This window comes from Argentina silus (assembly GCF_951799395.1).
Source record: "Argentina silus genome assembly, chromosome: 14".
Taxonomy (NCBI): domain Eukaryota; kingdom Metazoa; phylum Chordata; class Actinopteri; order Argentiniformes; family Argentinidae; genus Argentina; species Argentina silus.
In genome coordinates this window covers 10,746,830-10,885,057 of record NC_139668.1, presented here as the reverse complement: position 1 = coordinate 10,885,057, position 138,228 = coordinate 10,746,830, and the positions used below count along the sequence as shown (strand labels likewise).

Sequence of the window (138,228 nt, the reverse complement as noted above, 5' to 3'; positions counted from 1 at the left end):
AGTTCCGTGTAGGAGGACCAAAATGTGAAATTATTCAGAGCATATCAAATTAGATTAGATTAGATTAGATTAGATTCAACTTTATTGTCATTGTGCAGAGTACAAGTACAGAGACAACGAAATGCAGTTAGCGTCTAACCAGAAGTGCAAAATAGCAGAAAGTGCAATGAACAGTATTTACAGGTAGTGCAATATATGATCAGTAGTAGTGCAGTATAATATAGCAGTGCAGTATAGCAGTATATGAGTAACAGTAGCATTATAGCAGAATAAATAGTTACAGTATGAACAGTGTAGCAGCATATGAGCTGTATGGGTAATGCAGTCTAGCAGTATATATGTATTAACAGTAGCATGAGGTAGAAATTGGGTGTCAAGTGAAAGCTAAGAGTCTATATTTTTGGGTAATGAAGTCAGAAATACATTTCTCAACCATCTTCCATCATAACAATATGGATAAGCAAAGGCTTTGACTTCTAGTCAAACATGGAAAAGTGTCTAACCCATCTACCAGAAACATCTACCAGAAAAAGTACCATCAAACCGCTTCAATGTTGTATAAACGTATAGTCATCTAATATTTTGTTTTGAGAAAATGGTTCGGCTTTTGTAAGTTTAAAAATAACTAAGTTTCTCTCCTGTAAAGTAAAAAAAAAATTTCTAGCGTTGTGACTGCCTATGATCCCTGGTCCGAGCATTGATTACTTTATCTTGTGATGACTGATGGATAGATGATTCACTTACTTAAACAAATGTATTTGTTGTAAGTCGCTTTGGATAAAGGCGTCTGCTAAATGCCATTAATGTAACAATATCAGTGTAAGATATCAAATGTCTCTGCCTCATGAGGAGCGAAGATAATGAAAGTTAACAAAAGTATGAGCAGAACTACCAAATATGTCGAGTGTTTTAGTTATATCGATTTAGTTTGTGAATTAATAAGTGATCAAAACTGGTCATTCTGCTACCAAAAGGGTTCTTTGGCTGTTCCTTTGGGAGAACCTTTTAGGGTTCCATGTAGAACCCTTTTCACAGAGGGTTCTACATGGAACCCAAACGGGTTCTACATTGAATTTAAAAGGGTTCCAAAGAGGTTCTTCCACAGGGACAACCGAAAAACAGTGGAAAATCATACACTAGTAGTAAAAAACCGCTGGACCAACATCCTCACCAGCCACCGCATCCAGTGCCGTGTAGAGGGTTTGTGATGGGCAGGGGCTCAATTCAGAGAAAGGGCACTTTAATTGCGTGCTCGATTTTCCTTTGGGGAAATGTTTTGGGGAAATGTAGTTACATAAATAACCCAGGGCGGTTTTAAGGTAATTCCATTACCGTACTTTGAATCTGCACAGTTCTTAAAGTAAATATGTTGGTTTTTTCGGTATAGGAGTAGTCCTAGTTGTCTAGAGTTGTATGGTTTGTTAAACTTTGCTATCAAGGGTTTTTGTTTGGCACATGTTTTAAAGTAAAACATTGAATCCCAGCAACATTCTGTTACCATGGAATGCTACCAATTACTACGTGGGAAGTAGTTGAGCTACAGCTACTGTACACTAAAATTACTAAAAGTAGTTAACTACATTGAAACTACTTAATAAAAAAAAATCAAAAGCTGAAATGTCAAGAAAAAATAAGTAGTGAGTACTGACAGTAGTTTGAGCGCACACGTGCACGTGTGTGTGTCCCAACACACATGCGTATGTGTGTGTGTTTTCACACATATTCGCTTGGAACTGACCTCCTCTGCCACAGATCGAATGCCCCCGTCTGCTTGCATTCAGCATGCTGCCCGGGGGGCGTTGCCATGTTGTGGTCTTTGGTTTCTCGGAAAGCGGCAGCTACGGATTCTTGCTAGTGCATCCCATCCCAGTGATAAGGTTTATCAGAATTGGATTGTTGTATTGTTGGCAGTTAGGAGGACTGAAGCAGGCATATCTAGTGTGTATGTATGTCTGGAGACATGGTTATGGCAAAAAATGGTTGAGAAATATATTATGTCTTCTTTGACACCCAATGTGATATGCTCTGATGAATTTCCCATTTTGGTCCACATGGGTCCTTTTACATGGAACTGCACTCCTCAGCCATGTGGTTGAACCATCATTTCTTGCAAAATTCATGGATTTAACAGAGTAGGGAAACTGCTGGTTTATCTTGCTTTTCTTGTTTTCCATCTGACATCTACTGAACAAGAGTGGAGGTGTGCACTCTATCTCTGGATGTCTTGACCTAAATTAATCCCCTTGCAATTAAAGGTCAAATACCTTCCTCCAAGACTTTGATTGCTGCTTTTATGATATGGTTATATATATATTTGTTTTGCTTTTGTTATTTAATGTTTTTTAATGTTCTATTTGATCTTTTATTTCCTTCACTTTGAGATTACTCTTGTAAAATGAAAACAACAATTATTACAAATAAATGCTCCAGGGATAGTTTGTCATTTACATATTAGTCTCTCAGGCCAGATATGTTGCTTCCAACGAATAGCATCTGCTCCCGGCTACTGTTTCTGCCCTTATTGTCTTCCGTGTTCTATAGATGGAACGGGAAGGACATGCATGTCAGAATCAGAATCAGAATCAGAATTCTTTCATTTGGCCAAGTATATTTGCACATACAGGAAATTGACTTGGTGAGGTTGGTGCAAAAACACAACAATATAAGCAAAATATTAACTGTGTATGTCCAGGAAATCCGGCTATCATTATTCCTCTGAGCATCCTCCTCTGATTCCTTCATTCCATTCTGAACCCTTCTAACCCAAACTTGTGATTTGTCAGGAGAGTGTCTATCTGTAGAAGACCTTTTATGGAAGATTTTTTTCTCCCTTCTTGAACTTCTCAAAAGCTTGATTTGTTGTTTCCAGACGTACCACAAGATGAATCAAGATGAATTACTTATCAGCTCATTGAAGAACTCTTATCAGCCTCTGAAGTGAGTGTGTGTGTGTGTGTGTGTGTGTGTGTGTGTGTGTGTGTGTGTGTGTATGTGTGTGTGTGTGTGTGTGTGTGTGTGTGTGTGTGTGTGCAACCTGTGGTGAGCACAAACAAGTGTGTCTGTTTGATGGTTCAATGCAGCTCTCTGACCCAAATGGATATGTGTACTGGCCGCTGGCACATCCATACGCCTCAGTGAGCTGTGAAATGTGCTTGCATCGTATTGATTTTGTTAGTTCCTCTATCGGCAGAGTCTGAATCATTGTAATATTTTTTTGGCTATCCTGTAGAAGGTGTTGCTAAGGTAACAACCAATGTCATGCTTGATTGGTATGCAGTCTGGAGTGATACCAGTAGAATGTAGAATGCCAGTAGAGATGAAGGTATAGTAGACAAAGATGTTAGACAGAAAGAAATTCCAGAAAGAACATCTGCCCAGAAGTGCCAAAGTGGATAGATATGAATGAAAATAGTGGAAACTCCTTAGAGGCAGTTGTAAATCATCATCATCCCATGTATTTATCAGAATTATCATATTCTGAGTTTGACTCAGCCAATATGCTATGAAAGAATGTAATAAAAACACGAGTCTTTTTTTAAGACAGGCGCCAGCGTTATGATTGCTAGTAAATGTAATCTGAGTGGTAACTAATTAACTGTAAATTTAATTAACCTTATTGACCTAATTTACCTTAGTAAAAGCTTAGTAAACATTGGGGCAAATCAGAACATAAAAAAACACACAAAAAACACCTGCCTCCAATAATGAGTGTCTCCAGTTATGTAAACATTCTGCAGTTTGTGACATACGGATGTATTCAGAGCGTATAGAAATTAATATAAATGTCTTTGACAAACAGTCCTACTGTGTACAGCATAGGTCCTAAAAAGCGTACATTTACAGCAATAACTGACAAAACAATTGCTGCAGAGTCTGTAACTGTCTTGTCAGGGGCACATTTCAGAAATGTATTTAATTGCACAGGTTCTTTTAAGAAGATTGCGTATGAACTTGGTGCGAGGTGGGGCCTAGCAATATTGTCACCCTGCAAGTGAAAAATGCACCCTGCATTTACTTTTTTCAGACTGTTTTCCCACTTCATCTTTGTACATAGTAGACCATAAGTAGCTGATCTAAGCCCAGGTACAACCATCACATTTTGACAAAAAGCATCATGAGCCCACCCTTTTTCAAATAATCCACCCTGGACTTGGTCCGGAATTCAAAATGGCAGATCGCCTCATCTGTGATGACTACATGGAGCATCCACTCTGTGCAGCACAGTGTGTAACCATGACGTCATCTGTGACGTGAAATGCCAGAGCTTGTTACTGTCAAATATTTATTTATCTCTGTTCCCATTCCGCCAGCCGCAAGGGTGTATCTAGGCTAGACCTGTGATGATATTATGGATACCATCTCTTCCCCACCCTCTATCTCTATGATACACAACAGACCTGGTCTGTAAGGCTGGCAATATCTTTTAACATCAGTATATAATATAGTTACTATAGTCCCGAGCACATTTATATTGAGCACAGTTGGCAAGGGTGTCTTTTTCAAAAACAATTACAGGCCACTTCATAAAAATGGCCTCTACAATTAACAATAAATAAGAACACGCCATGGTGGGTCAGACTGTATGTTGCCAGAAAAGACAACAAAGGAAAAAAGCACAGCCAATATGAAATTATATGGAAAAATAAATGTCATGGTTTATATAAATATTTGATCTTTTCATCAGAGCAAATTACCATGTACAGAACAGACTTGGCAAATTCCTGCTGGAAGCGCAAATACACACAAACAAAAAACTATCCTCCGGCACAGTGTCTCAGGGAAGACGTCATGTTAAAACATGTGGCATGTTTGTTCTTTTAGCAGTAATTAGAAGTATGTTTTGTACATTGTGGTGACATGCTCATATCAGAATGGGCCACAAATTTTGACTATCAAGTTACAATTGTTTCTCTCGCAGAGAAATAATGTATGCACTAGGTGGAGGGCAAATCCTTGCTATGGAGAAGTGTAACTCAACTCAACTAATTCCCAATGGTAAAACCCTTGATTACAGTATGTTCCCTGAGACAGTTCCTGTATTTTATTTTAGATATCTGCATGTGGTGATCATTTATATGATATATATTTATACATGTATTATATCACGCACAATAGACAAGAGTTCAGGGGTCACCAAGATAACGTAGCATGCAATAGAGAGGCAGTGAGGGACGGTGAAGGCGCACTACTGACTGATAAACCCTGTGTCTCACAACTACACAGGAAGACAGATAGATAAACCCTGTGTCTCACAACTACACAGGAAGACAGATAGATAAACCCTGTGTCTCACAACTACACAGCAAGACAGATAGATAAACCCTGTGTCTCACAACTACACGGGAAGACAGATATTTCATTGTTAATCGTATTACACCATATACTGTCAGTGTATGTAATGCAATATCTGCGGGTATTTGTTTGTTTGTGTGTGTGTGTGTGTGTGTGTGTGTGTGTGTGTGTGTGTGTGTGTGTGTGTGTGTGTGTGTGTGTGTGTGTGTGTGTGTGTGCGCAATACTGTGTGTGTGTTACAATGAGCCCATCCTCCGATTTCTACCTCCACAAGTCTCCCCTGGTCTACACATGTTTTAATAAAGCTCTATATCTTCCTCTTGGTGCTTGGGCATGTCACTACAGTACCAGAGAAAAAACAATTCAAGGGCCTTCCCTGGGCCTTATCTTTGCTAACACATAGGCTACTAATATATTATTTGCTAACTTTATGCTAACACAGGCTGTTCAAGTGCATCAACATCATCATCAAAAAAATAATTTATCCTTCTTCTAGCATTGTGACTGCCGATGGCCCCTGGTCCGAGCATTCACAAGATGATTCACTTACTTAAACAAATGTATTTGTTGTAAGTCGCTTTGGATAAAGGCGTCTGCTAAATGCCATAAATGTACATGTAAATGTAAATGTCAATCTCATGCACAGAGGAAGAAACTGTAGCCTTTGGTATTTTTCTGGAACACCACTGTGAGGCTTTCTCAATTGCATGTTCTTCAGCACAGTGCTGTTCAAACTACTGTTATTGGATTGAGGATGACGACTGATTCAATTGAATTATTTTGAATTGAATACCCTCAGTCCTCACGGAGGAGCTCCAGGGTTGGCAACACAAAAAAAAACACACACTATTTCTGTCTATTTGGGGGATGCATCTAACGTAAGAGCTCCCATAGAGGTCTAAAGTTCCATAGTATTTTTAGGTTTCTCAAAGAAAACTTGGTAACACTTTTAATGGCTAACTTTTAAAGTTATCATTACTTGTTATACAATTATTATATGTTTTATCATCAACTCTAATTATATGGCATGTTCTTTGTTCAAACCAACCATCAAACGGGGAGGTTGTCTCAGAGGGAAACAGACCTGCAAGCTGTGCGTGGTCCTGTGCGTGGTCCTGTGCGCGGTCCTGTGCGCGGTCCATTGCATGGAACGCGATTGCTGCAGCAATCATGTTGCATACACTGTGCCCAGCATGTTTAATCTGTCTCACAATTTGTGTTGTTATGACTCTCAGATGAGAAGATCCATGCATCCCGTCCCCATTGTATATAGTAGCTTGTCATGTTGACAACCATGGATAGGGAGGAGTAGATAACCCTAACCCTAATCCTAACCATAAATGCGATTAATTTGTGATCACAGCAAACCATGCGATTAACTCGATTACTTTTTAAAATTGTTTGACAGCCCTAGTTTATCTGTGGAAATTGTTCAACTGACTAAAAGTATCTGCTAATAACTCATTAGATTAGATTAGATTAGATTCAACTGTATTGTCATTGCATAATGAGATGATAGTAAGATACATGCGTATATATAGTTACATCAAATCTGTTGGTTATAATCCTAACCCTAACCCTAACCCAGATCAGAGATGCAAGGACGGTATAAACATACAGTATGTACTTTACATTTAAAAAAAACATTTTTTACATTTTTATGTACATTTTGAAGGGCCCAGAAACCTTAGGGAAATGACAGCTTGTGGAATGACAATGCAATAGTATTCCTCAACAGTTAGGAGTTAGCAACAGCTCTTGAGTTGCCCATCATTTTCTATAGCCAAAATGTTTGGTAAACAATCCACTTGACTAAAGCAGATGTGGTTGGGATTTAAAAGGAGATGAAGTGGTTGAAGGTTCCTATTTCAGTGTTAGATCTTTGGAGGAAGCACTGGGTGACCATGCAGCGAAAGAAGTAGGTCACATATCAGCAGGGATTCGACCCATTAGCTTTAATGGAATGTCAGGGTTGGTTAAAATATTGTAGGTAAATTAGCCAATCCCTACTCTTCAGTGCAGTGACTTTCAGATCTGACGGGCCATACCAGGTCATGCTTTTTCATGACTCTTTCTCAAGCAAACCGGAGTATGTTGCTGCATCGCCTGTCCATTGGACAGATATACTGTACAAAAAATGACCTTAAAAGATAATTATTAACAGTAGTTATAGTTATACAAGGGCTACGTTGTTCACTGGTTTCAGCCCTTGCATTTTAAATCAGTGGCTAATTTCATTAGAAGAATCTCCCTCTTTACCAATTGAAGGGAAATGCCAGTAATTCCTCATGGTGGGAATGTCCAGTCGTTATGGAAGGAGACCAGCAAACTCTGTAGGCCCCTAGAGGCTGGGGTTGAAAACCCTGACTAAAAGCTGTGTCTCTTTCTGCACCCACCCTCACATACCAATCAAAATCAAATCATACTTAATTTTAAAGGGAGACTAAGCCAAATGACATCATCATCAACACTGGGATGACTTCCAGATTACAGACATCATTTGCCCAGTGTAAGCCCCAGCTTGTGGCATGCTCACATTAATGGCAGACTCTAAGTGAAATCAATGCAGTGGAACACGTGTTTTTGACCTATTCAGTCATGTTAGATCGGCGATTAATTCAAGGAAGAGAGGACAGAAGGATGCATTCTTAAACTATTCAAACAGGACCAAGGTCTCAACACAGTACATTAAAAGTTTCCAGGTCACCAGATGGGCAGAGCTAATTTAATCCCTGTGATAGTTGTTGACTGCCCTTGGCTAATCCCCACTGTTAATTGATTGATCCTGTGGACATTGACCATGATAATGTCTGTGAACAAGGCTCACTATGGCAGGCATGAGCCACCCTGGCTAGTAAGCCGACTGAGCCCCACTCTTAGTGATGTCTGGGTACTTTCCTTTGAAGTAGTCTACTTCATGTGTGGGACTGCACATATCACTGGTTGGATTACTCCTTTTCAAATTGAACCTACAGTGTCATGGTTTTGCACACCAAAGTAAGAGAGGCCTCATTTGAGGCAAAAAAGCAGTTATGTTCCAATCAGTGCAAAAAATGCTCCTCCCCAGAGCTTCCTCGGTACCATATGTCCTGTGCACTAAACTGCTAGTAAGCATAAAAAGCTTCCCAAAATTGGACCCATCATCTCCTCACAACCACAAGCAAAACCTTTGCAATATTGGTCATTTACATTTGAAAGTTTGACGCCCAAAAACTTCTTATGGTTTAATGAGGTTAAACATGGATTTGTATGATAGGTTACGCATCTAAGTTAATGCCAAAGTTATAGTGGGTCTGGTTATGCAACAACAGCCAATTAATCAAAGCTTTGTTAAGATGATTAAGCTAGTTAATAAACCCAGCCACCCAAACACTTACACACAACCAATATGTCACACCCACACACAACAGTTGGTCCATTTCTGATGGTATGATACAAATGCTTGTGCTATACTTTGGTAGTAAGTGCCACAGCTTGGGCTTGAGAGAGAGAGAGAGAGAGAGAGAGAGAGAATGTAATGGAAGATCCCCTTCTAATCCATAGGCAGGACAGGCTAGTCTTTGGCTGGGAGGGGTAAAAGGGCTGGGGGTTACTTGAGGCACAATTTCTCTTATTTTATAACATGGAGCAAGCTACAGTACTGCCAGCAGCAGGCTGTGGAATGTTAAATAAGCTAAATAATCTAAACTTGCACTCAACAGCCTAGATAAGAACAAAAATACTTATACCTTTGAATAGTGAACCATCCCTTTAAGGGTCCAAAAGACCAAAGGCCACTGCCATTGAGCGGATCAGAGTTTTGAGCAACTCTAGAGCACTGGGAGGGAGAGGGAGGCAGGTGACTTGGTTTGCCCCCAGCCTCCCGGTCGAGCTGCGTGTGGAGGCTCTGGTGTATTTACGCCTAATAGGCTCTCATCTAAATCTCTCTTTGCCAATGGATCAAGGAGAGGATTATCCACAGTGTCAGTGTGTAGTCTGATGGCAGAGAGGCAGTGCATGTCAAGCTTGTTGAAAATCTCTTGTCTTTCTTTCTATTATTTTAAAGCTGTTAGGCTTTCAGGCGCGTTAAAACCTTGCAATCTTGTAGGCTCAAGAGTGGAACATACAGTGTGTCGTATTCTGAGACAACAGTGATCAACTTGATCACCCACTGACAAATCTTCAGACATATTGTATATAACAGCCCAAAAATAATGCATTGTATATATGTTGTAAGTTATGTGGGAACGGCCGCCAACAAGTATACACTCACCAAACACTTTATTAGGAACACCTGTACACCTTCTCATGGTGGTGTAATGATGTGGGGAGTTTTCTTGGCACACTTCAGGCTTGTTAATACCAATCAATCATCACTTGAATGCCACAGCCAATTTGAGTATTGTTGCTGACCATGTGCATCCCTTCATGGCCACAATTTACCCATCTTCTAATGGCTACTTCCAACATGATAATGCACCATGTCACAAAGCAAAAGTCGTCTCAAACTGGTTTCATGAACATGACAATGACTTCAGTGTTCTTCAGTGGCCTTCCCAGTCACCGGATCTGAATCCAATAGACCACCTTTGGGATTGTGATACAATACTGTATTTTTTTTTAAACAATGTTTGAGGGGATGGCTATCACAGAATTTAGGGGTCAAGTGTAATAGTACATTTGACAATGACCTGTCTGTAAACACACATTGTAGGGCCTCACTGTGGATGGAAACAGAGCTCAATCAAAACTAATTTACTCTTAATCACCGTATCAGTTCAGGTGCAGCTAGCCAGATGGCCATATGGTATCGCTGGTTGGCCAGTGCTAATGCGGCCCACCCCCTCTCACCAATGCAACATGACTGTGTGGTCATTAGCTTAGGGCTCCTGTCCTTAAGCCTGAGTAACTGAGTAAATACACATTAGTCAAGATTAGTGCTGTACTGTAAGTAAGCTGGTCTTTAGAAACTCTCACCCCTTCTCCCAGTCTGTCATTATGGTCACCATTGAGATGAGTGCGCCATGACAAGCCAGAGTCTGATGCAGGGTATCACTCACACACACACACACACACACACACACACACAATTGCACACACAATAACTCACACTCTCACACATACACTTCCCATGCACAGACTCATATACACAGATACATGGAGCTAAGGTGTTTTTCGAGGGAACACAGTGTTAGGGGAACCTACTGTGAGGCTGGCTGTAATCGTAAGGTTTCTGATTTGATTCCCAGTAGCGATGGGAGGGTGTGAGGGGGCACCTGGAGGGTTGCTGGCATCACAACCAAAGTGCTTACAACTGTTGATGTGCTCAACGCTTTTGTTAAAAGACTCTTAACCCTGAAAATGAGGTTCTGATAGAGGGTGTTGAATGATTCAAACAAATATCTGTTTAGGGGCTAAAGTTGAACTATTTAGTTTCAAACACAAACGATAGTATATAAACATAAATGGGTCACACGCACATTAGTCTTGATCAAGGCAAACGGTCATGGAATTTGGGGTAACGGTCGGTTGTCCAGGGACGGCCCTGGACTTTCAGACAAGAGGGATACGTCGCTTATTTTGGGTTGCTCCACATTTTCAAAATCAGTGTATTTCAATTGTTATGATGGGTTGTTTTTTTTCCCACGGCCATCCTTGTGTAACCATGTAACCGCGTAACCGTCACAGCCGTAATGGTGACGAAGGAAAACATCTGCATGTTTTTGATTTATTGTACTGTAGGTTATGGTGGGTTATCCATCTGGTACGTTTTTGAGATGAGATTCTGGGTTCTGAGATAACAAGCACATTTGGTCACTGGCTGAGACTACAGTGCATTCGGATGGATGCATCAATGGAAACAGGATGCACCTGAGCTCAATTTCGAGTGTCATAGCAAAGAGTCTGAATACTGTGGTATTTTATTTTTTTATTTTTAATAAATTAGCAAACATTTCTAAAAACCTGTTTTCGCTTTGTCATTATGGGGTATAGTGTGTAGATTGATGAGGAAATAAGGCTAGAATAAGGCTGTAACATAACAAAATGTGGAAAAAGTGAAGGGGTCTGAATACTTTCCGAATGCACTGTATAGTTAATCATAGTTAATCATAGTTAATTGATCCCACTATGTTGTGTCATGGTGACGTCGGAAAACATCCCATGTTTTTGTTTGACTGTACTGCAGGTCATGACTTGGTTAAGCTGCATATGTACGTACTGTACTGTACGTGATGGACGTAGATTTTGAATTGGAGCTTTCACTACCTCCCTCTGCATCTTGTTTGCTACTGAACTTAACAATAAGCAGCTTGTACCTCAGGTACATACACACACATGCACACACACACAAAACTATCAAATGTGAGATGTGCACAGTTTGTATGTGTCATGTGTATGTGTGTGTGATTATTGGCAGGTCCAGGGAGAGCAGTGGGATGCTGTGGCTGCTGGTTCTTCTTCTGCCCAGGGTGGGCTTCAGTGCCATGACCCAGGAATCTTCACATCAGGGGGGAGAAGGTGAGACACAGGCCCTTGGTGACCTCCACCACTGAGACCAGTGTGTGTGTGTGTGTGTGTGTGTGTGTGTGTGTGCGTGTGTGTGTGTGTGTGTGTGTGCGTGTGCGTGTGCGTGTGCGTGTGCGTGTGTGTTTATGTGTTTTATCATAATATTAGTGGAGGAAATGCCAGAGAAGAGTGCTTTCTCATCCTCATAAAGCTTGCCTTATGGTGTGTGTGTGTGTTTGTGTGTTTGTGTGTATGTGTTTGTGTGTGTTTGTGTGTGTGTGTGTGTGTGTGTGTGTGTGTGTGTGTGTGTGTGTGTGTGTGTGTGATGTCCTTCAATGGTGCTTCAGATTTCTTCAGTGTTTCATCAATATTTCTTCAATATATTAAAGGATGAGTTTGTAGGATTGAGTTACTGTACACTTCAGTATTTCAATAGATCTTTGCTGTTTGCATTTCCTTGCTTTTTCCTTTGGTAACTTGGTATACATGTTAGACTACTTCAGGCTACCTGGTTTAGACCATTAGTTTGAAACAATATTTGACTGTATCTCTTGCACAATAAAGATCCCGCTGTTTCGCTGAGTTGCAGCGAAAAGTGGGTGAAAGTTTATTTTCTTTTCATTGCCTTTATATGTTTACTCAAGCTTACGTGCCATGTGTGTTTGGTAGAATGTTTGGATAGACTATCCCCTGTTCTGTTGACTTTGTACCTTGTTGTTTATCAAGCTGAGTACAGTAGAAACATTCTATAATTCCCAGGAGTAGACACAGGGCATACAGTGTGCCTCATCGAATCAGCCATGCTTAGGATCCAAACAGCCTTGTGATGTCTATTTCAAGAGAGTTATGAGGGATCACTATTGTTAGTTTGTTCATTTGTGGCTCTGAATGTTCTAATCGACAAGATCAGCATATTGATATTGCATTTCAAAACATATATACAGTGCCTTTGGAAAGTATTCAGACCCCTTCACTTTTTCCACATTTTGTTGTGTTATAGACTCAATTTAAAATGGATTAAATGAAAAGAATTTGCCATCAATCCACACACTGACATCCCCAGAATGACAAAGCGAAAACAAGTTTTTCGAAATTTCAGTAAATTTAAGTATTCAGACCCTTTTATACACAGTATATACATGTGTATATAAATATATATTTATATATTTATATATATATTTATTATTATTACTACAGTAAAATATGAGTATCAGGGAAAAAACACTGGCTTCCACAGAAAATCAACAGCGCCTTTTCCAGTACCAGATCTTTGCTCACCCCCACTCCTGCTTGCCCCTCCACCCCACGCCTTGGGTTTCACATGTGGGTGATGCTCTCATTGCTGTCACTGGTTGTCTGGTTGTCATGGATGTACTGTATGTGACACCATCTGATACCACGACCTGGACCTCTTGTTCAGTTGAATTAATCAAGACACAAGTTTTAAATTACTTTTTGTGGTTGACTCCTTTGACACACCAATATCGGTTTAGCGGGGATGATGAATATATCCATCAGACGAGGTGCCTCATATAGAGGCAAACCGCATTGCAGGTTCACTCAGAATGTTTAGGCTGTAGCATATTTTAAAGACAGGCATGATGGTTTTGTGTCATTAAATATTGATGGTTTCAATTTTCAATGACACTGTCAGTGAAAGGAAAAACTTGCAAGGTATGACGTTTTAAACATAGTCACATCATATCACCTACAATGCAGTGTTAGTTTTCTGAATTAACCCCACAATGCAGTTTGTTTCTATCCAAAATTAATTGAACTGGGGTTTGTTCATGCTTCAGCCAACTCGTTGTTGTCGTGGCGAGACAACGATGTGCATCGTTGAATGCAGAAACAGTGTAAAGGGTATAAAGGCCACGTAGATGGGAAAATAAAAGAGAGATTTAAAGAGAAGGATTGAATGGCGTGATGTCTGCCTATTCACCTAGTAGCCCTTCAGTGGTGCAGTAGGAGGCTGGAGCACATTGGGTTTGGGCAACAATCCCTTTTGACTAAATATGAAGAAAAAAAAAAACTTGAGCAGGAGGAGGGAGAGAGTTGAAGTCAAAAGCAGACATAGAGAATGTATGGCAGCTTGGCCACAAACTGATTTATCAGGAAATGTAATGTATCTACTGTGGTAGTACTGTACTGTATTGGTGTCTCTATAAGTGGCTTGACAGTGGTGCAGTCAGTATCAGACAGAGGAACAAGCGGAGGGAGACATTTATAAATAATGTTGTTTTGATCGAGAGAAGTCACATGTTCATCAGTTGGACATGGTGACGGTGACCTCTTCTGATGATTTCTGATATTTTAATCTAGGCAGAACAATGTACTGCTCCTTCAAAGAATCTGGTGACAAGAGTTTTTCAGTCTGTTATAAGAGCATGATACATTATGATTCACCTTGATTACGACAAATAAAGATGTTATATTAAGACGTAAATCAAATTGGCAATGCTGTAAATCTATAAAAGATTTAGCTTTGATGTAGCCATAGTTGCCAAAATGCTAAGATATGCTCTTCAACGCCAGCCAAACCATGTGATGAGTCCATGGAATCATTTTTGCTGCCTATAAACCTATCAAAATACTTATTATTCAGTTAAATTATGGTATTGTATGTGTGTTTCCACACTACTGCTAAGGTGTTCATAGTTTGGAACAGGTCACATGACCAATGACCTCATTCTCTGATTGGCTCTATCTGGACCACAGTATTTTGCATCTGTCTTAATCACAGATGAACTGTCTTCATATGTTCCAACACCTAATCACAACCATGACCAACTGACTGGACCACATTAATGTAGTGGAGGAAATATAGGTCTGTTGTAGCTAGTCCTTGTTTTTTCAAATGGGTACCTTACCTGCCCTTGGTTGAACTTACCTGGCATGATGGACCCAATGGAATAATCCCAAAAGTGTGACCCCTGTCCATCTGGTTCTTCATGTAATTGAATCCAGGTCTAGCTAGTATTGTATCCTGCAGTCAGTGACATTACCTGCCCTGCATGAGGCCTGAAGTAGCTGTCGCCCCCTTGAGAACAAAAGCTGAAGTTGTCTCTGGCATAGTTGCACTGATGGTTGACTTTGGAGTGTGACGTGCTGGAGCGCTCTTGTACTATCATAATAATATCAAAGGGTTCTATAGGGACATATAGGTTCTATAGGGACAAACCTTGTTTTCCAAGAGTGAGAGCATTTTTTTTTAATCCAGGCAGAGTTGGTGCATTGTCTTGCCCTCAAGGTAAAGTGAGAGCATTTACCGATCATACACATGATAGTAGACAGAGGACAAAGAAGACTATTTACAGGCACTTTTCATCTAGTTTCCTGTGTTTGGGCCATCTTCTGATATTTGCAGGTGGGCTGTGGGTGTGAATACACAGTAACAGTACATGTTAATCTAGGGGTAGGATACTGTCTCTGAAGACTTTGGAGACGCTCCTCCACTTACAAAGCAAGTGCACTATCCAGAGTGCTGCTGTAATAGTCCACTCTTGTCTTGGCAGTGATCATAGTACACTGCTAAGGCTAGGGTCTTTATATACATAATGTAAACCTCCTTGTTTGTTGACATTGTCTTTGTTGCAGTGTAATGAAAAATGTAACACATATAGTAGAGAGCAGTACAGAGCAGTACAGAGCAGTACAGAGCAGTCGAATGTGATGTATACAGTCAAAAGTATATTTTTCCTGGTCTGGTCATGTGGTTTGGAAAAATCCCTGGTCTAAACAACCAAAGTTGTTCCTGGTAAGGTAATTCTGACTTCTCAGAAAATCAGTATCTGTGTTGAACATTGAGACAGAGTTATGTCAGAGGCACAATTAAGGCTCTTTGCTTCTTAGGCTCAGATTACTGGTCCGTCAAGGAGTATGCATGATTAATTAACTAATCTACTGTACATTAATTCTACTGACGTTGACTAACTGGGGTATGGAGACCTGCAAAGTGCTGACCCAAAGGCTTCATATCACATGATCTTGCATGGTCGCATGGTCTTACATAGTCTCATCATAAGTACATGCTCGAACTTATACAACTTGCAGGGAAATGAAAGGGTGAAACATTCTGCTTGTTGTTTACTGTCTAAAAGTGTGTCCCTGTTGGAAACATAATCCTTCTCACAAGGTCCTTCTGTTTGATTTGGGGTCGACTTCAATTTCCTGCTGTTGCTTTCAACAGTGGTCATAAGACCACAAGTACACTTCTCCCTGTGTGTGTGTGTGGGGGGGGGGGTCTGTGTCTGTGTGCAGCATGTGCAGTGTTTGCGGGTATATGTGTGTATAGAAGGCTTTGTGTGTCTATTAGTACTTTGCCGTTGTTCCGCTTGTGTGTTGAGAACTCAAGTGAATTGGATGGAATTATGTGAGTGTGCGCATGCGTATGTATGAATATGTATTCTACAGTTTATTGCCTCAGTGCAAATATTGTTTCAACACAAGTACATTAAGTTATTTGGCAGCAGGGAGAGAAACTAAGGGTTAGAAGGAACTGATTAACATTGTTTTTAGCATTAGCCCAGATGTCTTAAGCCTGGATTTGAGTTGCCCTGACAACGTTAGAGACCAATGAATTCTGATTGTTGAATATTTGTTGCCCTCTTTTTGGCTTGTAATTCCACTTATTTATATATTGTTTATATATATATTGCTAAATAGCACATATGTTTTGCTAAGGAGGTGCACATATTGAAATGTAAAACTTGGTTTACATTTGTAGAAACCTACAGAGAATATTTTTAGAATGCTAAAATGTTTGGATTGACCTCAGTGTTATTGATGCTGCAGATGACATTGCCGTGATGATCAGGCCGCACATCTACTACTGCCGATCGCCCAACATGGAGGTCTTCACCTGCTGGTGGCATCCCCTGGACAACAGCTCAGAGAGCGGCGACAATGTCACCTACACACTCACCTACTCCGTAGAGTATGTACTATAGGCACTAGGCACTGAGAACTACATACTGTACTATGCCCACACATGCACAGCCAGAGACTTTGTATTGATGACATGATCCAAACAATGCTGTAAAGGTACTGATTGATGAAGACATCCTCTGGCTCTACTTCTTGGTCCTGAATCAAAGACCAAACGTATTGTTTTTGGATCAAATTGTTTAATCTCTCTGAGCTCGATTTATCATCTTGCACTGTGTTGCAGGAAGGGACCCAGGCAGGAGTGTCCGGACTACGTGACAGGTGGTCCTAATAGCTGCCATTTTGACAGTGCCCACACGTCCGTCTGGACGCTCTACTGCATGAATGTGATGGCGAGGACCTTGCATGGAAACTACACCTCCCAGGACCACTGTGTAGATGTAGCTGAAATAGGTACAGCCACCAGCGTTCTTGTGCCACCAGCGTTCAGTGCTGGTCTCTCTACCCTTGTAATTTGGTAATCTTGTCTGTAATCTCATTCCCAATGTGCTAAAAGCGAGACTGTGTGAATTTGTTTTATGTAACAAATTCTATGATGCATTTGTGTGAGTTCTCACACCTGGTTTTCCGTCTGAAACGGAGAAAAGAAAAATGAAACCAGAAACCAGCAATGATAATAATTGGAAAGCCCTGCTGTAAGTCTTGGCTAAATGCTAAATATTCTAAAATGTCTTCCTCTCCTCATCATCTCTCCCTTATTGCTGAGGGACAGTAAAAAAAAAAAACATATCCATGCGCTCATAGAACACTGACGCATGTGACACAAAGTATCTCTCAGTGACTCACATGGTCTTTCCCCTTAGGCAGGGAAATGACCCCAGTTACTTCAGCTGTTACTATTATTCTCTGAACATGCCTCACATAGCCATTTAGTTCTGTTATACATCGTATAATCATACATACATTCTAGTCTACATTCTATTTAGCAGGTGCTCTCAACTAAGACAGATGAGACCACTAATAAAAAAAAAATGTAATAAAAATATGTAAAAAACCCATTAAGAAATAGTTTTCTTCCCCCTTTATAGCATTGTGACTGCTTTTGATACTTATTCTTATGGAATGTTTACTTGTGATGACTGTGATGTATAGTTGAATCACTTACTTTAGACGAATGTAAGTCGCTCTGGATAAGAGCGTCTGCTAAATGACTAAAATGTGATGTAAAATGAGTAAAGCCAATCATTAAAAAACATAGTTGGTGCCAGTGGCAAAGCGACTACAATGGCACAATTCTATAATGAAATAGTTTAAGATTTAAAAATACCCGCCTTCCTCCTGCCGTACGATGGTCCCTTTCACCTCACTCTCCCTTTGTGCCTCATTAATTTAATTAACTCTCTGTGTTTACAGTGGAGACGGAGGCACCCGTGAACCTGACCTACACGCTCCTGGACGCCAATGAGGACGAGGCGGGTTGCACAGTCATGTTGTCCTGGGTCTACCCCACCCCTGCCCACATACAGTTTGGCTGGATCACGCTGGTCTTCGAGTTGCAGTATGGACGCATTGCCGAGCCCGGCAACTGGAAGGTAGAGTGAGAGAAAATGGGATAGTGGAGGGAGAGGGGAAGTGCACCGTATTGTTGATTTTCTGTTTGTATGTTTTGCCATTGGTTTGCTGCCATCTTGGGATGGGTCTCCTTTTGAAAAATAGATTGTCACTTTCAATGGGATCACCTATATGAATAAGAGATACATTTGTCTGAATACCAAAAGCTTGTGTTAAAGCACCTCTGTGTGGGTGTTGAGTGTTCCATATCCATGATTATTTACCCTCTTGGAAGATAGTTTTTATTAACAACTCAAAGATCTAGACTGTGTTTTTGTATATCTGCGTGTGGGTGTGTTTGTTTGTGTGTGTCGATTGATTGTATGTTGATTGTGTATAATTGCATAGTGTGGGTACATACTGTCATTGTGTTTGTCGCCCCCTGCAGGTAAAGGGATTGCTGCGAGAACCTAATATCGAGCTGTTGGACCTGCCTGTTGGAGAATACATAGCCCGAGTACGTTGCCGCTCCCACAACTATGGCCGCTGGAGCAAGTGGAGCAACTCGCTGTCACTCAGTGTTCCAGCTAGACCCACACCAGGTACAATGATAAACATGCTTACCAGTAATTTTACTTTCTTAAAAAAGACTGGTAATATGGTAATGCACAATAATACCTATGACATGCGTACGTCACCATGGATACGTACCAGTTTGTTATTTGTTGTACTGAATTATTGAAGTAAGTGCTTACTTTGATGTAAAAGTGTCCATGGTTACCATATAGTTAGTAAATGGTTGAAAAAAGTTAAATAAACTAAAGTAAAATAGCCAATGACAGTTCACAGGGAGCAGTCGTAGTAAGAATATGAATGTGCATTCTTGAACATGTCAAAATGATCACACACTGCTGATGTTGGCTTTCGCCTTCCTCTGCTTTAGGCCTCTGGAGGTGTGTTAGTATGTGTTATGTTGGCCAACTGTGACATGGTGCATATTAAATGTTTGTTCTGTTAATTTCTCCTATAGACAAACTAGTGGCTCTGATTTTGGTGACGGGGGTTGGCATCATGGCTCTACTTATCATTGGCTTTGGAGTCATCCCACAGGGCAAGAGGTGGGGAAGGAAACACCACACACACACACACACACACACACACACACACACCCTCAACATAACACAGAAACTACATGTGTGCTGTAGAGCGTATATAACATGTGATTAGTTTATCTTAGTGCTCTCTTAAATGGCCATTTTCAAAACACATCCCACACGGTTATAACACGCCACCAAGGATATTATGTATACCATAGACACACAAAGAACATTTACTGTATAAGTAACCTACTGCAATCTTCTGTTTGTGCGTACGAACGTGCGTGCGTGCGTGCAAGTGTGCGTGCAAAGGTTAAATTGGGCCGGAAATTGCGATTGTTTATGAGGAGGAGGTTAACAGACTGCGGCGCTGAGGATAGTTTAGTAGTTTAACTCCAACAATGTTTACATTTTCATAAATATAATCATCTACTTAAAGTAAACAGCTAACATTGGGGTGGATCATGTGCAGCATGTACTGTATCAAAGATGAAATGTTCAAACTGTGACAACTGTAATTATTAAGAAAATGATTCAAGTGTACAGTAAACATGTTGTCCCCCATGAATGATGTAGCACCCCTCTATAAAAGGAGAGTGATAGAGAAGCCTGAGAATGAAGCAATACGTTTATTCATAAACTTTGAACTATGACACTGTGGTTGTCTCTGTTTTACAGTGCTGTGTCCTTCGTTGAGCTTTGCTCTTGTTGCGATCACCTTCTGTGACCAAAGAGAAAAAATGTTCTGGGCCATTAGGCTACTATCGTACTAACTCTGTATTGATCAAATTGACGTTGGGAAACAAATGGTTGGAAACTGTGTGGCCTATCTGTGTGTCTGGACTTATGAAATGAAAATATGGTTATGTAAATTGAAGGGAAGACATGAATATGGATTCATATAATTTATGTGTATTGTTTCCATATCATACTTAACATATAGTAATGACTGTTTGATACTGAAGTTGCTACAGTATGAATAGCCTAATAGCTCAGTATTTCCTCAATGCAACAAAAACAACAATAGTGGCACTTGTTTGCTGGTTAAACGTAATTCGATTTGGCTAAATTGCTCCAGAACACTAAATAGATCTGCTGAGAAATGCTGGCACCTTCACACATGCCTGTCTTTTAGGGCTCCCCACCTCCTGAATCCCAATTTAACCCCTGTGTGCGTGTGTGCATGCATGAATGCAAATTTGTGTGCGTGTGTGTGTGTGTGTGTGTGTGTGTGTGTGTGTGTGTGTGTGTGTGTCCATTGTGAATCTACTGAAGGTTGTATTTTATCCATCTTTCCGTTCATAGGATAAAAGCATTCCTCCTACCTCCCATTCCCAAACCAAGGATCAGAGGCATTGACTCCCTGCTTTTGAAGGTGAGAACATACAAACACACACACACACACACACACACACACACACACACACACACACACACACACACACACACACACACACCACAAATGGAAACTAATGCACACCAAAATTGCACTCTCAAATGGAACACACCTGTTCTTCTATACTACACAAACAGTTCAACTGTGGTATGTCATTGTATTCCTGTTTTAAGTGGGCTCTTTTTCTTTTTTGTGTTTTCGTTTTCTATTCATAACCCCACTTTCTTGTCCTTTCTACTTCTCTCTCCCCCTCTCTCCTTCCCTCTTCTCTCGCTCTCCCAGAAGGGGAGCATAGATGAGATCAACCGCCACTTCATCACCTTCCACGGCTACAAGCCACCACGCTACAGCGAGGAGGTGTGGGACCAGGTGACCATGGACGACGGCCAGTGCCTCCAGGAGAGCCCTGGAGTCCAAGCCCCCCGAAACGGGGTGGGCAGGGAGAGGGGTAGTCTAGCCACACCCAATTCCCAGACCCCCTTGATCGTTTACAACCAATTGGCACCCAGCCCCTCCCCCTTCCAAGGCTCCACCCCTTACTGCCAGGCTCCAGCAGAGGTCGTCCCGACTGCATGGGCGTGGCCTAGTGCAAACCCCACCCAGCCAGAGCTGCTGGATTACAGCATAATGGCCACCCCCGCCACGCCGTTAGACCCGGCCCCGCCCACTTCCCAGGACTTCTACACATGTGTGAACGTGATGAGTGACGGAGGGGAGGTGCATCTGGTGCCCTGTCTGCCCAACCCTAATAAACACACCCACTACCTGCAGCTGAAGGAGAAGCTAGAGGAAGGAGTGGAGAAAAGCAGTCAATTAACCGAGTACCTTACTAAAAAGATGGAGGCGGTGACCAATGGTAGAGCGGGGGTCACGGAGGGAGGGAGCGTGGAGCAGAGCGAATCGGCTGTGCCTTTGCTGCCTGGAACCATTGATAACAGGGTGTGACCATTGAACACACACACACATACACACCTACACAACCACACACACACCTACATAGTTGCTCACACACAAACACGCACAAGCACGCACGCACGCACACACACACACACACACACACACACACACACACACACACACACACACACACACACACACACACACACACACACACACCGATACCTGCTGAAACTACTTTGACATTGTTTTGGTGAACACTCCTGGGGCCTAAGCCTGGGGCCTGACTCATGTTTGTCACTAGTCTCTCTGACCCTACCCCCACCCTCAACTCTGCCCACTCATGTGCCAAATGACAGGGACACTGGACAAACAGGGCTGCCACAGCGGCCACCGCTTCTATGGTAGACAACATTCTTAAAATGTCCTGAAGACATTCTTAGTCAGAATAAGAGACTGAACCTTTGACATTGACTTGGGCCCAAAGTTGCAGAAATGTATCCGCAAAGACAAATTGCAACTTGACAAGTGTCTAGCTCTCAACCTCTCATCCTCTCAACCTCTCTCTCTCTCTCTCTCTCTCTCTCTCTCTCTCTCTCTCTCTCTCTCTTTCTCCTGTTATTTAGAATCACACAAAATTGTGCATGTCACATTCTCTGTCCACACCATAGAAAATAACATTGTTTAACTCTGTGTCAGATATCTGTGGATGACCAACCACTCTGTGAAGGACAGCTGTTTATTTTACTGGTATTTACAATTAACTTACATGGTAACAATTTCATTTCATGTAGTTTTCAGCCTGATATCGGAGGCTACTACTCACACCATAGATATGGAACTCTTATTCTAGAATGTTCATTGTGTCTTTGTGTATCTTTATAATTATAGTATATGCATTATTTTCTAATCTGTGTATTTAAACCACCTCAGAGCATTTTAATATTGGAGTTTAGAGTTGAATATTGTGATGCAACTGGTAGCACTGTGTTCCACTGTCCCCATAGGTGGACATGGGGACATCTTTCTTTTCCATCTTTTTATGGCGTGTTGGTCAATTTGTAAGCTTTAATGATTGTTTTGATGTCTCTCTGTCTGTGTGTGTGTGTGTGTGTGTGTGTGTGTGTGTGTGTGTGTGTGTGTGTCTCTTGTGTGTCTCTCTCTCTCTCTCTCTCTCTCTCTCTCTCTCTCTCTATGAAAATGTGATTTTATTTTTTCTATCACCAGCAATCTTGTCTTGCATTGTACTCTGCTGTGCCGCTTCAAGTTTGTGCCTGTGTGTGCCTTGACTTAGCTCTGTGGAACTCGCCTGTCCTTGCAAGTGCTTACATTCTCTCAGGGGTTCTATTGTTGGGGAATGGGAATGGGAGGCAGCACACGGTGGGACATTTAAATGTCCACACTGAAATAGCCGTTAATATCTAGGATCTATTTGTACCAAAGGAATGGAATTCCTTGAGAGAAAAATAATATAATGTGATTATTCGCTGTTCTCGTTATTGAAGTTGAGGACGTCAACAAAATAACATAACAACAAATAATATATTTCACAGTACATAATATTTTTGGGGTGATTAGGTAAGGAAGAACAGTGAAGCGAGAAGTATGATACAGTCGTTATACATTATGAGACATGTCATAAACCCTTATGGCCTAAGTAAAGTTATTGAAAGCTGTATTAGCTATTTCATGTATTTTAAGGTATTTCCAAAAAAAGAAACAAGGAGATGTTGAAATTATAGATGACATGTTACAACAAGGCATATTTTGGAAATGTCTACGATGAAACCAAATTTCCCACTAAACCCTTCATTGGCCATTTTTCAAAGACGGTCAATTGTGAAGTTTCTCAAGTTTCCCAAGAGTTTCTACTACGACCTTTTTTTTTCTACTTCGACCATCATTTACAGATTATGTTATTTATGAGATTATCTTAATCCTATTAATCTTTTAGGACATTTTACCTAGACCCATGGTCCAAAAAGCATATTTTTCTTTCAAATACTTAAGCCGCACTCGATTGAGCTTGCCTGGCAATGGAACCAATGAAATAGCCTAAACGCAAGTCCCGGTAGTGTTAGGTAAGGTTTAACCGCTAACATTACACCCACCAAGCGCAGGATGTGACGTTTATGAAATTGGCATCAAGAGTTGGCTTTATGTGTGTAGCCAGTTAGCGAAGGTAAGCAATGTAGAAGCTAGTAGGTAAAAAAATAAATTTAAAAAAAAATAATAATAGGTTTGCGAAACGTAATTATTATTATTAACTGCCAAGCACATAACATAATACTACCTCGATTACTTGTGTTAAATGAATAGGCCACTAGATTTGCTTGTGAACATGCATTAAAATACCAGAGGACAACCTCTGCTGCCACCTGGTGCGCTCAGAGTCTGTGTGCGCTCTTTTGACTTTGCGCTGCGCCGTGTGCTGCTGCGCCGTTTTTTTTTTTTAATTATTATTTGTTTATAAAGCTATTGCCGGTGTCGCGGTTATTTTGGCTGGAAGGTATATTGGTTTGAGAATTCTCATACCTGCCCAAGCCCATCTGGCACTCCCCAGACAAGCTCAATCAAATGTTCTTAAAACAAATACCTCTTGAACACACACTTTTGAAAACAGATCCACCAACATAGACAGCAACTGGATTTGTAAAAACAGGCACAGTATAGGCTACTGTAATGTCTAATTGTTTATGTTTTGTATATTGGATACTGGGGTGAGTTGTGTTCTGTTTCAAAGCTTTGTGACCTGCTGCAAGCACTTTCCCATTGTAGTGAATAAAGTCTACTGTTGACAATGTGTCAATTGAAACGTTGTGTCTGTGTCCTTATCTGTGTGTGTTTCGAATAGTGTGACCCAGTAACTTTTGTTAGCCTGCATTCTATGTGTATAAATAGACCCAGACTTTTTGTCAGCTGTAGATAACTCAGGCACATACACACACACACACACACACACACACACACACACACACACACACACACTTAGTAAGCTGGAGAATCTCAGTTAATGCTCAGCAGTGTAGACAGGACTGTTACTGTTACCCCAGCGGCTACAGGTTTACCAGTATACACTATGTGCATATGAATATTGTGTGTGTGTGTGTGTGTGTGTGTGTGTGCGTGCGTGCGTGTGTGTGTGTGTGTGTGTGTGTGTGTGTGTGTGTGTGTGTGTATTTGAAATCCTGGGTATTTTTATTGTAACGTTTTTTCATAACGGTCCTAGACTCGAGGGGTTAATATTGCTCTTAGAGGAGCTGTGATGATGTCACAGGGGCTATAAGGTGTCAGGAGGTGGGAACATGGTGAGTGTAGGGGTGGGAGATAGACGAGGGGGGGGTTTATGACAGGGTTGGGGGCTCTCTAAGTTTCTAAGTTTAGGTCCCTCTCTCTTCTAGTACCACAGTTCCAGTGTTCCACTCTGATAACCGGACCGACTGCCAGAAAACAGCTCCTATCAGGTAAGGCGCCTTTTAGACATTTAAGGGACGAGGTGAAGGTAGAACCTTGAGATGTGTCCGGTCCTAAGGAGCTGTGGACTTATTTTTTTTTGTCTCAACCTTCTCACTCTTTCTCTCTTTCTTTATTTCTGTTGCTTTTTACGCCTTGTCACACTACACTAGGCCTGACAGACCCAGGGCAGCTGTCCTTGGTGCTAAAAATAGACATGCATACTGGCTTGATGTTTTCTCTGTCTCACACACACACACACACACACACACACACACACACACACACACACTAATGGGTTCATTAGTTCTATCTCATAATCCCAGTTGATAGACAGTAGTTACTCAGTTGTGAAAATGTCTCTACAGTATTTCTCTCCTCTCATAGAAACACATTGAGAAATACTACATGTACAATCCCAGTTCATTGGTAAAACATTGATTGAGTGCAGCATGTTGAAGCATGTTATTGTTATTCCGCTCCAGTCACCCCAGTGGCAGGATAGAAATAGCAACATAAAATAAATTACACACTTCCTTTCAGGCCAACAAAGCCCTGTTGATTGGCCTGAAAGGAAGTTGAGCCTCATCTGTTGAGCCTCATCATGATTAGAATGTTAAGTTTGTAGTATTATTGTGTATGTGAACCAAAAGGCTATATTGACATGGTATAGGCTATACCATGTCAATATAGCCTTTTGGTTCCTTCGCTATATTCTGCATGAGCCGTAAACCTATGCTGAGTAACCATGCTTTGACTGTATTCTGAGATACAGTCACTGTTACTGTTATGCCTTTTCTATATTAATCAGTGCAGTCAGGTCTGACAATAAAGGAGAGGTTGTGTTGCCATGGCGTCACCGAGTGAGACCACGGAGGAGGGTGATCAGACGGTACCTGATGGGGAAGAGGAAGCCAACGTTAAAGCCATCCAGTCTCACTACCTGCGTTGTCCCTCTCCCAGCAAGTGAGAAGCTTCTAACAACTACTGTGTTAAGTCTGACAAAATTACAGTTCTAGGATAATAGGTTTTGAAGTACAGAGCCTCAGTGAATGTGCAAGCCTTATTTATTCATTTCCATTCCTACTGGTATTCCTACAGGTATTTAGTTTGATGAAATGTCACTCAGATAAACCTCGTCCCCAGGCTATTGCGCACAGCGCATATACAGTACGCCTGGAATAACAACGACTCAAACAGCTCTCTACTGACCACAGCCAAGCTGCTAGGCACTGACCATTAAATTCACACCGACCACAACCCTGACAGCGACCCGACTTTCACACTGACCACAACCTGACCATTACTGCTCTGTCTACATTGGCCATACGTTCACACTGACGGCTTCCTAGCATTGACCACTACTCATCCTGACCACTACAATGACACTGACCACTACTAACCTTGACCACTACTAACTCTGACCACTACTAACCCTGACCACTACTAGCCCTGACCACTGCTAACCCTGATCACTACTAACCTTGACCACTACTAACCCTGACCACTACTAACCCTAACCACTACTAACCCTGACCACTACTAACCCTGACCATTACTAGCCCTGACCACTACTAACCTTGACCACAACTAACCCTGACCACTACTAACCCTGACCACTGCAATGACCACCAGTCCATCCTGACTTCTTCTCCTCCCTGACCATTGTCCCCTCTACACCTTCACAGTTTCTCAATGATCTCAGAGTCCAGATTCTCCATGATATCAGGCTCGGACGCAGAGAGCATCTTCATGGAGCCCATACACCTCTCCTCAGCGGTGGCCGCCAAACAGATAATCAACGAGGGTGAGACAGCCTTCGCTACACTACTAACTATGGGGTACCGTACCTCACACAGAATTCATGAGTTAGCCACTTAACTTTCCTGTATATTCTGAAATAACCACATTGAAAAGAGAGACTTGAAATGTATATGGTATAGCTGCACTCTAAACGACCATCATCCCTCATTCATGTTTAGTTGACTTAATGAGAGTCAATCAGGGCTAAATCTGAATGTTTATCAAAAGCTGACTGACTTAGTGACCATGCTTTGTGATATACCCTTCTGGGCCCAAATGGTGCTTATTTTTCTTTGAACTCTGTAGGTGTGCGCAAATTAGCTTTACACAGCACAAGGAAATCAATGAGAATAGTCCCATGTGTGCAAAACCAGCACATCAGGCGTGGTAGGCAAGCTAAATTAAACCCACTTACCTTTTATTGAATGAAATAAATTAGATACTGTTGTGTTGCGAGACATGTCTCCTGTACCACTGACCATGCATCAGCCAAATGCTGTTGATGCTGATATAGTGGACAATGGATATATCAATCATTTCACCACCGTCATGGTTTAAAATATATTATTAGATTTAGCTTACACTAGATGTGTTATCTGACACAGTGGCCTTGAATACTGCTAATCCCAACACTGAATTACCCATGGTCTATTCAGAGTATTGCATCGGTACCCTAAGAATGCAATGTCCTCATAAGGGGCAATATAGGTGTGAATCACAAGGAAAACAGAATGTTCTAGACTGTAGATAATGACTCAATGGGTCCACGTACACACGCTCTTGGTTTCCTTGGAATTGTTTATGCTATGGCACATTTATGTGTCCGAGAAATTGTAGCATCTGTGTATGCATGATATGAAAATTATGTTTTGTAAAGACACCATTTGGCTCACTGAAAATGTGTAGAATAAACATCACAATGTAATGTGGTAGAATAAATGTGTGTGTGTACGCGCATCAGAGCATATCTCTGTATCTCTGAGACTCTTCTGGCTGGATTCTCCACAGAGCTGAAACCACAGCGGGTGAGGAACGAATCCATTCCAGAAAGCATGTTGGAGACGGCCGAACAGCTCATGGTGGAGGACCTCTACAACCGCGTCAAGGACATGATCGACGACAGGAGCCCCTACAACACCCCCTGTGTGCTGGACATCCAGCGGGCCATGGTGCAGGATCGTTTGGAGTCCCCCTTTAACCCTGTGGATGAGGTGTGGCCCAACATATTCATCAGCGAGAAGTGAGTCGCCAAGCCCACTGATAGGGGCTTTAATGCAAAAATTACATATTAATATTAAGAAGGCAGATTATATGCCCCTCCCCCACCCCTCCTAAAACACACACACACACACACACACACACACACACACACAGGAAGTTATGTCCTAAGTGGAAATGTACAGTGCCTTCGGAAAGTATTCAGACCCCTTCACTTTTTCCACATTTTGTTGTGTTAAAGACTCATTTTAATTGATTAAATTAAAACAATTTGCCATAAATCCACACACAATACCCAGAATGACAAAGCGAAAACAGTTTTTTAGAAGGTGTCTGAATACTTTCAGATGCAGTTTTCAACTACATACTGTAGAGTCTTTATAAATTACTAAAAACACATTGTCAATTGACTCAATACAAATTAAAAAATTATATACTCTTAGTGTACCTACTGTGTGTATAATGTGTATAATGTGTGTATAGCTATTGTCTGACACTGTGGCAACAACAACTTTGGCTGTTCCTTACTCTGCAGATCCGTGGCAGTTAATAAAGCCCGTTTGAAGCGCATGGGCATCACCCACATCCTAAACACGGCCCATGGCACGGGCGTCTACACAGGGGAGGGCTTCTATTCTGGCATGAACATACAGTACATGGGAATCGAGGTGGACGACTTCACAGAGGTGGACATCTCACCTCACTTCCGCACGGCCGCGGAGTTCCTGGATGAGGCTTTGCTCACACACAAGGGTGAGTGCTCACTCAAGGAACATACATAGACCCTGTGTGGAAAGCTCAAGGGTCGAGGGTTAGTGGCATTTAAAGGTACCAGAGCAACGGTTTGGCGAACTGCTGATCATGTTGGCACTAAACTGTCTATAACAATACCATTCTAATTTTCACCAGAAAGTTACTGCCTTCATGGATATGTTGGTTCCAACATTATATGGTGCCCATTAAAATAGTAAATCAATCCATGTTTTCCTAACTCTCTGAAAGGCTTGAGTGGAAAGACAATGTCTGATGAGGACAACATCTGGCTGTTAGCTTGGGTTAGGCAGTAGCTAGAGAATCCCACAAATGTTTCTTATCGAAACACTTAATGCAAGATGTTGCTTATCATGAAAACAATGTATCAATGCAATACTGTATCATAATGTACCATTACACATATAAAGTACTGTACTGTACTCATGTACTGTGTATGGGGGATTTCTTCTGATAACGTGAAGTCTGTGATATGGTGTTAGTGTGCTTGCATGAAATGTGGAGGAGGAAGTTATATTTGTGATCTGGCCATGCTCTCCTCATAATTCTGCCCCTGAGGGATAAGCAGTTAAATTCATTTACAGTAATTGAGTTGTGCAGCCATCCTGGTTGTATTGTTAGGGTCATGTGTGACAGAGATAGAGAGGACCATGCTTCAGTACTAAGTGCAAGGGCTACATATGTCCTCTGTGGTCTTATTGGCATCCCCTGTAAGTGCATATGCATGTCTTCTGTGATGTTTATCTGGTCTTGACTTTATATTAACCTTGAATCTGCCCAGTACTTCATCAAACCAGTCTCTGGCTTGATGCTAGACTTATCCAAAGAGTTATCTGAATTACACTCCACTCAAGACCAGGGTCTTATTTTTAGGAAGCATTCAGACAGGGATATATGTATGAACTCTGTTCGGGGTGAGTCATGTTCTTAAGCCTCACATTATGGTGATCAAAACCAAATAGATCCATTGAGCAATCCTTAGTTAATTAAAGATATAGCTGTTAATAATCATGTTAAATGTCAGGCCATGCTGTGTAATCATGTAGTGTTTGCCAAGGGCCGTGCACAGAGTTATGGAAAGGCAGGTGCTGTTTCCCAAGAAAGGGCACAACGGATGGGGGGCACTTTGTGAGTGGCAGGGCAAAGAGGCCCCCTTTTGCCTGTGTGGTCTTGTGACGCTCCTCTGTGATGACGTAAGAGTTTATAACAACTAGGAGGTTTCAGCAAAGCATGCGTTATCTGAGTGATACCTAACCAATTGAAAGTAGAGACAGCCCCCTGTTGGTCAGAGAGTTTCATTGCAGGGTGCAGCTACAATCACCTAATGGTGAATTCTGTGGCTATATCTTCTGATAAAATTACATAATACTATATTATACACTGATGTCATTACACTTAAATACTCTATATGCTGCATACACAATCTGAAAATACTATTATCAGGCTTTTCCAAGGTATTTCATCGGAGCAAATTCAAGGGAAACTACATTTTGTAAGTAAAGCTTCAACTGTGTATAACTTTGCTTGTATCTTTGTTTTTGCTCCTGCAGGCAAGGTGCTGGTGGACTCCATGATGGGCATGAGTCGCTCTGCGGTCCTGGTGGCGGCGTACCTCATGATCTTCCAACACATGACCATCATGGAGGCCCTGACTGCTCTGAGGAAGAAGCGTGCCATCAACCCCAATGAAGGATTCCTGAAGCAGCTGCGCCAGCTCAACGAAACATTGCTGGAGGAACGTGATGACGACGATGATGACACGCTCAGCCAGTGCTCCGTCATCGACGCCCACGCTTGCCTGGACGAGGAGGAGAGCATGCTGGGAGTGAAGGCGCACTCCATCATGGTGGAGGAGGAGGAGGATGGCGTCAGCGTGATGAGTAGTGTAGCCTCCTCCGCAGCCGCGCTGAGATCTGGTCTGATCGGACAGCAGAATGGGCAGGACCAGCAGAATGGGCAGGACCAGCAGCGAGCGATGGAGGATCTGGGACTGTCTGGGAAAGGCGAGGAAGACGATGACGTGGGCAGCATGATTCGCGAGTGGCAGCGTAGGAATGAGAAGTACCAGAGCGAGGAGTGGTGGGAGGCCCAGTTGATGAGTGACGGGGAGGATGGGGAGTCCCTCCTGGAGGGCACGCATCAGCCGCGGCCTGAAGGATACGAGGACCTGGAGAGCGTGACCAGCGAGGACGTGCAAGCTATGAAGGAGCGGCTGAAGCGGCGGCCACGCCGGGCTGCCTCGGATTCCATATCCACGGCGAGCTGCAGTAGCTACTCGGACCTGTGGAAACAACGTCTGAGGGAGATTGAGGAGCAGGCGGCGGCCCGTTACCGCAAAAAGGAGGACAATGACAGCGAAAGCACAGCCACAGAAGGGAAGAAGATAGAGGACGATGTTGAGAGCATGCTCTCGGACACCAGCTCGATGTACAACTTCTGTAAGAGGAACAAGGAGAACCTAACACCCCTAGAGCGTTGGCGTGTCAAGAGGATCCAGTTTGGCTGGAACAAGAAGGAAGTGGAGGGAGAAATAGGTGGTGGTGGTGGAGAGAAAGCTGAGGCACGCACCCCGGCACTGGAGGATGTCAACCTGACAGCCTACCAGACGTGGAAGCTGAAGCAGCAGAAACGGCTGGGTGAGGACAACAATGATGATATTGTGGAGATGAGCCGGGTCGAGGACTCAGCCACGGTCAAGAGGAGGCAGCGGCGCGAGGAGGTCCTGGCGCGCTCGCGGAAGACGCTGGAGGAAAGCCAGTCCATGTGTGGCTGGGAGACTGAGAGCTCCCTTAGTGGAAGCATTGTGCCCCTCTCTGCTTTCTCGGCAGGAGCCAATGATGACAACATCTCCATGCTGAGTGGCAGGTCCTCTGTCCTATCACAGGCCCGCAGCACTAGATCCCAATCCATGGGTCTGCCTCAGGGCCTGCCTCAAGTCCCCATAGTTCCTGTTCCCACAGTGCAGGGGCCTGGTGGTGAGCCCATGGTGAACCTGGCCAGCATCCAGAACTGGATTGCCAATGTGGTGAGCGAGACCCTTATCCAAAAGCAGAGTGAGATGAGCCTACCCCCCTCGCGTGCTGGATCAGTGCTCAGTTTTGGTGGGTCCAGCATGAGGCAAGGGCAGGGTATGGATGATGACAAGGCCTCCATACTGAGTGGGGCATCATACTCCAGCTTGCTATCCCGCGGTGGCGGCAGCAGGGCTGAGTCTGTGCTCTCTGCCAGTGGGGCCTCCAGTCTCTCAGACGTCACCGGGCTGGGCTCCCGCAGGAGCAAGATCACCAAGACCAGTGTGCCCCTCTATAGCCTCTTCCAGGACCAGGTCAATCTGCGCAAGCTGGACTCCATGGACAAGGAGATGAAGACGGAGATGAGGGACAAGATGGCTTGCTATGAGGTGAAGAAGATCACTGAGGACAACAAACGCAGTACATTATACAAGAAGAAGAAACCCAAAGAAGAGGAGGAAGAGAAAGAAGAGGAGGACTACTTAAATGGAAAGTCAAAAACAACATCTACCAGCGAGAAACCGAAACATACACGGAGCTATGGCCTCTCTGGCAGACTAAATCTCAACACAGTCCTGGAGAAAAACAAGAACACCAGCATTGACGATTGGCTCAACAGTGTTAGACCTCCCCCAACGAAGCCAGCACCCTACAATACAGATAGAACTGAACCTGGGGTATCCAACGCCAATTACGATGCAGCCCCAGAATCCTCAGAGTATGACTTCTCTAGTCGGAGAGCCTCATATACAACTGAGGAGGAAGATGAGGAAGAGTATGGCATCACATCAAGATACCGGTCTAGGTTCCAGAACGATACAGAGTCAAGCTATGACTCAAGCCCTGAACCACCTTACCGGTCCAGGAGGTCACCTTTAGATAACTCCAATGACAGTAGAGCTGGGAGATCCTATGAGGAGGACGAGGAGGAAGAGGAGAGTTACACAGCAAAGAGAAAGTTCACCCATTTCTCACAATGTGAGAGTCGAGAGACAGAGGGGAGGAGAGGGAGAAAAGAAGAAGAGGAAGAAGACGATGTTGCAACTTTCATCAACCAGGCTAGACAGAGATCAAGGGCTAGGGCCACAGCGGAAATGGAAAATGATGAGGTTGTTGCTGCTTGGAGGGCACAACAAGAATCCAAGTCAGAGAGTTCTAAAAGAAGTGAATCATAATCAAACGGAAAAAAATGAAAAGGCAGAGTTGCACACTTATGACGAAGGGAATCTCAATCTGATGCTTCTTAGGGCAAATTTATATTTCTCTATCCCTATACAGTACATGCTGCAGCTCGTCCACAGGGATTTATACCTTAGAGTTGTGCTTGTGTTCCAACTTAATGCTCTTTCCAAGAGTGTGAGAGACATTAATGATTCAACTGTAGGTTGAAATGTTCTTATGGATCATTATGATGAACAATTTTAAATTACGTTCTCAAGTGTTATAATTTATAAGGGAAAATAAGCACTGTGCTTTCCATACTTTAACAAGTTTGGTCAACTGTTGCGTTCGCCCTTGACAGGTCGTCATTGTAAATAGGAATGTGTTCTTAATTTACTTACCTGTATAAATAAAGGTGAAATAATAAAAACAAAAAACATTGGAGATGAATATTCATATTCATTAAAGTTTAAAGGACTTGTTAGTCCAGCCCCATAGCCTTCCAAAAGCCAAAAACTGTTCTACTAATGGTAAATAAACAATAAAACCAAACAAATGTTCATGACATAAAATATGCATTTGTGGAGCACAAAATCAACCCCACTTATAAGCATTTGTAACCACAATAAATGTTTCACCAAATGTTCTGTCTCCTTGCTTCATCTTATTGTTGATTATCTTCTTCACAAGCTTCACTAAACAATGAGCTATACACATGTTCTTTATTATGATCTACTTATGTACTGTAATGACAATTAGGCTTTCAGTTTTCAGGAAGAAATGGATGAGATTACACAATTCTGGGCCATAGCAAGACAGTAAGGTCAAATAAGTATGTTACCCTTGAGGTGGAAGTAATTTGGAATCGTCCTCTTGTGATGGGTAGCCCTGTCTGAGACGTGTTAACACAAGTCTAGCCCTCAGACATTCTCTTGACCAAAGGTAGGCATTTTGAACTTCCATGTAGGAGACCAGGGTTCAAATTCTGTCTGTCACACCCTCCATACAGAAACCATCAGAGATGACAGGAAAAAAAAAAAAGAAACGTGTCAAATCAACATCAAAACCAGATGTTCAAAGTCAAATTACACAGACTATTTGGGCTGCATCTAATCTGCTGTTTTATAGGCAGAATTATTTTCCCACTTATTCATTCACAAAGTTTAGGGTTTACAAACCAATTTTTTCACCACTACATCCCTAGATATCTATCTAAATTCTTACTGGGTTTTCAATGTCAATATCTATATTTCAAACCGATGTTGCCCTGATCTGTTTTGGATGTCTGAAAATGCCAGGTGGGAGAAAGGTCACTACATGGCCATGCTAGAAGGAACGGACAATATCGTCAGAACAGTTGCTGAGCATGCAGTCGCGAGTTATTTTCTTTATCACGGTTAGAGTTAGGGTAATACACATTTTGCGTTCATGAAAAGGTTAATATTAATGTTACAACTATGATTAGAAGTCTTCTTCCGTCCAACCAGCATGGCCAGCTAGTATCAGAGAACCTAGTATGAACCCCGGTGGGAGGGCTGCGCGGCTGCATCTGGCTGCACTGTTTTGAATATTCAATATGGCTGACGGAGGAGTAATGGGTCAACATGAGAGTTCGGCACCAGGTAATCATTACTCAGTTTTACATATTCATTCATAGACGTTATTTTATTCAGCTTGGCTTTTGGACAATACACAAGAAAGCACACTCAGTTATATGTTGAAATGTTTAAGCCTCCGCTCTATAGCTAATGTACTTCTTCGCACAAAATAGGAAGAAAACTAGCTAGCTAGCTACCTAGCAGTATTGTCGCGAGGAAAGGACGTCCCCTTCTTTGTGTAGATCACGATGCGCGTTGCATATTCATTGCGAGTCTGTCAAAACAAAGCAATAATGATTTAGAATATTTTAGCAGTAATCAACAACCATGTGTTTGCGCAAGTCGTTCGAATTTGTATCATTAAAGGATTGGACTGAAAAACAGCTAGCAGCTAGCTGTTTTTTGTGCTAATAGGCTGGCTAGCTAGCTACCCAGGGTTTGCATATTCATTTAGCTAGCTAGTAGATGGCTCCCTCTCGAGAAGGGTCAGTCTAATTGCTGGAATGGAACTGTGTCACAAACATGTAGCTAAACAAAAAGTTGCGCGTTAATAAAATAAAATGTTGCCTATTGGTGTGGGGGGGTATCTGATTATCAAAGTATGCATAAAAGCTAGATACATTTACATAATTAATTTCCTCTTGAAAAGTGTGTTTAATAAGAATAATTTGCATCGCCGATTATGTACAGTGCATATGGATTTGGCTGGGAAAAGATGACTTCTTCATAGCCAGTGTACTCTAGATTTAAAATGAAACCTTTTGCGTCTAGCCTGAAACGAGAGAATGTTTCATTTGTAGGCTAATACAAATGCTGTCTGGGTCCACCGTAGCTCGCTCCAATTTATATACTTTGACAGTAATATGTTAATGCTAATACTGGTGGTGCTGTAACTAACATTGATGAAGACATGGGGACGTGTGTAGTTCTTCAAACGTTTTCTTAATCTGAAAAAAATCAAAAACTAACAGACTTTATAACAAAGGGGCAACAGCTGATAATAAGGTTGCCCCCATATAAATAGATTAAACCATCCTGCTTCAGGATTAGGTGGCCACGGCCCGAGCGGACCTCACAACCGTACGTGGCGTCCGAGGCTTCCTTATGTTGGCTGCCCAGGGGATTCACTCCTGCGGGATAAAGTCGTCCTACGGGCGGTCTTAATGTTTAGATTGCAATACCTCATTGTGAACCTAAGTCCTAATTTCTGTAATTATTTTGTTGTTGTTGAAAAACGTGAAGTTTGTCTGGCCTAAACCAGATTAGGCTATTGTTCCGGCTACGTTTGACCAACAGGAGGCAGGTTGATGGAGCACTTATCATTTGCTACTGTGTTTTTTTTAATTTATTTGTTATACTTATTTGACTAACCCTAGACCTACTTGTTAGTGTAGGCCTAGCTCAAAATCAGCAACAACCCATATGTGCTGTGCAGGTATGGTTTGTCCTCTCAGTACTTGTGCTACTATCACCAGGCCGTTGTTTTTTCCAGTGATGTGACATGGTTGAGTGATAGACGGTGATGAGGTTTCATCTTTAGTCTTTATTCTTTACCCAGAGCTTGGATGCAAACAGATATCCTGGTTTGTCCAAATGAGGTGTGATGTCTATTCTGTTTCCGTTTGATAGAATATTTAAGAATATTTTGCATGCTTCAATTTGAATGTAATTTGAATGTGCTGAATTTTCCCAGACTCGCTGGCTCTCAATGTTCTCTCCCTTATCTAGTTTGCATGCAGTTGAGCTTTCAATAACATGAAAGCATAATTAATTTCTAATCTAGAATTCTATTAATTTAAGCATTTGCATAATGCATTGTCTGCCAATTAGGTCTGTGGAACCCTAGCAGCGCTGAAATGTAAATAGGTTTTAATCACTTTAAAACTTTTTTTTTGCTATTTCTCCTTCAAGCTCTTATCTTTGACTTTTCCTGTGCCAACTATGTAGGCCTAGACTTAGGTTAGGCATTTTCAATGCAAATCTATTGTTCCGGGCTGGTTTGTTCCGGGTCTATATGCAGGTCACTATGGGCTATATGTAGCTATATGTGGGCTATGGGCACTATGTAGGCTAATCAGCCAGTTTTTGGGGGAGTTTAGATGACACATTGTCTCATTCCTAGCTTTATGCAGGAAAATGCTGTCATTCAAAAGAACCCCCACACTTAAGTTGCATTTCTGCACCTTACTATATAGGGCTTGTGCAGTGTTGAGCTAAGCTACATTCTATTGGAAGCTTTTGTCAAATTCTCTGCTCCATTCCATCATCAGGTCCACCAGCACTGTCAAATTGAAAGTAACTTGCTTGGAAGTCATTCCTCTACTACTCTCTAATTAGAAAACTTGCATTTGGCTGATAGTGTGTGTGTGAGCGTGTGTGTGTGTGAGCGTGTGTGTGTGTGAGCGTGTGTGTGTGTGTGAGCGTGTGTGTGTGTGAGCGTGTGTGTGTGTGAGCGTGTGTGTGTGTGAGCGTGTGTGTGTGTGAGCGTGTGTGTGTGTGAGCGTGTGTGTGTGAGCGTGTGTGTGTGAGCGTGTGTGTGTGAGCGTGTGTGTGTGAGCGTGTGTGTGTGTGAGCGTGTGTGTGTGTGTGAGCGTGAGCGTGCGCGCTTATTTGGCACACAAGCTCCTATAAAAGCTATCCAATTAATATGCAAATGAGCTGATAAATATTCATGAAAATTGTTGAATTATGCAGAAAGCTTTCAGAGCTCTGTGTGAAATGAATTGCTTGCAGGACTTCAAAGCCTCTGCCTCTGCCTAACGAGAAACAGGGGGTGACATTTGCATACAGCTCTAATCAGCTGAATACTGATTAAGTTTCGTTATGGGCACTACCAGCTGCAGTCTTTGTTTCGGTTCCATAAGGAAGAGGGAGAGAGAGAGACAAGTACAGGAGACTGGCACACTCATATTGTGACAGTGAGAACGGTAGCCTATAGCCTATGTCTTTACAGAGATGGAGCAATTGAGTGAGAGAATATAGCCTAAGATAGATCTTCACCAATCGTGCTGTGTTCAACGTTCTTGTGCCAGTCTTGATCGCTCTTGGTCAGAGGGTCCAACCGAGCAGGGTGGGCGCAGCCGGCTCGGACACCATGCCACAGAGTGTGGACTCTGTCATAGCGGGTGAGCCAGACTTTTTAACTGACTCTTCGCTGTCGTTTTCCAAAAATCCACACTAGCATAGGCCTACGACTTAGAATTCATTTTCATGTATTGGCTGATTGGCCATGCCTTCTGAGTGTTATGCTTGTATGAATGAGCTATTGTTGGAACAATTGAGTAAGTGCTCAGAGCTTGTGAAGGAGCTATTTTTGTGTGTGTCTCAGAGTGTGATCTTTTTACATAGCTTAGTTGACAAGATGCATTTAGTTGTTGTTATATTTTGCTCGTACCTTACTGAGGACATGTACTGGAGAAAGTATCAGCCTTGTAAACTTACAAGTATTAGCTTGTCGTAAGAACATTTTGCTATTGAAAACAAACAGATTCAGACGATCTGTAGGCTGATGAGCTAAGAAATTTCACTTGTAATTTGTCTCGTTGAATCTTTGGAAATCGTAATTTTCTGTACGTGTGTTTTGTCAAAGCCCAGTTGAAGTTTGATTAATTGCGCCAATAAGAACAAACTTCACATTGTTTGATCTGCTTTGACGAGAGAACATCTATTGGTCTGATGCAGCTGAGCCGATTTCATGCTATCAATATCGTAAAAAGGAGGCGAGTCATTATGACTATATTTTTTAGCCATCTTTTACCACCTTCTCTCTATCGCAGACTCAATGAACACACTGTCAGAATCAAGTAAAAGCGTAATGGAGAACGGGGAAGTCGCCAAAGGTGAGTTTCAATCTTGCTAGTGTCACTAGTAGTGGGAGCCTTGCATTACTTATAACAGTGTGGCCAGCTCAGTTCTCTGAATACAGCCTAACAGAGGCCCATGGATGTTGAACGAATTGTGCTGTAGTGTTCTGACCCCCCCCTCCCCTCTCTCACTCTAGGTGTCCCAACAAATGGACTGGAGAATTTGCTGACCCTTACAAACGCACAGTCACAGGCTCTGCTGCAACAGGTAACACACAAACACACACACACACACACACACAGGCTATGTCTATGCATGCTGTCAGTCTGCAATGCTGTCATACAGCAAATGGTTCAAAGGTCTGTGCAGTTCTTTCATGGTCCAAATAAATATTTGCATTTATTGTGCTTTGACTGGCAAAAACAACCATGCAAAAGTGATAGATGCACAGCGAAATATTCATTATTAATAGAGGGAAAAAGGCCATCAGCCAACTTGGCTCAAGTGGTCCATTGGAGTGCAGTTTTGCCCTTGGGGGGGGGGGGGGGGGGGGGGGGGGGGCTGCTGCTCCTGCTCCTGCTCCTGCTCCTGCTCCTGCTCCTGCTCTGAGCAGTTGGAACACAAGTAGCCTGGCATCTTGGCACTCCTTATCTCCCCAAAACGAAAAACGAGAGCAATCTGTAAGGTATGCTAATGAAGCAGCTCCACTATCGTTGGGAAACAGGTGGTGGATCAATATGCAAATGTATGCATAATTTGCATGCACCAGCACCACATAACTAATGTTTGATATTCATACAGTACTTGCTCCCACTCTACCACGATATTCCCCTAGGTTGCTCTACAATTTAATTGGGTCATCTCATTTTGTATGTCTCTCATTGTAGTAGTCTTTAAATTATGGATTGCCTTAAAAATTACTACAACTGGATGTTGTTGGTTGTCTGTACTGCACTTGTAAATAGATTTGCACATTTCCAGATTTGCTAGATCTCTCTCTCTCTCTCCCCCCCATCTCTCTATCTATCTATCTACCTCTCTCTCTCTCTCTCTGTAGTTGACCCTGTCTCCAGCGCAGCAGCAGATGGTGCTGCAGCAGGCCCAGGCCCAGATCCTGGCTGCAGCCATGCAGCAGCACACAGCGAGCCAGAACAGCACCACAGGGGCTGCCATCTCTGCCTCTGCAGCTACCCCCATCACCCAGCTGCCCCAGTCCCAGCCTTTCCACATCGCTCCTGTATGACCTGCTGCAATATAATTACCATGCATATGTTACAGTGGTATAATGCACTGTAAGATTACTTTCTACCCATAAACCTTACCTTAAAGCTGGTCCTAACTCCCCCCCCTCGTTTTGCTCTCCCCCTCCCCTGAAACAGTTTCAGCAGTTCCAGCAGCAGAGCCTCCAGCAGTTTGTGCTGGTTCAACCAGGCCACCCCATCGCCACCCAGTTACAGCCAGGCCAGTTCATCATCTCCCAGACGGCACAGGGACAACCCAGTAGGTCTACTCTCATTGGCCCTCACTCTTTCAAAGGAGTTGATACAGTAGCCTCAGTAAACCTAAACCAATCTCTTTACCGCTCCTGTTACCTCTTCTGTCACACTCACTCATCCTCTTCATCCCTTTTCGTGTCCAGGTCTCCTGCAAGCCCAACAGTTTCTCCCTCAGCTACCTCATAGCCAAGCCAACCTCCTGCCGATGCAGCCAAGCATCACCCTCGCCCCACAGGTCAGGGGAAGCCCGGCTTACACACACAGCACACACACGGCACATGAAGCATCAGGATAGCTCAGACTTCAAAGTTTTCCAGTATGTAGGCTGGTTTCATTTAACTAGCTAGGCTAAGACATATGGGAATGTTAGCACAGATTAAAAAAAGTTCACATTGTACAATTTAGGATTTCTAAGAGCTATAACAACCCCTTATTTTTCTGTAATTAACAACCTTAATTAATTGACTGCCAGAACAACTGGTTTTGCATAGTATTTGGGAGTACCGTATAGTGCAGTGGTCAAAAGTAATGCACCAGAAGGGTGCCTTTTCAGAAGCACGATTACTATTGTCTTTTTAATTCCTCAATCATTCTGTATTTTCACTCAGCCGTCCACACCCACACGGATCATAGCGACCACACCCACACGAGCCGTAGCCACCACCCCCACCCACAGCCAAACCCCGCCTCCCAAGCGGCTGGACACCCCCAGTCTGGAGGACGTCAACGAGCTGGAGGAGCTAGAGCTGTTTGCGAAGGCCTTCAAACAGAGGAGGATCCGACTGGGCTTCACGCAGGTGTGTATCTGTGTGTGTCTCCCCCTCCCCTGAAACCCATTAAAATGAAACAAAATGAGAGGGAGGGACTGTGTAGTTAGAGTTGGCTGTTGCGGGAGGGATGTAAAAGATGTATGTCTGTGTGTGGGTAAGGTAGGGGGTGAACCTCTCATCATCCAGCTGGCCAATTATCCACAGCAAACTATGGAGACCGTGTAGCCTTCTCAACCCTGTCTGCTCTCCCTCAGGGTGACGTTGGGCTGGCCATGGGCAAGCTGTATGGGAACGACTTCAGCCAGACCACTATCTCCCGCTTCGAGGCCCTCAACCTGAGCTTCAAGAACATGTGCAAGCTCAAGCCTCTGTTGGAGAAGTGGCTTAACGAAGCAGGTTGGTCCAGATATTATTAACGCTCATATTGACGCTCTTGAGGTGTGTGTGTGTGAATGCCCATTTCAAGTGTGTAGTATGAGCATGTGTGCACACACATATGCCTGCGCCTGCCTCTGTCTGTCTGCCCGTGTCTTTCTTTCTTTCTACAGTTGTCAGAATAAGTTTTCACCTGTGTATTAGTTAACCCAGTGTGTTCCTCTGTCCTTGTCCCCCCCCCTGTGTCCCCCTGCAGAGCATGTAAGTTCTGAGTCCAGCTCCAGCCCCAGTCCCCTTGGCTCTCAGGGCTCCCCAAGCCTGGCCATGGAGCTGCTGAACCGACGACGCAAGAAGAGGACCAGCATTGACACCAACATCCGCGTGGCCTTAGAAAAGAGCTTTCAGGATGTAAGAGAGAATTCATTATACGTTGGCCATTTGATGGAGCTTACAGTTAGATGAGTAGATGCAAATATTTCATGTCACACGAGGCATTTAGAAGAATTTATAGCAGGGGATTTCTTTCACTTAAAGCAATGGATTAGGGTTTTAACTAGAGAACTAGAATTTTGGTTTAGATAAGGGATAGTTAATTTCACGTAGGGCATCAAGAGACGGTTACAGCAAGCAAGAGATATTTTTCATTCCCATGCAGGCTTAGATAAGCTCTCAGTGGTTCAGGAATATTTTAACTCAGAGTTTCTCCAGGAGTAGAGCTTTCTTGAGGCTCATGAGTTTGTATTTGAAACGCCTCAGGCAATGGCTTTGGCCCAACAGTAAGAGTCTTCTAGACTCTGGGCCTCTCTTATACTGATATGGCGTGTGCCTGTTGTTGTCCTCTTCCAGCAGAACCCAAAGCCTAACTCTGAGGAGATCACCATGATGGCAGACCAGCTCAACATGGAGAAGGAGGTGATCCGGGTGTGGTTCTGCAATCGCCGGCAGAAAGAGAAGAGGATCAACCCCCCGGGCAGCAGCAGCAGCACCATTAAGGCCATGTACTCCCCCACCAAAACCATGGTATGTTCCACTCCAACTTACCTTACCTCATTCCTCCACCACGATAGAGAGGCAAAGTCATTTACTAAAAATGTTGTCTATCAACTTATTTCCGGTTCAAACTGAAAATTCAAAGATTTTTCCCCGTTGGGACTTTTTCAAATAGCTAATATAAGCGCTGTGTTACACAGAGGCCTAGAGTTTTTTGTATGTTTTCTTTTACAATTAACTAGCATTTGGTTCTATCTCATATTAGCTGTTTGAAAAAAATCCAGAAGGGAATAATGAATGGGGATATTTGGCTTGAACCGAAAGTAATTCAACAAACTACTTTCTGTTTGCACGCTTCAGAGCTCTATACAGGGTGGTGAAAAGAGCTGTTAACTCCACCTTAGCCATAACCCTAGCTTTGAACCCCCTCCCCAGGTGTCCAGCACTGCCGGCCAGATTCCCCAGACCACAGTGACTGTCACCCCTACTCACCCTCTCACCAGCACAGCTAGAACCAGCCTCAGCCTCACAGGTATGCTGTGTGTGTGTGTGTGTGCAGGCTGTGTCATGACTCATTTTGTGGATATCGTGTTTTCCGCACTACAAAAACATTGAAAGTGAAATCTTTTATCGAACCGTAAACATATAATAGCCCTCTGCTTTGAAAAAAAACTTTCAAAATCCTGTATTTTAGGCACAACATTCGGGGGATCCACTACCAACACAGCATCGGTCATCTACAGCACCCCCACCATGACCTCTATGTCTCTCACTCCCTCCTCCGTCGCCATGAAGCAGGAGCCCTCTGCAGGGCAGGTCATGTTGACAGGGGCAGGGCTCCATAGCAACGGAGGGGGCTTGGCTGCCATGGCAGCAGCGGCAGCAGGAATCACCCCAGGCCTCATGCAGTCATCCCAGTTCAACACAGGGTGAGGATCTCACACTCGCACTCACTCGCTAAACAGGTTTGCGATCAATATAGTGTTTGCACTACGTATGTGTCTACCATATTAATATGTATCATAGGACCACCTCAACGCAAGTCAGCGCCCCATCATTGCATTCATATCATTCTGAACTTTTAGAATATGTATTACGCGTTTATTATCTTACAAGTGAACTGTCTTTCCCCAGGGGTGGCTTACTGAATCTGTCCACTGGGGGTCTTGGTTCAGCACTAGCCACCATCCAAGGTGTGTGGAGCGGCAAGTACACCTGTTTAAATACTTTAGTAATTCATCCTTGCTTGAAATAATAAGGGATTTGAGTGGCGTTGTACTGGTAATGCAGCTGAGACTTAGATCAGATCATGTAGATATTAGTGACAATTGCATTTGAACAGAGCCATTGATGAGCTGCAGGAGTTTACGCTCATTTATCTGCTTCAGGGGGATGTGTTTTATATAGGACCTTCCAATGCAAAAGACTAACTTTCCCTCCTTTCCCCTCTTATTTTCTTCCCCCACAGCTCTGGCCGCCAATGGGGCTCTCCCCATCACCTCCCTGGACGGAAACGGGAACTTGCTATTTGCTAACACCAGTGCCGGCACTAGCCCCAACCTGGTGACCACTCCCCTGTTCTTGAATCCTCAGACCTTGTCCCTGCTGGCCAGCAACCCCGTCAGCCTCCTGTCAGCGGGCAGCCCCGGGGCTCTCAATCTGCAGGTCTCGGCCAACAACTCTATCACCACGGCAGCGGCACCCGTCAACACCATCACCACAGCCTCCGAGGCCCAATGAACTAGTGCTCATGCCCCCTTTTCTCTCAAATTTCTTCTCTTAATTGGTTGTTATTTAATCCCTTTGCTACCACCAAAAAGTAATGTTGGGAGAGGAGTTTTAAGATTCAATTTTCTCCACAACGAGGGTCCTTTATGAGGATAGAATTTGTTATATTCTCTTTCTCCCACAGAACTGCTTCTGAAACCAAAAATGTGCGATTGATTTTTATTTACAAGGTCTTGAATGTCATTGAGACACTAACTTTCTAAAGAGATTTCTTTACGACCTTAGTTGTTAGCTTCACTGTGAGTTGTATTTTATTTGAGGACCTGTTGTACGGTCCTTTACAGTTTATATCAGATTATAATTGCTGAAATAGAGTAGATTTCTCTGTGTTTTTGCTTTATACTGGAATAGCTGTTGTGACAAAATAGTTTGTTGTGTGTTATCTGTTCTGGGTGTTTTCTGATGTTATGTTTGTGCTGTTTATAGTTCTGTTGCTTTAACAAACGCACATCCGTTTTTCAATATGGTTGAAATGCTTTAAACTGAGTAGTTGGACTCATAGACATGGTCTCAAAGCAGGCTTGCTATAAGAGATCTTGTACGTATATATCATTGGTCTAATTCTAATCTCATTCATTGTTAGACAACTAACAGAACACTGACTTTTCCTTTGGTGAGTGCAGCAGTTTGATGTTTCAGTCGAGATGTGGATCGGTTAGCCACTCTGATCTGACATTGCACAGTTGATATGGAAGAGCTTTAATAGAGTTGGACGTGTTGCATGAGCCAGATTAGAGAGACCCTTGATGTGCCGTAGAGTTCTAGAACTAGTCCTTTGTCTCTGGGAAGAGTTGAGATGAACTGAATTATAGTGGTCTTTGAATCGTCGTTATCCACACAAACCAAAAATAATTTGACAAGACATAGCTGTATATTATCTCACCAATGTAGCGTAGCGTGATTATTTATCCATTGGACCGCTCTCCGGACCCTGAGAGGATAATGCAATACTTTGAGAAGACTTTCCAAAGACTAACAGTTTTTGTTTGTTTTTTTAAATTTATTTCTGATGTTCCCCTTCCTGTGCCATGGTCTATGGAGGGCCGAGGCAGGTTACCAAAAAGAGTGGACAGAGAATATAAAGAGGCATCAATAGAGGTAGTGGGGTTTCCCCATGCACATAATATAAGTGGGTAATAAGTGTGTCGTTTAGTAGTACTCAGGGTGTGTGTGTGTCCCCCCGCAGATGTTATTCTGGCCAGTACAACCCCACTCCGGAGTTCTGCTCTCTGAGAACACTCGCACATACTCACCGACATTACCGCTTGGCATGGGTCTGATTCAAATATTGTTAATCAATTAAATGATGGTTGCCAGGGCCGTTGAATTGACCCCACGCCATGGTGCATCATTTCAACAACAATTTTGCTTGTTGTTTTTCTTTATGACTGCAGAGCTCTTCCTTGACCAGCCCGCCGGGAGTGATTTGATAGTGTCAGTGAGTGAATGAAAGATCAGGGTCCGCTTCTGTTGGATAAAATAAGACAAATCCCTCTGACAAGTGGCTTGCTTCAGTTGTGCCACTGAAAATTAGGGGGAAAGTATTTTTCGATGAAAGGATTACCTATTTTAAAGTCGGTTTGGATGCCAGAGATTGACTAATAGGTTAATTGAATAATCGAACCCATCCCTAATTATCACTGACCCTTAAAAACAATGGTATTTATTAGTTGGAGGCCTCAGTACTTCAGGTTTCCAGGAGAGTGACATCTCTCAATGTTTAACTAGCCCTCCACCATATTATTGACTTACTGTATTGTTCGTGTTTGCAGTGTTGAGTGGAATTGATTGTCCATGCTCCTTTTGCAGTTGTGCTTAGTCTACTCATACCAATATATGATATTTGATTTGATATACAATATTCAAATGAAAGGTTTGGATTTGACCTTTTATCTCAGTTTGAAAATGTTTATTTCTGGATGGCAATTTTGTCAGTTATACTTAAAACAAAATCCCTGATCAGCCATGACCCATTGTAGACATGCTCGAGCCAAAGCAGGGCTTTTACCAAATATGGTGCTTATCTGAGCACTGCTACTAAATGTAGAGACTAGTGATGCCACTGACTATTTCAGTGGTTATTCTTCCCCATATGACCAAATAATCTTTATAAAGCACCTCAGTAGCTGGAAAATGATACTCAAGAAAAACAGAAACCACATTGTCCAAGAATACATAAATGTTTACCTGTCTTTGTGGCTTTTTCAATGCATTGTAAATTAAAACGATGGCAGGAAGGAAATCCTGATGCAGAACAAGACCTGATGTTTATCCCACGTGCACTATGACTGCAGTGGCCAGTACTACTACTTTTTTGAGAATTTGCTGTAATCTTATTTTGATTATTTATATCTTACATACCAAAGCATTTAGCCTTTAGCATTCTGTAGCAAGGTTGTTGGGTCTCTAGGAAGGGGCTGTCTCTGCTGAGGGTGGGTCTTTTCTTCTTGGTGTTTTGGGTGGGGTTGCCTTATGGGAAATGTAGTTCTGTCTTTAGTTACTCATCTGAGGTTTTTTTACGTTAGATTTATGGATTCCCTGTTTGGGGATGTCACTGAAATATATATCAGAGGGACACATTTGGGATACTTTTTACTTACGTCTAGTTCTATACACAAGTAATATATACATTATATTTTCCTGTTTTATATCTGATAAAGGGTTCAACTGAATGTCGTACAGTGTCACAAACATCCTCTCTAGGAAAGTATAACTGAAATATTTGGTAAACCATGCTCCCATGATGAGTGGCCTTGCCTTAGACCTGAGGACTTAAGTCCCCTAGGCTGTAGCTCCATGGGATAACACTCTTGTGGCATGCAGGTGCCCGGGTTCGAATCCAGTCGGCCAGAATAGACATAGAATAGTTTTAATGGTGTATCTAGCCCAAAAGTGTTTAGCAGAGAGTAGACTGATCTACTTGAGTGTTTTGTCTCTTCTGTTGATCTCCGTGGTGATTTGGTGCTCTCTGAAGCAACACCCCTTTTGGTTACCATGGAAACTGACCCTGAATCACCTGATTGTCTTGTGTTTTGTTTTTTCGTCTTTCATTTTCTTCTAACCATCATTTTCTAACCGAACGTTGTTTTTAATTTAATTTGTTTATGCCTTTGTTTGTTTACATCACAAGGGAGAGAATCACTGGCTTATTTTGGTTGCGTTCACAGCTTTATCTTTTAATGCCTTAAAGTTTAAATATTAGTTGTAGCTGCAGACTGTACTACTTGTATGTTAGCTAAAAACCTGTTTGTCAAAGATTTACTGATATTCCAACTCCTGTAGGTGCGTGTGCGTGTGCGTGTGTATAATGGGGTGTTTGCCCCCTTTGTTATAGACTAGTATTTTAACGTGTTACCCATGTCAAGCTTTGTAGTGCCTGATAAGTGGACACTTGTGAGTTCTGGACCATTTGACCATCAGGGGGCGACATTGGTCTCTAAACACAACCACAAGTCTGAAAGGATGAAAAGTAAACCTTCCTTTTCAGAAACGTATTGTATATTTTGTGGGTCATATGGAATTTGAAAAGGCTTTAGGTGGTCAAAATGTGAACATTTTTGGGAGCCACTGCTAAACTTATATGAATCTATAAATCATGTTTCTTTTTCTTCTTTTTTTTTTATAAAACCAAACACAGGTGATATTGAATGTAGATACTGTTATGATGAAGCAACACATCATTCTCATAGGAAACCAAAGATATCAAGGTCATACCGCTCCATTTCTCTGTACGAACACACACCCACTTGGTTATGCACACTCAGTTATCACTGCAGACTCAAATACAAACTTTCTGTTTGTTTTGTTTTAAACAATTGTTCTATTTTATTCAGCAATGCTTCTATGCTTTGCTTTGTAGTCCTCATTTCCTTAGCCAGAATGTACCTTGGTTAGCTGTTTACAGATCTGTTTCACACACTTTTGGGATTAGTTTTGATGTTGTTGTTTGTACATCAAGTCGAGGGCATATAGGGTCCCTCAAGCTCTATTCCAAAGCAGAAATCCAAATGTTAAATGTTCAAACCTACACAGATACCAAAGATGACTCTGTGACACAGTCTGTCCTACTGTCTTCTCCACCTCTACTACCTGCATGTTATCTAGATCACAGATACAGAACCAAGCACTGCTATCCAAAGCTTTGATGTATATTTTGGTACTTTTCAGGGATGATATAGTCAAGCAAAAATGTTGTGTTGTTGAAAAACTAATTTGTTTGGAGTGTCATTCTTTTTGTCCTCGTAATATATGGAAGTCAATGCAAAACTTTCAATAGATGGTAAAATGTAAGGTATTTTTGTACATTTTTGGGAATCACTGCCCTAGTATCATGATTTAATACAAACATTTTCAAAAGAAACAAAAACAACATGTATATATGACTGAAGTTTGTTATGTTGATAATGCCTATCATGTTGCAACTTTTTCTCCTAATGCCTCAGGCTGAGAGGATTTGTTCATTACTGTTCCCTGTGCAAAATCTGTATCCCAAGTCCTCTCACACCCATTGCATTACATTTGAGTTCTCTCTTGAAAAAAAGATTTTATCTCCCAAGACTAACCTCGATAAATAAAGGTAACATATTTACTCTTCAACCTCATTCAGACATTGTCATAACGTGGTCTGTATCCACATTATAGTCTGAACGGGGTCTAGTGAGATGACACTTACTGTTCCCGTGGCAGGCCACTTCCTGGATGGATCACACCTGCGGCCTCTTCAGTAAGGTGGAACGTTACAGAGCGTTCTGCAGAGAAATGTGCTGTGTAGAGCAAAGGTGCATTTAACAAGACTGATTGTTAGCGAAAGCTAAACTGCCACTACAAATATTTAAAGAATAGTTCAATGAGATTCTGTTTATTATCACTGCTATACGGCCATGTCAATATTTTTAAAATGATCCACTGACACTTGCCTGTAACAGAAACATTAACAGTAGCTGCCATTAAAAGCAAACACAGTTTGCCACAAACGCCTAGTTGAATGCACTTGACAGACACTCATATGTCATGTAGACGAGGGATCATATCATCTCTAAATGACATTTCTATCTGAAACATTTTGAACGTTTCACCTTGCTGAATACACCCCTGGTTCTGAACAACCCATCCGCTCAGTGTGTCAACACACTATCACTCCATACCTTTGCCACAGGGACAAGAAATGAGTTGAAAGACTGTAGTCATGTTCTTGTGTTGATGCATTTTATCTGCTGTATTTTTCTTTTTTTTTTTTTTTTACTACAAATGTTCATGAGAAATCTCTTAATGTATCTTTTGGTTGTTAACATCATTAAAATTCTTAAAGCAACTGAAAGCAGTATTTTCAGTTATTTAAAAATAATGAAATACATATATCCATTTACATATATCCATTTACTTGACTTCACTGTTAAAATAAGGGACTAGAAAGACATGGGTATTCAATCTGAAATCATGTGAACTAATATTGCACTTTGTTGCATTTGAGTTAATTCTACTACAGCAAATGTGGTGAGTATTTACAATATGCAATCACATCTTCTGATTTTGGAAAATGTGTAACATTTTTCTTATACTTTGAAAGTGGGTAGAAAACCCAGTTTTTCAATTTCAGGCTCTAAGGCAACAATATTGTGCAAATACCTTTGCAAGGCACTGTATAGCTAGCTTCAAATCATGACGTTGGTGGCCCACTATGATGGCATGCAGAAATGAATGTGGCTGTGACAACATTTATGTTGTCTCTGTCTGTTGGGGAAGAGGACATTCTCAGTAGTAAGGGACACAGCTCAGTAGTAAGGGACAATCATACTATTTTTCAAATACGACTGCTTTATTATAGTTAAAAACCTTACAGAAGAGCATCATTTGTATGACACTGGGTATAAAAAAAAGGAAAGCAATGATACTGTACATTGTAATTAAAATAGCAAAAAATACATACTTTTTCATTTATTTCAATACAAATATGAAACATCATTACGAGTAAAAATGAATGTGACGCCGTAAACCAACATTTTATCTCCCCTATTTAAATATCCCCGATCAGACGGATAGTCTTTCTAGGTTTATCCCTGATCAGATTAAATTCTTGTTTTGTTATGTTTCTACCAGGGAAGTTCTACCAGTTTTGTGTAAGATTGATGTTAAAAAGTGAACAGGTTGACATGCTTGATCCATATCTCCTGCAGCTCTGTGCCCTTTTAATAGCTGACAAACCTCTCTGGTACCAGCGACTTTAATAATCACCACTCTGTTAGGGTTTTCTTGCTTAGCAAAAATAATGGAGTCCCTTATCAATTCTCAGATGTGTCCTTTTTATCAATAAGTTGCATTTTAGGTTTTAGGTCTGGACAGAGCACTATAATATATAAATAATAATAATAAATGACACTGTGGATAAGGAAGACCATTGTACAGCCCTCGATATTGAAAGCTTTTCATAGGGTTGATTATGCCCTCCTATTACAGAGGTTATCTGCCATTGGTTTGGATAAGCTTTCCTGTAATTGGTTTCAAAATGACCTGCAGGATAGGACTCAATGTATTTCAGAAGATGGAGTTCAGTCTAGTTTTCTCAATTTTAATAAAGGTGTTCCGCAAAGTTCGATTCTAGGTCCACTGCTGTTTACCATTTACAGTGCATAAATATTGTTGGTTTGTCCTTTATGCTGACGATACTGTTGAATACGCTTGTGTTCTCAGTTCAGCAGGCTATTCTTGACCTTCAGCAAGGTTTTGATTCTATTAAAAAAGCACTTATTGATCTTGAGGACAAAACTAAATGTATGTTTTTCTCTAGATCCCATAATATTGATTACAATGATCTGAGGGTTGGCTGAGATCCTGGAACTATGGTAATTTAAATGTTAAATATGATTAAGGTTATTAATTCAGAAAGTTATGGAACAGTTGTTGACACGAAAGTTGCTAAACTCAAAAGTCTCATAAAGTCGACAAAGCTTGAAATAAAAAGTGGAGAAATAGAGCACAGATGCTACAAATGCAAACACGCTTTTATACAAGGACTGTTGTAGATTTCATATCATACATTTACTCATAGGTATCAATAGCTCTTTGTGTGGGTGACTATGCACCTAATAGAAAATGTGAAACAATAAGAGGTATAGGAGTATTCTGGTGCCAGATATGTACTTTTTGTAATCTCCTCATTCATTGTCATGCCAAACAGACAGAAGAGTTAGCTGAAGCACATATTATTCTGGACCAGGCTAGGATAGGAGTTGGAAGGCAAACAGGAGAGTGACTGCTGGACAAGGCCTTCTCTGTGACACTTGTGTTAGCGAGGAGGCAGAGGCAGAGGCTGCATCTGCAGAGAGTCGTAGGTGTCCTTGCTGGCTTTACTCAAATCCTGGGAGAGAGAGGGGAGGAGACAGTTAGCTGTCAGTTACAGTTAACCCAAACCGATCTTTGCCACCTTGCCCTATCCACTGTCCCCTCAAAATGAACAGAGAGGCCAATGGTGAAAGCAGTTGATAATAGTAGTGCTAACGATGACCATTCTCCTCAGTTTCTTCTTTTTTTTATTTTTTAAATGTATTTTAATCAAACATGGACTTTGATTGGTTGATCGGAGGAATGCCACTCACCTGGTATACCTGCTCGTTCTTGTTTCTGCGGCGCTGCTGAGAGAAAGAAAAGCCTCCGTCAGCACAGAACACGCTAACTATCTTATCTTGTCATCTCTATGCTGACCGCTTAAACCTCACGCCTCACTCATATTTTTCAAATCTCTTTCTTTTCATCTCTCTCCATTCCTCAGTAAACCCAAACCACACCCCCAACATCTGCATCAGCAGTAATATGCTGAAAGATAAACTACCCACCTTTTTATTTTCATGAAAAGGGGTCCCGACTACTAGGCTAGGGAAGCGTATTTTTGCATTAGGCTTTAACCACCTATTTGTATTTTTACCACTGCACAGTCAGCCCTATTAGGCTACATGTTTAAAAACACTCACATCATTCTTCACTTCAATCCTGTTGTAGGTGTCGTCTGTCTTGCCCTTTGGGTTGAGACGCTGGAAAGGAAACATACAGTGCATAGAGTTATAATGGGGACATTTCTAGCTTTAATTGAATCCACCTCCTGTTCTCCTGTGTGTGTGTGTGTGTGTGTGTGTGTGTGTGTGTGTGTGTGTGTGTGTGTGTGTGTGTGTGTGTGTGTGTGTGTGTGTGTGTATGTGTATGTGTATGACATTTCTTGAGGTAAGCATAGTTAATCCATTGGAGGCCCTTACCGTGTAAGTGTCATTATCATTGTGGCCCTGTAAAGAACAACATGCATAGAAATACAATATAATAAGGCTTTGGTGGATCATTGAAACATAGCAGACAAATGTTTTGTCATATTATATTCTGCCAAATACAGAACACATGCGTGTCCATGCACGCATAGTGGCGTACATGCGCACAGGCACACATCGCTGCTTCTCACCCCACGTCCGCTCTCTGGGTCTCTGGGTCTTTGTAGGTGTCCATAACCACCATCAGCACTATGGTCCTTCAGGTCCTAAATTACACACACACCAAAAGTGTCCAAAACATCTTTACTATATTAGCGGCAGTTATCTGCACATGCACACGCACACGCACACGCACACGCACACGCACACAGCAAGCCAGATAAGTTAAGGTCTCAGTTAAGGCTCAGCCACTTACAGTGTAGACAGATTCTTCCTCAGCACTGCCCATTGGTTTGAAGAACTACAACAGAAGGGGAGGGAGAGAGCAGGGGAAAGAGAGAGAGATAGAGAAAATGAGAAAGATGTCAGATAAATCAAGCTTGATATCACCATTAGCCCCAGTGAGTTGGGAAATACAATCAGTCAACTAACAACAGATGCATCGTATCTGTGGCGAGGTCAAATGAACGTACTCTCTCGCGCACGAACATTCCGGTGATGAAGAGTCCGTAGAGCAGGAGGAAGCCATCCAGGATGTAGCAGAGTCTGGGGTCATACAGCGGGGTAACTGCCTCTGCAGGGGGAGAGAGGTCACGACAATCATGTCACCCATGCAAAAATGACCACATTCCAAGTTGATTGGATTGATGTATGGCTAATAAACCAGTGTTTGGTTGTGTTCCAGGTGGCCTGTGTTGCAGCCGGGCTGTGCAGCACAGCAGATTGCTCTATCATATTTATGTGGTTACCGAGATGTTTAACACTTATCCAGGTGTTGTGAGATCTAGTGTTCTGTACTGCGCAGCATGACAAGCAATGTAGATCTGAACACAACCATTGTCTTACTTTGAGGTGCTGCACGTTAAAAAATAATGTTAAGATTCAAATTAGAACGATTCTGCTTTGCACACACGCTTCAAGCATAGTTTTCTCTCAAAATACAATTTCTGTAAGTAACTACATAACTTCACTCGAGTCGATACACCAACTAGGATGGACTCAATAAGTGTCTTGGTGTATCAACTGGAGTGAAGGTGTGAGGTTAATCACAGAAATGTGATTTTCTGACTAGCCGTTAAATCCTTTATTAGGCGATGTTTTGGTGAAGTAGATATTTTTGCCCTTACTGTAGGTGTAGGATCGTCTGAAAAATAAGCTGACTTCAAATCAGTCACAGTTGCTCTAATGTGAGCACCGTGGCTTGTACTAAAAGAGGTTTAGGGGAAGCACAAACAGTCAGCTTGGGTACACTGTACACTGCCATTCTTTTGGCAACCCACCCCTCACTAGTAGGTTATGTCAAATGGGTGAACCGGAAGTAAGAAAAAATGTGGGTACGAGAGAGAGAGAAAGGCTGTTCTTATTTATCAGAGAGGTTGTCTTTGGGGGGGGGGGGGGGGGTCTGTCTGTTGTTGCAGGAACACCCAAACACTCACAGAGCCTCTGTCTTTCTGTTTTTCTCCCTCTGATTTACTGTACAGAAAACGTTTGTCCTCCATGCTCTCTCTCTTTCTTTCCTTCTCTTTCTCTGTCTGTGTATCAGTATGAGCTATGAGTGATGCAGTGTGGGTCGTGTGACTCTAAGCCTCTCTGTGGTCTGTGTGAGCCGAGCTGTATCTAGCTCAGTGGTTTCCTCAGTTGCAGCTCGCTCTGAGTCTGAGGTGGTGTAACTGCCTCTATGAACCCCAGGTGTGTGTGTGTGTGTGTGTGTGTGTGTGTGTGTGTGTGTGTGTGTCTGTGTGTGTGTGTGTGTGTTTCTGTGTGTGGGAGAGAGATGGAGCGCAAGGGGGCCACGGCTGCTACTCTTACTTCACTGTCAGCGGTGAAAAAAGACATCAAACAGTAGCTTTTCCCAACCTGTTCTGCTATTCAACCTGAGCCTCACACAAATACTGATGTGTTAGCACATGAGAGGTTGTGCATAGCTAACTTCCCATTGTGATAGAGGGTCAGATATTGTTTCTTTTCTCTGACGGTTATGATTAGGATTGGGGTTAGGGTCACTGTATCTGATCCTCGACCTGTAGTTGGGGAAAAACGTCCACCCTGAACACATTGGTGCACATGTGCAGTATATAGTATGCCACTCCTCCTGTTACTTATCTTAACTCCACCATATGTCTCTCCCACTAACATAAACAAACACACACACACACACACACACACACACACACACACACACACACAATTTTGTCTGTGGTTAACAACAGGATCTTTATGGTCACCACACAAGATTTTGTCTCTGGTTAACAGTAGGATCTTTTATTAATCTTTATGGTCACCACCCCTGACTCAGAGGATTTCTCTGTCAGTTCCAGGAAATCATATGTAATCATATCTGAAAACGGTTTGGCCCTGCTCAAGTCAGAGACCTGATAAGGATGTAGTCTGGCCTCAGAAGAGTGTGGGGGAACAGCTCATCAGAATAAACCTGGAATTTTCAGACCACTATATTTAAAGTGTTAGATGTGATATTATGCATGATTAGATTAATTAATTACTACTTTTAGCATGATATCATAAATTCTAAACTCATTCATTCAAGTACAGTAGCCCACCATTCAGATGTGCATTAAAGATTACAAACTAAAAGCTCTGTCACTCCACTATTATGATAGTTTGATACTCATAAACAACAATTCAAAACCTATTTTGGCCCTCTGTGCATGACGCAATGTTTTTGGTAGGAGCCTTGTTTCAACTATGACTAACAATGTCAGGGTCGCGGCTGTGGTCCCCTCAACACCTTCCTCCCCTCTGACCACAGGTTGTTGGGTTGGCTTCAGACATGCTGCATTGATAAGTTCGATATTCAAAATTACAGCTTTGCCCGTCTAAACCAGTGGAGGCTGTTGGAGGCAGAAATCGTAGGAGGGGCTCATTGTAATGCATGGAACAGATCAAACGTTCTGTCTTACCTTAATGGACAACTGTCTGTCCTAGATGGCCATATACTGTACTATTATATATATTATATATTAACTATTTGTGTTCTGTGTCATCCATACTCTGAACTCTTTGATGTTGTTGCTCTGTCTTCATTCATTTGACAACTGTCTGGCCTAGATGGTCATATGAACTTTTGTGTTACTGTAACGTCCACCATATCTAAATGGGCACTGTCTGGCCTAGACTGTCTGTGCAGCCCTTAGGTTGAACTTAATTGGTATATTCTGGTGTGGTTAGCATCCCCCAAGGCAAAAAGGTTTAAATATGTAACAGTTTATGCAACATCTGTAAATAATAAAGCACTTAAGACCACTTTGTACCAATGCTTCTTCATTTTACCTTTGACATTACAAAAGGATCATTTGTTTTCTGTATTACTTCATATCCTCCGATCTCAGTTAGCTTTGTCTATTGCAAAGTAACATTGGGTGGGACAGTCTCTCCCTATGAAAAAAGCTGACTTAAATAAATATGAATTGTAGATTAAAAAAACAACCCTTTCTTCTAAATAAGCTTTAAGATGTAGAGTGTGTTAACACTCCACTCCGTGTCCATTTGTTGTCAGCATTACATTTGTTGTTCCCATTTAACACTTTCTATGAAGCCACACATACAACACATTATAACTCATTATAGGCATATATAATGCATTATAATGATTCATAATATATCATAATATGCTATGTCTGTCTATAAGACTTTTTTACGGAAAATGCTCAGGATCATTATGAGATGATATAAGACGTTGAAAATTGCGAATGGATTCCATATTACAAAAGCCTTTGAATGCAGGGTTAAAAGAACTCATGTATGAAGGAAAATACCTGCCCTCACTAGAAATGCTCTTCAATTATGTAATGCATTGCAGCAGCGGTCAAGAACGGATACGTTTGGCTGAAGAAGGCTAGAAATCGAGTAGAGGTCAATTCTGTCCAGATTTAAGTTAAGTAAGTATTCAGGACCTGTTCACATCTGACAGGAATTTAAATGCAGCGGTTACCAACAGATGTAAAACATAGTCAAGTTATACCAAAAGATAGATATAGATGTGTCACCATTTTTTCACCGCAAGGTGAGTGTGTGTTCTTTGTGTGTGTGTGTGTGTGTGTGTGTGTGTGTGTAAAGGGCAAGGGCTACAGCGGAAGTAGTGCCGGCTCAGATGCATGTCTCAGACTACTGCAGCTAGGGTCTACTGGTCCAGTTATAGAAACACATGTGTTTGATACCATTCCTCATTCTGTTCTATGCATTACGATGAGCCTGTCCTCCAATTTCTACCTCCACCAGCCTCCACTGTTATAGACTACTGTACATAATCACACTAAACAAGGGTATTGAGTGCTGATATTCAAAGCCATGCTGGAACATTTTATATGAGTCATATAGGGGTGGTTTCCTGGGCAGAGATTAAACCTAAACCTAGACTAATTTGCATTTTTTTTAAATGAACTAAAATTGTATTTCTTAGACATGTTTTAAAATACTCCAAGACTTTCACTCATCAGCATTTAATAAATCTGATTTCCGAACCCTAACCCTAACCCTAGAGCTGATGCAGAACTAAGTGACGTCTTAAATTAGACCTTGAAGGAGGTAGGTTTAACTTCAGATTAGTGCAGTTCGTCAATGGCAACGTTAATAAATAACCTATGAACACCACAGAGGGCAATCATTATAGACATGCAATCAAGTCCAGGATTAAATGGCTTCATCTGCTTTTTCATTTGTTTTGAATTCATGCAAACTGTAGTTTAGGTTTTTATATACTTTGCTTCAGTTATGGCATGTTTCGACACAGTTAGCCTCAAGGTTTGCTTATTTCAAATTAACAAACGATTTTGAATGTTTTCTCTTCATCTCTGCTTTGTTTGGCCTCTCCATGACAAACAAATGCAGTTTTGTGTTCAATCCCATGATTTTGGAGCAACCTCACACAGACCATCTCATTAATCCTTACTTATTTTAGTCAGGGACTAACAGTTCAGAACTAAGTGATCAGAAGTTAAGTGTTGTTTCAGAAAGCAAATGACTTTACTCTGGGTTCATTTAAATAGTATATATAGTTGAAGAAGACTTTGGCATCATGAATAGTAGGTGATGAGGCTGATGCAATATGTTTTCATACAGTTTATCTCCAACTGCAGGGTATTATCTTTAACATAAGACTGACATTTTCTTCTCATAGATATTTGTCAGTGTGACGTCAACATTTGTCACTTCTTGACAGAGCTTTACAGGAAAGAGAAACAAGTGGGTGTACATATGTTTGAATGAATCCCTTTTTAAAGTGATACTCAGCAATGCTGATATATGCCATCGAGTGATGCGAATTCACCCACGAACAACCATCTGTTTTGAAGTGATGAAATTTCCACTCAGCTCTTGAACGGAGACTCAAAACACAGTTTTTGTTTGTGTTGCTTAATTATATGAATGAGTGGTAAAATGTATGCCGTTAATTTTTCCACGATTGCTGATCTGTCTTTTGGTGCAATTTGAAAATTGTGCAATGACAGCAGTTACATTCATCACAAAAGACAAACTTTAATAAATTTGTCTGGCTTATGTAGATAACAACACATAAGTAATTCAAATTAATTTGAAGCTACAACTAAATACTGTATTGTTGGTTCTGTACAAATGAAATTATCACTTCATGGCAATTTCAGCTGTCCCTTTTAAATTCAGAAAAAAACTAAACATAATATGTTAGATAGTCAGTGCAGAGAGAGAGAGAGAGAGAGAGAGAGAAAGAGAGAGAGAGAGACATATGACAAAAGGTTAAAGCTAAATGTGCAAATTCAAAATAATAATCACTGCATTGACGCACTGAAATAAATACTTCATAAAAATGCAATATAAATAATTACATAATATACATATAAACCCATTATGTTGATTCAGATCTTTTGGACCTGCCAAGGCAATATTTGTTGACAAAGAGTATTAGTAGTATCACCTTATTTTTTTAAACTGTTGTTCATAGTAGAGAGGTAACAGAAAGCCCTCCTACATGGTACTGTAAGAGTGGGATATGTGTGAGAGAGAACCCCAACCCATTATGGTAATCCGCTTCCACACCAACACTTCTTGCTCTATGGCTACAAAAACAAGGATTCCCCAAAATGACACAACTGTCAGACAGGCAGAGAGGAAAACATGACTGTAGCTTATCTCATGCTCTCTGGCTTTTGAATACTGGATGCACACACAAAAAAAAAAGCTAAAGCGTGCTCGCATCACACACACAGACACGCTATAAATAATGTACACCATATATTAATAATGTACACCACACCATACTTTAAAGATAAAGGACTTGAGGTGAGCAAGTATGTCATGGTTATTCATACATCTTCATCACTGCTGTCCTGCTATTCTATGAAAGGACAATCCACTGAATGCAGAACGCCAACTGCAGTATTTGTAAAACTCTGTGCTGAAGAAGGCTTGACGCTGAAACAAGTACACAGGGACTATGCTGATGATGCATGAAACCGTCATTTATTTTTCTATTTGAGATATGCTGCCGGTATTATTTACTTATTGCCTACCACAGTAACCGTTAACAGTATTATTACATAGGTTATTTAATTCACAAATTGCTGAATTGTGTCTAAAAGGGCTATTGTGTGACAGGGCCCCTTGCACCAGCGCACTGACAAACCAATATCCTCAACCCTGCAGAAATAAGAAACACATCTTGTTATTGTGTTTTTATCTTTATATTTTGGGTCATGTGTCATGTTCATATTCAGTTGTTGGGAGGCCTCGACAACCCAGCTTTTAGTCACAAGGGGCAAGGATACAGTGCCTCCACAATTTCAGTACACAATTATACTTGTGTGTTTTTACATCACGTTCTAAGAGTGGCATGATCTAAAAGACATCTCCATCTCATGTAGTCTTTGCCTCTGAGAGAACCTGCTCACACATAGCTACTGTACAATATACATAGGCCTAAACTTGTGGAAGACAACATTGCCAACATTGTTTCGATGATACTGTATACACCGATATTTTATGTTTGGTTCCTTCTACCGTATAACTTAATTTGAGTGCAAAACTGCCGGTATTTGTTTTAGTAACACATATCATGCAGTTTCATTCTGCTCTATGAATGCATCTATAAAGTGCTATCACTATGTTATAACTATTTATTACACTAACATTTGTCATGTGATGTTCATGGACCTAGAAGCACTGGACTATAAGGGGTGGTTTCCTGCTTGCAGATCTAGCCTATTATTGGGCTAAATGACACTTTAAATAGAGATATTCAATTGAAATGGCTTTTTAGTCTAGGACTAGACTTAATCTTGGTCCGGGAAACTGTTCCTCAGTCCAATGCTGCAAGGTTGCCCAGTCACTGGGCTGGTTTCCCAGACAAAGATTATGCCTAGTCCTGGAACAAAGGGTAGGGGTGTGCCGAGTACTCGGACAAAACCTTTTATTTTTTTATTTACAGATTTCTTAGATATTATCCGTAATCGTAGAGGATTCCTTTCCATCTTAATATTATTAGTCAATTGGCCAGTTTAGCTGTCTGTAAATGAATGAGAGATGTGTGCAACGCGCCTGCTGCAATTTGTAAGGCGTAGTCGTGGCAGTCGCTAATATGCGTTCTGAGCATTCAAATCGCACTCGTGGTTGTCCGACCACAGATAGGCCCTATCAAGTCCTATTAAACGGATACGGATATAAATATAAAGACATACCCTTAATCTTCTCCATTGAAGATTTTAGTCTATGACTTTGTCTGTGTACAGGAAAAAACAGCCCTCTAAAGCCGGGCGGACACGACACATCTTTTGGTTCTACGGGCCACCGATCAGCTCCTACGCGCCCCCGATCATTCTAGGGGCCACCGATTTTTCAACCCTAAGAAAATATGAGTTCATTTAGAGTGAAATATAACAGCCTGCAAGTGTAAGCACATGCCGGTTCCCGACTTGCGGTTGATAGCTCTTACGGGCTCCTGGGCACTCTACAGGTGGCGTGCCCCAATCATTTTCTAATATATGATATATTGAATAATTCCGCCTCAGTTTCTCAAGTGTGAGTGATGCTCCGACTTGATGCGAGGCATATGTCCCGATTAGCTGCTCTAGCCAATTGGCCAGTTATTACATCCTACTGCTGTGGTAGCGTCGCCTGGTGTACCATACCGATTATCAATCAGTACAATTTGGCTTGACTAAATCGTCAAATGTGAGAGGCTGCGATGTTTAGAGCCCGTAGACTGGCCAAAAAACGTTTAGTGTATCCCAAGCATACGCTTAATGGTGCAATATATAGCTTTTTCCCCTTAAATATTTCTCAGTCATTGGCACACTTTGCACCTGCCAAGACCCTACCTTTCTCCCTGAATTTGCTTTTCGAAAATGTTCGAGATGTTTCTGGGCGTCTACCACTTGCTGTGGGCGTGTAACCTGCAACTAGCATGTGTGCCTCATTGGCTCCAGTACCTACTGCTTGGGAGCCGAAAGCATTTCTCAGTTTCAAGGTCATTTCACTAAGACATTCGCTGGATAAAAACGTAAAAATGATTGACAGATTAATTGTTTCAGTTAAAAGTAGAAAGAGGAGGAGACAATATTCTGAATTGTCATTGCAATTACCATTGCAGTGAAGACAGCATATGGTGCCTTTAATGCAATCCTGAATAGTGTGCCTTTAATGCAAATGCAGGGTTATTTGTTTTTCTATATCTTCCATAAACCTTCACAGATATGTTTTCGAAATGTGAGGTGTTAGAAATGCGCCACATTGCTGTGGGTTGCTCTGTTTTTCTTCAATATCTTTCATAAACTTTCACAGATATTTTTCAGAAATATTTCAGAGTTAAATGTATATGTGTGTACTTGTAACTACAAAGACCGAACTGTGATCATCTTTCATACACTGTAATATTATGGAACATCAGAATAACTATGGATAAACTCAAGCACTTAGGTTATCCGTGTTTAGTCCATTAAATGGAATTGGAAAAAAATGCAGAATTTCAGTCACTAAATCTGGTATAGTAAATCTAACACTTAGATATCCCTTTGATCGTATGGTAGGCAGTCAAAGAGGAAGAAGGCAGCCGACATTGAAGCCCAACTCAACATCAATGAGCCTTTGTCTATTCTGTTTGCCATTGGTGTACACAAATGCTACTAACACACATATTGTATATGAAAGCAAGTAGAAACACAACAACTTGATATCTGAGGATGAATCCAATAACCACCAGAGATTTGAAACAGCAAACTGCAATTGATAGAATTGAGAGATTGTCCCAGAAAATGCAATATAGATACAATACTCCCTTCTCTCTATGTGCCAATGTCAGGTAGCTCAGAGAGAGAATTGTTCTTCTGCAGGCCCTGACACTCAGCACCTGTGTGAGAATGTGGTACACTTCTGTTTTTCTCATCGCACACCTATATAGCTGTGTTTTGGTCTTTGTCTTGTCTTTTCCGCCTTAATCAAAGATGGCTGACTCTAGTTTAAAAAAAATGGAGAACACCGCCACAAGTCACATTTTACTCAGCTCGGAAGAAGAATCAGAATAAGTGGTACAACAACTCCATTTTAGTTTGTACCCAATACCCATAATGGCTTAATAATCATCCGTCACCAGTCATAAGCACAAACCCTTAATTCTACCCAAACACAATGTTGAGTTTCACCAAGATCATCTCCATGTGTAGAACATGGCAGAGCTGTTCATGGCTGTTCAGAGATATTCATGTTGTTAATGTCAAGTGTAATGCTTTGTTTAAATAGACTTCTAATCAGTCTTGTCAAAGACACTTTCAGAAAATTAATAACTGTGTATACCAACGCAACCCTTAATAACACCAATGTTGTGGGTTGGTTACAACGTTGGTGGGTTCATCATAAGGAGGGGGAGTCTGGGTGTAGGGGGGGTGACCCAAGGCCCATGGGATGTCTGATGGGGTCTTACCTGCGTAGGGAAGCCCAGTAGTCAGGACCAGCAGGGCTCCTGCCCTCTGAGGGTCCATCTTCCTCAATGGGTGCGGTCAAATGTGTCACTGACAACCTCTTCCGTCTCCTCTCTTTCTAGGCCTCAGGTGATGCTTGCCCTCCAGTTCTGGATTCTCGAGGACCACCTCTTTCTCTCTCTCTCTATATATATATATGTATATATATATCTCTCTCTGGGGTTCAGGGTGCAGTAGTGTCCTACCACACCAGCTGCCTGGGGCTCAGTGATGCCGCGACTTGCTGACAGCTTCTTGTCACTCCGTCTGGTGGCAGGAAGTGGCTTCGCTCTACTCCACCTGGTGACACAGACACACATACAGATACACACATACACATACATGGAGGCGTGCCCTTAATCCCGACTCGGTAAGCCGCTTCTTTGTACTTGGATGAGGTAATCTTGATTGAAAGGAAATAGGTGACCAAAGAGCTGTGTATTGTACAGTACACCCCTGAATGGCCCCTGAATATTTTTGGTCACTAAATCCTGTACTGGCACTTTCAATTCTCCATTTCCTTCAGATTAAAGAGGGAGAAGATAATGGCATAATAGGGCTTAGAGCACACACCAATAGCACACAGTACCTGTTCTCCCCAACTTGGCCTATTCTCTCCTGTTATCCCAATTGTCTGTCCCCCTACACTTTCCTACTGTCTCAACAGAATATTAAAAAAATACAGCCCCACCGCTTTAAAAAATAAAGAAATTATAATTTTCTGATGATGTAGACTGTATAGAGTTTAATTCTTTCATTTAACACTCCATTTCTTTATTTAAGAGGATGTATTTCATTAGAAAAAACACATTAGGGGGTGCTTAGTGGCATAGCACACTAATGCGCATACCACGTAATCGCATGGTTCCTGGTTCGATTCCGACCCCCGACATATCTTGCATGTCATTCCTCCTCTGTCTCCCATCCTTCCTGTCAATCTCTACTGTCTCTATCCCAATAAAGCAGAAATGCCCTAAAAACATATAAAAAAAATAAATAAAAATAAAACACATTATAAATGGACACACCAAGATATGGATAACTTTGAATATGTAATAATTGTAAAAGCTTGATTACATTCCTCACATGTAACCATTTACCCAGTTCTAATTTGTTTTATACAATTTTATTCAATATGATTTTTCTTTTTCATACAAATATATGGCTTCATGACAGCGACATGACAAGAAAATTATTAATTAAAAGTTTAATTTGGCTGTTGCAAATAGTGAAGGAAGCTAATTTGCCAAATGGACAATTTGACATTTCCAATGGGAGCTAAAGCAGCAACAAACCTGACCTACTTCAACACATGTACACACCTGGAGTAAACCCCCCCAAAATGACTTCTGAGTACAGAGGAAACTACCACCAGGCTCAATGAAATTAAAACTTTATTTATACAAATCATCAATTATTTCATTTACAAAAATATATATCAAGTCTGCATGAAAAGTTTGTTTTGCCAACTGATTATGGGTAAGGCTTCACAGTGCATTTCTGTAGCATGAACTGTATATCACATACGAAATTCCTCTAGAAAAAGCATGCTACAATTAATTACAATACCAGGAAATTCAGGAATTACAACACTGATTAAATAAAACAATTAAAACTGAATTAATCCAATTGCAGTGCATGCGTGCGATTAAATTTCTGCCTCGACTGGGACTGAATATCCATTAGATCTCTGCACATAGGACACATATACGGCAAATGGAAGATTTAAAAAAGGACAAAACTTATCCGTATATAATATACACTCACCGGAATACTATACTAATACTGGGTAGGGTCTCCATTTGCTATCAAAATTCTTTGTGGCAAGATGTTGGAAACATTCCTTTGAGATTCTGGTCCATGATGATATAATGGCATCACGCAATTCCTGCAGATTTTTCAGGGACACTTTCAAGCTGTGAATCTCCCATTCTACCACATCCCAAAGGTGTTCTATTGGATTCAGATCTGGTGACTGGGAAGGCCACTGAAGAACACTGAACTCATTGTCATGTTCATGAAACCAGTTTGAGACGACTTTTGCTTTGTGACATGGTGCATTATCATGCTGGAAGTAGCCATTAGAAGATGGGTAAATTGTGGCCATGAAGGGATGCACAAGGTCAGCAACAATACTCAAATAGGCTGTGGCATTCAAGCGATGACTGATCCCAAAGTGTGCCAAGAAAACATTGCCCACACCATTACACCACCTCCACCATGAGAAGGTGTACAGGTGTTCCACCACCTCCACCATGAGAAGGTGTACAGGTGTTCCTAATAAAGTACTCAGTGAGTGTATACGCTAATAAAAACACACTCATTAGTTTTACATCCAACTTTCATCAGGGGTATATTGAATGAGGTGAAACGTTGAGAAGGTATTTATCTACAATGTAATTTATATAGCAGACATGACTCCCTCGTCCACATGACAAACACTCATACCTGTTCTACAAAGCATATTTCAACCTGAACATTTTGTAATATTCCATCCTCCTGAACCAGCCCCTGAAGTGTTTCTCTGTGAGAATTCCAGGTATTGTACCAAACGGCTTTTGCACCCTCATATGGTAAAACAGCAATACTGCAGTCACTGAATGTTTTGAGTGAGAAGATGATGCTATCAGTTGTTACAGAACAGACATATCCAACTCATTAACAAAAATGCAGTCCTTAATAACTATCAAAGTGATTATATAGCACAACCAGAGCTTCCTATATATATTACCTGTTCACTCATTTAATAACACACTCTGATTATTCAAACATACTGTAGCCATAGGCTTCAAACTGGTGGCTTATGGGCCAAAACAATAGCCATTATTGGTCAACTAGAGCACGCAAAGAGTCTTCATTGGGCAGAATATTGCTCAGCAGGCCTCTAGACCAGACTCACTTTGAAGGCACTTGGGATTTCACACATGCACCGACTATGGTGTCTGTCCTCCTGTAAAGTCAAAAGACAGAAAAATACAGCAGTCAGTGCCCCTGTAAGGCCATTGTAAAAATAAAATAAATTGTTCGTACACTTATGTGTACAATGAGTGCTGTGCCTTACTTCATTACTGACAATAAACCAAACGTATGACACATTGAACTCCATGCCATGACACTCTTCAACTGAGACTTTGATCCAACGGTTTGCTGTAGACCAATCAGCTATGAATACTATAGCATAGTCACGAGGAGAGCATTCATACTCACTGTGGTGCTTCTTGTAGGGAGTGGCCTTGAAGTACTCTTCTGGGGTGACTGTTTTTATACCTCCAAAGTAGTCCAACACCCAAACCTTGGTAATGTTCATCTTGGCGAAGAACCAGCCGTGGTCTGTGGGCCATTCCACCATCTCTGGGTGGCGGCTGAACAGGGCTTTCTTGGCAAACACAGCCTCTGTGCCGTTCACCTGAAACAAAGTAGGGTTCATGACCATCAACTTGCAACACAGGTAAGTGATTAAACGTATTAAACACAAATATGTGTACTTAAAGACTATATGTGAAGGTCTGAGACTGTGTGGAAATGTTGCACATGACATTTCCCATTTGATGTCTTGGAAATCTGCGTGACAATGAAAAGGACTGTTTCTGTGTGTGTGTGTGTGTGTGTGTGTGTGTGTGTGTGTGTGTATTAGCCCCTTACCTCCACCACAGAGCCAGAGAGAATGATGTGTGCACAGAGGGGACTCTGAGGATCGAAGCCCTGGTTCTTACAGAAGTCTGTCTGGGCCAGGGACATGGAGAGAGAAGCCTGGGGATTCACCTGAGAGAGACACATGTATACTGAGTCAGCATTCCTCTTTATATCCATCACACAGGCTCTCACACGAGCCATAGGTTACATTAGCACACAGGGGTCAACAATGTGACATGAGTGGGCTCTCTGGTTCAGAGGGGCTACTACTACATATTCAGCATTGCATTTAGAAGTTTTCATCCTCAACTTCACACAAGTTGTGTACAGTCTAGTCCTAGCAAGTCAAATTCATTGTCGCTCTCAAAAGCCTGGAAGCGGTCAATGCATCGCCACAGTCATAAGACTAACATGATGACATATGAGAGACAGTCAGTGACAAAATTGCTTCGTCACTCCCCAAAAGCTGCTGAGTCATAGCACCAATGAGAGCATAATTCAACAACGCAACGAAAGGCTCTATAAAACATTAGAAACATATGGAAGATTGCCCTATTGTGTAGCACGTCTACTATGTAGAAAATCAATCGAGTTTTCATCAAATGTACAGAACAAGGCAAACATCACTCACCTCCAAATCCTGAACAGAGATCTCCAAATGGGTGAGGTACATGTAAGGCACCCCAGTGCCAAAACCGACCGGGCCGTCGCTGGTAGAAAACACATTGGAGAAGGGTTGTCCTTGCACAGGTTCGTGGGTTGATATTGTAGCCATAGACGCCCAGTTGCACTGGTTGGCGACGAATCTAGCCGTCCTGGCAACTTCCTCGTGCGGGGGTATTCTATACATATCGCAAGGAACTACGAAAATCAGTAGAAACACTGCAGCCAGCATTGTGTTCAACTTCATGATGCCTTCCATCGTCCTTCACAACAACAACAACGAAACGTGTAGCGCGTTTCAGACGAGACTTCACTCCAGGGTAAAAGCGAATGCAGCGGTCACATGATCGATAAGAATCGCGTTGTAAGACACGTGTTGACAGTTTCAGTTCAGATAGGGCACTTTGAGCACCTGATCTGCATTCTAGAAGTGGTGCCGAGTAGAGTAGTACCAGAAATTAATTGAAATGATTGAAACATATTTCTGTACAGTCCATTATTCTGGGGGCAATATTATTTCATCAGGGTAATTATGATATTAGAACAATTACAAACCCTTCTGGGGCAATACTATACCAAATATTATATGGTGATGATCGATATATATTTGATTCAAGATTCTTTATTTGGAAATGCAAAAGTGACAGTGCCACAGAGGAGTGCAACAATACATTTAAAATAAATACAGTATAAACAGCAGTATAAACAGCAATGTAAGCAATGTACACAATGGAATGACTATATACAAAGGCATTGACAGGTTGTCAGTACAGTTAATTACAGTGAAAGATGAGTCTACAATGGGTAATTATGTGTGTGCGTATGTGTTATGATGTCAGTGAGTGTGTGAGTGACTTGAGGGGGGCACTGGTGGGGTCGTCGTTGATGATCCTGATGGCATGGGGGAAGAAACTCAGTCTTAGCCGCTCTGTTCTTGCTGCATGACAGCGAAGGCGTTTGCCTGACCGCAGCAGCTGGAACGGGTGGTAAGGGTCCTTCATTATCCTGCAGGCTCTGGTCTTACACCTCCTGGTGTACAGGACATGGAGAGGGGGTGTTGGAGCTCCCATGGTCCTTTCTGCAAGGCGTACCACCCTCTGCAGAGCTCGCCTGTTTGTTAAGATTTACCATGTTTAAAAGCTAAATAAAGATTAACTTGGGCGCTCTTATTTTGTCACTTTGGATAAAAGCGTCAGCTAAATGGCATATATTATTATTATTATTATTATTATTATTATTAACATTCACCGGAAGTATGTGGGCGGAGTTCCACTGTTGGAGTTCAGATAAAACAGATGACGTAGGGAAAGAAGTTTCTCTGGAAGTTACTTGTGAGTCATGTTAATTCCATGTGGGGAAGCTCATACTGCCGAATGTTTACGGCGTTTTGAGTATTAGAATTAAATTACAGATACTTCTAAGGAATACTTCTAATCACGCACGCTCTCTCTCACACACACACACACAAACACGTTTGCTTCTAAATTATCTATCCAGCCACCAGAAACACGTATAGATTTCCTGGACACAGATTAAGACCAATCCGAGAAAACAATGCATCTTCAATGGAGATTTTCTATTGAAAAAAAGTTATTTAGCCCAGGACTAGGCTTAAACTGTGTCTGGGAAATAGGCCCAAAGAACTTTCTTGGTAGCATAGTCTTCCATTCGTACAGATTTGTTTGGTCAAGCTTGGGAAATGAGTTTGATAAACTGGGGAAATATTTGGCTGAACACCAGTAATATTCAATAGTATGCAGTGGCTTTGAACCATCTTCAGTTTTTAACTGTTTATTTGCTGGACATCATACAAAAATAATCAATCATTGCCAGATTAACAATGTACAAATGGTTGCAACACTTCAGAATTGTCCATAAAAGCCCTTCTTTGTGGCAACTAAATGGGTATTTTTTGTGGATTATAGGTATCCAAGGTAATTTAGCTTTATTCAGATCAGCAGTCCCTGGCAGCCATCACTGCCACACTGACATGAAACTTCCTGTTCTGGGGCACTTCCAGGGTTGTGAGAATAGTTCCAGGTCAACTCAGTCCCTGCTTTCACCACTCTGCAAGTAAAGAGTGAAACATCAATCTTGTAATGGACATTCAGAATAAATAAACAAGGACAAATAAGGCAACCTGAAAGAACACTTTCAATGTGGTGACTGGGAAACTTTGCCTTCCAGAATACATCCCTTGAGTAACCAGTATAAAACTACTTGAAGACAAACCAGAATTCATAAATATAGTGTCACTTCTATTTTATATTAGCAGTCACTAAGCCGCCTTGAAAATATTGTGAGGGTGCCTTAATTTCTTATCACTTTGATTTTAAAAACACTACCTACCCCACTAGAAAACAGACCTGGATCAAATACGCACCGATGCTTTTAAATACTTTATACAGCTGTTCTTGATTTAGTTTGCCCAGTACAATGGACCCAATGCAATCTCCAAGCTAAAGCAAGCACCCCTCAAATACTTCAAACTATTCGTGAAATGTATTTGACCCAGGTCTGCTAGAAAGTTGAGAGGGACAATACTGCAATAATATTATAGAGAAATACTTACTGGCTGGTAAAGAACGCGATGATGGGGAAGTTAGGGTCATGGGAATCAGTGAAGACACTCTGCACAAAGAGGTTGGGGTCACAGCTGTGCTGTAGAGCCGGAGACAAACAAGATCAGATGTCACAGGCAAGTAACCTCCCTCAGCGCAGCTGAAACGTTTATAGAATGGTGCTGAAGAGACTGAAGCAGTACTGTCAACAATGCAATAGTTAAATAGCACACAACATGTCATCATGTGTGTGATCACTAGACTTAACAGTACACAAGTGCAGAATTGCATGGGCTTCCATTGTCCAGTGCTAACATTAGCCATTATAGAGCCAAGCACAGTAATCATACAGACATTGTGGAAAGCATCCACCTCTAGGCTGGATGCCAGATCTGATTCATTGTTAGCCAACTCTTATTTTTAATCATTCTCACCTGTAACGAAAATAAGAAGAAAAATAAAGTTATTCTAAGTCAGTCTGACACTTACATTTATGAACCTCCCCACGTTCCCCTCCTTTGTAGCCTCCAGGTAATACAGGTGTTCCATTGGGTTCTTATGCTTTTTGGCACGCTTTGGGCTCGTCCCCATCGCCACTTCTTTCATGTCATGGATATCTTTCATATCCACTTCTTTCAAGACTGGCTCGGAATTCAACTCTGTCTCCTGCACCACCTTCTCTTGCTCCCTCTCCTCCTCAGACACCACACCTAGAAAAGAGGAACAGCGTCAACATGTCTGTGTGTATAATGTGTTCATTGATGAAACTTCAACTGAGTCCATAGGTTTGGAGAAAGATGTATTGTACATACATTGTATTGTATGTATTCAGTTGTCTCCCATGCCAAAGTGTATAGTACCTGTGAGAATGTGGCCTGGCTGTTGGCTTCCCACGATTACTGCTTGGACCTGAGGGAGATTTGTGTTAAAACAGGTATGCCACAATAAAACTATAAAAAAAATAAAAAATCTGGACATCTGAAGTCGTATACAGAACATACTACTGCTACGACTGCTCTTACTCCATACCACTGCTCTTCTGTACATATCTGTCTATACTGTTCATAATCTGTCTATACTGTTCATAATGCACATATCCTTATATTTTTCTTTTAATACTACTGTTAATACACTGCACATATCTGTACATACCTGTTTATACTGTTCATACGACACTCCATATTTATTCTGCTATTTACTCTAATGTTACTGTTAATACATATATACTGCTAGACTGCATTGCCTATACAGCTCATATGCTGCTTACACTGTTCATACTGCATCCTATTTATTCTGCTTATAATGCTACTACTAATTCAGATACTGCTTACACTGCACTACTCATACTATACTGCACTACCTGTATATACTGTTCACACTGCACTTTCTGCTTTTTTGCACTTCTGGTTAGACGCTAACTGCATTTCGTTGTCTCTGTACTTGTACTCTGCACAATGACAATAAAGTTGAATCTAATCTAATCTAATACTAGAGAGACACCAGTCCTTGGGGTTGGAGTCCATTACAAGTAAGACTCGTTGATTGAATTGGACATGGCATTTCTCTATATGACAATTCCAAAATTGACTGAAATTTAGATGGAACACACCCCACACGTGATGTCCATAGGAGTATGGTCATACTGCTTTATCAATGATTATGTAGCCAGTCTGGAGCATATCTAAAACGCTATTAGCCTTTTGTCTGAATAAATTGTGTGTAGACTGAGACTCTTGTCCTAAAGGGATAGTTCACTCTCCCTGAAGTTTTACCTTATACCTTATATTACCTTATATTTGACTTACTGACACATACCAAGAACCGATCACCATAGGGTGATCGGTTCTTCTAGACACTTTTTAAATCAGTTGGGTATTATCAAGCAATGTATGGGCATCTCCCGGTTAGCATGTTTGGCTATGCTAAAATTGATAACTGATTAACAACAGTAGATGAGGATTGACCTTGCCCTCGAGGGTGGGGTCCACTACAGACTGGAGGGGGTCCGTAGGCCTCTGGATGACAGGGACATGGAGAGGGGGAGAGGTGGGGGGCGAGGGCTCCAGAGGTTCCGAACGGGTTCGGCGCTCTTCCGCCGGCGCCAGCCACTCAGTCACCACCTCGACCTCGTCATCGGATGGAAGCTCTACCCTTGGACGTTTGTGTGGTGAGGGCTGGTTAGAGTGGTCTGAGTCAGAGCCTCGCCTGAGAACCATACCTAGGTAAAGGTGAAGAGACAGCCTACATTGTTTACATCCACCGTCAAGCATTGAGGAACAAGAGACGCTTGTCAGTCAGTCAGTCAGTCACTCTCTCTCTCTATCACTCACACACACAAGCTGACCAGCAAACATTCACACATCCAACCCTGCAAACATACTTATGCATGCACCCACCTGCATACGTGCATACGAAGGTGCCACAGTCAAGGTCATCACGGCAACGCACACCCCAGCCTTTGTCCCCGGTCTGGAAGACCTGCAGACGCACACGAAGACCGCGCTGGACCACGCGGTTCTGACACATACGGTCACACCCGCACCATGGACCACACTCGTACAGCCTAGCACAGAGACGCACAGAGACACACATCACACACACACACACACACACACACACACACACACACACACACACACACACACACACACACACACACACACACACCTCAAACGTTATGGCAGGCACTCACAGTGCACGCCATACCTGTAGAAAATACAATACAAAACATATACACAGAGCATGAAGACAGATATACTGTGTGTCTATGACAGGACCCACCAGCCCCACTCACCCTGCAGAAACGGGCTCAGACAATCTCTGGTAGGAGTAGTGTTGGTCTCTGGGGGTCAGCCTGACGCAGGCACAGGTGTCTTTGTCTGTGCAGCCGTCCATACAGTCGCAGCAGGTGGAGAAGAGCTGCCCGGCACTGAGAAAGCAACCGTGCGGCCAACGTTCCTTTCTGTAGCGGAACTCCTTGGGCCGCGCCCCTTCTTCCCCGACACACAGCTCCACCGGCATAGGCTCTGCCCCCCGGCTCAAGTCTCTGTCCGCAGGCCCAAGCTGTCGCTGTTGCTGTTGCAGAAACTCCAGCCGTACCAGGGGGTTAAAGGTGAAATCGTCCACTTGCAGGATGCCGTGACTCCCCGTCAGCAGCAGGAACTGCAGCACCTCCCCCGGAGAGTGCAGACTCCGCCCACAGGGTGCTTTGTAAACAACATCCTGCCCTGCATGCTCAGAACCCACCCCCTCCTCTGAATAGTCTGAGAACTCCCCCTCAGAGTCTTGTCTGGCCTCCAGGCCAAGGGGTACAGAACACAGGCGCTGGAAAGAACAGAGTAGGGGAACTCTCAGACGGTTGTCCCATCGAAAGTGATGGGCAGACTTGGGCAGGTTGGTCACACAGGCCTGGCTGCAGTCATGAGGTTGGTACGGGAGCTGAATGGTAATCAGTGGGGGCATGAGGTCCTCTCTGTTGACGTAGGAGGGTGACAGCGGGTCGACTGAGCCGTCAAAGCAAAGGGGTGAGGAAGGCTGGGGCGGTAGTGGAGTCTGGGGGCTGTCAGCCTCAGGGTCTGCTACAGAGAGGATGTCTGTGCAGCAAACACAAATATTGGGGTAGTTTTTAGGTTAGCAGCAAATAGTAGGTAATACAGTAGGTAACTTAACCTCATATTAGTTGAAATAGATTATAATAACAACCCATTTAAGAACATACCTGCACCAATAACCACCTCCACAAAAGAGTCATTCACGGGGGGAGCCGGCGTTCCAATCAATCCAGAATCCAATAATGTGATCATATTCATCCCCTGAACATATTCTACAATAAAGCAAATGATTAAATGTAAAAATGTAGTGGTATAATCCACTTTGTTTCTGTAAAATGAATGTAGCTAGCCGTGTGTGTGTGTGTGTGTGTGTGTGTGTGTGTGTGTGTGTGTGTGTGTGTGTGTGTGTGTGTGTGTGTGTGTGTGTGTGTGTGTGTGTGTGTGTGTGTGTGTGTGTGTATTGTACCTCTGTCTGTAGCAGTGCAGGTCTTGATTGCATTTCTCAGGATTACCAGATATTCACACAACTCATCAAAAGTCTGGTCCACATCTACCTGTATCCAGAACGACTTTGCCCTTGCTGATATCAGAACAAAGGCATTCAGAATTGGATTAGATCCATGAGCAAAAAAACATAATGATTTATGAATGGAAAATCAAACTCATTCTCACCAACTTGCTCTGTCCCCTCCATCCTCTATTGATGAATGGGCTAGTTATTCCATAGAATGCCGCAACAAATGTTGAGAGGAGCCACAACATTAAACATGCGCCTAATATTTAGCACACCCGCCTAATAGTGAAATCAAGAAAAATCTTGCTTCCATTGGGGAAATTAACTTACCCACAATGCCATTCACTGTTTTGTTTCTTTGAGTCTAGGTAGTAGATTATCGATCTAAAATCCAAGAAAAAAACGTAGGAAATAAGAAAATTGCTGCATTTAATTGGCATGTGTCACATGGATATGTATTAGGTATTTTATACACTATTCTAAGGCTAACGTTAGTCATTTCTATTGGATGTGACGATATTGATGAACACGGAGATGGCCATGGTGTTTATTCGCCGTTCTCTTGGATTTGACCCACTTCGACCACTGTAGAACTGAAGTGTGGCGGGGCACTTGTCAATAACCCGCTTTTAGAATATTTTTATTAGACTTACAGTATATTTAGCAACGAATGTCAAGATTGGATCTATAATTGTAATGTTTGTCATCTTGCGACTTGAGGGACGTGTGCACGCAGTCCCTGCGAGTGCACTGCGCGGCAATGACAGTCTATTGTTTACTACTGTCAGGCGATTATGTAGTGTACTTGCCAGTGTGGACCGTTACGTAGCCAGAACAAAATGTTTTATTCTGTAATTATTATCAGCACTGTGTTGTTGATGCACGCAGCAAGAACTACACCTTCTAAAGGGCGAGGAGCTAGCTATCTTTGCAGCTGCAGATATATGCAGACACGGTAAGGCAAGAACTGTTTCTTCGTTTGCCATATAATATTTGCCTGGTCTCTTTTCTCTGTTTGAATGCTGTACATTGTATCCCACCAATATGTATTCGTTATTAAACCAATAGAAGGAATGTCCAACTGTAGTTCTCGTCAACACACTTGGCATCTAAATGCGCAGTTTATTGCGCTTGTGTGCGGAAGGAACAGCTGTCCAGCTGTAATGACTCAGATGCGAAGGTGAGGCGCCACAGAATGTTGATAAAGCTGTATTACAACCAAATGTAATTTGGTTGGTTCTCATTTGCTGACTGCTTCTCTTTCTCTCTCTCTGACATGGGTCATGTTATTTATATATTTTGTTAGTGGGTCAACAAAAGCCTGGTTTTAAAAGGAAGGTGTGATTTTTCTGTGTATTCTTCCAGGGGAGAACTATAATAGGGGTACAGCATTGGGAGCTCTGTTGCGGGCACAGGCAGGATACACAGGCGGAGCTGTGCCACAGGAATGGAAGGAAGGTTTGCATAAATGCTCAGGAGCAAATCCACGAGATCCTGGAGGAGAGGAGAGGGAGACCAGGGACACACACACACGGATACATACTCATAGTAACACACATACATTGTCAATAAGGATACAAACACACACACACACACACACCATAAACAATATTGTAATACACAGACTAACCCTCACAGTCAAACATACATTTGATTTTATACTGAGAAACTTCTATACAGTATTTGACCAGACAGCATCAGGGTCCTCTACATTCCTCGCCTCTATTTGTTTGTGTTTGGAAAGTCAATCTGTTTACATCTTAGACATATACTCACCAGCCACTTTATTAGGTACACCTGGCTAGTACCGGGTTGGATCCCCTTTTGCCTTCAGAACTGCCTTAATTCTTTGTGGCATAGATTCAACAAGGTGCTGGAAACATTTCTCAGAGATTTTGGTACATTCAAGATTCAAGATTCAAGATTCAAAGTGTTTATTATCATATGCACAGTAGAAAACATGTTTCCCTGTACAACGAAATTCTTGCTTTGCTGTCCGCAGAATGCCAACCAATGTAAAATATACAATACTAAAGAATATACAATATATACTAAACAAATGTACAAGACAGCAAAATTTAAGGCATAAAATAAAATACATATTGACATGATAGCATCATTGCTGCAGATTTGTCGGCTGCACATCCATGATGCGAATCTCCCGTTCCACCACATCCCAAAGGTGCTCTATTGGATTGAGATCTGGTCACGTTGGAGGCCATTGAAGTACAGTGAACTCATTGTCATGTTCAAGAAACCAGTTTGAGATGATGTGAGCTTTGTGACATGGCGCGTTATCTTGCTGGAAGTAGCCATCAGAAGATGGGTACACTGTGGTCATAAAGGGATGGACATGGTCAGCAACAATACTCAGGTAGGCTGTGGCATTTAAACGATGCTCAATTGGTACTAAGGGGCCCAAAGTGTGCCAAGAAAATATCCCCCACACCATCAGATATTTGCGTTAACGAGCAGTTGAACAGGTGTACCTAATAAAGTGGCCAGTGTATGTATGTATGTATGTATGTATGTATGTATGTATGTATTGTTGTTGTTTTACAACCTTGTATTGCCTTAGGGACCCGCCCACTAGCTGCTGTGCACACAAACCATTTTGGTGTACTATGCAAAGAAAGAAAGTAAATGCCCTATTTCCCAGTCAAGCTCTTTGTTGGTTTACCCAGTAATATCTTATAGTCACTAGTAGTGGATTCAGTGTTGATCAGACTCAGATTTGATGATCAGAATCAGACTCTCCATAAATGACAGAAAAGCAATAACATGCAAACAGTAGCATGCACCAGTACTTCCACTCCTGGCAGTTTTCACATTTAGCTGCCTCACAATCGGCATTTGAAATGCATTAAATATGGAATTATTTTGCATTCATCTTCAATCTTTAGCACACTTTCAAAGGGTCTGATATGGGATTATGGACGTTTGGAATACTTTTTCAAGGCACTTTATATATTACACTGGAAGATATTTGGAATATGCTGACAGATAATATACACATGAAACAATGTATAGAATGTAATTTAAGTACAGTGTAATCCTATGCTGTTCTTTAGTATACCTTAGTCTACCTCTTGTTGTTTACCAAGCAGTGGCTTCCTTCAAGCATATCCATAAATGAAGCATTCATACTGACATAATTGATTATCTTGTCATTCTATGAAATTTGCTGCTTATCATCATGTTGATCATGAGCACTCAGACCAAACAAATTGTATGTTTCAACACCAGAGTTTGCCATTTTGTCCTCATCTCCCACCCCCCCCCCCTCCTAAAGCTCACGTCAAATTGAGTGGTCTCAATCCAAAATAAATTGAAATGTGCATCACAAATATTTTTTTTTCTTTTTTTTCAGATAACAAACTTTCAGACACCACATACAGCTAGCTCTGAAGTTGTTATAGACCTGTCTAAGGGCTGGGAATTGTAGTCCTGTCTGTTCTTCCTGTAACACCAGGTGTTTCGCTAGGTGGTCATGTGTGTTGGTAATCCAGAGGATACAGGTTCGAGACTTGTGAGCTCGGAGTGGGATGAAACAATACTGTTTGTGGCAGTATGACGCCTGTGTCATTGGAGCACTGGAGGTTCCCCTCAAGTGGAAGCATTCTACACATTCATTGCACTGATATGATTTCTCCTCTTATGGAAAACCAGGTGAACCTTCTGTCTGAAGCTCTTCCCACACTTCTCACAATGATATGGTTTCTCACCAGTGTGAATTCGCAGATGTTTTTTTAAATTATCTCTGCACTTAAAGCATTTAGAACAACAAGGGCATCTATATAGTTTTCTCCCTCTGTGAATCATCATATGAACTGCCAGGTGACCCTTCTGCGTAAAACTCTTCACACACTCTTTGCACACACATCGTTCCTCCCCAGTGTGAAGCCTCATATGGCCTTCCAAATTAGAATTAGGTGAGCGTTGTCCTTTCTTTGACCGTGTTGTCTTTGGTTTGAGTGGCTTTAACGCTGACAGCAGTCCTTCACTCTCCTCCCCATCTAGATGTTCAATCACTTCTGCAGAACAGTCTGGATTTACTGCAGAGTAGGGCTTAGAGTCAATGGTTGGTTCTAATACTCCATCATATCCACTAAGCTCTGTTTTGATCCGCTCACCTGTATTGTTGTTGGGTATAATGTCCCTTACTTCAGCCTCCACAGGTTGGGTTTGGTGCAGATGTGGGTCCTGATCATAGTCACTTTCTACACAGGGAGGAGGGAGAATGATGATGTCATTGGTATCAGTCTCTGGAAGCTGCTCTTCCTCTTTAAATGTGGGCTCTGCGTCCTTGAGCCCCAGATGGGGACACTCCTGCTCACATTGCTGTTGCTGAGGGGATCCTTCCTCTTCTGAAACAGGGAGAGATACCTGATGGAGGTCTGATCTATATAACTTTATCTCTGGTTTCAATACCAAATCCAGCAACTTCCGTAACCGTTCGTTCTCTTCTTTTGACCGGGAGATTTCTTGCTCGTATTCAACTATCGTTTGTTCAATTACCACCGATATCTCCACAGCAGCCGCTGTCAATCGCTGAGTAAGATACACATTTAACGACTGTAGTTTGGACATTTTGAAAGAATGCAAGCTAATGTTTCGCAGTTGTATGGCTCTGCAGCGCCTACCGAGATCCTATGAACTCATGAACACTTCCTCTTGTGTTTTTCGGCTCTCCAATAACGGGGGCAAAATGATTTCGCTTTAAAAAATATACCGCCACGTGCTGTATTGGAGTACTAGCTCATAAAAAATAAATAAATATCACCGTATAAACTCTTAGTCGAATCGCGCGCGCGGGTCACACTGGGTCAAACCCTCAATAATAATAATAATAATAATAATAATAATAATAATAATAATAATAATAATAATAATAATAATAACAATAACAATAATAATGATAACTTTATTTATATACCACCTTTCACAACAGTGTTACAAAGTGCTTTACAAGTGTAGGAAGAAAACGCAGTCAAACACAACACATTAAAAACAATAAGTAGATCTTCTCCTCCAATGCGTTTTCAGTAGGACGGGGGTGGAGGATGGAGGAGACGTGAGAAAATGCTATAGAATAGCATCTCCTACTGGTGCAAGAGCAGCAATGCAACTCTGCCTCAGCATTACGCAACATCACTTCTGAAGCCCACTGCCCTCTGTTTTCACAGCAGAGAGAGGAAATACTGACTTTTTTTGTGTGAGAGTTTGTGAAAGAGCCGAACTTTGACCGATTACTGAAAGAGCAGTAATGGCGTCGTGCATAGATACACTGAGAGTGAAGCTCCACCAAATTATCCTTCTGTCCCTCTGTATCCCAGCCTGCACTGGGGTCTCTAAAGGTGAGTTTGAGATCTGAGCAAGGAGTCTCCAGGGCCTTGTATAGAAATAACTGCCCTCCACTGTAGACCCTTGTGCAGATCAGAAAGATTGGATAAGTATAAGCAAAAAATACAAAAGAAATCACCTCGCCTTTTATGACTCAGTGAATGATGTGTATAGACTATATTTACAGTATTTGGTATTTTAAAAAGCATTTCAACTGGGTACACTAAATGTGCAATTATGTTACAGAGTTTTTATGTTGATAGTTTATCCAGTTGACACTTTAACATATCGTATTAACAACCAAACACCTAAAAAACTAATTTGATGGAGCTGAAGCTCTTTTTGAGTCTTTGCCAACTGGGTGTTTCTCCGAGTCTTGTTGATGCATCTTGGGAAGGTCACAAAATCAGGAAAACCTGTAGAAAAACTAGAAAACCTGAGACCTGTGGAAGATTGTTAGATGTGTGGACACTACTTTTATAACCAGGTGTGTTATGTGGGTGACAACCCCAGTGTTCCTGAACAGACCCGAGGCCAGTGGGGTGCTTCAACACCAACGCTTGCGACGTGCCAACTCCTTCCTGGAGGAGCTGAGGCTGGGCGACCTGGAGAGGGAGTGTCTGGAGGAGAAATGCTCCTACGAGGAAGCTCAGGAGATCTTCACGCTCCCTAAACAGTTGGTGAGTGAAAGAAGTGCTCAGAACTCCCTTGTTGGAGCTGGAGCCATTTAAGCAGATTCTGTGTATTATTGTCATGTAAACTTAGTCGCTCTACTATTATGGCTTCCAGTCTCTACTGAACCTGTTTTAGACCTACTGTGTAACAAATATGAATGAAATATGAATACTGTTAATAAAACAATTAACCTTGTCCCCAGGCTATTGTGCACAGGGCATATAAGCCTGGAATAACAAACCCTGGACTCAAACCTGGCCTTAGTGGGAGTGAATTTACTGATTAAAGTATCTGTTATTATTTGATTTCAGCGAATCACACGGCTGTGAGGCGTAGCTCCGAATCAGAAGCTTGTGATGTGCAAGCACTGGGGGAAGTGCTGTGGGAGATGATTGATGCAAAGTAAAGCTAATGGCTATGTGCCGTCTGTTTTCGACACTCTTTCTATTGGCTTAATGAAGGCCAAGTTTAATCCGTTGGTCCACCAGGCCATTCGCACATTTCGGGGGAAGTGTCTGGGAACGAGACTATAAAACAATTAACCAACAGACTTTGCCCAATTGTTCCCATAATAGTAGATTCCCTCTAATTTTACATTTACTATCTCCCCTTTCCTCCTTTTTTCAGGAGGAGTTCTGGAGGGGCTACTTAGGTAACGTATCTCTGGAGGAACAAAGACAGTTCATTAAAATTACAGTAACATTCAATATACACTCACTGAGCACTTTATTAATACTGCGTATTAATTTGCTGTCAAAACAGCCTCAATTCTTCGTGGCATTGATTCCACAAGATGTTGGAAACATTCCTTTGAGATTCTGGTCCATGATGACATGATTGCATCACGCAATTCCTGCAGATTTTTCAGGTGCACTTTCAAGCTGTGAATCTCCCGTTCTACAACATCCCAAAGGTGTTCTATTGGATTCAGATCTGGAGACTGGGAAGGCCACTGAAGAACACTGAACTCATTGTCATGTTCATGAAACCAGTTTAAGGCGACTTTTGCTTTGTGACATGCTGCATTATCATGCTGGAGGTAGCCATTAGAAGATGGGTAAATTGTGGCCATGAAGGGATGCACATGGTCAGCAACAATATGCAAATAGGCTGTGGCATTCAAGCGATGATTGATTGGTATTAACAGGCCCAAAGTGTGCCAAGAAAATATTCCCCACACCATTACACCACCTCCATCATGGGAAGGTGTACAGGTGTTCCTAATAAAAGTGCTCAGTGAGTGTATATCCTCTGTACATCGTGATGTTGGATCACCATTTAGCAGAAGTGATAAACCCAAATGTTATGGTGAATAGGACATTAATGCATCTACTCACAGAGGGCTCAATAACAGCTATTTATGTGGTAGCAATATTCTGCACTGGATGAAAGTGTCATGCTGCTGATGTGTTTAGACTGTATGTGTAGACCTAGTGGAAGGCTCAGTAAGGGGAAATCTAGGCTGCCGTCCGATTTTCCACCCTCCTGCTTTATGGTTGCCTTTGCTTACTCCTCCTCATTAACCAATCCAATGGTTTTAAACATGCATAAAGAGTCGTGAACAAATGCACACTTAAGTAAAAAAGATGGGGTAATGGACCACAGGTCCGTATTTCTGTCAATAGACGTGGATCATTGCGAGTCTGCACCTTGTTTAAACGGGGCAACCTGTGAGGATCAGATGAACACCTACATCTGTATATGTCTTCCTGGGTTTGAGGGACGCAACTGTGATAAAGGTAAGTCGAATATACCTGTATCTGTCTGAAATTGCACCTGTCTCTGAAGTTAGTTGTTACACACAGTGCAGCAAATGCAATACCTGCATTTAAAAGTCAAATAATATTTATCAAGCAAGGTTTTTCCCTTTTACGAAATGCCTTTTTGGAAGAGAGACCTGGAATGCATTTAATTCAAGGAAAATTGTTCACTCTCCTCTGCCCTTGTTCATTCCCCTTGTCAGTAGTTTCTATGACAATGTTCTCACCTATCTAGTCCTATTAGATCCCTGAAGGGGAATGAAGTGGAATCTCTTCTATACTGGTTTCCATTTCTTCTGTAATGGTGTACAGTATCTATCCTCTGTAGCAATGCAGACCTCTTACGGCTGCCTGTACAGAAATGGTGGATGCGAGCACTTCTGCAGGGAGTCTCTGGACCTGTCCCACAGCTGTCATTGTGCCCCTGGATACAGCCTGGGCAAGGACAACAGCAGCTGCCTACCTCAAGGTCTGTGTCACACTGAGTCAAACCCTCATAAGTACAAGCCCTGGGACCCATAGTTGTGTCTATATGAGCCCCTTTACTATTCAAGACAATATGATACAATTAGAATTTCAATTCATATCCTTTATTGACTGAGGTGAAATGGAACTGATGCCCATCCTGATTTTCAGGGCCTTCGCCAGTCAGTGCTATGTCAGTCAGCAAAATCCTACAGACCTCTTTAGTTATCTTAGTTTGTTTGGAGAGGAGAGTGTGTTGGTAGTGTGGTTGAAAACCCACTATGACTACCAGCACCTATTTCACTCCTCCTTTATTGTTCCACTCCTATCTTAATTCTGTATCCTCCTCTTAACCTCAATCACTCTTTCTCTTTTTTACTTAGTTCGCGTCCCCTGTGGAAGACCTATGGGGGTTTTAATCCCCCGAGTTGTAAAAGGCGAAGAGTGTCCTAAGGGACAGTGTCCCTGGCAGGTACTGAGCAGTATCACACAATATACAATAACACACACACACACACACAAACACACACACACACACAAACACACACACACATACTCTTCCTCTCTTCCTCTTTCTCTCCAGGCTCTGCTGGAGTACATGAATAATTATAAATGTGGAGGGATCATTCTGGCTCGACGGTGGATTCTCACAGCTGCCCACTGTGTGTGGCACACAGATGCCTCTACACTGAAGGTCACTGTGGGTAAGTGAGCAGCACAGCCCCCCTGCCAGGCTCCGCAGCTTCATTTTGAAATCATTTTGAACATGCTTGAAACATATACAGTAGAGCCAGGAGCTTTTCTTGGTCATGAAAACTTCTTCAAAATACATATGATACGAAAAGAAAGAAAACTATGAAATTCAATGTAGAATATACAGTAAGGTTGTAGAGAAGAGATGATAAAGAGCACTGCTTTGTTTATGTACAAATATCACAAGAATGCTCAGTGAAAACAAGGTTGAAACTGACGGCAAAACTATGTTGTGGCTTGAATGAAACAATAAGCCTGCATCAGAGATTAAGGCACTTGTGTGCTTTTTTTTTTTTTCCTCAAGCCACAACCTAGTTTTGTTTACAGTCTATACAGCAAAGTATTGAATGCGGTTTTCTCTGATGAATATCATGTGCAGCCAGTATCATACAGTAGTGCTTTCTCAACCCTCCAAGTAGCTCAATCATCACAACCCCCCCCACCTCCATCCTCTCTCTCTGTCTCTCTCTCTCTGTCTCTCTCTCTCTGTCTCTCTCTCTCTCCCCCTCTCTCTCTCTCTCTCTCTCTCTCCCCCTCTTTCTCTGTCTCCCCCTCTCTCTCTCTCTCCATCCTCTCTCTCTGTGTCCACTGACCCTGAGTTCCTCCTCCCAACTTCAAGGTGAACACGACCGTCAGAAGAAGGAGGGCACTGAGCAAACAAGGCAGGTGGCGAGGGTGCTGATCCACCCCCAGTACAACCACACTACCACCGACCGAGACATAGCGCTGCTGCTGCTCGAGAAAGCGGTGGAGCTGGGGCCCTTTGCTGTGCCTGTGTGTCTGTCTGCCTTGGACGGCTCCTTCGCGCGTACTCTGGGGGCCGTGCGCAGCTCGGTAGTGAGCGGTTGGGGCCGGCTGGCGCAGTCAGGGCCCGACTCTACACTGCTCCAGAGGCTGGAGGTACCCAGGGTCCCACTGCGAAATTGCCGCGCCCACTCAGGCCTCAATGTGACCAGGAACATGCTGTGTGCTGGGTTCAGGAAGGGGGGCAAGGACGCGTGCCAGGGGGACAGCGGAGGGCCGCTGGTTACCCGCTACAAGGACACCTGGTTCCTCACTGGCGTTGTGAGCTGGGGAAAGGGGTGTGCCCGTAAAGACTTCTACGGGATCTATACTCGCGTGGACAACTTCCTGGACTGGATTGATCAAACCATGGCCACTGGCTGAGAAGGGGAAGGTGTCAGCTGTACTCATCCTAAAACTAAAAGATGTCCATCAATGTAATCATGCACCACGCTATCAGAACTCAAATACAAAAAAAAAAAAAAATCTCAAAAGCAAACTAATAAAAAAATATATTGTATATTCTTCAATCCTATTCTAAATGTATGTGTGGTTATCAGAGGTTTTTAAGAAATAAAATTCATTTCTTCATTTATAAGATATTACTCCTAGTTTTTATAAGTAACATCAAGGATCACACACAAAGAGAGTCACTGAAAGGTACCATTTCCCTATGCCTTTCCTGTCACTACAATATACATCAACAGGGACATCATGTGTGAGGTCCGTTATCATGAAGCATTGAATTAGGGGGCAGAGCCTGCAGAGTGACAGTTTGTTGGGGGAGGTCCATTGTGACCACGTGCAAGGGGAGGGTCAGGGTCCTGGGGAGGATTTTGGCCAGACTTTGGACCTGTAAACTGAAGGGGACAGAGAGACAGACAGTGTGGCTGGATCTCCTGAGATTAGAGGTTTCATCATGTGGCTTTATGTCCTCTGTCTGGCCCTAAGCATCTGCTGTTGTCATTCAGCATCAGGTAAGATAGCATACTTATCTTACTGTGTGTGTCTGTGTGTGTGTGTGTGTGCCAGTACATAGACATCATAGGTTATTGAATCCTATGCATTAAGATAGGGAGTTGTTGTTGAGTGTGATGTATTTACAAATGTCTGTAGTTTCACTCAACAATAGCTGAACCTCTGGCTAATATTTTTAACATGACAATTCTCTGGTACCATTCCAAAATTCTGGAAGGCAGCCATTACAGCATACTCCCTCTTCATAAGGGGGTGATCACAGACTCTAATGATTACTGCCCTATCTCAACGCTTTCTTGCTTAGCAAAAATAATGTTCTTAATCAATTCTCAGATGCGGCCCTTTTTTTTTTTTCTGCTTACCCAGTTATAAATTACATTGTGATATCTCTGGATAAGAAAGAGCGTTGTGCAGCCCTCTATATTCACCTCTCTAAGGCTTTTTGATACTGTTGATCATGCCCTTTTATTACAGAAGTTATCTGCCATTGGTTGGGATCAGTCAGCCTGTAATTGGTTTCAAAATGACCTACAGGATGGAGTTGTAATAGCATCAGTTCTCAAACCATTACACTTGGTTTATCACTCTGCTCTGTGGTTCATCTCCAAGGACCCACCGTTGTCATTTTTAATTTAGGACCCCCTGCCTAAATAAAGTTGAATAATTGTGTACATGTTACTATTGTTCATAATACTTGCCTTGTAAGTAGGCGTGTGTAAAACATATCTGCCCAGAACACACATATTGTGTGTGTGTGTGTGTGTGTGTGTGTGTGTGTGTGTTTGTATGTGTGTGTGACTCTGCCTGTCTTGCAGTGTTCCTGGAGCGGGAGCGGGCCCATGGCCTCTTGATTCGTCTGAAACGGGCCAACTCAGGCTGGTTTGAGGAGCTCAAGAAAGGGGACCAGGAGCGCGAGTGCCTGGAGGAAAAGTGCTCCTACGAGGAGGCACGGGAAGTGTTTGAGCACAAAGAAACCACGGTCAGTGCCTTAGGCAGACCTAACATGACCATCAGTAAACCATGGTCAGCACATTAGACATAAGATAATTATGAGCGTGAAAATAATTATTGATAGCCTTAGTAAACTGTTCCTATTCCCTTCCTCTAGGATGAGTTCTGGAAAAAATACAATGGTAAGCTGTGGTCCCTCATGTTTGGTTTCTCACCATAAAGAGTCATCAATTAGTACTACAATTAACCTAAACCAACCTGCTGCAACTACATTTCCCAGCAATGGAACAACAACAATTTTCTGAATCTGAATCTACTGCTGAGTTCACTAATGTCCACTTCCTTCCTTGCAGTTCAAGACAGCTGTCAATCCAACCCATGTGTGAACAACGGAAACTGTTCCAGCCAATCGGGATCATCTTACGCCTGCTACTGTCCGCCTGGCTTCAGTGGGCGTAACTGCCAGCAAGGTAAAATCACTCAAAGAGAAAAGTTCTGGCGGAAACCAGTTTCCAGTTTCTACTGAACATTATACACTTGTTGATGAAGTCATCACTTTCTCTGGCCTCAGAATCCAAGGCGATCCCTCACTCTTGCTTGCATGAGAATGGGGGTTGCAAGCACTTCTGCGAGGAGGACGGGAGGAGACGCAACTGCTCATGTGCAGACGGCTATTTCCTGGGAACTGATGGACAGAGTTGCTTGACTCAAGGTGGGAGGTTTCAAGATCATGATTTCAGTGTGACATTAAGCGTGACATTGTAAACAGTGTATATGTCATTTAGAATTATTTAGGTGTATGGTGTGCATTTAAATATGTAATCGTGGGTACACGAGTATGAATAGGATCTTGAGTATGGCGACAGTGAGAACAGCAACACCTATAAATTCTGTGATCCACTTGTTCTGACGATCCACTTATGAATCCATTGTGGTACTGTATAATTTTGTTATATGACATAACACGATCTTTGTCTATCTTATATCTGACCTGTGGCCCACTCTTTGCTCCAGAGACAATTGCCTGTGGGATGATCCCTGTCCAGCAGGGCAATGCCCCAGAGAAAGAATACAATGGGCGCATCGTGGGGGGCACTGTGTGCCCTAAGGGTCACTGCCCCTGGCAGGTAAAACAAAGGCCCTTGAGGTCAAACTCAATCATCAGAATGTACTGTTACAACTACACTAACATGAGCTGTCACAACAGTACAAGGTCAGCAGTTAAGTAGTGAATATCCAGTACTAAAAGATTGAAAAATAAAATGTTAATGTATTGAGTTGAGTTTTACAATGATGGTTTATCCAGTTTACATTTTAACCTTGTGTTGTTGTGGCATTTGCATATTGACAACCAAACACCTAAAAAAACTATTTTGATGGAGCTGAAGCTCTTTTTTAGTCTTTGCCAACTGGGTGTGTTTCTCCAGGTCTTGTTGATGCAACATGGGAAGGGCTTCTGTGGAGGAGTGATATACAAACCCACTTGGATCCTCACAGCTTCACACTGCTTGGAGCGTGTCAACATCAATCTCCTGAGGGTGGTTGCAGGTATGGGCTGTGCATATGGACCAGTTCAGAGATATGCATGCCAATGACAATTCCTGTATGCACCATGCAGGTTGCATGTTTAATCCTCAGTTGTTGCGTGCGTACGTGCATGTGTGTGTACAGGTGAACACAACACAGAAATAAACGAGGGTACTGAGCAGGTGCTGGAGGTGGAGGAGATCATCATGCACGAGGGCTACATTGAACAGACAGCGGACAGCGACATTGCCCTGCTGCGGCTCAAGCAGCCCATTACCATCACACCCTTTGCCGTTCCCGCGTGCCTGCCCACCCGCTCAATGGCTGAGCGTGAGCTTTGGGCCATCAACTTGCACACAGTGAGTGGCTGGGGCCGAATCAACGAGAACGGACTCACCTCGCACCTCCTCCGACGGCTGCAGGTGCCCCGCATCCGCACCCAGGATTGTGTGGAGAAGACCGGCTTTGTGCTTACCACTAACATGTTCTGCGCTGGCTACACTGAGGGCAGACAGGACTCTTGCAAGGGTGACAGCGGCGGCCCTCTGGTCACCCTCTACAAGGACACCATATTCCTGCTGGGCATTGTCAGCTGGGGGAAGGGTTGCGCCCGGCCAGGAAACTATGGGGTATACACCCGTGTGTCCAACTATCTGGACTGGATCCACAACCACACGACAGTGAAGAATCAGAATACCACAGCAGCCACATAGTCCAGACTAATCCAACATGAGTCTTATGTGTATCACAGGAGTAGAGCTGAGCCCACAAGTCTGCTGGTTTAACGAGTACAGCTTTGCATCATACTGAGCGTTTTTGATCAAAGTGTTTATATTTAACATGGCTGATGCTTAAACTACATTTCTAGTGACCTCTGTATGTTCATTGACTTAATAAATATATTTACTTTTGAAATAGGAAAGAAATTATTATCAGTGACTCTTCCATTTTCATGTGTCATTTATGTCCGTAAATTCATTGATTTTAGTAAGAGGGAAACAAACAGTAAGTGACCAACACTGTAAAACTCAATTGTCACAGAAGAAAGAAAACAGGGGCACTGAAGAAGTTCTAAAAATGTGAAATCAAGTCGAAATTTTTTGTGTAAAGTGATTCACCATCACTATGGTTCTTGTTAATTGCGCAAGAGTTAGAACTAGTCTGAAATTATGTTGAACACACAAAGGTAAATCAAAACCAAGCTGAAATAATCTTAGAGATAAAGAGATTGGTTTGGATAACCACATTTCTCAAAAAACATGTATTCACACACCAGATGTGGTAACTATTCGGCCTGTTGACCCCTATAGAGGAGTGGGAGTGGACATCTGTGTGCTGACCTGCTTAAACCTCTGCAGCACTGTAGACTGAACGTTTCCCTCAAGGCCCTTGGGTGATTCTCTGCAATCACGATGCTGTTGAAAACCCTTTGCGCGATCTGGACTGTTTCAAATGTAATTTCTGCTGCAGGTAAGTTTTTTAAAGCTATATGCCATTTAACTGAAGCTTTTATCCAAAGCGATTTACATTGCAGTGAGTGCATACATGTTTCAATATATATATGGTCCTAGCAGGAATCAAACCCACAACCTTAGCGTTGTTAACGCCATTCTCTACCAACTGAGCCACAGAGGACCAAGCTCATAGAAAGCCTATGTTAAAGGACGTTTTTTGAATATTTTTTCAGACGAATCAAATTTGAGTTGTTTCTTTGTGTTTATTTTCCATTGCTGTCTGTCGACACGAAAGTTTTCCTGGAGAGAGATGATGCGCACGTCGTCCTTCTCAGATCCAGACGCGCCAATAGTGGTTTCCTAGAGGAGATGAAACAGGGCAACCTCGAGCGCGAATGTGTTGAGGAAATATGCGACTATGAAGAGGCTCGTGAGATTTTTGAGGACGATGACAAAACGGTAGCTTAATGTGCCTAGAGTACATTTTGTGATTGATTTATCGTTGTCATGTATTCGAATTTTCATTTTAATTGTTGAAATATGAGCTTTGTTAACTCTTTCAGGTGTGCAAATAAACTCTTGTTATGGTTTGTTTTTACAGAACCAGTATTGGTTGACATACAGTGGTGAGTGGTGTTTGTGAATTGTTATCAGGGAATACCTCATTGGTAGTAAGTCAAAAAGTAGCTTTATCAATGATCAATACCTTAGGCTTGTTTTGTATTTGTATTGAGAACCTTTTGGAATCTTTGAAACTAACCTTGTCTAAACATATTGAATGATTGAGGTGTAAGACTATCTAGTATGTCTGTTAACACATTCCTGCTTTGTTTGCACAAGATATTTCATTCTGCATGTCAAATAGCAAATGGTCTTGCAGTTTCTTTCTCTGACCTCTTTGTGTCATGACCTTTGCTTTTCATTGCTCAAAGGGCGCGATCCCTGCTTGATCAGCCCGTGCCACAATAATGGCACATGCATTTACATGGCCAACTCCTACATCTGCCAGTGTCAAGAGGGCTTTGGGGGAAAATACTGTCAAACAGGTAACAAGGACCCATGAAGGATGTCAAAGCAATTAAGTGATGGTGATGATGTTCATAGTTTTCAGATGTACATAGTTTGCATTGGCTATATGGAACTGTATATTAGATGTCTATGTTGTAAGTTGACAACATGCTGCTTACATTACCTGCCTTGTTCCTATCTCCATACATAGTGTTTGAAGACAGCCTGAAGTGCCTCTACCTCAATGGAGGTTGTGAGCACTTCTGTGACGGTTCAGGACCACAACATAAGTGTGGCTGCGCTTCTGGTTATACATTGGGAGAGGACGGCAGAAAGTGTGTTGCACAAGGTAAACCCCCCCCCCCTAAGGTTTATGATTGTACATTTCATTTTGTTACAGTACAGTACTTGGTGATATTACACTATCCAAAGGACCTAGCATTTGATATCATCATTCACACAATTACACTTCTCTGTCTCACTTTGTGTCTGTCTGGCTGTCCATCATAGTCCAGTATCCATGTGGTAAGATCCCAACCCCGGAAGCTCTGATGAATCAGACAGTCCAGTCACACGTCAGAGTTGTTGGTGGCAACCACTGTCCCAAAGGTGACTGCTCATGGCAGGTAATCATCACTTCAAACTCACTACAGACAGAGCTTATTGCCTAGCACAATGAAACCAATCAGAGTAACCAAGTGTAACCCCACTGGCACTCCAGGCAGGCTCAATCAATGGCTCAAAGACAGAAAAAAGCAAGAAAATAAATACACCATGATAATCAGACATACTGTCCTGCAATGATAAAGGAAAATGATAAAGGACCCATGTTATTTGAGCTGCAGGTGTTATGAATTGGAAATGACTGACGGTACCTGTGTTTTGTTGAAGGTTTTACTTGAGCATAATGGAAGCAGTCTCTGTGGTGGGGTGCTGGTTCACCCTAACTGGGTCATCACTGCCGCACACTGTATCCACATGAGAGACGCCAAAGATCTGACTGTGGTAGCAGGTACATAGTGTGTGTGTGTGTGTGTGTGTGTGTGTGTGTGTGTGTGTGTGTGTGTGTGTGTGTGTGTGTGTACGTGCATGCGTGGGCAGCATGTGTGCGTGTGCGTGTGCGCGTGTGTTTGTCTTTGAGTGCAAGAGAGAACAAATGAGTGTATTGTGTAATGTACATGCACATGTTTTATGCACTCCTACAGTACATCACATAATCAAAGTATGCCTTTTATAGGGTCCAGAGTTTTTCATACTCAAGTCATGTGATAACAGGACAAACTATGACCCCCACTTAATAACATTCTCTGTTGCCAGGGGAGCACAACCTGGAGGTACATGAGGGCACAGAGCAGAGGATCCCTGTCTCCATGGCGATCTCCCATAAGCTTTATGACCCGGCAACGGGTGACAGCGATATCGCCATGCTGAGTCTGAGCCAGCCTGTGGTTGTGGGCGCCTATGCTGTGCCCATCTGCCTGCCCCAGCACCCATTCGCCAAGAGCGAACTGGCGGCAATGCGCTTCCACACTGTCAGTGGGTGGGGGAGGCGCACCAACGGGGGTAACCTGCCCCGACCTGGCACCCTGCCCACCCCTTCTTCGCCCATCCTCCGCAGGCTAGCCGTGCCCATCCTGCCCAACTCGGATTGCTCACTCAAGAGTGGGTTCAACTTCACCCATAACATGCTATGTGCTGGGTACATGGAGGGCAGCCATGAGGCCTGCAGAGGGGATGACGGGAGCCCTCTGGTCACTCAGTACGGGACCACCCACTTCTTGATGGGTGTGGTGGCCTGGGGGAAGGGCTGCCCTCATCCAGGCTACTATGGGACCTACACCAACGTAGCCAACTTCCTGAATTGGATCGAGGAGACGATGAAGGCTCCTCCTAGCATGGCTGTAGCCAATGAGAAGCCCCTAGAGAAAGCTGGCATCCAGGATCAGGTCAATCAGAAGGCTGATGCCCGAACGGTACTGCCTGCCATGTCAGAGCAGAAACTTGTGTGACTTCAACCAGTCAAATGACGCTAACTACACTACAATGACACAAACATCACAACAATGTTGGTGTTTTCTTATCATTTTTTGCATTTCATTGATTCATAATCAACTATCTCTTCATTGTACTCCGACAGTATATTTGTCCCATTGAAGCTTTCATGTGAAGTATAAGTAGATTATGATGATGGACATGACTTGATGTGCCATATACTGTATGTCTCTCTGGTATCTCTGTAGAATAAACATAACTCACTGACAAACTCAATGTTTTCTAATTTGTGATCATTTTAGATGTACTGTCTCTGACAGTAAACCGTTTTAAATACAGAGGATACGTGATGTAAAAATTCCTGAATGAGAGATAAAATGAGAGAAATTGTGTTACAGTTATAAATGTTCACATGTATGCGCAGGTATTTGATCTTTGCGGGAGACAAAGATAAGGGCAACGTTTCAATGTGAACATTTCCAAATACCAAATTATTTTAATGGATGCATTGTATCACCAAGCAATAAGCCACCATATTTATATCACATTGTTTTCATTCTCTCCGCAATGCATAATCACTGGAAAATCAACATGATTTCTTTCGATAACCCTATTATTTTTACGAAAGCCTAGTTTTTTCTCTCTCAAAAACACAGTATTGACCACCGTTAAAGATAAGTCACAGATCCCTTAGTGCAAATATTGGCTCAATGATTTGGACCTCAGTCAGAACACTCACATGATCCTTGTGACTTTCTGCCCCTAGTATGAGCTCTTCTGATTGGCTAACATAAAGGCCATCATGCTGAGGAGCACAGGGCTGTATAGTGGAGTGGACAAGGCTTTGCTCCCTGAGTGGCCAAAGTTAGATTTTGGAACCTAGGTGCTGGTCACTCTCTTTTTCTCATTCTCTCTCCTTTTCCCCCCTCTCTATTCTCTATCTCTGTTTATCTCTCTGTGTTTGTCTCTTCATCTCTCTTTTGCCCACACATACACCCCTTTTTCTTCCCCCTATCCCTCTTGATTCCCCTCCCTTTCTCTGTCCTAATCCCCCTCCCGTCCTGCTTTCTCTCTCTCTCTCTCTCTCTCTCTCCCCTCTCTGTCTCTTCCTGTCTCACAGGTCATTGCTCTTTCTCTCTACCTGCTCTCCCCAGAGTTAGAGCAGAGTGTAGAGTAGAGAGGCGCCTCACCCAGAGAATCGGCCATGTTTCGGCTGTCCCAGACTTGTTTCCTTCTCCTTCTGCTGCACTGTGTGTCCACCAATGGTATGTTCAATCACCCCACCTGTCTCAAAGTGTTGACGAACTGTTACATAGAAGAGAAGCAAGGTTGAGAAATATCTGGTGTTGAAAGGTTATGTATGATATGTTGTCTGCATCACAGTGCTTGTGGTGGGCAGATGATAGGTGTGTGTGTGTGTGTGTGTGTGTGTGTGTGTGTGTGTGTGTGTGTGTGTGTGTGTGTGTGTGTGTGTATGTGTGTGTTGTTTGTTGATGCCAATGTGGATGACAATGATTAATGTGATCTGTGTGATGCCAGCTTGATGATGATGACGATGATGATGATGCAGATGACAGAATAATTCATGATCAAGATGATGAGAACAATCATAATGGTGGTAGAATTTGACAGAAAGGTGGTAGAAAATGATAATGAGAAGAACAATGATGATGATGTTGATGATGAAGTGTTTGCATATGAGTGCATGCTAGTGATGCTGTCCTGAATATTGCCTTTTGAAATGTGTTGTTAGAAGAATGTGAGATTGAAGAATGCTGTACACTTTTGACGATGACGATGACGGCGATGACGATGATGATGACGATTGTGTTCCCCAGTCTTCCTCCACAGTGACGATGCCAGCCAGGTGCTGAACCGTCGGAGGCGGGCCAATAGCCCGTTTGAGGAGTGGCGTCAGGGCGACATGGAGCGCGAGTGTATGGAGGAGCGCTGTGACAAAGAGGAAGCCAGGGAGATCTTTGAACACGACGAAAGGACTGTACGTGCTAAAACATCTGTCTGTCTGTGTGTGTGTCTGTCTGTCTTTCTGTCTGTCTGTCTGTTGAAACCACTATCACTAACCGTGTATGGCTCTTCCTCACACCCTTCCCTCCTTATTTTCTCTCTCCCTCTGTCTGTGTATTTGCATACCACATCCACATACTTGCTCTCTCACCCCTCATCCTGTCTAATTCCCACTGCTTTTCACACAGTTTTCCTTCCTTTACACAGGATTGTGCATTCTGTTCTAAAGACTTTTTACACCAAAACAATTCCCAATGATTACGTTACCTCTGGTTTGTATTTGCAGTTCTGTTGATTGTTTTGTTTTTTCTCCTTCCATCAGAATGAATTCTGGAACAAATATTATGGTAAGGCCCAGTTGTTGGAGGTTGAGGATGAAGCGGTAGATTAGGAGGCGTGGAGATTTGGAACACATGAGGGTAACATATTTGCAGCAGGTTTTGGGGCCAATTCCATTTCGACTCAGATAATTCAAGAAGTGAAATTCAATGACTGAATTCTAAAGACCAAATAAAAAGCAAAAGCCCAAAAGTATATATAATGGGAATGACCTCAACCCTGGTTTTCAGTGTATTTGGTAATTCTGGTACTGTAGGTCCACACTGAGAGGTCCATAAATGACCGGACAGATCAGGTCCCTAAACTCTAATTATGATTTCACAGATGGGGACGCCTGTGTCTCTAACCCCTGTGTCCATGGAGGAGTGTGCAAGGATTCGATTGGGAAGTACACATGCTTCTGCCCCGCAGGGTTCCAGGGAAACAACTGCGAGATTTGTATGTAGCCTAGCTGTTTGTCCATGCCAGCCTTTGCCTCTGTATCTGTATCTGTGTCTTTATCTCCCTCAGTGTCTTTATGTCTCCCTCAGTGTCTTTATGTCTCCCTCAGTGTCTCTGTCTCCACCATTCTTTTGCAGCGATCCCAGAGCTATGTGAGAATAACAATGGAGGGTGCAAACACTTCTGCACTGTAAAACAGGGTCGCGTGGAATGCTCCTGTGCCGATGGTTACTACCTTGACTCTGACGACAAGAAATGCCTTTCGGATGGTAAGAGGAGACAGGTAGCCGCTCAGACGGTAAAGGGAGAAAGAGAGAAGAGGATAGAGAGAATGAGTAAGACAGACACTGTTGATAGACAGATAGATAGATGGATAGATACAAAAAAAGAGACTGACATTAGTCTGACTATGAGGACAGAGGCTTCTGTGGAGGAACCATCCTGTCTGAGTACTTCATCTTAACTGCTGCGCACTGCATGAATCAGACAAGCTCCTTTTATGTTGTACTTGGTAAGTAGCCTAATTTACCAACTTACAACATTGTCATTTGTCTTTGCAGAACCTTTTAAATGTGGCTTTCTGGCAGTTAAGAATACACGCAGCATCTTCATCTACCAGAGCAATGCCACAACCAATGTCACCAACACTACCAAACAGGATAACACAGTTGACAGAATCGTGAACGTAACTCACCAGATTGAACCACTTGCCAACACTAATGAACAGTTCAACACAGTTGATGGAATCAGTAATAACGTAACTCTGATTCACCACGTGGAGGAGGAGCCTATCATTCCCAATGTCAGGATCGACACCCGCATCGTTAACGGGCAGCAGTGTCCGCCTGGAGAATGCCCCTGGCAGGTAGACATGCTTCTGTTTTTGTGCCATCTGAGTTGTGTTCAAGAGTATGCATTTCTGTGATGTTGCAGTTCTGTGTGTAGTTTTGATATTGTTTCGAATTTCAACAGGGCCAATGCCCATTGTGGGAATCAAACATAGAATTCACTGCATAATAAGCGAACCTGGGGTGTTAACCACTACTCCAAGAGAGTTAACTCGCATTGGTGAAATTATAAGGGGTTTACAATACTAGGGTTGTTACAATATGTTAATTGTGTTCTTTCTTTCTGTCCATCTGTGTGTAGGCTTTTCTAGTTGACTATGAGGACAGAGGCTTCTGTGGAGGAACCATCCTGTCTGAGTACTTCATCTTAACTGCTGCGCACTGCATGAATCAGACAAGTTCCTTTTATGTTGTACTTGGTAAGTAGCTTAATTCACCAAGCTGTAACACCCCCTCATTGTAGGAGTTATTGAGCATGAATCCTGACCAGGAGAACTCTGGGCCCTTAGTGTGACCATGTAACCTCACTAGGAAAAACTCAGTTTCAACATAATTTGAATTCAGTTAAATTGAATTTCAAGTAGTTTCAATTCAAAGTTATGACAAGTGCCCATAGTTTTTCCTCACCATGTAACCTGACCTGGAAAAACTAATTTTTGTAGGCTGTGATTAGGGCCCCAAGTTGTTCCTGGTAAGGTCACATGGTCAGGAAAAACTATGGACACTTGTCATAACTTTGAATTGAAACTACTTACATTTATTTTTCTGCTGAATTCAAACTATGTTGAAACTGAATTGAGACTACTGTGCACTGAAGTTAAAATGTATTCGACCCTCACCTGCAGGAGAGTTTGACACAGAGGTGAGGGAGGGGCGGGAGGCCACCCACGAGGTGGAGCAAGTCTTCATCCACAAGCACTACATGCATGAGACCTACCACAATGACATCTCCCTCATCAAGCTGGCCACGCCCATCACCTACACCAAGTACATCCTGCCCGCCTGCCTACCTGAGCGCAACTTCGCTGAGAAGGTCCTGATGAACCAGCCCGACGGCCTGATCAGCGGCTTCGGTCGTCTGGGCGAGTCCAAGCAGACCTCCACCATCCTCCTCCGGCTGACTGTGCCCTACATAAACCGTGCCACCTGCATGGAGTCCAGCCAGTATAAGATCTCCCACCGCATGTTCTGCGCCGGCTACGACACGGAGAAGAAGGACGCGTGCCAGGGTGACAGCGGCGGGCCACACGTCACTCGCTTTGGGGAGACGTGGTTCTCCACGGGCATCGTTAGCTGGGGTGAGGGTTGCGCCCGCGAGGGCAAGTATGGCATCTACACGCAGGTATCAAGGTATATCCAGTGGATCCGTGACGTCATGACGAGGTACAGCCACACCAAGAAGGTGCAGTCAGAGCGGAGGAGCAAGAGGTGGACCAGCCACTCGACGCTCTGGGTTTGAGCCAGATATACGTACACTACGTAAGAGAGTGCGTCGATAAATAATAAAGAGGCTTTTAGAATTTTGTTCAAGAAACACTGTGCTTTGTTGGTTTTTCATTGATATGCGGTGAAATAAAAATGCTAAACTGCTCACGAAATGTAAGCAATTATCTCTATTTCTTAAAAGTCCAGTATGTATGTTTGAGTTTTAAAATAGTGCAAAATAGCCATGATAAATTGGTAGCAATCAAGGAATGACATCGCATCATAAAGAACGCTCAGTGTAGGTCGACCTTTTTGTCCACCACAGCACTTTCTAAAATCTGGTGCCGTGGTCAATTACTGGCCTTGGCCATTATGTACCATTTCTATGTTTTGTTCATTTACATGGATATGCACACATTTACCGCTATTAGAAAACTTTTTTACATTTTTAGTGTAGCCAAAGAGGGCAGCAACGCAGAAAACTATATTGTACACCTTTAATATAGAAAGCTTCAAAAATGGTAATGAGTTTTCGTTTATCACATTGATCCCCAACATTGCACAACATCCTGTGTGTGTGTGTCTGTGTACAGACTAGAGTCCACTCCTGGGACACTGTGTTTGTCAAGCCCTGTTATGAGAAAGAGTGCTATTGGGTACAATGTTGCTCTACCATCAGTACAACACACAACTTGTGTTGTTTCCTCTCAATTCATCATCAAATAAATTGGCTTCTAGAACTGACAGTGGCAAAAACAACCCTTAAACAATCGCTAGTTTTAGAAATGTTTTTGCTGTTGCTGTTGTATGATAAAAGTATTCAATTTAGAAATGTCCAGAAATGGAATCAGAGTCATCACAGCACAGATAACAGTGGATTTAGTTAGAGGGGGCCAAACATAATATGTTGGTCTGATTAAACTTTCACATATAGCATTGTATTTAATACAATTAAAATACAGTTCTCTGACATTCAGGCTGTGTGTGTGTGTGTGTGTGTGTGTGTGTGTGTGTGTGTGTGTGTGTGTGTGTGTGTGTGTGTGTGTGTGTGTCTGTCTGTGTCTGTGTGTGAGGGGGTGGTAACAGAAGACAGAGAGGGAGAGAGATAGGGACACAGAAAAACAGACAGAGAGAGAGAGAGACTCATACAACAGGACCTTGGTACAGCTAGAGTGGCTTGTGGATGCAGTAGAGTGGATCGTTATGGGGCCGTGGCAATGGTGGTTCCTGTACTTCTCTCTTCTGAGCACCTTCCTCCTGGTCCAGAGCAACAGGAGAGGTAAGAACTATGAATTCAGGCCTTTTAAAGCATAGCATATGTTCTAGTCTGTGGCAAGAAGAGTGTTTGGTAGAGTTTACAGTGTTCTGTGTGTCTAATCTCCTGGGATTTGTTGAAGTTCGAGACAGGGTTAGGGTTAGGGTTAGGGTTTTCACATTGTTCAAACAACAAACAACAAAGGGCAGGGCTGGGGAAACTTCGGTCCTGGAGAGCCACAGTGTGTACAGGCTTTTGTTCCAGCCTAGCTCACATCTCATTGAAATACTCAACAGATCATGGTTTTCGATTCAGACTGTGATTAGTTTAATCAGGTGAGGGCAAAGCTGGGCTGGAACCAAAGCCTGCATTCTTTATAAGCAGCAGGTGAGCAGCAGAAGGAAGATAATAGAGTTTGACTGTCCTGGATGATTTGACTCCTTGCGTTCTTGTTTTTGGCTCTGACACGGCAGTGTTCAGACCCCCGGCACACGCCAGCATGGTTTTCCTACGGTCCAAGCGTGCAAATGAGTACTTATTTGATGAGCTTCTGCAAGGCAACCTGGAAAGAGAGTGTTATGAGGAGCGCTGCAGCTATGAGGAGGCCAGGGAGGTCTTCGAGGACATCCCCAAAACTGTGAGTGACAGATGCATACTGTCAATAAACTACCACCTGTACCCTCAAATGTTGCACAGAAAATCTCAGCATATCTCCATCTTTACTTATCTTGTATTGTATTGTATCATATTGTGGGTTGGTAGCACATCATTTGATATCATATATCAGGTAAAGACTGTCATGTACGTATCATATGGCGAACATTATATCATATGTCATTGGCATACACAGTATCATAATATTATCTCATTGTTCAATATGATTGAATTGCCAATGAGGTATAACAACACATGCCTCACAGGGTCTTTAAGCCCTTGATCTATCCATTTCTGTTGTGGGCCTGAAGTTTTTACTGTCCACGTGCTCTCAGCAGGAATAACTCTGGGCACAACTGCTGACAACTGTAGTTGTCTGTTTCCACCTGTGTTAATTGTGTCTCTCTTGTACCCCAATAGAACACTTTCTGGAATGCTTACTTTGGTAAGATACATTTTTCAATCATATGCAGAGGGGAGTTGGGTTTTCTCCCAAGACCAGCTACTCATCCTTCTCCTCCTCTCCCTCTCCCTCCTCCTTCCTCCTCTTCCCCTCCCCTTCCTCTCCCACCCAGATGGGGACCAATGCAGCTCCAATCCCTGTCTCCATGAAGGCAGCTGCACAGATGGAATTGGGGGTTACACCTGTGACTGCACTGACTTGTACCACGGGCCCAATTGTGAATGGGGTAAACAGGACCAAAGGCATTTTCGGAAATGACGACTGTGTGTGTGTGTGTGTGTGTGTGTGTGTGTGTGTGTGTGTGTGTGTGTGTGTGTGTGTGTGTGTGTGTGTGTGTGTGTGTGTGTGTGTGTGTGTGTGTGTGTGTGTGTGTAATATTGGTGTTGTGGAACCCATGGGTATGGATTCCAGAAAACCAGCAATAACCAGCAAACAAGGGGGACTACAGGACTAGGACTGAGGAACACGTCCAGTTGTACAACTCAGTAGAAAACCCATTTGGTGTTTCGGAATGCAACTCTTCTCAATAGTCCTGAGAGGCTCCCTCTTCCTTCTCTCCTTTCCTTAATTTGCACATCAGAAAGACCTGGACAGGTCCTCTCCCACCCAGATGGGGACCAATGCAGCTCCAATCCCTGTCTCCATGAAGGCAGCTGCACAGATGGAATTGGGGGTTACACCTGTGACTGCACTGACTTGTACCACGGGCCCAATTGTGAATGGGGTAAACAGGACCAAAGGCATTTTCGGAAATGACGACTGTGTGTGTGTGTGTGTGTGTGTGTGTGTGTGTGTGTGTGTGTGTGTGTGTGTGTGTGTGTGTGTGTGTGTGTGTGTGTGTGTGTGTGTGTGTGTAATATTGGTGTTGTGTGTGTTGTATGTTACAGATATCTCACAGTGCCCAACCGAAGGGCCTTTATCCTGTGAACATTTCTGCACCCCCAAACTCGGGTCGACGTACTACTGCTCTTGTGTTAAGGGATATAAGATTCACAGTGATGGCAGGAGCTGCATACCTGCGGGTAAACCACTTATGAGTTATACACCTGCATGCCTGCCACATATTTCTCTTGCTGACACACACACACGATTTCTCCTCTGCTGTTGTGATTATGAGAGTGTGCCTTTCCTTAGTCAAGAACCCCTGTGGAAGAGTTTCCTCACAGAAAGCTGGTGGGCAGAACCAAACCAATGCAGCTAATCACATCTGTCCACATGGTCGTTGTCCTTGGCAAGTGAGTCCCTCCCCTTACAAAAAACAAGTATTCCCCCAATGCATGTCGATATGGCTATTATTCCTAAGTTCCTAAATACTAAAACCGAAGCAGTCCAGGGTGGGATAACCCATATTTGGTTTGATTGACAGGCAGCGCTTGTGAATGATGCTGGTGAGGAGTTATGTAGTGGGGTGATCTTGGGGCCACGCACCCTTCTCACCTCCGCTAGGTGCCTTTCCACAATGGGCAAGATACCTATACAAGTCGGTGAGTCCACACATATACTAACACAGATGTGGGGCACATTCCAGGCCTACTAGATTGGATGTAACTTTTGTGGAAGCGCTTAGGAACATTTCACCCAACAATGCATTGTTCTGAAATTATTTGTTTTGATAGGTTAAAATACTTTTATGTTCTCTGACACATTTATTTACCTAATTATATGTCCACTGCAGCATCACTGTGTTAGTAAGTTTGGTGAATTAATAAATCTATACAAATTTTGCTTTGCACAACATTGGAGTGAATGAGGATTGTCGGATTCATTTTAGCGCTGCTCTTTCCTTGTGACTTTTCCTCCCATCCTTACCTTGAATTCAGTGACATTTTCAAAAGAGGTCGAGGAAAAGTTACAAGGTAAGGAAAAAAGCTGCATCTTGAAAAGTATTCTAAAGCAGCCCTAGCCTTGTCTGGATAGGAAGGCCAGAAAACCATCCAGGATGCAGGAGAGGAAATGAGGTCACCCTCTATAGCTAGCCCTACCTTCCCCACCCCACCCGCCAAAACCTCTGGCCAAAAATAAGTGAAATCCTAAAATACAATACCTACAAACCCTCTCTATTTTACTCAGATGACCCTGCTACCAGTGTGAGGATCCCTGCACAGCGGCTGTATGTTCACAGAGGCTACAAGAATGGCAATCCGAATAATGACCTGGCCCTCTTGAAGCTCCAACTGCCCATCCTCCTCGGCCCGTCTGCCTTCCAGGTCTGCCTGCCAACCAAGGACTTCAGCGAAAACGTTCTGATGAGAGCAGGGAAGGAGGGGGTGACCAGAGGACCGGTAAAGACACCCTCCACTCCCCCGCGCCTCTCTTACCTCCCCCTTGAGCACTGTCGAACACAGCTCAACCTGTCCCAACCTCTCAGCAACAAGATGTTCTGTATGGAGAGCCAAAATGATGAAATGGAGCGGAGATCCATAATTAAGATACAAAATGGTGGAGAGGGGTTCAATCTGACTGCAGAGGCAGTCCGAGCAGGGGAGGGGGCCGGGGGGTCTTGCAGCCTCTTGCCGGGGACCCCCATGGCGACTGTGGAGGGTGGTACAGTGTTCCTCACGGGGGTGCTTCTCTCCCACATGCTACATGACTGTGGACAAGGCCTGGTCTTCACCAAGATGTCCCGCTACCTGCTCTGGATCCAAGACCACCTGGACAACGCCGAGTCAGAGATGACACCCCAATTTAGCCAGTATCCACCTGGACCTTAACTCTGACCTATGTAGAGAGCTACACTTTAGCTACACTGGACTGAAAGCTAACAAGACTGCATTCAAGATTGTAGTGTAATTGTTCTTGTGAAATAAAAAGACTGACTTAAATAACTGAGGGCAAAATGGCTCCACTATGATGGCTGAGGATAATGCAGTGTTCATGCGATCTTGGAAACTCAGAATTTCAAGTTAAAATGATTTGCATAGAGCTTCCTATTAGTTGATTCAAATACTCTCTGAGTGGGAAACTCAGGTATCATCTTTGTACAACGAGTTTCCAAGTTGGAAATGTCAGTTTCCTAGTTCCGAGCACACATGAACGGCACATAATTATCATGTATATTGAATGATTTACTTAACATCTGCCACACCTCTTTGACAACAAATCTGCACCAATGCTGTTGGACTGAGTTGTTCTCCCCCTGCAACGATTCTATAAATAAATGGCATGTTCATTCAGTGCTATGCTGTCCTAGTCCTATGACTCTTGATATCTCTCTCTCTCTCACACACACACACACACACACACACACACACACAAGATCTACCAATATGTCATATGTACTGAATAATCAACCCCATAATCATTACAAACTATATTCAGTTTTATTCAACATTTACATTACAAAACAACAAAATATAAATGAACTTAAAAAATAAAACAAATCAAAATATTGAAAAAAAAGGAATCTAGTTGTGTATTCCCAACCACGATGGGTCACAATAGATTCTTGTCTTTAATGATTTGGGAACCCATGGGTATGGATTCCAGAAAACCAGCAATAACCAGCAAACAAGGGGACTACAAGACTAGGACTGAGGACACGTCCAGTTGTACAACTCAGTAGAAAACCCATTTGGTGTTTCGGAATGCAACTCTTCTCAATAGTCCTGAGAGGCCCCCTCTTCCTTCTCTCCTTTCCTTCATTTGCACATCAGAAAGACCTGGACAGGTGAAAGCAAATTGCCAATACGTCTCTGCCATATTGCTTTCACCTATCCTGCCTTTTCAGATCGGTGCAGATGAAGTCGGGGAAATAATGTGAGGAGGCTTTCTCTGCACTTCGCTGAATTCTGATTCTGTAACCTTATCCTTTAAATGTGCCCTCATTCACTCTCTCTCATGAATTTATAAGTATTGGATAGGGGTAGGCATGAGCCAGGGAGAATTTCTACCATATTTCTTACACCAGTCCTTTTCATTTCAAATCCCTGAGGGGGACTGAATAAGTGCACACTCCATAATGAATTTCCCCATGTGTGATAATAAAGTTGTATTGTATTGTAGGAAGTGGAGAGTAACAGGATTGGGCCACACAGGATTCTGGGAATAGTTGCTGGGTGAATGAAAGTCTGGGATATATGTGGTTTAGGAGACTGAGGACAGTGAGGGGAAGGGATTTTGCTTGCTGACGACCAGTTTCTGGTGCTGGTGAGAGATGTAGCCTTTTATGTGACCCTGAAAGAGAGGAGGTGGTGAGGGTTTTGTTCTATACCAGGCTCACACACAGGCAGAAAACATGTATGCAGCAAATGTGTACGAATTGTGTGACTGTGTGTGTGTGTGTGTGTGTGTCACATTAACATAAGCAGAGTGTCTCACCATGTAGATCAGGTTGGCCAGTATGCACTGCACCTCGTCAATGTCCACCTCATCCACCTGCATCATCGTCAGGGCCACCAGGAAGGCATCCAGAGGCAACTGGTGGGTCTTCAGGAGCTGGTACCTAACACAGTCCAGATGACACCCACACACACGTTAACACACATAAAACACACATGTTGCAACACATGCATAAACATTAACACAAACGGGTTAGATGTTAGGGCACTAACCCTAACCGATGCATGCAAACGCGCACGCATGCGGGCACACTTCCATCCATAGTGACTCACACTTTCTTGAAGAGGTTCCTGTAGGTGATGATCTTGAGTTTCTCCAGGATGAGGAAGATGCCGCAGCGGATGAAGAAGGTCTCGTGTTTAGCCAAGGCCTCGTTGAGGAGCAGGAGGTTCCCCTCACTGTTACAGGGAAGGGAAGACGGGGGTGGTTAAGAGAGCGGCAGGGGTTCACGGAGCAAAAGAGAGGAATTAACTAGAGTTGTGGGAATGGCAGAGGAAAGAGGAGGGGAGGAGCAGTATGCCTTACTCACCTCACAGCTTTGGTGACATCAGCGAACTGCATGAGGTCATACTTCCTGAGTAGCTGGTAGGTGGGCATGTGACCCTGAAACAGGAACAAGAACATGTAGTCAAATACATTTAGCTCAGAAGGCTAGTTGAGTGTAAATTAGAGCGTAGTAGAGTTGGGTGACTGCACATTGAGAACATTCAGTGGTAAATCTACTAGCTCTCACCAGCAGTATCTTTACAGGCTGTGTGTGTGTGTGTGTGTGTGTGTGTGTGTGTGTGTGTGTGTATTCTCACCAGCAGCATCTTGACAGGCAACAGGTAGATGAGAATCATGCGCTTGTTCCTTTGGCTGGAGCGGTGGCAGTGCTGGAAGGAGAAAGACAGGCACTCCTCCGCTGCAGAGAGGGACACACGGACACACGCAAAGGTGAGATAGAGGGAGACAGATGGATGATAGAAGAAGATATAAATGAAAAGACGTTGTAGACAGCCATTAAAGTGTTCCTATTCTAATGCAATTATTGTAGGTTTGTTTGGATAGGAGCTATGCTATATGACCACAGTCCACCAGTGTAATAACAACCATGACTATTTTTTGTAAGCAATTTTCAAAGTATACATGCACATGAAGTAAATACAGTTGACTCCTGATAAGAGAAACTATGGTGGATCTGTAAACAGGCCCACACAGTACAGCTCAGCTTGTCTCAGGTCCATTTGGCTCTTTTGTGTGTGTAGAGTACTTGAGAACCCCCAGGACTAACTTGATAAAGAAATCAAGAGATACGTTTATGTATGTTTGTGTCTCTGTAGAGTGATTAAGGTACAGTACAAGTAAAGATTTAGGGTAGGTATGAGGTACCTGGTTTGAAGTCACTGTCGAACATGGCCTTGCGGCCTACGTAGTACTTGTAGGTGACTCTCTGGGCCATGCTGTAGTCATCCTTTAGGTTGGAGCTGTCGATGGCCCGGATCAGAGGCTTACACAGGTGCAATTTGTTGATCTGGAAATACAAAGAAACACTAAGGGATCTTTCACAATATTGTGCCAACCTGAACCGATACTCTGAATAGTACAGTGATCCTCTCAAAGGAAAGTCTTGTTTTTGCATTGATTCGGCCTACTGCCAGGTCCAGGGGTGTGACTTAATCTGCTGCAGATATGTTATGTATAGATATATAAAAATATGTTAGTAGGACAAAGCAAGTTCAGTAGGACAAGCAAAGTATGTTGGTGCGCATGGAAGTCAGTGATTTCTGTTTACTATGGGATAATGAGGCAATAAATGTGATGTGACTAAAATTAGATGATATTAAGTAGACTAAAACAGGCCATAGTTTTCGTGATTTTTTTTTAACATTATTCAAATGACAAAAATATGACAAACTTAGCTAAAATGACTAAGAATAGACTAAATCTAAAAAAGGGTGCAAAAATAAACGCACACAAGTCTCACCTTGAAGTAGATTTTGAAGAGCTGATTGATGAGAAACAACATTCCCCACTTCTTGGAGTCGTCAATGCCGGCCCGACTGCAAACCACAGTGAAGCCAAGTTATTAGATGTGTTTTAGTCAGTCAATTCTGGGATAACTCTCCAGTGTGTGTGTGTGTGTGTGTGTGTGTGTGTGTGTGTGTGTGTGTGTGTGTGTGTGTGTGTGGTTTGAGACTCACTTGTCGCTGGCACACACTCTAAAGCAGCCCATCAGTTGTTCGGCAGCCTTCTCCAACATGTCTCCCAGTTTGCCCTTCCCTTTCTTCAACAGCTGCTGCTCCGCCTGACCACAACCACAATAGTCAAAACCCGACTGCAACTTAACTTAACCACAATACTACAAAAAAACATTCTGAGCCATGTGTGATTTATGTTGACTTACATTGTTGGCGAATATCCGTAGGTCCAGGGTTACAGCAAACATCACTGGCAAAGCCCTATACATAGAGCATGTTATTAGTTGTATTGTAGGAACGTATTGTACATCAAACTTTATGCAAAATCCACTTTATTTGTATTTTTGTATTGAATATGCCGCTCTGGTCTTACCAATTCTCCTCTTTGTGAGCTTGAAAGGCCCTCAGGAATGATGTAAAAAGTTAAGGACAAAAAGTGGAGAAAGTATGTCATGCCACAAAGAACAGTTTGTAAATTAACTTCTCTGTAGTATGTGTGTTGCGTATTCAAAGTTGTCTAAAGAACATAAAAGGATATTGAACCACCAGAGTCTGACACTTGTAGGCCTCTACAAAGTCATGGTTTGACACTGCATAGGTACACCTGAAAACAGAGGTAAACATACAGTAGGAAGACATTACTAAACATTAACACAGTGTTATGACCATAATTAAGTCCATTATTATGTTCACAAAGGCTGTGAGACTCACAAAACTCCCACCTATGATGTTAGCTCAGAGAACATCTCAAGGAAGAAAGGAAGGATGTATCTGAAAAGTATTTAATTTTGAACAGGGTCCCAGTATTTTACCTCAAGTGAGCTGCGACCATCTCATCGTACGGTGGCTCCAGCACCTGCTGACACTTCTCCTCTGGATTGGAGAGCTGCCAACACACCGCCATGATGTCACAGCCAAAGAGAGAGGAGAGTGGCATCCATTTAAAAATGCTATGACTTACAGACATCAACAATTACAGAATAGAATTCTGCAAGGACTGCTATCATTGGCAGAGAGAACAGACACCCTGCAGCCCTACCTGGAGACGTGGATTAGCAACATGAGGGTGTTTGAATGACAGAAGTTCAGCACAGAAGGTCCCTTCTCTATTGTCAATGGCCTCGTAAACCTGGAAAAGATTACATGGGGTGAATATGGTAGCTAGTCACACACTCCTTACCCCTCGGTCACTTGTGTGTTTAGGTACAATATAAAAGGATTGGGAGGTAGCAATATATCATTCTAAATGCATGGGTGCACTAGGTAAGACAGCCTACTACAGTAGCGATTTCCTATGAATCCGATAATTGTGCTTATACAAAAATAACCATACATGTAAGCATCCAGTAACTGGCAAGATGTAACAGAAAAGAGGCTACCTGTTGAAGATACTGGTTAATAGTTATGTGAGCCATTGGGGTCCAGTGCGTTCACCTGTAAAAGAGTTGAGATATGTGGTTTGACAGATATTCAAGCAAACCCCTATTATTAGTAATGTTGTCTCAAGAGTTGTTTCTGGTTAGGGGCCCTGATCACTAACTAGCTAATAGTAACGATTACAGATTTGTACAAGCTAGTAGAATAAATTAGACATATCACTCATTGCAATTTGAATATTAGCTAGTTAGCTTGCTTGCCACCAAAAAAAGCATGCATTGATTTCATTCAATCGGACTGTCAAAGACTGGGTCTATATTGCTACACCACTAATGCACCATCAGTACCGTTAGTTGGTAACGTAAACACGTATAATTATTACCATAAATAATGCCTAGATTTCCACAAACAAATATTAATCCAAAACTTGAACAAGGTTTGACTGCTGTTGTGATGATTTTGGTCAGTGATTCCTGCTGCACATCCGAAGTACATCCGGATTAGAAAATGTGAACTTCCGGTAGTATATACTTCGTATCGTGTCATGTCAAAATAAAAGTTTTTTCGCAAGCACAAAATTGAGTGGCAAAACATTGGTAAACATAAGAACAGTGTGAACTTGCTGAAATACTTACCAGTAAGATTAATAACCAGACAAAACAACAACATCATCACCATCATGAGCAACAACAGAAGATGGTTTGCCATTGTCCCCTTAAATGAGCTTTGATGTGATGCTGAGGACGGAATTCAATGACCCTACCAGAGAGCTAGGGAGTGGGGACACAGCTGGGCAGGAGAGGCAGCCAACTATCACAGGGGAGGGGGAGCGTTTGTCACATTACCGGATAATCATCAGTCATCTGAGGGGAGCACCAAAGCGTCCAACACAGAACCCCAAACACAGCCACAGACACTGGTCCTCAAGACGTGCACAGAGCTGCCAACTCATCCTATGGCTACAGAACCCTTGGAGAGGAGACCTGAGCTATAGACACAGCCTGCACCAGATCCAGAGTCTGAACCAAAAACCAAAGAGGTTTACCCAGAGAAAGGTAGGAGGTTTCTACAGAGTATAACATTGTGGTCTATTGGAAAAGTTGATAAGGGAAGTTTATTATTTGATATGCAAAGGGAGTTTAAGGTGTTTTAATGTGAGCTACGAAAAACATTTTATTTTAAAGCACAATAATGATTAATCTAAACCCTATTTAGGTCAAATTGAGTGGCATTATTCTAAATGGGTTCCCTATACTAGTTATGTATGATGTACAATGCAGATTCATGAGTTTGTGCAGTTTGTCAATGGGGGGACTTTACATAACCACCATTATTGTGTGCACACATTTCTAAACACACACTGGGCATGAGGCCAGGACGTTGGTTAATTAAAACCAAATTAAAATTCCACAAAGTCACTTCTTGGGCAATACCAGCCATTATCCAAAGTGGACAGCACTTTACAGTATCATAAGCCCTGCCTAGTCGATAGACGATAGAACATTTGTGTCTCATCAAGAGCTGTGGATAAGATTGTTGATCAAATCATTGCTATTAAAAAAGAATGATAATTAGAGAGTCCTCTCCCTGTTTAATCTCACTATCACCAGTTTCTGCATCATCGGATGAGGGAGTGACATCAATGACGGAGACAAAGGAGACAAAGCAGGTGACAAAGCTCTCCACTTGTCAGCCTGAAATAGGGGAGGGGGCAGGGAGCAAGGTGGCGGAGACAACAACAGAGAACACATCCAGCAGAGAGCCAATGAATGAGAACCTAGGGGACCCTGAGGAAGAGGAGGAAGCAGAAGAAAGGAAGGAAAATCACTCCGATAGTTCACAAAATTCCCAGTCCTGTGGGGAGATGATCCTCTGCGATGGGAAGAAACCAATGTCCAAATATCAAACGGTATCCTACAGAAAGATCCGTAAGGGAAACACAAAACAACGGATCGATGAGTTTGAGTCCATGATAAACATATAAGCATGATGTCAAGAGTGGTTACATGCGGCAAATGAGGGAGGTGGTGGTGGTGGTGGTGAAAGGGGGTGGGGATGGGGAGTACAGGGTATAGACAGTACATTAAACTGCATACTTGAATTGATTTCTAAAATATGTTCTGAACTACATAGCATGAACTTGAATTTCGTCATTAATCACTAGACAAGTATGTTTACTTGTATCTAATTTACTGAAAATAGTCAATATGAAAGCAAGTTTCCCTGTATCTGTGAATTAAATCATCAACAACTGCCTTGTTATAAATACAGTGAATGCATTGCCATCTTTAAAGGGCCAATCTGGGAACAAAGTGGTCTCCCCACCACTTTTTTGGTAAACAGCTGAGGGATGGGTCTGGAGAATTCATAGACAGCACTTTGGATGCACAGACTGACCATGTTTTAACCATGTTTTATATAGTTGCTTTAGAAGATTAAATGTTTTTAGAGATCCCTGGCAGAATAATAACACAGTATACATACAGTAAGATGTATCCTCAGATGATTGGACATCCTCAGATGATTGGATTATCAATTAAGACACAGTGCCCCATGCCTTATTTGTTACAATAAAACACTTACAAAATAACTGAAACTTCAAGTAGAATGTAATTGAATAAAGTTCATTAACAAATTAACAACAATGTTTGTTCTGTTTATTTAATGATTTTTTATTTATCTATTTATTACAATTATTTGACAGGGACAAGATACAACAAAAAACATACAGTATATCTCAGACACTGAGATCTGATGCATTGTACCTTTATAGATAATTTATATCTGCAGTCCCTGGGCAGGTAAACAATAAATAAAAACATACATTACATAAGCATCAAACACCAAACATTTCAAGGACATAAGTGATACATTTCGTGTCTCAAAATTGGCTTCTAAATATATCAGTGCTCAACATAATAAAGACACATGTCATTATGTTTTTATGCTAGCTGGTACAATAAAACGTATAGTCCTAAAAGTGCAATGTAATGTATTCCGTTAAACAATTTAAAGGACAGGCGAGAGCCCTCTCCCTCTCACAGAATGAGAAAGTACCAGACATTCCCTTTTAGGACACAAGATGGTGCTTGGGCTCTATTGGACTCAGTGGGCCAAATACAACTGTGCACATGTGCGTGCTTGCGTGCACATGAGCGTGTGTTTGTGTTTGATAAATAGTATAGTTTCAATTGACTGGATAGTAGCAATACAGACCTGCAGAAAATAGGCCTGCCAACATGGCCTATGCACCCCACTGTGGCTGGTGGTTGATTGAATGTCATACCCAAACTACAATGTAAGGTTTAATGATTTGCACTTAAAAGAGACCTAACAAACCATGCTAAATGTTACAGATTGTGGCAGATTGATGTGCCATTTACACCTTTATTAGAATATCCTAATCAGTTTAAGTTTATTAACAGCATGAATGATTTAACATATAGCTGCATGAATTAGAAACATGAATGCTCAGTGTTAATCAAGAAGCTCATTAAGAAAGATGGTGTGTAAACAGTGGCTGTGTAATTAGTTGTTTGTCTCAAATTCAAATCTTAATTTAGCTGTTGTGACCAGGTGGATAATTTCAATTGAAGTAATTGTCCTTGTTAATTTACTCCACCCAAGTTTATTTTCCTAGTCATAGTTTTGCTGTACTGCTGATCAAATGATTGAACTCTATTATGTATTTTATGTTAAATTGCTTTGATTTAATTCTATTGAGCCATCTCTTTTACATATTGTTCAATAACAGAGTGTTTTTTCACCCTTCTGGGCTATATTGCGGATGAAAGGGCAATGTTGCCTTTATGAACACCCCTTGAGCAGAAGAATGCGATAAACACTGTATTAAGATGCATATTGTCCTGTCTCATTTGCATAGACGCAAATGTCAGCTATGCATGGCTGCAGGCTACCTGTTTCCTCTGAGATGAGCTTCTATTGGGCATCCTGGTGCAGAGCTCACAGGAAGCACTTCCAGGTCAGAGCCCTGGCAGTGACCGAAAGATCATACTGCCTATTAATAACTAAAAGTATATATTGTATACTAACCATATGTAGCAAGCAATATATTTCAACTTCCTACATCTCATTCATACTGAGAAATTGTCATCTGTAACTCAACCATGTTGTTCAAGTTAATTGGTTCAATTTCACTACAAGCTGGCCCTCTTATCTGCTCCGTTGAATCATGGGGCTAAATTCTGAATTTATTTCCTGATTAGTGTCCATTTCATAACCGTATCACACTCATTAAACCTTGAAACCCAGAATTTGAGGGTACCAACTTTTAAAATAACCTTGATTCGTAAGCCGTTTTTGCTTACAAGATCCATAATTGATCTTCAGTTTCAGCTGCCCACTGAGACACACAGGCATACAGCGACATTTCTATCAGCGTATTCACACCACATCATTAGTCGTCATGGGGGAGCATGTGATACTACAGCATGCGATAGTCTAATTGCCATGGTGTGGCAAGTAGGGTGGCTAATAGGACTGTTTTTAATACCAAGATAAGAAAGGTTTTCTTTCTAGGTAATATGCTTCTTCTGCCTTCTTTCTTTCATTCTCTTCTATGCTCCTCTCTCGGACTCTGATAATAGCTATTAGGCTGAAATATTACTGCCCGCAAAGGGCTTTAAATCTCTCTCTCTCTCTCTCTCTCTCTTTCTCTCTCACTCTCTCTCTCCTTTTTTACCTGGTGTTTACTGAAAGATTACCTGGTAAAATGAAAATGAAAACTATTTAGTATAATTTTGTATCAGTCAAATACCAGTGAAACAGTGAAACTTGCTTCCATGCCATTGTCAGGAAAATATCATCTTAGAAATAACAGCACAATAAAGCATCTTGAAATATTCTCTGCCAAATAAGTAAAAGCATACAGTACACATACTGTAATCATCCTCTCTCCCCTCCAGCCAATGACAGAGCAGTACAGGTGACTTATGGTCCTGTACAGTATCTATTCTACAACTAGTTGTTTAGAGGTTTCATTTTATAATAAGAAAAAACACAAGCAAACCAACATACAGGCCTCTCATCATGAAGCATTTTCACAAGACCCCAAGTGTTTACATTGTATTGAGGTAATTCACTCACACACGGTCAGCATTTTGTGCTAGAACTCTCGTCACACATTAGCTATTGCAATGGAGGTGAAGCGATAATGGGAGTGGCCCCTCATGGCAGCCTCCATATTGCTGGACCCCATGTTTCTTGTTTCTGCTGGTGCCAGCGAATTTCATTCCCTGTTAATGAGGTCTTAATCCAACAAATAAAACAGCATGTTCTCTGGTGACATTTAAGGAAGTAATTAAACCATGATAGCAAAGTGAGAACTGTGGGGGAGAGGTTTAGAGAGCGGAGAGGGTGAAAACCCACGTTAAAACGTCCAACTGCAAAACATAAAAGCCCTGTTAAAATTATTTATAAAACATCCTCCCTTCTTCCGTGTAATCATTGATCTACTGTATATCATTGCCTGTGCATTGCTTTTCATAATCATGTCAGAACAGGGGTTTCTTCATGGTAGGGAGGATGAAATTGTGCATTTGAAGGGTGTATTCAAACAGGGTTGAGGAAGACGTTCATTTTGCCTAGTTGCTCTTTGGGTTCAACCGTGACTACTGCAGGTTCAGAGGCCTAGAAGCTGGTTTATGATGTCTCTCAAAGAGATACTGTAAAAAAGACTCAAAAACGAATAGGAAGAAGCTAAACAATGCAGAATCCTCATCTCATATCTATCTATAATTTCATCAGCCCACTTGTAGTCTGGCATTAGACATAGCAGTCTTAGTCCATCCACAAACCCCAGTCTCAAAAGGAACATTGTTGAGAGGAGTGTTGCGAAAGGCAGTGGAACATATTTGAGAGAGAAAGAGAGAGAAAAACACATGAAGTGTTTACTTCACATAGATTCTGTGCAGACTCTCTAATTTCCCTACGTGGGGGGAACAATGGTGGTTCGCAGTGCGGAACATGGGGGGCATTCATTCACTAGTGTCTCTACACATGCAGTAAATGCTCTCAACATTCCCCTGATGGGGACAGCTATCCTTGGATGGCGCCATTTGGACCTCAAAGGACAAATGCTGCCACTGTTGCACAGTAGAGTCGAAATGAGTTGCAGTATAGGAAAGTGGAATATGTTACACACTGTGGCAAACTGTTGCAGTGACGGAGCTACAATGTCAGTGAACGGGGGGGGGGGGGGGGGGGGGGGATCACTGTCTTTGTATGATGCTTGGTACCATACATACCATGGATAGCATTGCATCATAAGTTGGTTAATTGGGTGCCCAAATACATTTTGAAGTGTGTGTGTGGGGGGGAGGGGGCATTCAACAGTATTATATTATATGTACTGTATATTTCTTTTCTATACGTTTTATGGAAAGTGAGACTAAAAGTGTGGGTCCACAGACCCTGAGGTTGGATGGGCAAGGAGGCACAGGGATGTTCTTTGACATGAATGACAGGTATCCTTAGTAATGCCAGAGAAACAGCTTCCTGTCTGAGCACTAAAAGTCACATACCTTATGACACCTTATCCCTAACCCTCCGGATGGCCTGGATGAATACCGGCATACCTGAACTGGCCTCCATATTAATTCATGGCTGAGGATCAGGGGTTGTAGAAATGGACAGTGTTAGCGTGGCCTTATTATTTATTCTTTACACACAATGGAAGAGTTATTAATATTCGTGAGGTCCTTTAGTCATCCTTCCCTATCCTTATCTGTTAACTTAGCAGACCCTTGACGACAGAAGCGTCATGTGACGTAGGGTTAGAGCGAGATCATTGCTCCCCATGGCCCAGGTTAGGGCTATTCACTAATCTCCCCCTTCCAGACTCAATGAATATTCCACTGTGCTCCATTAAAGAAGACTGTCTCAGCCCTCTCCATTCAGGTAAAAGCCGGGCAAGATACAAAGACACAGCCTACTGCCTCCCTTCTCTCCTTTGACTCATGGGACCCTCCAAATAACACTGGTGTTTCCTGCAGCAAGAGAGACTGTGGTGTAAGTCTTAACGGTGAGTGTGTATCAGTGGTTCACCTTCTCAACCCCATTAGTGACCGCTGGTTCAGATTTGTTAATGACACAAACTTGCTGAATCTGAAACATGTACTGAACTCTGTTCTTGATTCTGGCAAGAAACACTTCAAGAAACACTGCTTTTACACTACAGTCTAGACAACAGTCTCAGTCTCAAACACATCAATCAGCCTCAATGTTTACACATGTTAAAAGTAATTTTGAGGAAAACAGCCTGCTGTAAGCAAACCTTCAAGTATGCTTTCATCATAAAAGTTCACTTAGTATGAAGGCTCATGGCGAAGATACTGGCTTTTTTCAGTTTCACACAATAGCTTGAGGATACAGGCCAGCCATTCACACAGTCACTAGTGTGTACAAGTGTGTGGGTGGGTGAGCTGCATTGGACTTGAAACCATGACAACAACTGAAACAGCATGGTGACTCTTTCCTATGACTATTGTACGTAGGGACTTATCTATGTGGGTCTGAAGTCTCCAGAATGTTCTGGTTTACCATGAAGTTGTAGAGAACAATGATTAGATAATAAATAAAAGGCAGCTTCACATAACACAAGTGTTTCTGGTCAGGTTGCTGATTACAGTACCTTCATATTAGACCTAATAGATCTGAGCTGAGCTGAAGAGCACAATATAAAACCTGATGGAACCTAGAGGATTGAGGTCTGAAGAAAGATGCTGACGTAAATCTGCTTTTTATTGGAGACTGATGCACCATCAGTAGGTATTTTAGGGGTCTGTTCATCATTGCAGTTTAATAAAGCCTGTCCCCGTATCACCGATACAGCTAGAACATACAGTACATTTTTTATGGTTATACTTCAATTATTGAGTAGTCAATTAGAAAATTAAATTGATTACCATGATTATTAACATAATTGTTAACTGAAACTAAATAACTGGTTCTTTTAAATATGCCACTCCCTAACCCATATCTTATTAAGACTAATTAAAATATTATTTATGAAAACGGCTGCAAGAGTTATAGAAACACTCTGTGTGTATGTTTTTGCATGATAATTGCAGATTACAAATGTCAGGCAGATACACCAACACCACGTGGGAAAAGGCCTCCTCCAGAATCCTCTCTATTACATGAGACTTGCTTGTTGACTTGTTGGTTCAAAACATTAGAAGGAGAATCCCATTATCCCGCAAAATATCCCATGTCTCAAAGTTGTTCCAGCTGTATGATTGACAGCTAGGCTAGGTGGTGTACCATAAAGATGTTCAGGTTTGTTTGACCATGTTCTGTGCATTGGCACATCATGTCAAGGCATAGAGAGAATTGTTTACATAGTGTAGGGTGATAAAAGACAGCAGACATCGATGATTACATGTTCTATTAACTCATTTAGTGAGGGTCAAGGGTGAATACAGTCACCCAAATTGTCCCCATTCTAGAGTGCCAAGGGTGACTTTATTCACCAAAAATGCATACATTATTATGCTATCATTTTGTAGGCATTCAAAGTATTGTTGCTAGGTAAATACCACATAAAACACTTGACACTCTAGGTAGTGAGTGTTCCGAAATTCTTTGGCAGTTGGGGTTTCACATAAATAGAATTTGGGAAGTTCCATTTTGGCAAATGTTAATGGAATGTATTTTCTTATGCATTTTGTACTTTCGCTGTACTACCTTAGAGGAGTTCAGTGTACTTTACAGGGTGGTGAACTTGCTATGAATAGATTCTATGTTGTTTTCCAAGCTAAGATAACATCAAGGCCTTAGGCCTTTTGTTACCAAAAGAACACCCTCCTTAAAATGTATTCCCATGTGGCATGACTTGTTGTATTCGAACAAAGGTGGAATGAGGAGGATTTAAGGCTTGGGGGAAAATTAGATTGTCAGCTCGGTTCATAACAACTGTGACTGTAAATGAATGACAACATTCTGACTGAGGACAAACACAATACCGGCGCTAAATTCTCCTTTTCGAGTTTTCCAGAACTATTCGGTTTGTGAGATGATTATCTTATTTACTGTATATGATTATTTCATCTTATGTGTATTTGTCATTCTACAGTCTTGACAATGTATTCAGATCCACACTTCAGAGTCTACTCCTCATGATACAATTGCCAATGTTTTTAACTGGATTTGAGAGCTAGCAACAAACCATAGATAGAATGGAGAACTGACCTCAACTTCCAACATGGTCATTTTTGGTCGTCACCAAATATGCACTAATAGTTTAGCCTGTTTCAACAAATTAGAACTTAAACAAATACTTTATTAAAACTCTCAAAAACAATTTATTAGCAAATTCATACTGTATAAAGAGAGCTATAACAGATCCTCACATCTGGTGCTTTGTTAAACGCGGTATAGCGCTTTCCCCACCTTTATGTACGGTAGCATGGCATTTGCTTATAGATAATTGGCGTAGACACACGGCAAGTGTCAGAGTACATTATCACTACAGTATTGATGTCATGTCAATAATGCAGTCATACCAAATTATAGCTCTGGAAAGTGGGAGAGAAGCCAAGTACCTGTATTATGATTGTTGAATTCCCAGATTTCTCCCTGCTCTTTTCTGTTAGTGTGCTGACAGTCTCTTTAGCACTGGTGTAATCCCCCGGAGATGGGGAGCATTAGCGGTCATATGCCAACCAGATTTGTCCGATTATCCATCACAATTAATTACTTCTCCCACACAAGGCCTTTAAGGATGCAAATGCACACCAAAGTGTAATATGAGCTGAGGACTTCCTCCTGTCATTCAAATCTCACACTGACCTTTAGCAAAGCCTGTTTTTATTTTTTTCATCAGAGGTTGCAGTAGACTAGCGAGAGGCTACATAATTGGTGTTAATAATCGTGTGTCTGTGTTATGAACAGGTGGACCGTCACACAGATACACCAGGCAGAGCAGAGGCCTTCTTCTCAGCCTACCTGGTTATATTGTAAGTGACCGCCCCTCAGTCCTGGGGCCAGTTTTTCAAAAATATTTAACCCAAATCAAAATGATCTTATGTTGTCTTAATTCCCGACCCCCCCCCCCAATCAGATGCTGTTCCCCCCAAAAGAAACTGAAAGACTATTTCAATCAAATGGCCTGGGATCAAAGAGACATGACACTGAAAACAGCATTTGCTGTGGTGTCATTGAGATTTGGTTAGATAAAAAAAAAAGAAAATTGAAAAATAATAAAACATCCTAAATCAAGTGGGGACCGAATCAGCACAACACAGGATTCTTCTGCTCTGTATTGCATGTTCTGTGATTTTTGACTGACAATTGACAACTTGTGATGCCGTTTCAGGCCCATGCTGAATGACTTTCCGAGCAGTGCTGGGTCTGTTAATGCTGCAAGGCTAGAGGGAGAGTAGGGGGAACGAACTGGCTTTGAATAGTGTATAGATAAATGGCCATACATAAAAACAAATATGTCCACTGTACCAGTAGTACTATAGTGGCAAAACTGTACTTCCTCTCTCGCTCATTTATACACACACCGCATGTGAGACCGCATGTGAGACCGCATGTGAGACCGCATGTGAGACCTTGTGGCCGTTCACGTAAAACGTGAAAAAGAAATGATTAACAACTGTTCAAATCTTCAAATCCATATCACTTAAGATACTCTAGATACACAAACCCTAACCCAATTGCATACAGAGGATGTAACATGTACTCTGCAGGTTATGTTGCTGCTAATTCCTCATGACACCTTGTAGTTAGTTAAGACATTTTGGCCGATCTGTGTCCCCCCCCTCTCCTCACTGACACAGCATTACATTAGCATCCCACATTATTACAGTTGATTATAGTTATCACGGTGCAGTTCAAATTTGTTCAGTATTAGCGTATGGAATGGTGCAGACTTCTTAATTGCATTATGCTGACTGCTGATCACCTTGGAATATCCATTACCGATTCCCCTTGGTGCAGCAATGAGTCAAATGGATTAACAGGCTAGGTGACAGGGAGCAGTCTATTACAGGACCTGTATGCAGAAAGAGAGAGCAAAAAAAACAGTTTCTTATTCAAATTAATGAACTCAGCCCAATTAAACAATAATCACTGTTTGAGTCAATCAAACTAGACAATGGAGATAGTTTAAGTTAGCTATACTGAAGATGGTATTAGCTGTCTAACTAAAGCTACAATATTCCTCTTGGTGAGGATTACTGTAGGACACATAAGACAACATGACAACTTGGTCTTGCTCGAGTGTAGAACAGCTAATGTTTGTGCTGGTGATGGATAGATTTATCAATCCCTCAATGCATTATCGCGCGTTGCCCCGATACTCAACTCTGGCCTTCTCTTACATTGCTTCATACGGATGCGACACATACAGTAGCTGTTACAGCTCACCCACATACAGTAACACTGCGGGAATACATTATTACTATGACCATTACGAATTAGAGTAATATTCACATCTGATATGTTAGCTCTCATGCGACCTGGTGTCAAAACTATTTGAAAAACAAAGGCCATAACAACCATTGATAACAATGAGGATGGAGAAGCCATTTAAAATGTCAATTGGTCTTTGTTGTGGATTATCGCTTCAAAGTTTCTACTTCATTTTACAGTACATTAATTGAGTTCCTGAAAGTGAATGTGATTTATAGTGCTAGTTTGTTTGTTATACACAGGAGTAATAGGTAGATAACCTCCTCCAACCCTCCAACCACACAGGGTGTGTACAGTTAAACATATAACCATTTCCTGTATTGTGTTTCATAACAGATATAATTCCCATGAGAGAAATACAAGCTTGTCATGCTAACTTTATGAATGGTAGTCATCAGGATTAAAAAAAGAAGCTGTCTTATACAAATACTCACACAACAAAACAATGCTTTGTTTGCAACCAGATACATTTAATTAGATAACTGCGTTTTTCTGAAAAGAGATTGACTTACATAGTATTCTTTGAAAAAAGAGGAATATGAATCTCTTTCAATTTGGATAAAGATGAAATTTCATCCAAGAAGACACAATCAAAGGAACATTGATTGAAGTCCAGTTACCCATCAGGTATTCTTCATAGGCTGAAGTTGGCAGTTCCAAGAGCCCTTGCTGTCAAGGCATTGTGCAGAAACCCCATGTGACAACAAACTGATACACATGGATTGATTTAGTTACAGTCATTGTACACAACTGAAACCTTGCAAATCATTTTCTCACAACACAAAAAAATTCTGGTCCAAGGAAATTTACACACATGCTACTATATTATATGATTCAAAAACATATATAGAGAAACATTCACAACACAATATAAAACTTCCCATTTGTAAAAAATAAATTTCTGTGATACAGACTTGATATAACTGTTCATCTTTACATGCTTAAAATGTCTGCATTATTCATTGACACTGTAAAAATGATTTCATACTATGTCTTGAAAGCAAGGCACAAATCCTTCACTCTCTTCTATGACACTACTCATCTGCAAATCCTATTTATAACTGCAAGTGCAACTTAACGTAATAAAATAATCTCAAATGCAGACAGATAGAGACAGTGAAAGGAGAGATTCCTATGCAATACTTTAAGATAGATTCAGCTAGATCAACATCAACAACACTGGGTCAACTTCCTGCTTACAGACTTCAGCAAGAACAGAATTCATACCTGCCTGAGTCCACCTTTAATCCTATTTCAGCATAAGGCCAACATCTCTTCACCACCGCAATCACAATAGTATATAATATCGGTCTATAATATATCTACAGTATCAAGTTCATATGGTTCAAAGATGGTCAGAGTGAATACAATTACAATTCTTAAATATATGTATTTTAAAAATATATAATGATGTAGTAGTAGCAGTAGTAAAATGCATTCAGTTTGCTTAAACATAAACGATAAAGCTAGAAACCTTGTAATGGCAACCTCAATAGTTCGACAAACCAGGGGGTTCAACATGTTAGCAGCTCTAGAAAAATTTCTCTAGGAAACTGTACTGCAGTATGTATCTCAGCCAAAGAAAGTTACTTGGACAACTTTGACCGCCATACGAGACAAATAACAAATAAGCCACAACAAAATGACATTACAACAATTACAACATGATTAAATGCATTAAAGGCAGAGCACTGATGAGAATATCAAAACAGACACATTGGTTGATGTGCATAACAACAGCATCATTTCAGTTAGAGGCATGAGTTGTCTAACCCACTGTAGTAAGGACTGCAATCCATTGTCATGAAAATTTCTGTTAGACTACATATATAAATAAAATTAACATATTTCCCCTAGATCCAATTTACTCTTTAGACTCAATTTCACACAAAAAATAACCAGGAGTGTTACAGGTCTACATTTTGATTTCGCCAAATTCAGAATTGTCTGGTCCTTGATTACAATATTGTCATTCAAATGATCATATTACCATATGACATCTCCGTTCCTGTCACCAACCACATGGTTGAACTGCCATGCCACCAGGAACGAGCTTATCCCCACCTCCTTGGCACCACAGCTCTGTTTTGTACAGGAGTACTTCATACCCCTCCCCCACTGCGATCCACAGAGACGGGCCCTCTCAGGTCGAGACTCTCCTCGGCTTTCTTCATGAGCATGTGCAGACGGCTGTTTGACACCTGGCCCTTCTTTACTGCGCACATCAGCTACATTTTACCGGAGGACACACAAACACAGGGAGAACAGAGAAGGAGAATGATATGGCAGCACCGTTCTCAATGGAATGACACATCAAACACATGAAATGTGAAATGTTGATTGGGAGAGAGTGTGTGTGTGTGTGTGTGTGTAAGTGTCTGTGGAGAGAAGGGTAATAACAGTGTGTGTGTGTGTCTGTGTGTGTAAGTCAGTGCATGCGATTAAAAGAGAGACTGATCACTATAATCCCAGCACAAGAAACACTGGTAAACAGGGAAGACAGGGAAGTACAACCTCCAAGACTTTCTGTCGACTCTATCTCCTGTAACACACTCCGTTGGTGGCCTCACACCAGACCAAGGATCCAAGAGTCTCAGAGTCAAAGACATGCACTCATGAAGACTCATTATGTGCTCATCTACTGCTGTCATCAAGCCTTTCTAATGAATCTATACTCGGCCCTCTCAGCATGGTACACTCTAATTTACCACAGGATAACTTCTCAAGACCTGGACTTGTTTCAACCTCATTACCTCCACTCATTCTGTCAGGAGGAGTTCTTTAGGCTAATTATCTTTATCTAGTGAGGCCTGCTGGTCTGGGGTGTACATAAAGTTGCAGTTAAGCTTTCACACCTAGAGCTCCCTTTAGAGAAGGATGGCTCATGCCTTGCCAAGAAAAAGAAGGGAAAAGAACATGAACATTCTATATTCTATTTTTAAGTTGTAGTGTTGTAATCATCTGAAAGGGAGGGCAAGGAACTGTAGTTAACTGAAAGTATTAGTGTATGTGTGTGTGTGTGTGTGTGTGTGTGTATGTGTAATTGATACCACTCCGTGGGAGTGGTTCTATTATCATCCCCTCCTTGTCTGATCTTTATGATGAGTCCCTTTATTAGCAGAGGGACAGGGCCATGGAGATTATATGGGCACGCACACGCACATACACACTTGCAAGACATGTCTTGTTGATATTTAAAAAAATAATAATAATAATCCTGTACCTGTAAAAACTCATCGATTTCAACCTGCCCATTTTTGTTGAGGTCTACTTCGTTGAGGATTTCGTGGAGTGTATTTTCATCAATCTGGACACAGATATTCTGGATGAGGGGAGAGAGATCAGTGAGACTTAAAAAAAAGAAGAAAAAAAAGAAGAAAGAAAATGGCTGCTCTCTTTCGGCTGTTCCTCAGTAATAGAGAGCCAATGTGTGCCTTCATCTACCAGAAGGGTCCCATTCAAAATCCCCATTAATTTGTTCCCATAGAGCAGTGGTTCCCAAACTTTTAAGTCATGTAACCCCTGTCAGTTATTTTGTAGCCTAATTGATATTCTATGAACATTATCCCTTACATATTAGACATTGTGATAATATTATTCTGTTGGATAATGCATGCATTTATTTTTGGTACCGAGACTGCAGTCGGCTATTCAACAGGACTGTTTGGGAAGGTAAATCACAGATTTATTTCGCATACCCCCTAGATCGATCCACGTACCCCCGGAGGTACGCGTACCCCACTTTGACAATAGTGGCCATAGAGCAACCCATCAATAGAGAATTTAAGGGCTGTATACCCATAGACAAAGACTTAAACTTAAAACATGGAAACGTTGCTCACCTTTAAGACCCTCTGAACATCCACTGTAGTGATGAAGCCTTTGTTCTCTTTGTCAAATTTGTGGAACCGTTTTGTGTACCTGTCAATCAAATATAGCCATCAATGACACACAATCTACCCCTGTTCGTACATCTCAATCCATAAACTTGCTCCCTCTTTCCTTCCCTTGTAAAACTCCCCTAGCAGTCCTTGGTCACTCGTAAAATCTGAAAGATTCGGATTTGGAGTTTAAGCAAGATGGCGGTGGCTACACCTTGCCTTCTGATAGGTAAGTTGGAGCATGTGTTTCATGTTGGCACAATAGTGTGAAAGACCCTCCTTTTCCCCCCGGCACAGTACCTGGCCACTTCCTGTGCCTCAAGGATGTTTTCTGATGTCTTGGTCAGCTGCTCAAACCGAGACCTGTAGCCCATCTCATGGCAGAGGAACTTTTTGGCAGCTTCCAGCTCTTCCTACAGAAATCACAGAGAAAATATGTTGAGGAAATGTTTTTGTAACAGTATGGAGAAAACTCCTGGGACCAGTCCACTGAAGTTACAAAGTTTTATAGCTGTTACAGGGTATTGTGAAATACGGTGTAGTTCATCCTAATGGGGGGGTGGGGAGATCAACGGTTATTTGTGTTTCCCGAATAAGAGTTATGGCTTTGGTTAATCATCCTACATACAGGATATGTAATCAAACTGGTCACACCTTGGAGATAGAGAGCACACCTAAACTGGGTGAGCGTAACCTCACCCGGCTCTCCCAGGTGTGTCCAGTTTCAACATGCTGCAGTGCTAACACACACACATACACATACATACATACATACATACACACACACACACACACACACACACACACACCTAGAGGGGGAAATACAGGAAGGGAGTGGACCTCTCTATTGTACTTTTATCTAAGCATAGTTACACCAGCATAAAAGCAGCACAGGAATTTAAGGCCCTATTCAATCAAAACAGGTTACCAGGTTTCCGGAGTAGGACAAAAATAAACATTATTATTGTTGTGTCGGTAAACATGCACAAAAATAAACATGATTCGTGTGCAGAAAGGAAGCATGTTCATATTCAATAAGTCAATATAAACAATAGTTTGAATGAGGAGGCCCCTTAAATCTTCCATTCCATTCTTTATAAAACAATCATAATATAGTGTTGTAGCCAAGTAAGCAAGAGTGTTGTACCAAGGAAGCTTGGTTTAAGCAATTATCACCCTTTTGTCTTCATCTCTGGGAATGGGAATGTGCACCTTTGATGGGGAGGCCATCATTTTATTGTTAACTTGTCACTTTACTACTCCCTAACTCATTGTTTAGGCACCACTTTGGGTTTCTTGTCTTGAGTTACTTGTCTTTCTTGTGTTCTTGTCTGAAACCACTTAAATTTCAAGGTGAAAAAAAAGGGTGAAAATGTAGCATTTCCACATTTGATTAATCAATTAATAGGATAGGGTTAGGGTTAGTCAGCAATAATCAGCAATTTGTTTTAATCGACTGACAGTCCTAGTAATAAATAATTATATCATTACTTTGTTACCATGCTATTACCAGACCAAGCAAATAGTGCTACCAAAGACTCTGTCATTTGGGTCTTTTGTCATTGGGCTTGTCACTCACCGTCTTCCTCTGATCGCTCCAGTCCAGCTGTCTGCCCATGATCTCTACGATGCGCGGCAGTGCCTCGTCCGCCGCCTGCACATTGAGGAAGCCCAGTCGCGTACGCCGGGCGATCACGTCAATGGCCGTGCACGCATACTCCTTAATGGCATACCGCACCTTGAGAAGGGAGGAAAAGGAGCAGCGTTTTAATGGGATGAAGATTGTGGTCTATGACAATCTATGGTTGTGATTTAGCTATGTATTACCTGTGTGTGTGTGTGTGTGTGTGTGTGTGTATGTGTGTGTGTGTGTGTGTGTGTGTGTCATGCGCAGGCTTTCTCTCTTTATTCTTGTGTATTGTACCTGCTTTGACTCTCAAAGGTCTGAGTGTATCTCACAAAAGTCAAAAGCCTGAGGAAAAACAAAAAAAAAAACACTGTACAGAAATACTGTACCTCGCTCTCAATGTAAGGGAATTCAGAGACTAGTCTCTTGCCCACAATCGGCCACCTCTTTCCGGTGACCCGTGCCATTTTGGCGACGTCGAAAGCCTTTCCTCCGTATGTTGCAGCCAGGTGCTGAGCCACCTGTAGATCAACAATAATGTTGGTGTGAAATTGCATGTTTGCATCATTGCTTTAGAGTGTGAAAAGAAGAGACATTTCTCAGACATACATGCACACACACGCACGCACATACACACACGCACGCACGTACGCACGCACGCACACACAGCTGTAAAAGGCTACGGCTCGAGGATCAATATGATCTCTCGACAGAGTGCTCACTGTTGGGGAGTGTAGTGGGGGAAGGTACAGTTTTGTCGAGGATTTATCCTGTGTTTGGACTAAACAAAGGGTTATTGCTATTCAGATGGCTGACTTACCTCTCACATCAAAGGTCAAATGCTGTCAAAACATCAGCGTTGACCTTTTGGAATATTCTACAAAACACCACTGTGGCGGAGAGTGCTTGCTCTAATGAGGAGTTAACATACTTGGGTGTTGAGCTCTTTTACTACCTGGCACGGTTGAGTCATAAAGTCTTAAGAGGGACATGTATGTACACGTCTACAATCTAGATTAGAATGACAAGTCACCTCATTGGTGTGTTGTTGTGTAATGTAAAAACCACAAGTACAAGCATATGGGAGGGGTCCCACCTCATTCTCCAGCCCGTAGTCCTGGACCAGGCGGATGTACATGGTGGGGGTCCAGCCCTTGCCCCCCTCAAGCAACAGGCCCACCGTCTTACTGGGCCCAGCCTTCAGGCCGTGGGCTTTGATGGCCGCATCCAGGGTCTCCTCTGCCATGGAGCGGTAGGTGGTCCACTTGCCCCCTGGGGTTAGAACATTGTCAGGTTATATTAACGCGCACACACGCACAACAAACACAAGACAAGATGAGAAGTGAACATAATATCACAAAAGAGACAGTACAAGATACTCATCGAGAAATGGAGAAAGAACAGCCACTAATATGTCTCCTATATTCTGCATTCGAAAAATCAATGTAGTGTTAGAGGTTTAGAGTACAGACCAGCAATGGTGACAAGACCACTGTCGCTGACATTGACTATGTGGTTCCTGCAGATGGACTGGGTGTCTTTGGAGTTGGGGTCTGTGACTAGGGGACGGATACCACTCCAGGCTGCCAGAACATCCCCCCTCCGCACTGAGGACCAAATGGAGAAATCACACACACACACACGCATGCACGCACGCACGCACTAGGGGTGCACCATATGACAATTCTGGGCCGATACAGATATCTGAAATAGCCTCCTGTAATTCTAAGTCATTATTTTCTAATACTGATATAATGGCAGTATTGCGCTTCCCTTGCAGACGTACCCTCTACGTCGGGGCTCAGGTAGTTGCGGACCTCCGTCAGGATGAAGTTGATGTCCTCCTCCTTGGGGATGGGGTGGGCGGTGACGGCTGTGGGCGAGTCTGTCGTCCCGGCGATGGTCATCTTTTCCCAGGGCAGGAAGAAGATGACACGTCCGTCACTGGTCGCCGGGTCCAGGAGGCCCATGTTGTCAGGACTACAAGTAGAGGAGGGGGTGGGTTAAAGCGATGTTCCACTCTAATCATACATAGTATAGTTGTCTAGTATTCAAAGTAGTACACCACACCAGACAGTTTTTACATTAATTAATCGTATATTTAGATCATCTCAATTTCTGTCTGAACAGTGCTTGTAAGTGCCTGTACTATAAAAGAGCAATGTGTACTCCATACTTGCTATATACAGGCCCTCTTACTCTTTTTGTACTGCTATTGCCTGTTTGTGTGTTCTGCAATTAGTTCCCTCTACAAGAGAGGGTCAGCTGGTCAGCCCCTATGCCCTGCCAGTGTGTATTGCTTGCTCTTCTACATGTCTGAATGGAGTCCCTGAACAGTACCTGTAGTAGCCAGGGATAACGATGTGCACTCCAGCACTGGGCTGGCAGATGTTCTCATTCTTCTGGTCATCCATTTTCCTCAGCGAGTCAGTAAATGGTCCTGTGGCGTTGATGACACATTTGGCCCGGACGTCGAATTCTTGCCCTGACAAAGGTACAGTAACAGCATCAACCAAGGGTCAGGGCCATTAACCTGTGAGCTCATCTAGTAGACTGCCCGCTCACTTTAATGGGTAGAAAAGGGGAAATGTTGATAGGGAGTACACATTTATTCTGATATGTAGGTAGCCAAAGAAAACAGCAGCCAAAAAAAAAAACCACACAAAATAAATAAATGTTTGACACTTATTTAGAAGATAAAGAGAGAGGAATATTTTGAGAGATGGAGAAATAGAGAGAAAGTAGTTTGAGAGAAAGTGTATGCGTGTCTGTCTGTCGGCGTGTGCGTACCTGTGATGACGTCCCTGCAGTGGGCCCCACATACCCTCTCCTTGCCCGTCTGGGGGTCGTTCTTCTTCAATAGGCGCACTACCTCTGTGTAGTTGGCGATGGCGGCGCCGTGCCTGGCAGCCGTGAGGGCGATGGCCAGGTTCATCCGAGCGTCGTTGTGCTGCCCTGCAGCAGCAGAGGGGGTGAGACGGGAGGAGAGGAGAGAAGAGGAGGGGTAAAGGGGGGGATGGGGTGGAGAGGAGATGGGGAGCAAAGAGGTTTAGAGGAGAAATGGGAGAAGAAGAAAAAAGGATGAGCGCAAGGGAGAGAGGAGGAAAGGAGAAGAAGATGGTTGGTGGGAGGAAAGGAGGGGGAGGGAGAGGTAGAGGAGGGGAAGAGGAGCGTGGGGAAAAGTGAGAGACAAAGAAGAAGTAAAGAAGGGGGAGAGAGAAGAAAAGGAAGACAGGAAAAGGGGGGAGGGAGAAACATGGTGAGGATGCGAGTCAAGCCTCAAACCAGTGACTGGATGTAGAGTAGTACAATACAATATGTCAGTCAGTATGTCACATCATCTCCTGTCACTGAAGCCAGATGGCCACAATAGGGAACCTAGATATAACACACACACACACACACCCACTGGTACAACAAACATGGGACCGCCACCACAATCACTATACCAATAAGTACTAAGTTAGTCAGCCTTTGTCACTTACTTACTGGTGTTTGTAAAGTTAACATACTTTGCACATGAAGCAGATAACAGGGAGTCCAAGCTCAGCTTCATGCCTCCCTCAGACCTAAAGAGCTGACAACCCCTACGCACAAAGGTCGTGATTTAGTGGTGTTGACAGACAGGGACCTTGGGGAGTATGGGGTGAAGCATAGCTGGTATATGGGCTGCACCCATTTTGCCCTTTTCAAATACTTAACACATCAGTCCTTCCTCCCTTGAAGCTATCACTGATCTGACCTGGCAGGATAGGTGAAAGCTATGCAATTGAGCCCGATACAGGACCTGTCCAGTTGTATTCTATCAGTGATTTCTTCAAGGAAAGAAGAAACATTTCTTGTACCGGAACAGACCCTTGCTGTGTGTCGTAGGATGCGTAGGAATTCCTTGCAGGATTATTTGATGCCCTCAGGATTCCATCCTAACCCATGCCTTATGGTGCTACTAAACTCAATAGGAGTGCGTAATTATTTTTTTATTTCATTTTTGGTTTAAGCATTTATTGAGATGGGACAGGGCTGTGACAGCCAGTGTCATCTACCACAGTCATGAGTCGGCTAGACTGCACTTGGCCGGGCTGACACCTACAGCTGGAGACGTAGTCATTACCCTACACCCCACAGAGATGGCTCCACGGATCGAATAGGAGAGGTGATGGTAGACAGCATTCTACTGAAACGTCATGGTTTTTAGTATTAGTAGTTTTTATTTTTAACGTTTATGTCAGAATAATAAATGCATTTCAACATTGCATATGAGGAGTGAATTGGTCCTTGTTTTTTTCATACTTCAAAATCAATAGTAAGAACAAGGATTACTGGTTTTCAGGGTGACGTTGTGTTTAGCTTGAGTTGTGTGTGTTTGCTGGACCACATTGGCCCTCTGGGAGACAGGAATGGCGGCAGCTCTGCTTGGGAGAAACCAGCAGGGTAAAGAGGGATGAGAGATTGTAAAGCAGAAGTCAGGCCGTCGGACCACAGTAGTGCTCTGCGTTACAGAGTAGAAGGTCAGATTCTGAAATGTCACGGCCGTGATTGTTCCAGACGGAATAATTGGAGAGAAAAGCCCCCCTTTGCCAGCCTATGGGGGATGGTGAAAAGCAAACACACACTGAGAGAAGCTCTAGAAACCTTTCTTTGTCAGCTACCAGGAGCATCCCCAGAGACAATGCTGGTATTTCTCCCCATGGAGGAATTGTTAGGCTAAATGCACAGATAAGTGAGATGACCATTTTTCTCACAAACTCCTGCTTAAAGCAGCACTCCCCTTGACCTCTGTTTTCACCCACACATTTTGTAAATAGCAGCTTTAAATGACAGAATTTTACAGACTGCTTCTCATATAGCGGACATATCCCCTTCAGAAAATATGTCGACTGTCTGTTCTTGGAGGTAGCCACATAATTCTAAACAAGGAACTGACAGAATAGCCTTTAGACAAGTGGGGAGTTTTTGCATTGTGAAAATGAGAGGTCTTGAGTGACGGGGAAGGGGGTGACAATCTACACAGCCAGATAGAGGCATCACATATGGTTGGATTTCCCAGTGCCAATCAGGGGCACAGGGCATGCAGAGCACCAGCAGCCTGCAGACACATTCACTCAGGGGCCAATGGAGATGTGATGGCCACTGGCCAGCTGTTGTTTTGACCTCCTGGGGCCATATTCAATCCGACCCATTTTGCGGAAAATCCCAATAATGTGACATTCGTAGCTTTACTTTGTTTGCCGCAGTAAACATTAACCAGTATGACGTATCCCAGCTATTGGAATTGGAAACGGCACCACACCACACTGTAACGTCTTTGCATGAATGTTAAGTCCAGGGCCGAAACCAACTCACCGTCGTAGTAGACGATGGCTCCCACCAGCTTGTCTTTCTTCAGCATGGGGAAGAGTTCCAGAGCCTTGCTCTTGCTCAGGACATAGCTGCTCTTAAGGCACTGGGACCCCGCCACGAGGTCGTACATCTTTATCCCTGCCCAGTAGTAAGGAAGCTGCCACCATCTGAGCACAGACCACAGTACATTCATCAATGATGGCCTGCACTGCGCAGCATGTACAAACACCTGGTACATATACTTGATACGTCTTTTCAGTCTCAAAGCCATTCACATTACTCTTTGTACGGACTTACTTGTAAACAGGAAGCATGATTGGTAGAGGGGCAGATAGATGGGGCGCAATTTCCAGCAGGTTGGAGCGCTCATGGAGGGCTTCTTTCACCATCATGTACTGTACCCAGGGGGAAAGCAGTACCATATCTCTCCTCAATGAAAAATGGCCAGAGTAGGGAAAACTAAGCAATGTGATCATAAAGTGAGCTCTTAGCCAGCTTAGGGAATAGAGAATGATATGTTTACCTGTTCGTAATCTAATTTCATGATGGCCTTTTGGAGGTAGCGGACTCCCCCATGGATGAGCTTGGTGCTGCGGCTGCTTGTGCCTGATGAGAAATCATTCCTCTCCACCAGGGCAGTCTTCAGGTCTGGGAGGAGAGACAGAGACACAAAGACACAACGACAGACAGATCAATAACAGCCTGGTAGTGTACAGAGTCCTCCTTATGAACAAATCTACTCACGATGCAGTGGTATCATTCCTATATACACATCTCCTGTAATGTAATAGGGGGGGGGGGGGGGGGGGGGGTAGCAGGGCGTGCAGATTTTGGAACTGCCCCAAACCCTGGCGTATCTTGTCATTTCCAAAATGGGGCGGTTCAGAAGGAGTACTCACTGCGTGTGATAGCTTCTAAGGCACACCCAGAGCCTGTGGCCCCTCCCCCTACAATGAGGACGTCAAACTCCTCTGTGTCTCCCAGGGCGGACAACTGGGCCTTCCGGGTCGGGAACCCATCTGCGTATGGCACTTTCAACTCCCCCTCTGCCGCCACGTATGTCAGCCGCGCCTGCAACACGCACACACACTAGATTATTACCTAATCTATTGACACATAACAGCAGATCCAGAAAATCTGCACTTCTCAGCCAGGTTTGCCAACACTGGGACTGGCAGTTTCTAAATCAAGTGTCAACTCAACTCAAGTGTCAATCGGACACGTTGCTGTGCAAATCACACACACGTCTGAGAGCACAGTGTGGTCAATCCTCCATCTGAATATCAGCCACAGACAACAACATTGACTACTGTTATCTTATTTGTAAAAGGACAAAAGAAATCGGAAAAAATCAAAGTCAAATCAAGAATATGCTGAACTCAAGGGTGGGCACAAAGCATGTCAAGGATTTCAGTCATAATTAAACATTTTATTCATTTTCTATTAAGCATTCGCTCTGAATGATTACATCAAGCTGCTCCGATGATGCCAGTGTTCCATTTGACTTGCAAATCGGTGAATGAAACCTGGGCATTTGTAATTTAGGGCTGTAAACGCAAACAAGATCAAATAATTAGTGTCTATTTCCAAGGACGTGCATATCTAAACACCCACAGACAATTAAGTGTCGGTCTGCCCTGCAATCACGTTAAGTACACCAGTGCCACGGTGCATCACATGCAAATGACCAATCGGCCACTGGCGCCAAAACTTTCTGAGCCGAATGTGAGTGTGCCCTTGCCATAGAGGAGACAAAACAGCCATATTTATCCAATTAGAATAACAATTTCAAGGATTAGTGTCGTTCGCCCACCCGCCTGATTTGTGATTATCTTTTCGAGGCAGGTTTGACTTTTGCTTACCCATTTATGCTTGGTTGAGAGGACGTTGGGGGGAAACATTAGTACAGCAGGGATACAAAACAAAGTTGACATTAGGCCAAAAGGGTCAAATGCTTCAGAGAGTTCATCTAGAATGTCTCTAATAATAGAGGTGTCAACTAACTAACTAAATTCACAGGTCAAGAAAATACACCTGTTTCTCTCTTTCAAAAGTTTCCATGACTCAAGTGTTCAACAACTCCGCGGCTATTTCAAGCCCTATAGTGATTCAGTAGTGCCACTTAGACTATTGCTGGAAGAAAGGGTTATGAATGGCAATACACATGGTGTAATGTCATACTTTTATGACATGATTCATAAAGATAAGATTCATAAGTACACACACTAAACAAATTTGATATATATTTATAACTAAAATCATTTTAGCTCTGAGATACATATCACCTTTGTTATGGGTGTGTAAATGATATCAAGATATGATAAATGCCTAAAGCCAAGTGCAAGTGTGTTGAAACTAGACAGCTATACAGTACTATCCTTATACTGTCAAAACATACAGTCACTGAATACTTTATTAGGAACACTATACTAATACTGGGTAGGGCTTCCCTTTACTCTCAAAACAGCCTCAATTCTTCATGGCATTGATTCCACAAGATGTAGGAAACATTCCTTTGAGATTCTGGTCCATGATGACATGATTGCATCACGCGATTCCTGCAGATTTTTCAGGTGCACTTTCAAGCTGTGAATCTCCCATTCTACCACATCCCAAAGGTGTTCTATTGGATTCAGATCCGGTGGCTGGAAAGGCCACTGAAGAACACTGAAGTCATTGTTATGTTCATGAAACCAGTTTGAGACGACTTTTGCTTTGTGACATGGTGCATTATCATGCTGGAAGTAGCCATTAGAAGATGGGTAAATTGTGGCCATGAAGGGATGCACATGGTCAGCAACAATACTCAAATAGGCTGTGGCATTCAAGTGATGATTGATGGGTATTAACGGGCCCAAAGTGTGCCAGGAAAACATTCCCCACACCATTGCACCATAAGAAGGTGTACAGGTATTCCTAATAAAGTGTTAAGTGAGTGTATAGGCCAACAGTAAAACTTCAAGATTCATGATTTATATATCTTTTTTCCAATCTAGACTTTTCTTATTCATACCACTGTCACAAACCACATTTTGCCTAATTAATAGTATCAAGTGATGCATTTCCATGGAAACAATCACTGAGGGGTATTTTCGCCTGTTCCCTGGAGTTCCATTCAGTAATTATTCTGAAGACTTGGGATAATGATCCAAATGAGATTCAGCAGATTTGAATAAATATAAAAAATAATCAAATAGAATTTGGACTCCCATTGCTCCTCAACATTCTTTTTTCCCTTGTTTGTCACAGAAATCTTGTTGATTATCTCAAAACTACTTGACTTTAACTTATTTGTTGTAATAATCCAATCACATAAGACAAGTTCCCCTGGGCTCTTTCTTGTCTAAATGTAAATAAAATGAGATGTGAGGATGAGACCCTGGTGGTAGGAAGGAGAGGAGGACTGCACTAATTGTGTTTCAAGGTGATCATCTTTCTGTAATTCACGCATTACACCTTGGAAGCACATATTATATGTTATAAGTTATATTACACATATTATAGAGCAAATGCTAGTTTCTCACTAATGAGTTAAGAAGTTTTCTTCACAATATACGTAGGTATAGACGATTTCTGTTTTCCAACCATAATAGGAGAGCCAAATCAAAATCTAATTGAATAGCTATTCAGTCCAATAAAAGTGGTCAAAGCAAGTTATGGTCCATCTCACCACTTTCTATGGAAATCTGTCGCAGGTTGAGACGGTTGGCCAGAACCCATGAGCCAAAACACCAACCACACCCAAATCATTGACAAAAGCATGATAGGCCTAATCTATGTATTTTCTGTTGACAAGCATCAATGTACTAAACAAAACTTTAAGCTATAGTACTGTAACATCAGGGTGTCTAATAGTTTTTCATTAAATCGCAGAACTGCCAATACCATTGACTTCCATGGTGGAGACAGTAGTGCAATAACCTCTACAACACCTACACATAAGCAAAGTATTGTGGAAGGCAAATCATTTTGTATAACTATAGTTGCATATATTAAAGAACACAATGCAGAGTAATATGTATGTACAACCAAGGTTAGTCTGGGAGACATTCCCGTGTGGTTGGCTGCTGGGGGGAGAGATAAACAGACGTGTACCTTCCAATTTAGTCATGGTAAAGGAATTTTGGGAAACTGGAAGATAAACCAAGAAAGAGACTTATATGGCCTGGCCATACTATGGAATGGAATGTTCAGGAAGCTTTCTCTCCTATAAGTACTGCACCCTTTTCTCTGTACCCTTGACTTACTCTGGTTATCTCTTAGTGAGAGACACTATTGTACTCCTGCAAGCTTGTATTAAAACTTATTATTAATCATTGTTATTAGATTTGTACATGTCTTCATTCACTGAATTTTGGAGTTCGATACCCAACCGAATTTATTAGGGAGAAAGGAGAATTCCTCCACAGTACACAGTTGTATAAAAGAGACAAACACATTCTTTGGTCTAGATAAGGCATGCCTACATAGGTGTGTCTGCCTTACTAGGCTCAGTGCATGCCATTATCAGATGCTCTCATTGCCATTACTGTATACATCCTAGTCATAGTGCAGAGGGTTAGGGCAGGAATAGCTAGCGAACACCAAATCATCTCAACAAGCATTTAGGGTATTTTTTAAGAGTGCTGTCATTCCCCATGTTTACCTGTTTCTTCTTGTATTCCGACAGTTGTGATAGGCCCAGAAGTGCAGCAACCGTCCCGCTCCCTACAATGGCTGTCCCTTTCAGAGCCTTCCGGTACGCCATTGGTCCTGCAACACAAGCATGGAGCGTTGGACTGGGTTAGGCATGGGTTAGACACAGGTTATATTATACAGACATGGCAGGTGATCAAAGGGGGATGGCATGAAAGGAGGGCAAAGAGCCAATCAGCTCTTCTCTGGTACCGTAACATCATGACTAGCATTTTCTCTCTATCTTTTCCAAACTGCTATAATCAGGAGATGCATTAATCACACAGAGGGGTCATGTTATGCAATATGTACTTCAAGTATACACGCCGTCTCTCCATGCAGATACGGCCCCCGACTGGACACTTCCATTTAAAAAGGTCCAGTATGTAACATTCAAGCTTTCTAAAAGCTTGATTGGTAGAGATAAGAGAATGAGTCCGACACTACAAGCCCATTTCGGGGATTTATCTTATTGATAGGGAGGATGTTGTTGTTTGCAACTTCAAACTGAATATCACTGTGGTAGCCAGAAAAAGAAATTGCTCTATTAAAAAAACAAAACTTTGGGCTCTTTTAAGCAGTAACTGAAGACTTTTATTTAGCTTTGATTTTAATAAGTCAGACCTTTATATTATTTTATTGTATAACTTGTATGTATCTATTTAAATCTAATATATAGATTTAATTATATTGTCTATATTGAAGGCCTCCACAGTTTCCTATTATCATGATGTCTTATTGTCATTTGATTTTTTGGTCTGATTAACAGGCTTTCTTTCCCAACATCATCGTCACTGACTACATAAAACATAACTCTTAAGAGTAGGTCTAAGAGTACCCTTAGAGGTTTTTTGCATTTTTTATTATTGCATGTTATGCAATAATATGGTTAACATCGACATTGTGAATTTAAAGGCATTCAAGTAATAGTTCATATTTATATTTCACACTATAGAATAGACATCACCCCACCCTCTTTATTTCATACTTGTCTTGATCAATGGTGTTGATAGGCTATTAAATAGCCTAAAGGTGGGTCAAGCTGCCGCACCTGTTCCTTTCGCATCATTCACATTTAACACATAAAGCAGTGAATAAACACGACGAGAACATATCTGCCTATTGAGTAAACATTTGTATATAGGCCTACATATATTATTACAAAGAAGCATCATTCCATTAACTGATATGAAGTCGCATTGACGTGCGCATGATGTTGTCTGTATCATTGCCAACGCAATGGGTTAAACATTCGTTTTTTCATTATAGGCCCATGATAGAACAACCAACAAAGGGCAAACATTACATATCCAAGGCTTTTTACTTACTTATTTTCTCGGTTCAATTGACGTTAACAACGCTGGAAGAGGCAGGGCGTTAACTGTGGACATCCAATTCGTATCTTTTTGCCAGTACAACCAGGAAGCAAACATGATTTGATTGGCATAAGGACGCACGAATGAGATTACATTACTTGTCCAATCGTGTTTGAGAGGGCGTTACTACATGTTACTCCAGGATACAATTGCTCTGTTGCCCTCCCCACTAGTACAATGCTTGAGTCCCATCTTTGAGGGCACAAGTGCCACGGGCTCGATTTGTGATTGTGCATTATTTTATTTTTTTATCCCAAACCATGTAAATACAAGATTATGCGGATAATTGACACAACTGAATTGTCCCTCCGGTGGGCCGTGTTAGACAATGTTCCCGATCTGACAGAAAGTACAGTTGAAGTCGAAACTTTACATCCACTTAGGTTGAAGTCATTAAAACTCATTTTTTAACCACTCCACAGATTTCATGTTAACAAACTATAGTTTTGGCAAGTCGGTTAGGACATCTACTTTGTGCATGACACAAGTCATTTTTCCAACAATTGTTTACAGACAGATTATTTCACTTATAATTCACTATATCACAATTCCAGTGGGTCAGAAGTTTACATACACTAAGTTGACTGTGCCTTTAAACAGCTTGGAAAATTCCAGAAAATGATGTCATGGCTTTAGAAGCTTCTGATAGGCTAATTGACGTAATTTGAGTCAATTGGAGGTGTACCTGTGGATGTATTGTAAGGCCTACCTTCAAACTCAGCGCCTCTTTGCTTGACATCATGGGAAAATCAAAATAAATCAGCCAAGACCTCCACAAGTCTGGTTCATCCTTGGGAGCAATTTCCACACCTGAATGTACCATGTTCATCTGTACAAACAATAGTACACAAGTATAAACACCATGGGACTACGCAGCCATCATACTGCTCAGGAAGGAGACACGTTCTGTCTCCTAGATCTGACCGTACTTTGGCGCGAAAAGTGCAAATCAATCCCAGAACAACAGCAAAGGACCTTGTGAAGATGCTGGAAGAAACCGGTACAAAAGTATCTATATCCAGTACAGTAAAATGAGTCCTATATCGACGTAACCTGAAACTCCGCTCAGCAAGGAAGAAGCCACTGCTCCAAAACCGCCATAAAAAAGCCACAGTTTGCTACTGCACATGGGGACAAAGATCTTACTTTTTGGAGAAATGTCCTCTGGTCTGATGAAACAAAAATTTAACTGTTTGGCCATAATGACCATTGTTATGTTTGGAGGAAAAAGGAGGAGGCTTGCAAGCTGAAGAACACCATCCCAACCGTGAAGCACAGGTGTGGCAGCATCATGTTGTGGGGGTGCTTTGCTGCAGGAGGGACTGGTGCACTTCACAAAATAGATGGCATCATGAGGAAGGAAAATGATCTGGATATATTGAAGCAACATCTCAAGACATCAGTCAGGAAGTTAAAGCTTCAAAATTCAATAAATCACAAATATTATTCAAAATGCATGAACACACTTTGAATGTATGGTGACATGTAAGTACGCCATCATCAATTAAGTTTTGCCTTAGATACCTCTTAAAACCACAATGAATAGAGGGGGAACACTACCTGACAAAGGAACACATAAAGACAAGACACCTTGTCCTTTAGATGTCAGATGTGCCTGGGGCAGCCACCTGCTTTTATGCTGATTCTCTCCTACTGTTTAATGTATCACATGTTCACATTTCCAGCCTCTAATCTTGTGTTTTCTTCTTTCTGCTTATCTGTCTGGCTCTGAGCCCCTCAAAACTAGATTCCATCTTCCATCCTCCTAACTGACTCCACCCAATATCCTGGTCCTCTTATTCGTTTTAGGCCTATCCATTCTATGTTGCGTTGGACATTAGAAATTGTTCAATCTGAGAAATACACAGGCATGTTGTTGCATATCTTGAACTCGTTTATTGGACTGACATATGATAGACCTGAGTTCAAGTTTCATCTTTGTAGCCAAGTGTGACATAGGTCCACATGAAATTAGGTGTCGGAACGCAGGCTATAGACTACGTCGGTTGCAGATCAGTGAAGTAGTAGGCAAACCCAAGTAAACTCAGTTTGCCCATGCACCTTTTCTGCTAGGCCGATGTTTTTTGCATTAAGGTTTATCCCATTCAATCCATGGTATTCAGGGTTTACCTACCTGTTTTTTACCACTACATCCCTGTTGCAGATCGCATGTGCAACATCCTATGCATCGAGTGTGTAATCGTAAATGTTTATAATGCATTTGATATACATATTCCTGCGAGCACCCATACCCATAGTTTTGGATTGGAGCGCGTCATGGAGCATGACGTCTCGTATTCTGGGCACGTGGGCAGCGGTATTCCAAGTGCTGGCCACATAAACAAAGCCACATTGTCAGTGTCACCCGCGGTTAGTCTACTGGTAAGTCAGAATTTGGCCAGAAGCCCCATTCTCTCAATACTATTGCTCCTAAACTTGGATAACAATACAGCAGAGAAGATGGAATTCCCCTAATGCATATTTGATGGTACTTCGGATTACTGTGTAAGGTACAGCTTTGATTACCTACTTTTTTGCCTATACTTTAAAATGTGGTGATGCCAAGTCACCAGAGGTCTGAGAGGTCTGCTGTATATATTTGGATAGGTGGATTGCCTAGGTGGATCAGAGCAGGGAAAGATCCCTTTTGGCTTCCTAACAAGCTCAACGTATAATGAGATATTCCTAAAGAAATATCATGTTTGCCATTTGTGTGCAAGTAGATGTTACTTGACGCGTTCTTTTCTGTTTTCTAGGAGGCACATTTGAGTGAATAATCCACCAATTTGGCCATTTGATTGAAGGTAAGACTACAAATGATATTGAAGACTGCGCGTATTATCGTCTAATCACTGTTGGTAGTAGTGGAGATTGGTGCTAACCACGCGCTGGGAGATCTTATAGGGATGCGCTTTTACGCATCTACAGTATTCTGATTTACATGATATGCATCTGCATTTGATTCGATTGTGCCTTGACATGGAGATCGATTCACAGAAGCGTTCGTGTCTCCCACTCTCACTAGCAGCAGCCATGCCTTGCGTCCAAGCTCAATGCGGGTCGTCCCCTCAAGGAGCAAGTCCCGCGTCTCAGAGCGCCAGTATCCACGCCGCTGGAGAGCACAGCTGTGACTTTTTGACGCCCGAGTTTGTCAAGTTTAGCATGGACCTGACCAACACTGAGATCGCCGCAACGACCTCTCTGCCGAATTTCGTGGACAGCTACAATTCCACATACGACGTCAAGCCTCCGTGTCTATTTCAAATGCCACATTCAGGGGAACTGTCCTCCGTCAAAGTTGAAGACATCCCCGTGCAAGGCTACCACCAGCAGAGTCATCATCAACCACATCAGTCCGACGAAATGGTCACTCCTCCCCGGTCAGTGTACTACAAGTCCCCCTCGCCACATACACCGACCACCACGCCAAATTTTCAAAATCCACCCAGCCATGGATGGGATGACTCTGTATCTTTTTACGGTTTCCACCAGGACTACTTGGCGGTGGCGCATAGGATGGACCAACGGAAAAATTCGATACCCAGGTTCTCATTGTTCTCTCTTAAGCATTCCCAACCTGGAAACCATATGTCGACATGCCAGATGAGATTCGACGGTTCGCTCCACGTATCCGTAAACCCAGACACCCCGAGCGGACATCAAACGTTAGAGAGCCAGGGCATCTTTGGTCCCAGCGCACTAAGGACGCAGCACATTATGGGCTTCCCCCACTCACTCCAAC

General features: G+C 42.4%; 12 protein-coding genes across 16 annotated transcripts in view; 7 read left to right on the top strand and 5 right to left on the bottom strand.

Annotated features, from left to right (window-relative positions):
• Nucleotides 1-25,024: 25,024 nt before the first annotated feature.
• Nucleotides 25,025-33,037, top strand: dusp27 (dual specificity phosphatase 27; the record flags this gene model as incomplete). The annotated part of the gene is made up of 6 exons (XM_083684630.1): nucleotides 25,025-25,070; nucleotides 25,871-26,025; nucleotides 26,748-26,866; nucleotides 27,871-28,102; nucleotides 28,616-28,833; nucleotides 30,402-33,037. The coding sequence occupies exons 2-6, from the start codon at nucleotides 25,910-25,912 to the stop codon at nucleotides 33,035-33,037; spliced, it is 3,321 nt and encodes a 1,106-aa protein (XP_083540756.1). The 5' UTR covers nucleotides 25,025-25,070; nucleotides 25,871-25,909.
• A 1,576-nt stretch (nucleotides 33,038-34,613) lies between these two features.
• On the top strand, nucleotides 34,614-49,125 carry pou2f1a (POU class 2 homeobox 1a). Of its 3 annotated transcripts, none has more exons than XM_083684863.1 (14): nucleotides 34,614-34,645; nucleotides 38,398-38,460; nucleotides 38,622-38,692; nucleotides 39,483-39,662; nucleotides 39,805-39,925; nucleotides 40,065-40,156; nucleotides 40,530-40,718; nucleotides 40,946-41,087; nucleotides 41,323-41,474; nucleotides 41,913-42,086; nucleotides 42,492-42,588; nucleotides 42,751-42,985; nucleotides 43,191-43,249; nucleotides 43,525-49,125. In XM_083684863.1, exons 1-14 carry the CDS (start codon nucleotides 34,618-34,620, stop codon nucleotides 43,794-43,796), a joined length of 1,875 nt encoding a protein of 624 aa, XP_083540989.1. In that variant the 5' UTR covers nucleotides 34,614-34,617; the 3' UTR covers nucleotides 43,797-49,125. The 3 variants fall into 3 exon arrangements, with proteins under 3 accessions (XP_083540989.1, XP_083540988.1, XP_083540990.1); XM_083684862.1 differs by having other exon boundaries at nucleotides 43,191-43,261; XM_083684864.1 differs by lacking the exon at nucleotides 38,398-38,460 and having other exon boundaries at nucleotides 43,191-43,261.
• Nucleotides 49,126-49,640: 515 nt separating this feature from the next.
• Nucleotides 49,641-62,486, bottom strand: cd247 (CD247 molecule). 2 transcript variants are annotated; one of them, XM_083685258.1, is made up of 8 exons: nucleotides 62,157-62,486; nucleotides 52,726-52,826; nucleotides 52,509-52,553; nucleotides 52,285-52,359; nucleotides 52,088-52,114; nucleotides 51,809-51,868; nucleotides 51,437-51,472; nucleotides 49,641-51,198 (listed from the first exon to the last, which is right to left on the bottom strand). In XM_083685258.1, the coding sequence occupies exons 1-8, from the start codon at nucleotides 62,212-62,214 to the stop codon at nucleotides 51,127-51,129; spliced, it is 474 nt and encodes a 157-aa protein (XP_083541384.1). In that variant the 5' UTR covers nucleotides 62,215-62,486; the 3' UTR covers nucleotides 49,641-51,126. The 2 variants fall into 2 exon arrangements, with proteins under 2 accessions (XP_083541384.1, XP_083541385.1); XM_083685259.1 differs by having other exon boundaries at nucleotides 51,437-51,469.
• Nucleotides 62,487-63,569: 1,083 nt separating this feature from the next.
• creg1 (cellular repressor of E1A-stimulated genes 1) lies at nucleotides 63,570-66,857 on the bottom strand. The gene is made up of 4 exons (XM_083685350.1): nucleotides 66,458-66,857; nucleotides 65,836-65,955; nucleotides 65,401-65,599; nucleotides 63,570-65,143 (listed from the first exon to the last, which is right to left on the bottom strand). Exons 1-4 carry the CDS (start codon nucleotides 66,746-66,748, stop codon nucleotides 65,127-65,129), a joined length of 627 nt encoding a protein of 208 aa, XP_083541476.1. The 5' UTR covers nucleotides 66,749-66,857; the 3' UTR covers nucleotides 63,570-65,126.
• Nucleotides 66,858-68,292: 1,435 nt separating this feature from the next.
• On the bottom strand, nucleotides 68,293-73,401 carry setdb2 (SET domain bifurcated histone lysine methyltransferase 2). Of its 2 annotated transcripts, none has more exons than XM_083684668.1 (10): nucleotides 73,274-73,401; nucleotides 73,068-73,181; nucleotides 72,769-72,873; nucleotides 71,845-72,643; nucleotides 71,447-71,613; nucleotides 71,015-71,268; nucleotides 69,911-69,959; nucleotides 69,540-69,760; nucleotides 69,062-69,150; nucleotides 68,293-68,556 (listed from the first exon to the last, which is right to left on the bottom strand). In XM_083684668.1, exons 1-10 carry the CDS (start codon nucleotides 73,293-73,295, stop codon nucleotides 68,439-68,441), a joined length of 1,938 nt encoding a protein of 645 aa, XP_083540794.1. In that variant the 5' UTR covers nucleotides 73,296-73,401; the 3' UTR covers nucleotides 68,293-68,438. The 2 variants fall into 2 exon arrangements, 1 of the variants encoding a protein (XP_083540794.1); XR_014554607.1 differs by having other exon boundaries at nucleotides 68,515-68,556; nucleotides 69,062-69,145.
• Nucleotides 73,402-78,381: 4,980 nt separating this feature from the next.
• Nucleotides 78,382-83,359, top strand: f7l (coagulation factor VII, like; the record flags this gene model as incomplete). Its single annotated transcript, XM_083685085.1, has 8 exons — nucleotides 78,382-78,472; nucleotides 78,972-79,134; nucleotides 79,622-79,785; nucleotides 80,759-80,872; nucleotides 81,222-81,362; nucleotides 81,742-81,830; nucleotides 81,942-82,062; nucleotides 82,731-83,359. The coding sequence occupies 8 exons, from the start codon at nucleotides 78,382-78,384 to the stop codon at nucleotides 83,276-83,278; spliced, it is 1,431 nt and encodes a 476-aa protein (XP_083541211.1). The 3' UTR covers nucleotides 83,279-83,359.
• Nucleotides 83,360-83,813: 454 nt separating this feature from the next.
• On the top strand, nucleotides 83,814-87,063 carry LOC310815348 (coagulation factor VII-like; the record flags this gene model as incomplete). Its single annotated transcript, XM_083685084.1, has 8 exons — nucleotides 83,814-83,871; nucleotides 84,688-84,851; nucleotides 84,981-85,005; nucleotides 85,177-85,293; nucleotides 85,395-85,535; nucleotides 85,838-85,950; nucleotides 86,251-86,371; nucleotides 86,495-87,063. The coding sequence occupies 8 exons, from the start codon at nucleotides 83,814-83,816 to the stop codon at nucleotides 87,061-87,063; spliced, it is 1,308 nt and encodes a 435-aa protein (XP_083541210.1).
• A 699-nt stretch (nucleotides 87,064-87,762) lies between these two features.
• Nucleotides 87,763-95,916, top strand: f10 (coagulation factor X; the record flags this gene model as incomplete). The annotated part of the gene is made up of 12 exons (XM_083685083.1): nucleotides 87,763-87,820; nucleotides 88,100-88,263; nucleotides 89,704-89,824; nucleotides 90,130-90,799; nucleotides 91,999-92,069; nucleotides 92,643-92,803; nucleotides 93,152-93,176; nucleotides 93,493-93,606; nucleotides 93,747-93,878; nucleotides 94,170-94,474; nucleotides 94,759-94,876; nucleotides 95,303-95,916. 12 exons carry the CDS (start codon nucleotides 87,763-87,765, stop codon nucleotides 95,914-95,916), a joined length of 2,553 nt encoding a protein of 850 aa, XP_083541209.1.
• Nucleotides 95,917-96,667: 751 nt separating this feature from the next.
• Nucleotides 96,668-100,965, top strand: prozb (protein Z, vitamin K-dependent plasma glycoprotein b; the record flags this gene model as incomplete). The annotated part of the gene is made up of 10 exons (XM_083685082.1): nucleotides 96,668-96,698; nucleotides 97,072-97,161; nucleotides 97,611-97,774; nucleotides 98,212-98,236; nucleotides 98,367-98,480; nucleotides 98,835-98,978; nucleotides 99,142-99,276; nucleotides 99,389-99,489; nucleotides 99,621-99,738; nucleotides 100,325-100,965. 10 exons carry the CDS (start codon nucleotides 96,668-96,670, stop codon nucleotides 100,963-100,965), a joined length of 1,563 nt encoding a protein of 520 aa, XP_083541208.1.
• Nucleotides 100,966-101,551: 586 nt separating this feature from the next.
• Nucleotides 101,552-106,625, bottom strand: pcid2 (PCI domain containing 2). Its single transcript, XM_083685333.1, has 15 exons — nucleotides 106,532-106,625; nucleotides 106,152-106,206; nucleotides 105,812-105,901; nucleotides 105,585-105,658; nucleotides 105,311-105,376; nucleotides 105,146-105,187; nucleotides 104,979-105,033; nucleotides 104,776-104,879; nucleotides 104,559-104,634; nucleotides 103,964-104,105; nucleotides 103,396-103,496; nucleotides 103,122-103,195; nucleotides 102,865-102,990; nucleotides 102,572-102,695; nucleotides 101,552-102,427 (listed from the first exon to the last, which is right to left on the bottom strand). The coding sequence occupies exons 2-15, from the start codon at nucleotides 106,185-106,187 to the stop codon at nucleotides 102,338-102,340; spliced, it is 1,200 nt and encodes a 399-aa protein (XP_083541459.1). The 5' UTR covers nucleotides 106,188-106,206; nucleotides 106,532-106,625; the 3' UTR covers nucleotides 101,552-102,337.
• Nucleotides 106,626-118,036: 11,411 nt separating this feature from the next.
• Nucleotides 118,037-134,521, bottom strand: LOC310815085 (glycerol-3-phosphate dehydrogenase, mitochondrial-like). The gene is made up of 17 exons (XM_083684705.1): nucleotides 134,439-134,521; nucleotides 133,082-133,188; nucleotides 129,336-129,507; nucleotides 128,960-129,084; nucleotides 128,734-128,831; nucleotides 128,440-128,603; nucleotides 125,887-126,051; nucleotides 125,437-125,581; nucleotides 124,883-125,076; nucleotides 124,569-124,703; nucleotides 124,193-124,368; nucleotides 123,486-123,617; nucleotides 123,049-123,207; nucleotides 121,770-121,882; nucleotides 121,431-121,509; nucleotides 120,812-120,910; nucleotides 118,037-119,816 (listed from the first exon to the last, which is right to left on the bottom strand). The coding sequence occupies exons 2-17, from the start codon at nucleotides 133,181-133,183 to the stop codon at nucleotides 119,691-119,693; spliced, it is 2,184 nt and encodes a 727-aa protein (XP_083540831.1). The 5' UTR covers nucleotides 133,184-133,188; nucleotides 134,439-134,521; the 3' UTR covers nucleotides 118,037-119,690.
• A 2,998-nt stretch (nucleotides 134,522-137,519) lies between these two features.
• The window catches only part of LOC310814968 (nuclear receptor subfamily 4 group A member 2-like), a gene marked incomplete at both ends in the record, with an annotated part of 2,963 nt that continues 2,254 nt past the window's right edge, over nucleotides 137,520-138,228 (top strand). The window contains one exon of the mRNA XM_083684548.1: nucleotides 137,520-138,228. This exon is cut by the window's right edge and continues 155 nt beyond it. Coding sequence (XP_083540674.1) covers nucleotides 137,520-138,228 — 709 coding nt within the window.

What these genes read in the sequence shown, in the direction of transcription:
- creg1 (XM_083685350.1), bottom strand. Translation starts at nt 66,748, where the DNA reads ATGGAAGGCATCATGAAGTTGAACACAATGCTGGCTGCAGTGTTTCTA. An exon ending in TCTCTGTTCAGGATTTGGAG is followed by an intron (nt 65,956 to 66,457) that starts GTGAGTGATGTT and finishes TGTCTCTCTCAG; the next exon opens with GTGAATCCCCAGGCTTCTCT. An exon ending in TCTCTGGCTCTGTGGTGGAG is followed by an intron (nt 65,600 to 65,835) that starts GTAAGGGGCTAA and finishes ACTTTGTTTCAG; the next exon opens with GTGAACGGCACAGAGGCTGT.
- LOC310815085 (XM_083684705.1), bottom strand. Translation starts at nt 133,183, where the DNA reads ATGGCGTACCGGAAGGCTCTGAAAGGGACAGCCATTGTAGGGAGCGGG. An exon ending in CGGAATACAAGAAGAAACAG is followed by an intron (nt 129,508 to 133,081) that starts GTAAACATGGGG and finishes TGCGTGTTGCAG; the next exon opens with GCGCGGCTGACATACGTGGC. An exon ending in TGAAATTAGATTACGAACAG is followed by an intron (nt 128,832 to 128,959) that starts GTAAACATATCA and finishes CCCTGGGTACAG; the next exon opens with TACATGATGGTGAAAGAAGC.
- pou2f1a (XM_083684862.1), top strand. Translation starts at nt 34,618, where the DNA reads ATGGGTCAACATGAGAGTTCGGCACCAG. An exon ending in ACATGAGAGTTCGGCACCAG is followed by an intron (nt 34,646 to 38,397) that starts GTAATCATTACT and finishes TCTCTATCGCAG; the next exon opens with ACTCAATGAACACACTGTCA. An exon ending in GACGGCACAGGGACAACCCA is followed by an intron (nt 39,926 to 40,064) that starts GTAGGTCTACTC and finishes TTTCGTGTCCAG; the next exon opens with GTCTCCTGCAAGCCCAACAG.
- pcid2 (XM_083685333.1), bottom strand. Translation starts at nt 106,187, where the DNA reads ATGGCTCACATAACTATTAACCAGTATCTTCAACAG. An exon ending in TTGCTAATCCACGTCTCCAG is followed by an intron (nt 105,659 to 105,811) that starts GTAGGGCTGCAG and finishes GTGTGTTGGCAG; the next exon opens with CTCTCCAATCCAGAGGAGAA. An exon ending in TGGCCAACCTGATCTACATG is followed by an intron (nt 102,428 to 102,571) that starts GTGAGACACTCT and finishes CCTCTCTTTCAG; the next exon opens with GGTCACATAAAAGGCTACAT.
- cd247 (XM_083685258.1), bottom strand. Translation starts at nt 62,214, where the DNA reads ATGGACCCTCAGAGGGCAGGAGCCCTGCTGGTCCTGACTACTGGGCTT. An exon ending in GAATGTTCGTGCGCGAGAGA is followed by an intron (nt 52,554 to 52,725) that starts GTACGTTCATTT and finishes CTTCTGTTGTAG; the next exon opens with TTCTTCAAACCAATGGGCAG. An exon ending in GGATTGAAGTGAAGAATGAT is followed by an intron (nt 51,473 to 51,808) that starts GTGAGTGTTTTT and finishes TCTTTCTCTCAG; the next exon opens with CAGCGCCGCAGAAACAAGAA.
- setdb2 (XM_083684668.1), bottom strand. Translation starts at nt 73,295, where the DNA reads ATGGAGGGGACAGAGCAAGTTG. An exon ending in GGAGGTGGTTATTGGTGCAG is followed by an intron (nt 72,644 to 72,768) that starts GTATGTTCTTAA and finishes TTTGCTGCACAG; the next exon opens with ACATCCTCTCTGTAGCAGAC. An exon ending in CTTCGTATGCACGTATGCAG is followed by an intron (nt 71,269 to 71,446) that starts GTGGGTGCATGC and finishes ACCTTTACCTAG; the next exon opens with GTATGGTTCTCAGGCGAGGC.